The sequence below is a fragment of the Pecten maximus genome, chromosome 5 (genome assembly GCF_902652985.1).
Source record: "Pecten maximus chromosome 5, xPecMax1.1, whole genome shotgun sequence".
Lineage (NCBI taxonomy): Eukaryota > Metazoa > Mollusca > Bivalvia > Pectinida > Pectinidae > Pecten > Pecten maximus.
In genome coordinates, this window is record NC_047019.1 from 2123628 (window position 1) to 2267806 (window position 144179).

Consider the following 144179-nt stretch of genomic DNA (forward strand, 5'->3'; position numbering starts at 1 on the left):
ACATGTAGTATTATGTATGACGTCGCCGGGACATGTAGTATTATGTATGACGTCACGGGGACATGTAGTATTATGTATGACGTCATGGGGACATATAGTAATATGTATGATGTCTAGGGGACATGTAGTATTATGCATGGTGTCACGGGGACATGTTGTATTATGTATGATGTCTAGGGGACATGTAGTATTATGTATGACGTCATGGGGACATGTAGTATTATGTATGACGTCATGGGGACATGTAGTATTATGTATGAAGTCACGGGGACATGTAGTATTATGTATGACGTCACGGGGACATGTAGTATTATGTATGATGTCATGGGGACATGTAGTATTATATATGACGTCGCGGGGACATGTAGTATTATGCATGGTGTCACGGGGACATGTTGTATTATGTATGATGTCTAGGGGACATGTAGTATTATGTATGAAGTCACGGGGACATGTAGTATTATGTATGACGTCACGGGGACATGTAGTATTATATATGACGTCACGGGGACATGTAGTATTATGTATGACGTCATGGGGACATGTAGTATTATATATGACGTCGCGGGAACATGTAGTATTATGCATGGTGTCACGGGGACATGTTGTATTATGTATGATGTCTAGGGGACATGTAGTATTATGTTTGATGTCATGGGAACATGTAGTATTATGTATGATGTCTAGGGGACATGAGGTATTATGTATAGCTTCACGGGGACATGTAGTATTATGTATGATGTCTAGGGGACATGTAGTATTTTGTATGTTGTCACGTGGACATGTAGTATTATGTATGATATCACGATGACAGGTAGTATTATGTATGACGTCACAGGGACATGAAGTATTATGTATGATGTCACGGGGACATGTAGTATTATGTATGACTTCACGTGGACATGTATTATTATGTATGATGTCACGGGAACACGAAGTATTATGTTTGTTGTCAAGGGGACATATAGTATTATGTATGATGTCTAGGGGACATGTTTTATTATGTATGATGTCACGGGAACACGAAGTATTATGTTTGTTGTCAAGGGGACATATAGTATTATGTATGATGTCTAGGGGACATGTAGTATTATGTATGATGTCTAGGGGAAATGAAGTATTATGTATGATGTCAAGGGGACATGAAGTATTATGTATGTTATCAAGGGGACATGTAGTATTATGTATGACGTCACGGGGACATGTAGTATTATGTCACGGGGACATGTAGTATTATTATGTTGTCAAGGGGACATAGTATTATGTATGATGTCTCGGGGATATGGAGTATTATGTATGACGTCGTGGGAACATGTAGTATGATGTATGATGTCACCGGGACATGCAGTATTATGTATGACGTCATGGGGAAATGTAGTATTAGATATGTTGTCTAGGGGACATGTTTTATTATGTTTGATGTCATGGGAACATGTAGCATTATGTATGACGTCACGATGACATGTAGTATTATGTATGATGTCTAGGGGACATGTAGTATTTTGTATGTTGTCACGTGGACATGTAGTATTATGTATGATGTCACGGGGACAGGTAGTATTATGTATGACGTCACGGGGACATGAAGTATTATGTATGAAGTCACGGGGACATGTAGTATTATGTATGACATCATGGGGACATGTAGTATTATGTATGAAGTCACGGGGACATGTAGTATTATGTATGACATCACGGGGACATGTAGTATTATGTATGATGTCTAGGGGACATGTTTTATTATGTATGATGTCACGGGAACACGAAGTATTATGTTTGTTGTCAAGGGGACATATAGTATTATGTATGATGTCTAGGGGACATGTAGTATTATGTATGATGTCTAGGGGACATGTTTTATTATGTATGATGTCACGGGAACACGAAGTATTATGTTTGTTGTCAAGGGGACATATAGTATTATGTATGATGTCTAGGGGAAATGAAGTATTATGTATGATGTCAAGGGGACATGAAGTATTATGTATGTTATCAAGGGGACATGTAGTATTATGTATGACGTCACGGGGACATGTAGTATTATGTCACGCGGACATGTAGTATTATTATGTTGTCAATGGGACATGTAGTATTATGTATGATGTCTCGGGGATATGGAGTATTATGTATGACGTCGTGGGGACATGTAGTATGATGTATGATGTCACGGGGACATGCAGTATTATGTATGACGTCATGGGGAAATGTAGTATTAGATATGTTGTCTAGGGGACATGTTTTATTATGTTTGATGTCATGGGAACATGTAGTATTATGTATGACGTCACGATGACATGTAGTATTATGTATGATGTCTAGGGGACATGATGTATTATGTATAACTTCACGGGGACATGTAGTATTATGTATGATGTCTAGGGGACATGTAGTATTTTGTATGTTGTCAAGTGGACATGTAGTATTATTTATGATATCACGGGGACATGTAGTATTATGTATGACGTCACGGGGACATGTAGTATTATGTATGACGTCACGGGGACATGTAGTATTATGTATGATGTCACGGGGACATGTAGTATTATGTATGATGTCACGGGGACAGGTAGTATTATGTATGACGTCAAGGGGACATGAAGTATTATGTATGATGTCACGGGGACATGTAGTATTATGTATGACTTCACGTGGACATGTATTATTATGTATGATGTCACGGGAACACGAAGTATTATGTTTGTTGTCAAGGGGACATATAGTATTATGTATGATGTCTAGGGGACATGTAGTAATATCTATGATGTCTAGGGGAAATGAAGTATTATGTATGATGTCAAGGGGACATGAAGTATTATGTATGACTTCATGGGGACATGTAGTATTATGTATGATGTCACGGGGACATGTATTATTATGTATGATGTCAAGGGGACATATAGTAATATGTATGATGTCTAGGGGACATGTAGTATTATGCATGGTGTCACGGGGACATGCAGTATTATATATGACGTCGCGGGGACATGTAGTATTATGTATGATGTCAAGGGGACATGTTTTATTATGTATGATGTCACGGGAACACGAAGTATTATGTTTGTTGTCAAGGGGACATATAGTATTATGTATGATGTCTAGGGGACATGTAGTAATATCTATGATGTCTAGGGGAAATGAAGTATTATGTATGATGTCAAGGGGACATGAGTATTATGTATGATGTCTAGGGGACATGAGGTATTATGTATGACTTCATGGGGACATGAGTATTATGTATGATGTCTAGGGGACATGAGGTATTATGTATGACTTCACGGGGACATGAGTATTATATATGTTGTCTAGGGGACATATAGTAATATGTATGTTGTCACGTGGACATATAGTATTATATATGATGTCTAGAGGACATGTAGTATTATGTTTGATGTCTAGGGGACATGTAGTATTATATATGTTGTCTAGGGGACATATAGTAATATGTATGTTGTCACGTGGACATATAGTATTATATATGATGTCTAGGGGACATGTAGTATTATGTTTGATGTCTAGGGGACATGTAGTATTATGTTTGATGTCTAGGGGACATGTAGTATTATATATGTTGTCACGTGGACATTTAGTATTATATATGATGTCTAGGGGACATGTAGTATTTTGTATGATGTCTAGGGGACATGTAGTATGATGTATGATTTCTAGGGGACATGAGGTATTATGTATGATGTCTCGGGGACATGTAGTATTATGTATGATGTCTAGGGGACATGTAGTATTATGTATGATGTCTAGGGGACATGTAGTATTGTGTATGATGTCACGGGGACATGATGTATTATGTATGACGTCACGTGGACATGTAGTATTATGTATGATGTCAAGGGGACATGTAGTATTATGTATGATGTCACGATGACATGTAGTATTATGTATGATGTCTAGGGGACATGAGGTATTATGTATGATGTCTAGGGGACATGAGGTATTATGTATGACTTCACGGGGACATGTAGTATTATGTATGATGTCAAGGGGACATGAGACAGAAAGGAACATGGCGAGCTAGGTGTCTGGGGGCTGCTAGGAACTCTCCAAGAAAAGATGCAAACTCCATCGTTCCTAGACTGTGTGACTATATGTGTGACTATGAATTTCGATCGTATGTGACAAATGGAAAAAACAATAAAAATGTGATATATCATCTTCGTATTGTAGCAGTATCCTCACAGAAGTTCTCACAATTGACTTTTAATATGACAGAAGAGAGAAATGATATGTTAAATCTGTAAAAAAAAAGATTTGGAAAACGGTTCTTATAGGCATCAATTATCTTATCCCTGAAGGATGAGCCCTGGAATATACATCTATAGAGAGAGTTCTATATGTCATAAACGTAATATATTTTTTTCGGTGAAAGGTATTTAATTTAAAAATGTTGCCCTGTCTTGTCTTTTTCGACTAGCTGTGATTAACATGAAAATTCCTATTAATATGAAATAAACTTTTAAACTTTATTTTCATTAATCCACACAAAATTAGATGTAGAGAGAAACATATATTTACAACAATGTACAAATAAAGCAAATTTGATGCATATGGATCGTCAGACTCTACATAATTTTTTTTTTTTTTTTCTTCATCATTTATGAAAATTCCTGTTGATATGAAATAAAATGTGAAAAGAATACGAATATTCAATACTACATCGGTGTTGACGGTAATTCGTCACCGATTACCTGGGCGGTAGGAGTGTCCGACGGCGATAATCGCCAGAGTTAGAGACACAATATACAGACTTGGGTAGGGATTAGTAACTGTACTGGGGACGGGTGAACTGTACTTAGTCTACCTGAGGAGACAAATCAAGAGTTACCTCCTTCATACTTACCTGGGAACGAATTAAAATTTAATACATCCCAATATTTTATTTTAAAATTTTGAAATAAAATTAATATGTAAATGTTTAGAATACTCCAAGACGTTTTAAATTAAATTTGTGGAGTTTCTCTGGTTTAAAGTTGTAGGGTTTTGCATCTAAGAGTATTACTTTCTTGTCACAAACACATGTACAGGTGCTAAAAAGTACCACCATGTAACCAAAGCTCCCTTAAGCCCCAATTGGCCTTCTCTGTGAGAATGTATGGTTAATACAGTGTAACACTTTCATACTGATACAGCAAAGTTATTCCATCATGAGGTTGCTGCTTTTTTCAACCATATAATATTCTTTTGGCCTGGATACGACGCGACAGGTGGCGTTACTGGTCAAGATGAAGTATATGATTGGCCAATCTAGCGGTCAATGCAAAATGCAGATACGCAGTTAAAAACGAAGCAAAGTTAAGATTGAACGCAAGCTGAATAAGTGGATGCATCTTTTCAAATGACACATTAATACAATTATATTCCTGATTCAAATGCAGTCTTATTATCACCAAAAATTATTCAAACTGATATAATTTTGTTATCTGTGCTGAAACACATTATTTCGTTCATTTATTTCACCAGCAGATTTATATCATAACCACAGGTATTAAAACTATGCCGTTTATCTTAAAACAAAGAAAGAAAAAACTCTGTTATTTATATGAGCTTATCTATACACAAATTATGAATGCTATACATGTATACGAAGACCTGTTTCTTTGGAAGAATTTTCAGCTCGCCACGCAGGAACCATCAGCATCAGAAACAAGTCAAAATGGTACACCTGATGTAAGAATTCCTGGTGGTTGTCAGAGTTGCAAAATGCTTACACTAACATTTGAGAGCATTCAGGACATAAAAGATCAATGCCAAATTTATGCATTTTATAAAGAAAATTTTCAAGATATATGTATATATGAGAGATTGAAGCAAATTCTAAATAGTACACAAAACTTAGTTTTGATACCAACGGTTTACACAAAATATGGGGAAAATGAAAATAAATCCGAATCATTTCAAAATTAGTTGTCAAATAAAACAAATGCCAGATATATATACTAATATAGACTTGAAAACTTCATGTAGACTTAAAAGTGTTTCGATAAGTTTAAATGATCTCTGATACAAAAAAGTTAAGTCCTAAACATAGGAAACTTAAATTAAAAGAAAAAAATAGAATAATTCAATAATATTTTTTTTAGCTTTACTCTACTAAATGATTTTTAACTTGATTCCGGTTTGGCGTCCTCCACCTCTCGTCTTGATCAGTCAGTCTATTTGGTATTGTACCTTCAAAATAGAGCAAATAATTTTCTAAATTCTCCTAATTTTCCTTTGTTTAATCCTTCTACCATTCCCTTTTACAATACATATTTATTTGATACAATTCAGATTATCTTTTTTATATATTTTTTAAAATATGTCTCAAGTATACGTATTTGCTTTTTTTTTTTGCAGTTAGACGTACATGTAAAACCATTTCAGGTAAAAGTAGATTTCAATTGATTCCACGAGGAAGAGGGGTATCTGAAAGCTCTTTTACACATGTCAGACAATCTAACAGCTATATTCAGATATGTGCTGAATGTAAACTATATAGCATTGTTAGATCTCCTATCCCTTTAAATGTATTATCTTATATAAGATACATATGTATGTTATCACGATAATATGCCGAAACACAATAAAACATAAAATTATAATTAACTCATTCTATTATAACAATTATACACAACGAGAAAAACTTTTTTTTCAAATATGTGTATGTGTATTTCGGCATAGATTGCATGAAAGTTGTAGAAAAAATAATCTGATACTTTCTCAATTAAGAAAAGTAAAATAAGCGCCTATATCATCTATTGTTAAACTTACATGTAGTGAATGAGCGAATAGAAAAATTTCTGGGGTCTGATCTAGCCCACCATCCTCCCTTTGGTGCCATTACTATAAAGGACTACTTACAACCGGAAACCAGGGTGAAGTCTGATTTACATATTTGCTACTGATAATCTTAAAATGAATTATAAAACATTAACCAAAAGAACAGGTCCGGAGTTATATATGCGCAGAGTACAAAATTCATTATTGGAATTTTTCTCACTACATGACAGTTGGTAAGATGCAGAAATGAATCAATACTTTTAAGGAAATCGTTTGCTTTCAAACGTTAGGTGAACGTTACTATACGTATGCTTAGGAATGTTATTGAATATAATGAAACACAGCTTTCTGAACGCAGATAGACACAGAAATCTAATTTTCAAATGTACGGATTTTGATATCATATATGTACCCTTTGTCTGATATTCAATGAAATTAGTAAATCAATGTAGTTTTAAATCATTAGGTTTGCACACCAACGCTGTCACGAATGGTTTGTGTTATATATCAAGGCTGCTAAGTAGTGGGATTAACGTCTCCAAACGAGACGAAGTGTGGTTTTCCTGGCTATTCTTCTGGTGTGATTTGTATGGCAAGGCGTCAGGGGCTAAATTGAATAGGCTAAAATCTAAGGGAATTTGGTTGGAGAAGTGGAAATCTCGTTCTGATCATCCTTTTGGCATAAGCTGGATAGAGAAGCATAAAATTTGTGGGGTTTTGGTAGGTAATAATATTACCCCTGACGAGATTTGGCAGCCGGTTTTTATAAAATTTTCAAGGACCTTAGATTTATGGAAAATGCGAAATTTATCTTTGACACAAAAATCAGTTATTATAAAGGTCCTTGCGTGCAGTAAAATTTGGTATGTTGGTACTATTGTCACAATGCCTAGGCATTATTTGGCACTTTATCAGAGAACGCTGTTTAGATTTCTGTGGAATTCCAGGGCGGAGCCACTTGCGCGCTCCGTAGCTTATGGTTATCCTGCTAGTGGTGGACTCTCTATTGTTAATATTAATGTAAAACTACAAGCTATTCGGCTGAGGCACTGTCAAAAATTTGTTTGTGAACAGTCTGAAGCCAAGTGGAGATTTTTTACTATGTATTGGCTCTCTATTCAGTTTCGTGATTTTTATTCTTTTGATAATAATTTCCCTCATAGTGAGTGGTGTCCCCCTTTTTATACTTCTATGTATGAACTGTTCAAAAAGTATAAAACGGATTTTCCGGATAGTAATTTTGAGTCATCGTCGACTAAAGATTTTTATTTACAAATATTGTCTGGCATTGTTAAGGCACCACATGTTATAAGACTTTTTCCATTAGTTGACTTCAAGTCTGTTTTTCTGAATGTATGCAACAAGTTTTTGGATACCCGCTCTAGGGATGTAGTTTTTAAAATTGTTCATGAAATATTACCTGTTAATTTTCGCATGTACAAATTTGGTGTCGATGCGTCGAAAAATTGTACATTTTGTGATGGTTTTGAAACCATTTCGCACTTATTTTATGAATGCTCCTTTATTCAACCATGAGTTGCATTAGTTAATTCTTGGGTACACCAGATTTCAGATGGAAAGGTCCCTACTGATTCAGAGCTTTGGCGTTTTCATGCCCCTGTGTGTCTCACTCTAAAAGTAAAGTCTCTTGTTCTGTATTTAATGGCAGAATCCCTATCATCGATTTGGTTTATCCGTTGTTCCAATAAATTGTACCAAAAGTCACCTACTTCTAATTCTCTTGTCTGCCATTTTCTTAACAACATTTGTATGCGTATGCAATCTGATTTTTCCCCGTTTTCCCCAGATGATTTTCTCTGAGTACTGGTGTACTACAAATATACTTTGCTCCATCCAAGAGGGTAAACTGGTATCCGATCTGTTTCTTTTATAATTACATCGATGGTTTTGTGCTTTATTTATTTATTTAAAATGTTTTTTTTCAAATAGATTCTGATTTCTCTCCTACACCCATTATAGATTTATATTTTATGTATATATTTACATATGGTATGTTATGTTTTTGTGTATATATACATAAGTATGATCTCTCTCTCTCTCTCTCTCTCTCTCTCTCTCTCTCTCTCTCTCTCTCTCTCTAATATGTGAATATGTAAATATGCCATCTTGTTGTAATGATTATCTGTAATTATATCGGAAAGGGCTTTATATAAGTTGTATAACTTGTGCCCAATCCCTTTGTTAAGTTCAGTTACAAATAAAAATATGTTTAAATCAAAATTATGTAAACGTGTTCCAAGCGTGCAAAATAAGGTAAAGTCAATGTTCAAGAAAATAGGACAACGTAACCATTCGGACAACGTTAAATAACGGACTTATATTGTCCAAACACTTAAATGTATATCATAATACCGTACGTATTCATTCACCCCTCATTTCATTTCTCTGCATACACATATACAAAATAACTTGGCTACGCGCATGATATTATCACCAAAATGATTCAAACTGATATCATTTTGTTATCTGTGCTGAAACACATTAGTTCGTTCATTTATTTCACCAGCAGTTCTATATTATAAACACCTGCATTTAAACTAAGCCGTTTATCTTTTTTAAAGATATTTCTTGTTTATATTTATATATACACGTCAAGTTCACCTTCAAATAAAACTGGTGTGAGCATCATATTACAGTCTGCTTATATAAAAAAAAAATCAGCTCATAGATTGTTGTTCTTAGATTTTGCTTATCCTTGAAATTCATATCAACATTAACAAATAGAAGGACAACGGTTCAATTGTATATTTATTATACATGTTTTGTTACACCAAGAAAATATATATTGATAATTTTATTGGTGTACAGGTTGAGTATGTATATATAAAGGGTGACAATGTATTATTGTGTTCGATCGTTTTTCACGGTGTGTTCATTTTCTTCCCCTGGTTATGTATACTACATTGTCAGGATTGAAATAACTCTGGTTTGTCACGTTGATACATTTGTATACAACAATGCTTGATTTTTGACAATAGATTGACAATTTTACTCACAGTGGTAATCTGAACTTTCAATGCCAAAGCATACGAATATGAAATGTACCGTTTTTATTTTTTTCTGCTTACATTTCACTTTGTCTATTTTTAAATAGTTTCTTCAAAAGCAACATAGAAAACTTTGCTGAATAATATCTTACAACGCACGTGAACAATTTCAGTTAATATATTCCTGTTGCTATAGTTACATCATTTGGATGTTGAATCAAATCCGTCTCTGTGGAAGGCCAACTTTCTATTTTTAATTAAAATTTTAGTTTAGGAGCGCGAGGAAATAAAATGAAATAATTTTAAATAAACGGTTGCAGTTGAATATCATGTAATTTGTCTCAACGAAACGAATCTTGATATTACGGTCCCCATAGGCGAGGTATTGAAGGGTTTTCACTCTCCGTTTAGACTCAATAGAAATTCTGTGGGCGGGGATATTTTAGTATTATATGTCAATAAGGCTTTTACCCTCGAAGGCCCCGACACTGAAGTGTTGTGGTTTTAAGTGTACTTTGTTTTACCTGAAGACGTTAAATAATCGGGGCGGCATATTGTTCTGCTTATCACACTATCAAAACTGGAATAAACTTCAGGATTCAAAAAACGATGGTGTCGATTTTTTTTCACAATATTAAACCACAACAAATAGGTCCCATTAAGTTTACATTATCTAATTTTAGTGTCGATTTTTTTTATCTTCCACCGCCTTCCCGCCATATCTACCGAAAACTCCTTTACTCACCACAAAGGTTGTAAGATATATATTTCTGTCTCGTCATTTATCAAACCCATCTGCAAAAAAAGATTTGATTATACAGACTGTATACAGAGGTGACTATGTATTATTGTGTTATATATATGGTATATATATATTATTTATAACCATCCACATGTGTACAAATAGTACATGTCTCCCTTTGTGGAACTCTCCTGTAAATAAGTTAGTAAAAGTTCATTCGGAACACCTCGGCCGATTCTCTACGGTCATCTAACCTCGGATGTATCACGGTCGTCGCCATATTGGAACTACTTTCAAGTTCCCGGATGCGGGGCGGGAGGGGGAGGGGTAAACATGGCTGCGTCCATGGATACAACACCCGTGGAAAGTGTTTTGCCCAATACGACGTGCATGCTCTCTGACAATGAAGTTTGATAAGTTGTACATCTGTACAGTATATGTGAAGAGAATGTTTAGGGGTTTCTTTAGTCAGTTCTTGAATGGAAGGTGTGAGTTCAAGGGAAGACTGTGACTTATAAGTAAATTATGGTAGGTGTAGGGGGGGTCTACCCGCCACCCTTACAGCCATATTGCTTACTATAACCGCATACCTTCCAATATACATCATGATCAGTGTAACAGTACTAGTGCAACTATTGTTTCATTAATTACTTACCTTCACAACAATTATGAGATGTCTACATGATTGTAATCAATTGTATTAGTACCTATTACATGTATATATTTTAAATTTACTTTTACATGTTTTTATATGCCAGTTTATAGTGGATATCTATGGTGTAGGTGGGAAATACCCAACACCCAGATAGTAATCTGCAAATAATGCACATATCCACATATAACCTATAGGTGGGTACAAAAGTATGCGAGAATACTATAAAAAAAAGTTAAAAACCAGTTGTACGTGCGACACACTCGTCACCCATACAGGTTACATTCTTGATATATCAAAACACATTTACATGTGTATATATAGATGACTAGTCTTATGTATTTGTGCTTCTGTGTGCATATATATTGTTGATTTACTAAGAACTCGGTGTAGGTGAGGATCTACCCGCCAACCAGGTAATTAAGTTTCTGTATAAATCTCGGCATATGCTGAAATTCATATAGTACATAGTGTCATATTAATTATCATTTCACATACAGATGACCAAACTGTATTTTGTATCAATGTATAGCATAGGCCTGTGAAGAGAATATATTACCGGTATAAAAATATACTCTTGTAGCACCTGATTGATGTAGGTGGGAACCAAATACCCTGTAAGGTATAAATATTAATACACGACATGTATAATATACATTTGGTTGAATCCACATTACTTATGTGTGACCCTAAGAAACACTTCTATGTATTCTACCATATATCTTGTTTACATACTGGACATATATATATATATATATATGTGTGTGTGTGTGTGAATTACAGTATATATATATCTATTGACTAGCTTGATATATAGCAAGATGGATGATATGATCTGCCACACTAGGTTTCATTTTTGGTAACACTAATATTATAGTAGTACTGCTGACTTCCGGTTTCAATTATTGATGTAATGAATGTGGTGTGGCACATTGTGAAAGTGTGAACAACTTCTCAATAACAAAGTTGTCCAGATGGCCCTAATGCATGCTAGGATGTAGTGTTACAAAATTTGTTTAAATGAACGACCTTGACCTTCATTTGTAGGTCATAGGGGTTAAATATGCTAAAATCAAAGACATTTAACACCTCAGGTGACCATTAAGGCCCATGTGCATCTTGTTGTTTTTATTCAAAAAGTATATTTGGAGCTGTATATAGTTTCTGTCTTTGAAAATGTTGATCAATATATATAAATACTCACCTCATTACTTGTTCAATTAATATAAATACAATTGACTTCATCGTATGCCCCAATTTCAACAGAAATTACTTTTTGTATCAGACGCAGTCAAATCCCTGCTAGTTTAAAGTTCCTTGATATATCTTGTGCAATCTGATGCCAAGTAAGATGTATATACAGGTACCAGCAAGTGAGAATCTGAGAGTCATCGCTTTAGCTTGTTCAATGTATCTATTTCAATACATGTACTTAACTTTTCTGATAATAAATTGTTTTAATTGCAATATTTTAATTCATATAGATGTAAATGTATTTTAAGTAGATCCTTATTAAATGTCTGCTATATATAACTATATATAGTTTAGAAATATAAATTCAACACGACAACTGTATATATACACACACATATATATAGCTCCATATAGCTTGACAATGAAGAATCCTAAATATTCACAGGGATTTCATTATCATTCAATTAATTCAAAGTAATTAATTGTTCAAAATATCAACTGTTTGCATTATGTAACTGCCTGAATACTGTTGATCTAGGAAATCATTATCAAATGCCACCAATGATACTATATACACAGTAATCAAATAAATTGTCATATGTGGACTCATTAGCAATAAATAAGTGACAAAGATTTTAACTATAGTCTGATTTTTCCTTATTAAGTTATATTTATAATAACTTTTGTGTAACGATGTTGCATTGGTGCAATTGAGTCGTCTGTATCAGGTAGTAGACAAGAGTCTCCTGTCCACATATTCTTTTGTATTGTTGTTAGCCATATATATCACACTGTGAGTTTCACCAATCATTAGTGTTGGTATGATTATTGATTATAATCAATAAGTTAATCCTGCTGAACCAATGGGGGGTGTTCAGGTGGCACATTGGTAACACATGCACTTGCCTTTCACCTAGGCGGCCGGGGTTCGATTCCCCCTATCGGATGTGGAAAGGTATGAGGTCACCTGTCCGACCACATGGGTTTTCTTCAGGTACTATAATGGTTTCCTCCCACAGTAAGACCTTTCGTGCGCTTCCATCCAGGCCAACAAGCGTGTTTAATATAAGTTAATATAAATTGTTTCAAAATTGTTTTAAATCAATTACAAAGGTTAATGATTGATTATAAATTTTAATAATCAATTATTTAAAAACAAAAAAAAAACAAACACCATTTTCAGATTGCCAGTGATTCTGTATTCTTGCCCTTTTCAAAGGACATGCAATTGCAAGATGTCAAAACATAAATATGACAGAATGATTTTACATAATAATTAGTCATACATGGGTAAATACCAAGCTAAATAAAACAAGCATTCTGTGAGTATTGCTAGACCAATACATGTCCCCTATCGGTGCCCCAAGTTAAAACTTTAGCCAAATTTGAGTAAAAAAGTTTAGCCACAACTGAAACGTACATTATCATTTTATGAAAATAAGTTCATTCCAAACAATGTGTAAATTCAGCTCTATTGGGGTGAATAAACAATGTTTCCTGCCCATAAAAGATATTCAGGTATTTGTTTGGTATGTCTACTGTACAGAGTAAAAGAATCTAAAGTGAATTTAAATTGAAATGTGTAATAACTGAAGTATCTTGACCACAAACAAAATTCAGTGATTCCAGATCTCCTAACAATTGGTGATCGGGCAGTTTATATCCATCAGATCAAACAAATGAAACTGGTGTTATTGTGACAGTGTTATTGAATGGTTTCTCACAGGAAATAATCTCTGCAAAAGTGATCATGACATAGTGAGAGTGTCACTATACCTGGCATTAAATATAATCCCTGTGAACAATTGTCTTAAGAATCTACTTTATACAGCAACAGAATCCACAAGAATGATGTGTATGTCACTAGATGCAGCGAGTTGCTTAAAATTACACTTGACGGGAGAAATCATATATACAGTCAGTAACGATGAGTCATTTTCTGCCACAAATGGAGCAACAATGTTCCTTTGGTCCTGAAAAAACAACACTTTCAAATCCAAAGTAATTCACAAGAATAATTCTATAACATGTTTCACTTTCACAAAACTTTCTCATTTCTTCCGTCATACCGATTCTGTTTTTTGCAATATAATTTTTCTTGTAGTAAAGAATTGCCACTGACGGTTGTCCAACACGTCCAGCACGACCGATTTCTTGTAGGTATTTCTCCAGTGTTGTTGGGCTCCTGCAATGAATGATACGTGAAACACTTGGAGCATTAAGCCCCATTCCCAGTGCAACAGTTGCCAAAACTAATCTGACTTTAGGGGTTTCTTTAGCCAGTTCTTGAATAGTGATTTTCTTCATGGACTCTGCATAATCTTTGTGGTATTGGACATATATTCTATTCTGTGGAATTTCCTCACCATCATAGCTGGCACCCTTAAGTTTATACGAAAGAAACTGATAAAAATAGGACAATGCTTCCAAACTTTCCACATACATTATGGTTACTGGAAAATGAACTCCTTTTTCCAGCAATTCTGTTGCCACTGGTTGTATCAAGTCATCAAATTTGTCAAATTTATGAAAGTTTGGCAATCTGGTTCTAATGTCTATAAATATCTTTGGACGGTCCACATTCTCACTGATAACAAGTGGATTTTTCAAATTCAGCTGTTTAGATAGACTTGCAATTGATTTCGGTGTAGCAGTTGCTGTGAGAATTAAATGCAAAGCTTTCTCTAGAATGCACATTAACTCCCCAAGCTTCTGGAATGCAGGACGGAATTCTTCTCCCCTTAAAAAAAAAAAGGAAAAAAAAGATTAATTGCGGTTGACATTAACAAATATAGAACAAGATTAATTCGTAATTGTTTGTCGCCTCTTTCCTGCGCATGCTTTGTCGATAAATTTCCCAAAAACGGGCTATGATTAGATATTCATTAATGTGATGATATCAATAACCCTGCAAAGTTTTAATTCAATCCGACACCAATGAAATTATAACAATTTTAATTATAATACAAATTATCAAAATTTACCATTTTCTTAAAAAATATATTGTTGAAGGCAAAGACTGGTTATTGCAACTTGATTTCTTTTTCAATAAGGACTGATTATACACTAAAATATGAATTCTACCTCATTTTATTTTGCAACATTGCCCTAATGCTGATTTAATTTTTTTTTTGCAAATGTGTATTTATACATACCATTCTGAAACCATATGGACTTCATCTATGACTACTGCACAAATGATCTCTTGGTACAGTTGAGACCTAAGAAGTCGACTCTGGATGACAATAAATTATGCAAAAGTCTCCTCTCTCCAGTTGCTCAAATGGAACATCAATTTCAACATATTCATGATCCTGTTCCTCATCGTTCTCGCAATCCGCATCTGTATAAGTTGAGCCATGAGTACCTGTGAAATGTGAAACAGAGATGGGTTATTCAGGCTGATTTCACACTAGTCAGAACAATAGGTTATGTCATGCCTACTGGTGGTTTCAGTTGGTTTGGGTTATGTAAGTTTGAAAAAGGAAAAAGTACTGGTGAGCTGATAACAATTGTCAAAGCAATGAAAAATGAAAGGTACCATACATGTTACGGGAAAGAGTATTATTCAATATTCATCTTGCATTTTGGTACATGACATTTTAAATTTGGTTGTTTTTAAATACGAATGAAATTGACAATTAAAGCATTCTACTTTACAGAGATACATATCTAGCCAAACCAACAAAGCCAGACCATCAGTGGGAGGGGCTAAACTGGACACAGGGACATAACTTATCACTGTATCATGTGTATGAAAGGGCTGATATGTATTTCAAACATTTGTAGTTGCAATTGTGACAGTCACACGTGCACCTGTTTTTGTGTTTTAAATGACTATTATAAATTTTTTTTATGGTTGGCTGTCTTAATTATGTGCTTTTACTTGCATCGTAAAATGTATCTAAAGATGTATGATCGATTCCCCGGTGTTACAAATTTAAACCTACAACGTTAACGATTTCTTTCCATACTTTGACCAGATCTATAACAGACATGAGGGGATCCAAACATACAATACATAAAGCATACAATATAACTGACACATACCAGTGAAGTTCAAACTGCAAGCAGTAAATCCCTTCTTCCTCATTGTAATGACTTGGTCCTGGATTAGGGAATTCAGCGGGGACACGACTATCACGCTCATTGGTTTCCGTTTCTCCATTTTCAGCTGACAAAACCACGGTAACAGCTGAAATATCACACTTTTGCCGTAGCCTGTGGGTAATACCGATACACAGTCATGATCTTCGTATAATGCTCGCAACGTTTCAATCTGTTTCTCCTTCAAAGTGATATTGTTTTCTTTAAATAAAGGACAATTATCGAGAAAATACTTAAACACTGTTCGAATGACGCCATTTTGGAGATCTATATGCACAGCGGAGACTCATCCATAATGAGTGATACGGCGACCGCATCACAAATGCACGGCGTTTATACATATCAAATACCGTGATACATCCGAGGTTAGATGACCGTAGAGAATCGGCCGAGGTGTTCCGAATGAGTAAAAGTTGGCAAAGGAAAGAAAATGGTTGTTTGATCTCTCACTGCCAAGCTTAGACCGAGTTATTTCGATGTATTCCCCAATCGTCATGCCGTAATCTACTACATGGTGGAGAATCTAAAAACGAACTAGTATGTAACATTTTGGAGTGACTAATTTGTTTGTAAATATGTGATAACGGGCAAATTGTCTGTATCGTGTTGCCGCCCACATGTCGTCCACGTGGTGTGGAGGTGGCGGACATGAGGAGAGTAGTAGTTAGTTACTAATCAACTGTAAATATGACATTTAATTAACTGAAAACATGTGTTAACAATGATTCCGCCAAGTGTGTTACGGATTTTAGAGACATACAGTCTGGATTTTTCAGTACTGAAATTTTCATTTTCCCTGCAAGATAGTGAGGAAGCAGTGTCCCTTCACCTATCATGGAAAAAAACCTGTCAAGGTTACTAGACCTGTATTGAATTCAACATCCACCACTGGTAAGAAAAATCGTCATCCGAAGAAAACTAATTCTCCTTCGCAGAAACGACATAATAAGGACAGGGCTGAGAAATGGAGGAATTCCCATTTTAAGCAATGTCCTGGAGACGCTAGTGCGAGTTGTGACACATGTGCAGTAAAACAGGAACTACTATCTGATGTGATACCACAGAAAACACAGAGTTCAGTGAAGACACAGACAGGGCCAGTTCTGAAAGAAAAATTTTCTGCACAGACTCAGTATAATTCTGTGAACATAGTTAAGGCAACTACAGCCATATGTACTAGTGTGAATTCTATGTGTAACACGTCACCTCATCATCGACAGTCACAGCATCAGGAAACACCAACTGAAGCAACATACCAGAAAACGTATTCCGATGGCAGGACTTCGACAGCCTTAACTCTATCATCTTATCAGATTTCCACAAGTGCCCCTATTATTGAACCAGAGGAAACCTGTTCCATAAATTCCAAGGACCTCTGTGCATTACTGACAGGAAAAACTAGGGACTGTAAAATATCCGTCAATAATGGAAAAAGTAATCGGACAGTCTACCAGACCAATTTCTAGCTGATTAATGAAAATGAAGGATGTGCAATGATGACAATGTTTTAATTCCAGTGCAGATACCCTATATATACCAACGTTCAAAACTATCCTCATTGTCATATTGTATATAGTGACTTTCCTTGATAATTCAATGCTGACATTTAAAGTTTTTGAAAAGATTTGGAAAAGGATTTTTGTTTGATAGGAATATGTTTTTCTAGTTTGTCTTACTCTTATATAGATCTTCTGAATTTCAGGGACATTTGTATCTATAGAATTTGTTGACAATTTAAGATAAGTTTGAAAAAAAGGTTAACTAGAGAGACATTTAGAAGTTTCAAGTAAGTTGATAATACCTGATTTAATTGATTATATATTACTCTGTTTTATTGTTATCTCACTATACACACTTGGATAGTTATTTTTTTAAAATTGGGGACCAATTTTTGTTTTGTCGGGGGGATGTTATATATATGGTATATATATATATTATTTATAACCATCCACATGTGTACAAATAGTACATGTCTCCCTTTGTGGAACTCTCCTGTAAATAAGTTAGTAAAAGTTGGCAAAGGAAAGAAAATGGTTGTTTGATCTCTCATATATACAGGGTGACTATGTATTATTGTATCATAGATGATTTGGTTATATACAGGGTGACTATGTATATACAGAGGTGACTATGTATTATTGTATCATAGTAGATTTAGTTATATACAGGGTGACCATGTATGTATTATTGTATCATAGTAGATTTGGTTATATACAGAGGTGACTATGTATTATTGTAGCATAGTAGATTTGGTTATATACAGGGTGACTATGTATATACAGGGTGACTATGTATTATTGTATCATAGTAGATTTGGTTATATACAGAGGTGACTATGTATATACAGGGTGACTATGTATTATTGTATCATAGTAGATTTGGTTATATACAGGGTGACTATGTATATACAGGGTGACTATGTATTATTGTATCATAGTAGATTTGGTTATATACAGAGGTGACTATGTATATACAGGGTGACTATGTATATACAGGGTGACTATATATTATTGTATCATAGTAGATTTGGTTCTATACAGGGTGACTATGTATATACAGGGTGACTATGTATCATTGTATCATAGTAGATTTGGTTATATACAGGGTGACTATGTATATACAGGGTGACTATGTATTATTGTATCATAGTAGATTTAGTTATATACAGGGTGACTATGTATATACAGGGTGACTATGTACATATGTATATACAGGGTGACTATGTATTATTGTATCATAGATGATTTGGTTATATACAGGGTGACTATGTATCATATCATAGTAGATTTGGTAATATACAGAGGTGACTATGTATTATTGTATCATAGTAGATTTGGTTATATACAGGGTGACTATGTATGTACAGGGTGACTATGTATTATTGTATCATAGAAGATTAGGTTATATACAGGGTGACTATGTATTATTGTATCATAGAAGATTAGGTTATATACAGGATGACTATGTATGTACAGGTTGACTATGTATTATTGTATCATAGATGATTTGGTTATATACAGGGTGACAATGTATTATTGTATCATAGAAGATTTGGTTATATACAGGGTGACTATGTATTATTGTATCATAGAAGATTAGGTTATATACAGGGTGATTATGTATTATTGTATCATAGAAGATTAGGTTATATACAGGATGACTATGTATATACAGGGTGACTATGTATTATTGTATCATAGAAGATTAGGTTATATACAGGGTGACTATGTATTATTGTATCATAGTAGATTTGGTTATATACAGGGTGACTATGTTTTATTGTATCATAGTAGATTTAAGAAATAATTAACGATGATTCGTGTATTATTTCAGGATATACAACGAGGACGAGGATATTTTGCAATTAAATTAATAACGAAGGCCGCAGGCCTGAGTTATTAATTAAAATTGCAAAATATCCGAGTCCGAGTTGTATATCCTGCAACAATACACGAGTCAAAGTTGATTATTTCAATTCTACCATGTACTGTTTAGTTCTGAGATCGACCTCTTTCTAATAGAAAAACAGCAAAGAAATCCCGGGAAAACCTTGTAATTTATTTCTTGAGTATTGCATTATTTGTTGATGAAATATACAGGCAATATAGTACTACGATCAAGAGCATCTATCATATGGCATTGATTTTGAAAATTAAAAAAAAAAGGATTAAAAAAAAAGGAAAAAAGTGGGGGGCCTCCGTAGGATTCGAACTCGCGTCGTGATAAAAATATATTGAAAGACTAACCCATTAGCCCACTCGGCTATAGTAACCTTTTATGAAACGGTTGAATATTAGATATTTAAAATTGTAACAGCCGTGACTCACGAGCGTGTATTATTGGCACGAGCGTGGGTTATTGGAAAATAATACATGGTTTTTAACCAATCAAAACTGGCGTTACATAGCAAACATGGTAGAATTAGTAATATATCCTTTTTTCAATAATGACTTGCAGGCGATACCCACTATAGACAACTATAGGGTGTCATTATTGCTATTAGGAATTTCGGTAAAAAGTTATATAAACTATTTTTCTTGTAATTTCCTATTATGAATCGTGCACAAAATCTTTTATGATTCGGAAGATATATACGGTGATAAGCATACACTTTAAATATCTAAAAAAAAATAACAAAAATTCTAAATAATAAGATATAATAAGTATACGATGATTTATATGATACAATGGCAGAGATAAAACGGGATATACAAGGAAGGAAAACGTTGTTTAGACAGAAGAAAAACAAAAGATCACGAATTTAGTCGTCTCTGATGATTTCTCACACCCTACCAGCAAAAAGCAATAACATCTTATGATCTAGATCTTATGTATCTGAGGTCAAATGCAATCTAGTATACAAGATATATTTCAAGTATATGCAGAGATCTGATAACCACGTCTCTGGTATATGGAATAGGTTTACGTAACATTGCTCTATGAATACATGTACTTGATGCCGGCTATCCTGATGTCCATCCTTTTTTACCATGTATCATTGTTATCCATTTGTTAAACTTCGTATTCTTTGCACTTTACTGTTTATGAGCATAAATAATTGCCGTTGTCATTGTTATCATATAAACAACCAACATACTGGTGACCCTGTCACACAGACACGTCTTTATCGCCCCGCGACGAATAGTGGCCACATATGTCAACCTGGAAGACAAATGTAAGTATGGTTACCTCACATCACTGGAGGACAAATGTAAGTATGGTTACCTCACACCACTGGAAGACAAATGTAAGTATGGTTACCTCACACCACTCGCTTTCTGAGAGCTGCATCACATGCATTTCTCGCAGCCAACGACCAAAGCTAAATCAACAGACGCGCTCCGCGATGCGAACGCGACAAATTATTTTTTCTCTCCAATCTTGAAAACCATAGACTGTAAAAGAAAATGATTGAAATGTATTTATTAATTTGAATTTCTATGTATCTCTTTATGAGGAATTAAAGAATGAATGAATGAATAAAAGACAAATGTAAGTATGGCTACCTACATCACTAAAAGACAAATATAAGTATGGTTACCCCACACCAAATGGAAAAAAAAATCACTTTCGTTTATTGCACCATGGAAAAAACCCAGATAAATAGCTAAGTCGACGTATTTCCTTTGCTGATCACATATCAACGACAACCAAGTTCAAAGCAAGTCAATTTACATGTACAGATACCTCGAGGTCCGTATGATGTAATCGTATACCTCGAGATACGTATGATTAACATCAAAGGATCTAGTGTTTTTAATCTAAACACAACGTGACCGTGATAAGACACAGTCGAGGGTTCTGGTGGGAAACCTTTTGAGTATCTAGAACGACTTGATAGTGTGCACATTGGCAGTTTCATATGGCAGGCCAAGTTGCCATTATTCGTGGAGCAATGTTGATCCAGTATTTAACCAAATTATCTTACACATATATGAGATATACCATATTTAAAGTTTATAAGATATCTAATAGGATATATCATAAAAGATATCTTATATCTTTTTCTTTATGTGATATCTTAAAAAGCATATAATGTATCTCAAAAAAGATATAAGATATCTTGTATAATATATGAGATATCTTATAAAGAACGAGACTCTCGTCAAAACATAGTTTGAGAATGGCTGCTCCCTCTGTATAAGGTCACTTCCGTTTTGTTGGAAGGCGCGCGGAATATACATAATCAACCCTCTGTCGCGACGACGATCGGCTAGGCACGGAACAATACTATGTTTCAAACCATTATATGTAGTTTCAGCTTCATTTCGGCTCCTTCATCGAGTGGAGGAGAGTTCATTATCTCAAATTCAAATCTTGTTCTATATAAGATATCTTATAATCGAATTATATTATAGTATAAAGATTTATTGTATAATTTTCTTTATAAGATATCTTACATCTCATATAATATATGATATCTCATATAAGATATATCATATAATATATAAGATATCTTAATATAATATATAAGATATCTTATGAAATATAATATTAAATTTTCTTTATAAGATATCTTATATCTTTTATGATATATTATATAGATATCTTATATCTTATATTTTATAAAGTTTATAATATATAAGATAAAATATAATTATATAAGATAAAATATCTGGTAAAATCCTGGATCAACGTTGCTCCGTGAATAAATGACAACCTGGCGTGCCATAATGTCACCGCGACTTTCACAGTGATAGGAAAACGACAAAAAAATATTATAACCATGCAGCGAGTATGGTTTATAGTATGAGTCAGTTGGTCATTTTTCTCGTCTTAATCAGCAGACAGAACGAAAAATAAAGTTGCTGTCTAGCAATCTGAAGTACACGTGGTCGGACAGGTGAACAATACGGTTTAACGTCCGATCGGAGAAAAGTAGAAGGCGACTGTGTTACCACTGCGCCATCCGACCACCTGAATTGGCGGCTGTCACACGAATTACACAAAATCAATATTATGTATTTTTTATTATAGCATTTCGACAATCATGAAGATTTGGATAGCTGCGTTCCTGGGAATAGTAACAGCCATTTTAACTGATTACTTCCGATGGAGAACGCCACATCAATTTGTCCGGAACTTTAATCAGTCATACGACTACATAATTGGTAAGATTTGATGATCGGCTGTTTTAAAACTTATGACTTTTCCTGAAGTAATGTATACAGCCAGTAGCCTTTTGACCTCTGCCTTAGCCTCGGTGATATTTGGAGTCAAAGCAAATCACGAGCTCATTGCTAAAAATCATTAGAAATCTGTTCTGTGATAGGGGCATCCAATCAATACAATCAACGACCGCCATTTTTATAAGTAAATTATCATTTAATTGATCAAAATGATGAAGCATGGACACAAATCGCTGAAAAACTTCGCAAGTATCTGCCCACATATCTATTTGGTTCAGTTGGAGGTGGTGCCTCGGGTTTGGTGTTAGCGAATCGTCTGTCAGAGGATGCTGACGTCACAGTTTTGTTGTTGGAGGCGGGGAACTCTGAGTCTGAAAAAGCGGTATACGATATTCCGTACAACGCTCCTAAAGCCCAAATGACGGAAGCTGATTGGATATACCGGACGGTACCACAGAGGCATGCACACTTTGCGATGAAAGATAGAGTAGGTAGCGTATACATGTTACAGTATTCAGGAGAAACACATGTGGTATACAGATTAAAATTCACCAAATATGTCAGTTATATCAAAATACCACATTGCATTGTCTCTGTAATGTAGATAAGATAATGCTTTAAAATGTAGATCATAGGGACTTGGTACAAATTTTACAAACCACAGGTTCTTTATATATAAATACAATATGTAACATGTATGTTAAGTATTGTGTTTATTAATGTACCGTTAAGGTGAGGATTTGTGTCAAACCCTGTGATTTAGATAATTGTCTTTCTGTCCGTCCGTCTGTCAGGGATTGTTCTTGTACATCTTTGACTTGTGTAATGAACTAAATGCTTTCTACAAAGCAATTTTTCTCATTCAAACTGAACCTTAAACAGGTACCCCTATGTTCAACAAACGTAAACATCAACAGGCATTTATTTCTGTTACTTTCCCCATTGTACATATCGACCCTCGTCATGTTGAATGGGTGTACTTCCCACGTCCAATGTAAATTGTCGATGTTGATAACAGTCATTCAATACCATATATTTAAGATCCCGGGTTACAATTTTACTTCGAAAATCGAGTTTCTAGTCGTCAACACTTGTTCTCCAATTAAATCTCAAGAATACCAAGTATCTGACCCTCTTAATCAGTTCTGGTTTTCATGATCTTTTATTCTCATATGTACATGTATGATGATATATACGTAAATTCCCAACAATGAAACACACAATTCCATTAAGTAAATAGTCTGAATGGACATTGGATTTGCTACTTCAAATAGATGAAACATTGCAATGAATTTCACAGATAATTATCTCATTTATAAATAAGGCTAGTACATCTATAATCAATGATATATACGTACCTACGTGCATACCCCAACACTGGGCCCAGGGTACTGGGGAGTCGAATGAAATGCTATGAATTTCTCTTCACATTCCGAGCATACAATGTACCTGTAATCAAAATGTTCATGTAAAGTAAAATTTTGATGTGAAAACGTGCAAACACTCTAAGTGTACAGTACAAGAAATCACATACAGCTAACAAACAAAAATGTAAACACCTTAGATTAACCATGTTGCATTGAGATCAAACAATCAGTTGTACTTGATTTCCAACGAGTTCCCTCTAATACCGAGATTACAGATAGGAGAATTAGAGCGAATCATATACCACATAGAAATATACGTTCTTGACGAGGTGCAATGTGTTCATTTCTGCCGACAGATCATGTTTATGTTCATATTTATACTTTATAATGTATATATACCTATACCTGCTTACACCAAATTTATCTCAGACATCGACTGAAACATTTTACGTGGGTGTTTTCATAACAGGTAGGCATTTGGCCACAAGGGAAGGGACTTGGAGGGTCGACTCTTCTAAACGGACTTGCCTACGTCCGGGGTAGTCGCCATGACTACGACGCCTGGGCGGCCAATGGTTGTGAAGGATGGAGCTATGACGAAATTTTACCGTATTTTCTTAAATCAGAGGATATGCGTGAAACAGATGGGTTTGATAAAGGTACGATGTACGTACTCGGACGTATACGATTTATATTTATGGGTTTCAGGATAACATCGACGAGTTCTTGGTAGGCATTGAGTGAATAGATGTAAAAAATATGTTATGCCAGTCATTTATACATATAAATGGACCTATTGGAGATTGTGTTGGTTATCTCGCCAAATTAACCAGCGCTTCAATTATATTCCTAATTCTGGTGTAACGGTATGTGTCCCACCACTGAAAACATTTATAGAAAACAGCAAATTTCTTTAATTTTTCACCTCTAATAGAATACCATTCTCGGGGAGGGCCGATCGCTGTATCAGATTCCACCAAGTCTGAATTGGCGGGCGTCTACTTTGAGGCAGCAAAGGAAATTGGGTTCAAAGTTCACGACTGTAACGGAAACAATGGGATTCAAGATGGCTTTTGTCGGGCATGGGCTATCATTGGAGGAGGACAAAGATGTAATGCCGCTAAAGGGTTTCTACAGCCGATTCTGGGAAGAAAGAATCTGCATGTAGCGATTCAGTCACATGTCACCAAGGTATGTCCTGTCAGCTGTGCCATGGTCATTGTACTGGTGTATTTGTAAGCCCACACGATTTCCCATATGAAACTAGTAACGGGTTTGGGAGGTAAATATTAGATTTACACATTTGCTATGTAATTTGTTTGCTCATTGTTGTTTCTGTTTAAGTTTTGATGCGGTTGAATTGTTTCCTTTGTTACTTCGTTTATATCCTGCCAATAACCTTTGTTATGTCTATTTGATTTGTTCCTTTAGTGTTCATTTGTTTCCAAAGTTTGTCATCTCGAGCAGTTTAAGTAAGTCAAATGGCTTTCGTTGATGTTTTGTGTCTTTGGTCTCACTAGTTTGGGTCAGCCCGGCGACTGTTGTTTCAAGGGTTTGTTCCCATCATCACGATTTCTGTGATATATGTGGACTACTGACAGATTAATTAAGACAAGGTTTCTAGAGATGTAGCTGGGTAAAGACCACGGCGAGTTTTATGGTCGACTTCACAGTCGTATTTGGAAATATTCTATTTCCCTATGCGATATGAAGACGGACTATTTGATGTTTATTGATATGCATAGTGGTTGTCACCACCTACGATTATGACTTAATACAGATTTGATCTAGATTTGTGAGGTGGATGTCGTTGATGAAGCGTACCTGTAAAATGTTTACTCTCCCGAAACATTTGGATCCTATTATCCTTGCCCCTTGGGTTTTCATGTAAATCATCTATATTTTTGGTTATATTTTGCTCTTGTTATGTCTATTTAGAATTATCTTTACGTTATAATGTCGGTATTCTTTTTAAGTTGTCTGCTAAAACCTTCTGATGCAATTGCCATTCCTTTTAACATAACAGGTCAATATTGAAAATAAGAGAGCAGTAGGTGTGGAGTTCGTCCAGCAGGGTCGGAAGAAGTCTGTAGCTGCCAGACGAGAGGTTATCCTCAATGGGGGATCTATCGGGTCGGCACAGATTCTAATGCTGTCAGGGGTCGGACCAAAGGATCACCTCACAGAATTAGGGGTAATAACTGTACACAAGAACGAAGCCACAAGTGAAGCTATGCAATTTGTTTATTATTCTTTATAAAAGACAAGGTACTGGTGTTGTACTTTAAGTATTATACAAGCAAAGGAAACACTGAGACATTTAACAATGTTATACAGATCCCCGTTGTGGCTGACTTGCCTGTAGGAGCAGTACTAAGAGATCATATGATGTTCTTCGTAAAGGCCGATATTGAGAAACCAGTTAGTTACACGTCCGCCAAGGTCTTCACACCAATCAACTGGCTGAAGTACTACCTCTTCGGTACAGGTAAGTTAGTCTGGTTTCGAGAACGTATCGTGTTGAATACTATCAAATGGTTTCCCAACTTATAAATCTCAATGTCTTAGTAAGTACATATACAGACAAAGCAACTGCCAGTCCGTACGTTCACACAACTTAACTGACTGAAGCAACGTCTGGGTCGAGTAAAATATTAAAAACTAAAAGTTAAGTAAAAGCGTTAATTAGTCTTCAAATTTTACAGAGCATTGATCCCATCATTTTATAAATGCTATTCGTATTCATACGGGAGAAACGATCCCTTTCCATAAAAAAGTGTAGGTTTGCAGTTTGTTAATTGTTAACCCTTTACGCCATATTAAGATGATAAGAATAGGAAGACCAAACTAGAAATGCTGCTGGTTCTATCCATTTGTCTAGGTTTACTAACTAGTAGCGCTGCTATTGAGAGCCAGGCCTTTATCAGGACGGAACCAGACAGGAAAACTCCGGATATTCAGTTTACACTTGTGAGCTCTTTGGAGGAACATGGCGATTCGTATTGCACACTTTAACTACAGGGACGAGGTGAGAATTCCTCAACCTCGGCAGATTCTTTTTCACAAACACCGAATATAGTTACATTACTCAGTTTTCCAGACCAAACAGGTTGATCGGTGTTGATAACGTCACATCCGGAACTCCTCGGGGATTCTACTATTTCGATGACAATACTATAAGTTCAGTCATTAGTGAAATCCGTAAAGTATTGGGCTAAACACATTTTATGAAATAACATGCTGGCAACTTGACATAAAAGTTGACGAATGTGTTCATGCAGCCTGCCAAACAAGACATACAAAACAAACAAAAATAAACTCGCATGTAGAATACAGGTACACGGATATTCATTCTTCTCCCAAATAGTCCCTAACTGGATCTCTGCCGTCTGCTGTCACTTCTTAATCAACTACAACTTTCAAATGTTCATTTCGTAATAAGTCGAGTTTTTCTTTCCACCTTGCCTTCCCGTTTCAAAGCATGTTCACACCATCACTAGTACTGATAACTTCACATAATCCGTGACATTACAGTTACGATGAACGTGTATTTTGTAGATATAGAAGTTACATTTAACGTCTTTGTTTGAATCCTTAAATGTCGTTTGCAGGTGAACGAAGCATTGTTCAATCCTATTCATCGATTGGATGTGACACCGGAAGGTTTTTCTGTCGCTATCTTTCTCATTCAACCCAAAAGCAAGGGTTCTCTTCGCCTGGTAAGTCGCGATCCTTTCGACTACCCGCTGTTAGATCCAAATTACTTGGAGGACCCTGAGGACGTCAAGACCTACATCAGAGGTAAGCCTGGTTTCAGAATTTACAGCATTATCGTCAGGTGAATGCCTTACGTACGAGTAAACATCTAGGTTTCTACCGCAAATCACTTATTTAATCTTTCATTTTGAAGGGTTCTTGACACTTCAACGCAAACTATTTGTTTAATGCAATGTGAACAGAAAACTAAGAATACAAGCTATGGAGTATTATTTTAAAGACCTTTATTTTCTTTCGCAATGTTATTGTCATGCTTTGTTAAAAGGTGTGATATGGATTACTTCAACAGAACTTATACATTCGCGAATCATTTGTTGAATTTGCTTACCGATGGATATTTCTTGCGCTTGAAGAGATGGGAGGTAAGGGATAGAAGATCTTTCCTTGGAGTGTAACAAGGAATTCTCTTTCGTAGGAGTGTGACAAGAAATTCTCTTTCGTAGGAGTGTAACAAGGAATTCTCTTTTGTAGGAGTGTGACAAGAAGTGCTCTTTCGTGGGAGTGTGACAAGAAATCTAAACTCTTTTGATATAACTTCTTTCTCGTAATCTCAATTTAGGGGAAAGGATGCTATGTAAAACGAATATGTTTAAATGATGTTACTATCAATACTATGAAATTGACAATATTTTCATCAATATAGACTATATATAATATGTTCTATATGGCAGGAGTTCGGTACATTCAAAGGTTGATGAAAACGGATGCAATGAAGAAACTAGGAACATCTTTTCGTAAAACTGACATACCAGGATGTAAAGAGAAGACTCCGGATTCTGATGATTATTGGGAATGTTTGATACGTCATCTCGCAACAACAGTTTACCATCCAGCGTCTACATGTAAAATGGGTGCCCTCTCTGATCCAACTGCTGTAGTAGACCCACAATTGAGGTAAATTATTCGAACACTCCTGCCTCAAAGAGATGAAAAGACGACATACTTTTATATTGTTTTACGACATAAGTACGCAGTAAGGTCTTAAAAACGGGAGAAGAAAAGGACCCGAAGAATTATCTGTGAAGAGGCAAGATTGGTCAAAAGTTGGTCAAGAGTTTGTGATAATGTTGTCCTTTCCAGAAGTTATTTCTATAGTTTCGTTCATCTGGTGTGAGAAGCTGTTAGGTACTATTCCAATCATTTATTCGATATCTAATATGTGAGTGGTCAATTTCATATGATCAGAGCAAATGAAACAAAAGGTGAAATGCAAGAAATCGAATTTAGATTTCACACTGATCTTAACGTTTCAGGGTGAAAGGTATTTCCGGTTTGAGGGATAGCTGATTGTTCCATCATGCCCTATCTCACTTCTGGTAACACCATGGCGCCTACCTTCATGATTGCAGAGAAAGCTGCGGACCTCATACGAGAGAAGGTTACTGTGAAATCTCGTGAGTGATGATGTGATAAGCTGCATCATATCATAAAGACATTTATTTAAAATCTTAGCCTTTTGTGAATGTGAATAAAACGTGAATCGAAAGTGATTTGAATTCTGTGGGTATGATCGTGACCAAAATAAAACGAATTAAATCATGTTGACATTCTTTTTACACATAGTAGATCCAGCAGCACCATTCTTGTGTGCATGTAACAACGACATCGAATGGTTATCAAAAAGGTATGGATGCCAAAAGGCTGGCCGACCTACAGAAATACCATACATATATGATCTTAGTAAATTTTCATTTCTTACGAGATCATGATGAACTTGATAATGTCTAAGTGAAGATGAGGGAGGCGAGGAAGATGGTTTTTCGTCTAGGTGAGAAAGGCGAGGAAGATGATGATTTCTTCGTCCAGGTGAGGGAGGCGGGGAAAATGATTTCTTCCTCAATTCAATTGAGGAAAGCGAGGACCATGATAATGTTTTAATTATGGTGAGAGAGGCGAGGAAGGTGATGATGGCTTAGTCAAGATGAAGGAGGCGATGAAGATGATGATTTCTTCGTCTAGGTGAGAAAGGCCAGGAAGGTGATGTCTCCATCCAGGTGAGGGAGTTGAAGATGATTTCCTCGTGTAGGTGAGGGAGGCTAGGAACATGATAATGTCTTCGTTCAGTTGAAGGAGGCGAAGTAGGTGATGATGTTTTAGTCAAGGTGAGGGAGGCGAGGGTGATGATGATTTCTTCGTCTAGGTGAGAAAGACGAGGAAGGTGATTATTTCTTCGTGTATGTAAGGTAGACGAGGAAGATGATTATTTCTCAGTAAAGGTGAGGGAGGCGAGGAAAGTAATGATTTCTTCGTCCAATTCCTGGAGGGGAGGAAGATGTTTTCTTCCTCAATTTGAGGGAGGCGAGGACGATGACATTTTTTCCAGGTGAGGGAGGCGGGAAAGATGATTATTTCTTCGTCTAGGTGAGAGAGGCGAACATTTGATGATGTCTCAGTCAAGGTGAGGTAGGCAAGGAAGGTAATAATGTCTGAGTCAAGTCGGGAGAGGCGAAGAAGGGTGATGATTTATCCGTCCATGTGAGGGAGTCGGGTAAGAAGATGATGTCTTTATCAAGATGAGGGAGGCGAGGAAGTTGATTATATTTTCGTACAAGTAGGGGAGGCGAGTAAGGCGATGATTTCTTCATCCAGGTGAAGAAGGCGAGGAAGATAATGATTTCTTCGTCAAGGTGAAGGAAGCGAGGAAGATCCCAGACCAATACAAACAAGAAAGTGTTTATTTCCTTGATGTTTCTCTTCGGTACAGATGGCGAACTGTTCTGGTATGAAGACAGCTTAAAATAGCGCTTGAATTGTTCTACCATCAGTGGATACTATCTTCTCTTGAAATTAGCAATAATAAGGACGAAACATTTCGATCTAACTCCTTGGATATCTTCTTCATACTAACCCTTGGTATCCATACTTCATACTAACTCGTGGTATCCATACTTCATACTAACTTGTGGTATCCATACGTCATACTAACTCGTGGTATCCATACTTCATACTAACTTCGTGGTATCCATATTTCATACTAACTTTGTGGTATCCATACTTCATACTAACTCGTGGTATCCATACTTCATACTAACTCGTGGTATCCATACTTCATACTTACTCGTGGTATACATGCTTCATACTAACTCGTGGTATACATACTTCATACTAACTCGTGGTATACATACTTCATACTAACCCCTGGTATACATACTTCATACTAACTCGTGGTGTCCACACTTCATACTAACTCGTGGTATACATACTTCATACTAACCCCTGGTATCCATACTTCATACTAACTTGTGGTATCCATACTTCATACTAACTCGTGGTATCCATACTTCATACTTACTCGTGGTATCCATACTTCATACTAACTTTGTGGTATCCATACTTCATACTAACTCGTGGTATCCATACTTCATACTAACTCGTGGTATACATACTTCATACTAACTCGTGGTATCCATACTTCATACTAACTCGTGGTATCCATACTTCATACTAACTCGTGGTATCCATACTTCATACTAACTCGTGGTATACATACTTCATACTAACTCGTGGTATCCATACTTCATACTAACTCGTGGTATCCATACTTCATACTAACTCGTGGTATCCATACTTCATACTAACTCGTGGTGTCCATACTTCATACTTACTCGTGGTATCCATACTTCATACTAACTCGTGGTATCCATACTTCATACTAACTCGTGGTATCCATACTTCATACTAACTCGTGGTGTCCATACTTCATACTAACTCGTGGTATCCATACTTCATACTAACTTGTGGTATCCATACTTCATACTAACTCGTGGTATCCATACTTCATACTAACTCGTGGTATCCATACTTCATACTAACTCGTGGTATCCATACTTCATACTTACTCGTGGTATACATGCTTCATACTAACTCGTGGTATCCATACTTCATACTTACTCGTGGTATACATGCTTCATACTTACTTGTGGTATACATACTTCATACTAACCCCTGGTATCCATACTTCATACGAACTCGTGGTATCCACACTTCATACTAACTCGTGGTATCCATACTTCATACTAACTTGTGGTATCCACACTTCATACTAACTCGTGGTATCCACACGTCATACTAACTCGTGGTATACATACTTCATACTAACTCGTGGTATCCACACTTCATACTAACTCGTGGTATACATACTTCATACTAACTTCGTGGTATCCATACTTCATACTAACTCGTGGTATCCATACTTCATACTAACTTCGTGGTATCCACACTTCATACTAACTTCGTGGTATCCATACTTCATACTAACTCGTGGTATACATACTTTATACTAACTCGTGGTATCCACACTTCATACTAACTTCGTGGTATTCACACTTCATACTAACTTCGTGGTATCCATACTTCATACTAACTCGTGGTATACATACTTCATACTAACTCGTGGTATCCATACTTCATACTAACTCGTGGTATCCATACTTCATACTAACTCGTGGTATCCATACTTCATACTAACTTGTGGTATCCATACTTCATACTAACTCGTGGTATCCATACTTCATACTAACTCGTGGTATCCATACTTCATACTAACTCGTGGTATCCATACTTCATACTAACTCGTGGTATCCATACTTCATACTAACTCGTGGTATCCATACTTCATACTAACCCTGGTATACATACTTCATACTAACTCGTGGTATCCACACTTCATACTAACTCGTGGTATCCATACTTCATACTAAACTCGTGGTATCCATACTTCATACTAACTTCATGGTATCCATACTTCATACTAACTCGTGGTATCCATACTTCATACTAACTCGTGGTATCCATACTTCATACTAACTCGTGGTATCCATACTTCATACTAACTCGTGGTATCCATACTTCATACTAACTCGTGGTATCCATACTTCATACTTATTTTGTGGTATCCATACTTCATACTAACTCTTGGTATCCATACTTCATACTAACTCGTGGTATCCATACTTCATACTAACTCTTGGTATCCATACTTCATACTAACTTGTGGTATCCATACTTCATACTAACTCGTGGTATCCATACTTCATACTAACTCGTGGTATCCATACTTCATACTAACTCGTGGTATCCATACTTCATACGAACTCTTGGTGTCCATACTTCATACTAACTTCATGGTATCCATACTTCATACTTACTTTGTGGTATCCATACTTCATACTAACTCGTGGTATCCATACTTCATACGAACTCTTGGTGTCCATACTTCATACTAACTTCATGGTATCCATACTTAATACTAACTTTGTGGTATACATACTTCATACTAACTCGTGGTATACATACTCCATACTAACTTTGTGGTATACATACTTTATACTAACTTCGTGGTATCCATACTTCATACTAACTCGTGGTATCCATACTTCATACTAACTTGTGGTATCCATACTTCATACTACTCCTTGGTATCCACACTTCATACTAATTCCTTTTATTCTTATTTCATTTCCTTACAAAAGAATAAAATGCTCTGTCAAAATACAATATTTTCTTAAAGACTTCTGAGTTAACAAACAAATATGTTGCTTTTGTTCTTTCCAAGGAAATATCTGTCAAACACAACATAAAATTGATGTTAAGCTTAGCTTTTGCCATTGATAAGTAACATAAGATCAATATAAGTATTATATGTCATGTTGTGATGAGGATACCATGTTACGCAATACATGTACCCTGGGTATGTTGCGTTATCCTTTCATTATGGAAAAGTGAATATGCATATATTGTGAGAAGTAGAATTAGAGATTTTGTTTCTTGTAATTTCGTATTGTTAATCATGCTCTCAAATGCTGTGTAATGAAAAGGTTTGGTAATATAATTGACCTGAACACTATTCCATCATCCTCGATACTTCAGGGCTTACCTTGACGTTCGCGTCTTGATTTGATGAGACTCTGTATTGATATGTAAACCAAACTAGAACACATTGAATCATTGTCAGACAATTTGCTTGCAGACTACATATGAACAGAGAGGAGAGTAAAAAGTGAATTGATGTATTCACAAGCATTAAATCTAGTGAGTACTCGACATGACGTCACAAGACAAGAAACCTCAGATTTTCAAATTTTATAATCACTCGGATACTTTTGGAAAGTAATTGGCTATAATCTCTGTTATTGGATATGTGATGTTCATTGTGTTATAAGTGTACAACAGAGGTCAAGAAAAGTCACATTTTTCTGACAGGACATAAGATTAGTGGGTCAGAGATCGGGGTATTGATTCGAAATAAAAAATAAAATAAATAAACTCTATATTACATAAAGCCAAGTTTATTAAGTTATTAATTGAGTTTTGCATCAAATCATATTACTTAATAATAGCAGCTTCTCTCAATCATGCATCCATGAATTTAACATTTTTAGTTAAACAAAACAATTAATACCGTAATCTGTATCCAATCAGTATTTAAAAGCAATACACCATCAGTATAAAATTCTTGATGAGTGTCTAAACCAATTAACAGCGAGAAACTTATAATGATCAGAACACTTCTATACATTATGAACCATTATTTTAATATCCTTCCTGTGGATAACCAGGTTCAGTATCTATATACAGAACATAAATAAAGTTATTTAGAAATTTAAATTTCACTCCACAAAATTTGAATTCAAATGTTAAAATCACAAAAAAAAATTCTGAAAATATTTCTATACTGAACAACTCAAGAATTCTAAAATTTGGATTAGGAAACAAAGATTTGTTTTGAATTTCACTTCAACCGTTCTAAATATTTCTATATATTTGAAATGAAGATGAAAATGCCTTGGAGATGTTCCCCTTGTTTGACTGACTATACTGAAATAGTTTACTGTTAAGCTTGTTTGACTGACTATACTGAAATAGTTTACTGTTAAGCTTGTTTGACTGACCATACTGAAATAGTTTACTGTTAAGCTTGTTTGACTGACCATACTGAAATAGTTTACTGTTAAGCTTGTTTGACTGACCATACTGAAATTTTTTTCTGTTAAGCTTGTTTGACTGACCATACTGAAAAGTTTACTGTTAAGCTTGTTTGACTGACCATACTGAAATAGTTTACTGTTAAGCTTGTTTGACTGACCATACTGAAATAGTTTACTGTTAAGCTTGTTTGACTGACCATACTGAAATAGTTTACTGTTAAGCTTGTTTGACTGACCATACTGAAATAGTTTACTGTTAAGCTTGTTTGACTGACCATACTGAAATAGTTTACTGTTAAGCTTGTTTGACTGACCATACTGAAATAGTTTACTGTTAAGCTTAAGCTTGTTTGACTGACTATACTGAAATAGCTTACTGTTAAGCTTGTTTGACTGACTATACTGAAATAGTTTACTGTTAAGCTTGTTTGACTGACCATACTGAAATAGTTTACTGTTAAGCTTGTTTGACTGACCATACTGAAATAGTTTACTGTTAAGCTTGTTTTACTGACCATATATACTGAAATAGTTTACTGTTAAGCTTGTTTGACTGACCATACTGAAATAGTTTACTGTTAAGCTTGTTTTACTGACCATATATACTGAAATAGTTTACTGTTAAGCTTGTTTGACTGACCATACTGAAATAGTTTACTGTTAAGCTTGTTTGACTGACCATACTGAAATAGTTTACTGTTAAGCTTGTTTGACTGACCATACTGAAATAGTTTACTGTTAAGCTTGTTTGACTGACCATACTGAAATAGTTTACTGTTAAGCTTGTTTGACTGACTATACTGAAATAGTTTACTGTTAAGCTTGTTTGACTGACCATACTGAAATAGTTTACTGTTAAGCTTGTTTGACTGACTATACTGAAATAGTTTACTGTTAAGCTTGTTTGACTGACTATACTGAAACAGTTTACTGTTAAGCTTGTTTGACTGACCATACTGAAATAGTTTACTGTTAAGCTTGTTTGACTGACCATACTGAAATAGTTTACTGTTAAGCTTGTTTGACTGACCATACTGAAATAACTTACTGTTAAGCTTGTTTGACTGACTATACTGAAATAACTTACTGTTAAGATTTACTTCAAGAACATTATAGAGATGCAATCATAATTCTAAATACTAAGAACTCAACAATATTCATGCCTAATCCCATTTTTACCAATCAAAATTAGCTGAATATTGTGAATAATTATCATACAATAATTAAAAATACAATACTTAAACAATGTAAATTTTGAAAAAGATATATTGATAAAAGTAAGCTTTATGAATTATACATATAAATGTATTTATGGCCATCACCTAAATCTAACCTTCCACCACAAAGACATATGACACAAAAGCATCATCAGGTTGAAGTCATAGCATTAATAACATCAAGTTATATTTTTAAAATATTGTTAAGTTCCAGCAATACAGATTTAATAGTAATGAAAATCTTACTGAAAACCTTTACAAATCAAAGTCTTACAATTTACCGCTGATCTTTCTGGTGGGATTTCTTGAGCAAAGAAAGGGTGCACTGATAATTCATAGTCCGAAATCAGGAGTCGTTCTACCAGACAGGCAAGGACGAGTGTATATATGTGGATTTCATTTCTGTTAAAGTCTGAACACATTGTGTTGATACAATTGACCAAATACAGTGTACTGTTTTACAACACGATGGAGTTTTAATATTTATTAAAACATTACCCCACGAATCATCATAATTATCTCAGGGCAATACTGAAAATAGTCTGGGTTTTCTACCTTTTACAGTCGAGTCGCATCACTTAACACAATTTAATACTGAGAATAGTTTGGATTTTCTTCTTTTCAGTCGAATACCATCATTTAACACAATTTAATACTGAGAATAGTTTGGATTTTCTTCTTTTCAGTCGAATACCATCATTTAACACAATTTAATACTGAGAATAGTTTGGATTTTCTACTTTTCAGTTGAGTACCATCATTTAACACAATTTAATACTGAGAATAGTTTGGATTTTCTACTTTTCAGTTGAGTACCATCATTTAAAACAATTTAATACTGAGAATAGTTTGGATTTTCTACTTTTCAGTTGAGCACCATCATTTAACACAATTTAATACTGAGAATAACTTAAATTTTGTACATTATTAGTCGTGACTGATCAATTAACACAATACTGAGAATAGTTTGATTTTCTACATGTAATACTGAGAACAATATGACATTCTTACATTTTAGGTAGATAGTCCCAACAATTTCCTTCTATATACAGGTAAGAAATATATTCTAACAATACATTTACATTATTACTTTTATTTTCCTGTAAAAAAAATCATAGATTGTAGTCCTTTAATCCCAATAATGTTAAAGTCAACCTTAAGATATTACACATCCCACGGTTGTCACTCTAAAGGATGACACATCCAATGGCTGTCACTCTAAAGGATGACACATCCCATGACTGTCACTCTAAAGGATGACACATCCCACGGCTGTCACTCTAAAGGATGACACGTCCCACGGCTGTCACTCTAAAGGACGACACATCCCACGGCTGTCACTCTAAAGGACGACACATCCCATGGCTGTCACTCTAAAGGACGACACATCCCATGGCTGTCCCTCTAAAGGACGACACATCCCACGGCTGTCACTCTAAAGGACGACACATCCCACGGCTGTCACTCTAAAGGACGACACATCCCATGGCTGTCACTCTAAAGGATGACACATCCCACGGCTGTCACACTAAAGGATGACACATCCCAAGGCTGTCACTCTCAAGGACGACACATCCCACGGCTGTCACTCTCAAGGACAACACATCCCACGACTGTCACTCTAAAGGACGACACATCCCAAGGCTGTCACTCTCAAGGACGACACATCCCATGGCTGTCACTCTAAAGGATGACACATCCCACGGCTGTCACTCTAAAGGACGACACGTCCCAAGGCTGTCACTCTAAAGGATGACACGTCCCACGGCTGTCACTCTAAAGGACGACACATCCCTGAGACAGACAGGTACATCTCTGAGACAGTCAGAGACATCCCTGAGACAGACAGAGACATCCCTGAAACAGTCAGAGACATCTCTGGGACAGACAGGTACATCCCTGGGACAGACAGGGACATCTCTGAGACAGACAGGTACATCCCTGGGACAGATAGGGACATCTCTGAGACAGACAGGTACATCTCTGGGACAGACAGGGACATCCCTGGGACAGACAGGGACATCCCTGAGACAGACAGAGACATCCCTAGGACAGATAGGGACATCCCTGAGACAGACAGCGACATCCCTGGGACAGGCAGGGACATCCCTGAGACAGACAGGGACATCCCTGGGACAGACAGGGACATCTCTGAGATAGACAGGTACATCCCTGGGACAGACAGGGACATCCCTGAGACAGACATGGACATCCCTGGGACAGACAGGGACATCCCTGGGACAGGCAGGGACATCCCTGAGACAGACAGAGACATCCCTGAGACAGACAGGTACATCCCTGAGACAGACAGAGACATCCCTGAGACAGACAGGGACATCCCTGGGACAGACAGGGACATCCCTGGGACAGGCAGGGACATCCCTGAGACAGACAGAGACATCCCTGGGACAGACAGGGACATCCCTGGGACAGTTGCAGATTCTGAGATCCACACTTATCATTAATTGATGGCAATTGTAACATAATGTCAATCAATGGTCCTGCAAAAACAAAACATTTTCTTTTCAGTTCAAATACTGTAATAATCCCTGATCTAGACACCTTTGAGACATCAAACAAGTTCCAACAGCACCAGTACCTCCTGCAAAAGGATTTTTTTTAAAGAAAAATTATTAGTGTATGTTCTTCTATAAATATTTCAACCACCATCACTACTATCACGTTATGGTAGAGTTTGGAATTACAGGGAGACCAGACCCTCTATTTATATCAAATTCAATTCCTGCATCCTGGGAGGTTGCTGACCAAGTTTAGTCTAAATTTACACAGTTGTTTTTGAAAAGAAGTTTTTAAAGAAGAAAAGTTGGCAGATAGACTGTCAACAGACAAACAACATCATGGCTTTTGAACCAAGTGAGCGGCTTTTTTTAACCAAGTGAGCTAAAAAGACTTTTTTACAAACCTTAAGAAGAAGATAATCATCAAATCGAAGATTTTCGATAATGTTGAAATGGTCCAGGCCTTCAATCATCAAATATCTTGTTGATAATCCACGGCTATCTAATGCCTGAAAACAGCCATACAAGTATTGTGTTATTAAGTTACAGACAAGTATCGTGTTGTTAAGGTACAGACAAGTATCGTGTTATTAAGTTACAGACAAGCATCGTGTTATTATGGTACAGACAAGTATCGTGTTATTACGGTACAGACAAATATCGTGTTATCGAGATACTGACAAGTATCGTGTTATTATGGTACAGACAAGTATTGTGTTATTATGGTACAGACAAGTATCGTGTTATTACGGTACAGACAAATATCGTGTTATTACGGTACAGACAAATATCGTGTTATCGAGATACCAACAAATATCGTGTTATTACGGTACAGACAAGAATCGTGTTATTAAGGTACAGACATGTATCGTGTTATTAAGGTACAGACAAATATTGTGTTATTACAGTACAGACAAATATCGTGTTATCAGGGTACAGACAAGAATCGTGTTAATGTACAGACAAGTATCGTGTTATTACGGTACAGACAAGTATCGTGTTATTACGGTACAGACAAGTATCGTTTTATTACAGTACAGACAAATATCGTGTTATTACGGTACAGACAAGTATCGTGTTATTAAGGTACAGACAAGTATCGTGTTATTAAGGTACAGACAAGTATCATGTTATTATGGTACAGACAAATATCGTGTTATCAGGGTACAGACAAGTATCATGTTATTAAGGTACAGACAAGTATCTTGTTATTAAGGTACAGACAAGCATCGTGTTATTACGGTACAGACATGTATCGTGTTATTAAGGTACAGACAAATATTGTGTTATTACGGTACAGACAAGTATCGTGTTATTACGGTACAGACAAGTATCGTTTTATTACAGTACAGACAAGCATCGTGTTATTAAGGTACAGACATGTACGTGTTATTAAGGTACAGACAAATATTGTGTTATTACGGTACAGACAAATATCGTGTTATTACGGTACAGACAAATATCGTGTTATTACGGTACAGACAAGTATCGTGTTATTAAGGTACAGACAAGTATCTTGTTATTAAGGTACAGACAAGTATCTTGTTATTATGGTACAGACAAATATCGTGTTATCAGGGTACAGACAAGTATCTTGTTATTAAGGTACAGACAAGTATCATGTTATTATGGTACAGACAAGTATCATGTTATTAAGGTACAGACAAGTATCATGTTATTACGGTACAGACAAGTATCGTGTTATTACGGTACAGACAAGTATCATGTTATTACGGTACAGACAAGTATCGTGTTATTACGGTACAGACAAATATCGTGTTATTACGGTACAGACAAGTATTGTGTTATTAAGGTACAGACAAGTATCGTGTTATTACGGTACAGACAAGTATCGTGTTATTACGGTACAGACAAGCATCGTGTTATTAAGGTACAGACAAGCATCGTGTTATTAAGGTACAGACAAGTATCGTGTTATTACGGTACAGACAAGTATCGTGTTATTACGGTACAGACAAGTATCGTGTTATTACGGTACAGACAAGTATCGTGTTATTACGGTACAGACATGTATCGTGTTATTAAGGTACAGACAAGTATTGTGTTATTACGGTACAGACAAGTATCGTGTTATTACGGTACAGACAAGTATCGTGTTATTACGGTACAGACAATTATCGTGTTATTACGGTACTGACAAGTATCGTGTTATTATGGTACAGACAAATATCGTGTTATTACGGTACAGACAAGTATCGTGTTATTAAGGTACAGACAAAGTATCGTGTTATTAAGGTACAGACAAGTATCGTGTTATCAGGGTACAGACAAGTATCGTGTTAATGTACAGACAAGTATCGTGTTATTACGGTACAGACAAGTCTCGTGTTATTACGGTACAGACAAGTATCGTGTTATTACGGTACAGACAAGTCTCGTGTTATTACGGTACAGACAAGTATCGTGTTATTACGGTACAGACAAGTATCGTGTTATTACGGTACAGACAAGTATCGTGTTATTACGGTACAGACATGTATCGTGTTATTAAGGTACAGACAAGTATTGTGTTATTACGGTACAGACAAGTATCGTGTTATTACGGTACAGACAAGTATCGTGTTATTACGGTACAGACAAGTATCGTGTTATTACGGTACAGACAAGTATCGTGTTATTATGGTACAGACAAAGTATCGTGTTATTACGGTACAGACAAGTATCGTGTTATTAAGGTACAGACAAATATCGTGTTATTACAGTACAGACAAGTATCGTGTTATCAGGGTACAGACAAGTATCGTGTTAATGTACAGACAAGTATCGTGTTATTACGGTACATCATGTATAGCATTAACTGTTCAAAAATATTGTAAAGTACACAAGAAAAAGTGGAAACTATACACCTTACTAGTTCAGGGGAGGGGGAATTTCCCTTTAGCCTAGTGGTAGGAAGTTTGTCTAGAGAGTGAGAGGATGCTAGTTTGAGGCCCCGTGCAGGCAGGGTATTTTTCATTACTCCTTCCTATGATCTGTTTGGTTAATATAAATGTGCAGATATTGATTCATCACAACATCATTATGTATTATTTGGGATACAGGCAGGGTTTGGAAAATTGACAGTCTGTGGATGATTGGTGTTTGGATTGCTTGGTTTTCAATATAAACGGGCTTCTTAATAAATTATCTCTCTCAGTGATCAAAAGTTAATGAAACATTTGGGATCTCAAGGATGCAAGCCTAGGGTATCGACATCATTAGATGATGAAAACACAAATTTTCTGTGCAAAGGCTTTGAAGTGTTGCTGAAGACATGGAAGACAGCCAAACTCCTGTACCACCAAGGTACACAAAGTCACAAACCTTTTCAAATTGTTGGCTCTGCTTTATAAATGATGGTGAGTCAAACTCTCCTACTGCTATTAGTATGTTTCTATGGCGACTGAGGTGGGCGATGGCCTCTACATGTTTACAAGGACTGTTGTTCCAGGCAGATTCACTAAAACAAAAACATATAAAAATTAATTCACTATAATAACATGGGTTTTCATACACTAATCTGTTGATAAGCCATTTCTGACAATGATATGTTATTATTGTTACCTTGTCATTTTTATGGGGTCGTTGACGTAGGTGTAGACTATTGGACGGATATCAAACACACCTGACACAAGGATGGCACCTATATAGAGAAAACATACAGATGTGATTAGTGACTTAAGGATACATGCTACCATACTGAAACATATTTTATATCTCCTTTCCAAAGAGTTTCACTACGTGTATTTAGGAATAAACATATTGAAAAGCCACTGAAACGGAACTCCTGTATTGATATTGTTATGGGTTTACTTTTAGAACAATGTGATGTTAAATATAAAAAAAACACTTTTAGAACACTGTGAACACCAGGTCACTCTGACAGAAATCACATAATACACCAGGTCACTCTGACAGAAATCACATAAATAATACACCAGGTCACTCTGACAGAAATCACATAATACACCAGGTCACTCTGACAGAAATCACATAATACACCAGGTCACTCCGACAGAAATCACATAATACACCAGGTCACTCTGACAGAAATCACATAATACACCAGGTCACTCTGACAGAAATCACATAATACACCAGGTCACTCTGACAGAAATCACATAATACACCAGGTCACTCTGACAGAAATCACATAATACACCAGGTCACTCTGACAGAAATCACATAATACACCAGGTCACTCTGACAGAAATCACATAATACACCAAGTCACTCTGACAGAAATCCCATAATACACCAAGTCACTCTGACAGAAATCACATATTACACCAGGTCACTCTGACAGAAATCACATAATACACCAGGTCACTCTGACAGAAATCACATAATACACCAGGTCACTCTGACAGAAATCACATAATACACCAGGTCACTCTGACAGAAATCACATAATACACCAGGTCACTCTGACAGAAATCACATAATACACCAAGTCACTCTGACAGAAATCACATAAATAATACACCAGGTCAATATGACAGAAATCACATAATACACCAGGTCACTCTGACAGAAATCACATAATACACCAGGTCACTCTGACAGAGATCACATAATACACCAGGTCACTCTGACAGAAATCACATAATACACCAAGTCACTCTCACAGAAATCACATAATACACCAGGTCACTCTGACAGAAATCACATAATACACCAGGTCACTCTGACAGAAATCACATAATACACCAGGTCACTCTGACAGAGATCACATAAATAATACACCAGGTCACTCTGACAGAAATCACATAATACACCAGGTCACTCTGACAGAAATCACATAATACACCAGGTCACTCTGACAGAAATCACATAAATAATACACCAGGTCACTCTGACAGAAATCACATAATACACCAGGTCACTCTGACAGAAATCACATAAAAAATACACCAGGTCACTCTGATAGAAATCACATAAATAATACACCAGGTCACTCTGACAGAAATCATATAATACACCAGGTCACTCTGACAGAAATCAAATAATATACCAGGTTACTCTGACAGAAATCACATAATACACCAGGTCACTCTGACAGAAATCACATAATACACCAAGTCACTCTGACAGAAATCACATAATACACCAGGTCACTCTGACAGAAATCACATCAATAATACACCAGGTCACTCTGACAGAAATCACATAGTACACAAGGTCACTCTGACAGAAATCACATAATACACCAGGTCACTCTGACAGAAATCACATAATACACCAGGTCACTCTGACAGAAATCACATAAATAATACACCAGGTCACTCTGACAGAAATCACATAATACACCAGGTCACTCTGACAGAAATCACATAATACACCAGGTCACTCTGACAGAAATCACATAAATAATACACCAGGTCACTCTGACAGAAATCACATATTACACCAGGTCACTCTGACAGAAATCACATAAAAAATACACCAGGTCACTCTGACAGAAATCACATATTACACCAGGTCACTCTGACAGAAATCACATAAAAAATACACCAGGTCACTCTGACAGAAATTACATAATACACCAGGTCACTCTGACAGAAATCAAATAATACACCAGGTCACTCTGACAGAAATCACATAATACACCAGGTCACTCTGACAGAAATCACATAATACACCAAGTCACTCTGACAGAAATCACATAATACACCAGGTCACTCTGACAGAAATCACATAATACACCAGGTCACTCTGACAGAAATCAAATAATACACCAGGTTACTCTGACAGAAATCACATAATACACCAGGTCACTCTGACAGAAATCACATAATACACCAAGTCACTCTGACAGAAATCACATAATACACCAGGTCACTCTGACAGAAATCACATCAATAATACACCAGGTCACTCTGACAGAAATCACATAGTACACAAGGTCACTCTGACAGAAATCACATAATACACCAGGTCACTCTGACAGAAATCACATAATACACCAGGTCACTCTGACAGAAATCACATAAATAATACACCAGGTCACTCTGACAGAAATCACATAATACACCAGGTCACTCTGACAGAAATCACATAATACACCAGGTCACTCTGACAGAAATCACATAAATAATACACCAGGTCACTCTGACAGAAATCACATATTACACCAGGTCACTCTGACAGAAATCACATAAAAAATACACCAGGTCACTCTGACAGAAATCGAATATTACACCAGGTCACTCTGACAGAAATCACATAAAAAATACACCAGGTCACTCTGACAGAAATTACATAATACACCAGGTCACTCTGACAGAAATCAAATAATACACCAGGTTACTCTGACAGAAATCACATAATACACCAGGTCACTCTGACAGAAATCACATAATACACCAAGTCACTCTGACAGAAATCACATAATACACCAGGTCACTCTGACAGAAATCACATAATACACCAGGTCACTCTGACAGAAATCAAATAATACACCAGGTTACTCTGACAGAAATCACATAATACACCAGGTCACTCTGACAGAAATCACATAATACACCAAGTCACTCTGACAGAAATCACATAATACACCAGGTCACTCTGACAGAAATCACATAATACACCAGGTCACTCTGACAGAAATCACATAAATAATACACCAGGTCACTCTGACAGAAATCATATAATACACCAGGTCACTCCGACAGAAATCACATAATACACCAGGTAACTCTGACAGAAATCACATAAATAATACACCAGGTCACTCTGACAGAAATCACATAATACACCAGGTCACTCTGACAGAAATCACATAAATAATACACCAGGTCACTCTGACAGAAATCACATAATACACCAGGTCACTCTGACAGAAATCACATATTACACCAGGTCACTCTGACAGAAATCAAATAATACACCAGGTTACTCTGACAGAAATCACATAATACACCAAGTCACTCTGACAGAAATCACATAATACACCAGGTCACTCTGACAGAAATCACATAATACACCAAGTCACTCTGACAGAAATCACATAATACACCAGGTCACTCTGACAGAAATCACATAAATAATACACCAGGTCACTCTGACAGAAATCACATAATACACCAGGTCACTCTGACAGAGATCACATAATACACCAGGTCACTCTGACAGAAATCACATAAATAATACACCAGGTCACTCTGACAGAAATCACATAATACACCAAGTCACTCTGACAGAAATCACATAATACACCAGGTCACTCTGACAGAAATCACATAAATAATACACCAGGTCACTCTGACAGAAATCACATAATACACCAAGTCACTCTGACAGAAATCACATAATACACCAAGTCACTCTGACAGAAATCACATAATACACCAGGTCACTCTGACAGAAATCACATAAATAATACACCAGGTCACTCTGACAGAAATCATATATTACACCAGGTCACTCTGACAGAAATCACATAATACACCAGGTCACTCTGACAGAAATCACATAATACACCAGGTCACTCTGACAGAAATCACATAATACACCAGGTCACTCTGACAGAAATCACATATTACACCAGGTCACTCTGACAGAAATCACATAATACACCAGGTCACTCTGACAGAAATCACATAATACACCAGGTCACTCTGACAGAAATCACATATTACACCAGGTCACTCTGACAGAAATCACATAATACACCAGGTCACTCTGACAGAAATCAAATAATACACCAGGTCACTCTGACAGAGATCACATAATACACCAGGTCACTCTGACAGAAATCACATAATACACCAGGTCACTCTGACAGAAATCACATAAATAATACACCAGGTCACTCTGACAGAAATCACATAATACACCAGGTCACTCTGACAGAAATCACATAAATAATACACCAGGTCACTCTGACAGAAATCACATAAATAATACACCAGGTCACTCTGACAGAAATCACATAATACACCAGGTCACTCTGACAGAAATCATATAATACACCAGGTCACTCTGACAGAAATCACATAATACACCAGGTCACTCTGACAGAAATCATATAATACACCAGGTCACTCTGACAGAAATCACATAATACACCAGGTAACTCTGACAGAAATCACATAAATAATACACCAGGTCACTCTGACAGAAATCACATAATACACCAGGTCACTCTGACAGAAATCACATAAATAATACACCAGGTCACTCTGACAGAAATCACATAATACACCAGGTCACTCTGACAGAAATCACATATTACACCAGGTCACTCTGACAGAAATCACATAATACACCAGGTCACTCTGACAGAAATCACATAAATAATACACCAGGTCACTCTGACAGAAATCACATAATACACCAAGTCACTCTGACAGAAATCACATAATACACCAGGTCACTCTGACAGAAATCACATTAATAATACACCAGGTCACTCTGACAGAAATCACATAATACACCAAGTCACTCTGACAGAAATCAAATAATACACCAGGTTACTCTGACAGAAATCACATAATACACCAGGTCACTCTGACAGAAATCACATAATACACCAGGTCACTCTGACAGAAATCAAATAATACACCAGGTTACTCTGACAGAAATCACATAATACACCAGGTCACTCTGACAGAAATCACATAATACACCAAGTCACTCTGACAGAAATCACATAATACACCAGGTCACTCTGACAGAAATCACATCAATAATACACCAGGTCACTCTGACAGAAATCACATAGTACACAAGGTCACTCTGACAGAAATCACATAATACACCAGGTCACTCTGACAGAAATCACATAATACACCAGGTCACTCTGACAGAAATCACATAAATAATACACCAGGTCACTCTGACAGAAATCACATAATACACCAGGTCACTCTGACAGAAATCACATAATACACCAGGTCACTCTGACAGAAATCACATAAATAATACACCAGGTCACTCTGACAGAAATCACATATTACACCAGGTCACTCTGACAGAAATCACATAAAAAATACACCAGGTCACTCTGACAGAAATCACATATTACACCAGGTCACTCTGACAGAAATCACATAAAAAATACACCAGGTCACTCTGACAGAAATTACATAATACACCAGGTCACTCTGACAGAAATCAAATAATACACCAGGTTACTCTGACAGAAATCACATAATACACCAGGTCACTCTGACAGAAATCACATAATACACCAAGTCACTCTGACAGAAATCACATAATACACCAGGTCACTCTGACAGAAATCACATAATACACCAGGTCACTCTGACAGAAATCAAATAATACACCAGGTTACTCTGACAGAAATCACATAATACACCAGGTCACTCTGACAGAAATCACATAATACACCAAGTCACTCTGACAGAAATCACATAATACACCAGGTCACTCTGACAGAAATCACATAATACACCAGGTCACTCTGACAGAAATCACATAAATAATACACCAGGTCACTCTGACAGAAATCATATAATACACCAGGTCACTCCGACAGAAATCACATAATACACCAGGTAACTCTGACAGAAATCACATAAATAATACACCAGGTCACTCTGACAGAAATCACATAATACACCAGGTCACTCTGACAGAAATCACATAAATAATACACCAGGTCACTCTGACAGAAATCACATAATACACCAGGTCACTCTGACAGAAATCACATATTACACCAGGTCACTCTGACAGAAATCAAATAATACACCAGGTTACTCTGACAGAAATCACATAATACACCAAGTCACTCTGACAGAAATCACATAATACACCAGGTCACTCTGACAGAAATCACATAATACACCAAGTCACTCTGACAGAAATCACATAATACACCAGGTCACTCTGACAGAAATCACATAAATAATACACCAGGTCACTCTGACAGAAATCACATAATACACCAGGTCACTCTGACAGAGATCACATAATACACCAGGTCACTCTGACAGAAATCACATAAATAATACACCAGGTCACTCTGACAGAAATCACATAATACACCAAGTCACTCTGACAGAAATCACATAATACACCAGGTCACTCTGACAGAAATCACATAAATAATACACCAGGTCACTCTGACAGAAATCACATAATACACCAAGTCACTCTGACAGAAATCACATAATACACCAAGTCACTCTGACAGAAATCACATAATACACCAGGTCACTCTGACAGAAATCACATAAATAATACACCAGGTCACTCTGACAGAAATCATATATTACACCAGGTCACTCTGACAGAAATCACATAATACACCAGGTCACTCTGACAGAAATCACATAATACACCAGGTCACTCTGACAGAAATCACATAATACACCAGGTCACTCTGACAGAAATCACATATTACACCAGGTCACTCTGACAGAAATCACATAATACACCAGGTCACTCTGACAGAAATCACATAATACACCAGGTCACTCTGACAGAAATCACATATTACACCAGGTCACTCTGACAGAAATCACATAATACACCAGGTCACTCTGACAGAAATCAAATAATACACCAGGTCACTCTGACAGAGATCACATAATACACCAGGTCACTCTGACAGAAATCACATAATACACCAGGTCACTCTGACAGAAATCACATAAATAATACACCAGGTCACTCTGACAGAAATCACATAATACACCAGGTCACTCTGACAGAAATCACATAAATAATACACCAGGTCACTCTGACAGAAATCACATAAATAATACACCAGGTCACTCTGACAGAAATCACATAATACACCAGGTCACTCTGACAGAAATCATATAATACACCAGGTCACTCTGACAGAAATCACATAATACACCAGGTCACTCTGACAGAAATCATATAATACACCAGGTCACTCTGACAGAAATCACATAATACACCAGGTAACTCTGACAGAAATCACATAAATAATACACCAGGTCACTCTGACAGAAATCACATAATACACCAGGTCACTCTGACAGAAATCACATAAATAATACACCAGGTCACTCTGACAGAAATCACATAATACACCAGGTCACTCTGACAGAAATCACATATTACACCAGGTCACTCTGACAGAAATCACATAATACACCAGGTCACTCTGACAGAAATCACATAAATAATACACCAGGTCACTCTGACAGAAATCACATAATACACCAAGTCACTCTGACAGAAATCACATAATACACCAGGTCACTCTGACAGAAATCACATTAATAATACACCAGGTCACTCTGACAGAAATCACATAATACACCAAGTCACTCTGACAGAAATCACATAATACACCAAGTCACTCTGACAGAAATCACATAATACACCAGGTCACTCTGACAGAAATCACATAAATAATACACCAGGTCACTCTGACAGAAATCATATATTACACCAGGTCACTCTGACAGAAATCACATAATACACCAGGTCACTCTGACAGAAATCACATAATACACCAGGTCACTCTGACAGAAATCACATAATACACCAGGTCACTCTGACAGAAATCACATAATACACCAGGTCACTCTGACAGAAATCACATAATACACCAGGTCACTCTGACAGAAATCACATAAATAATACACCAGGTCACTCTGACAGAAATCACATAATACACCAGGTCACTCTGACAGAAATCACATAATACACCAGGTCACTATGACAGAAATCACATAATACACCAGGTCACTCTGACAGAAATCACATAATACACCAGGTCACTCTGACAGAAATCACATAATACACCAGGTCACTCTGACAGAAATCACATAATACACCAGGTCACTCTGACAGAAATCACATAATACACCAAGTCACTCTGACAGAAATCACATAATACACCAAGTCACTCTGACAGAAATCACATAAATAATACACCAGGTCACTCTGACAGAAATCACATAATACACCAAGTCACTCTGACAGAAATCACATAATACACCAGGTCACTCTGACAGAAATCACATAAATAATACACCAGGTCACTCTGACAGAAATCACATAATACACCAAGTCACTCTGACAGAAATCACATAATACACCAGGTCACTCTGACAGAAATCACATAAATAATACACCAGGTCACTCTGACAGAAATCACATAATACACCAAGTCACTCTGACAGAAATCACATAATACACCAAGTCACTCTGACAGAAATCACATAATACACCAGGTCACTCTGACAGAAATCACATAAATAATACACCAGGTCACTCTGACAGAAATCATATATTACACCAGGTCACTCTGACAGAAATCACATAATACACCAGGTCACTCTGACAGAAATCACATAATACACCAGGTCACTCTGACAGAAATCACATAATACACCAGGTCACTCTGACAGAAATCACATAATACACCAGGTCACTCTGACAGAAATCACATAATACACCAGGTCACTCTGACAGAAATCACATAAATAATACACCAGGTCACTCTGACAGAAATCACATAATACACCAGGTCACTCTGACAGAAATCACATAATACACCAGGTCACTCTGACAGAAATCACATAATACACCAGGTCACTCTGACAGAAATCACATAATACACCAGGTCACTCTGACAGAAATCACATAATACACCAGGTCACTCTGACAGAAATCACATAATACACCAGGTCACTCTGACAGAAATCACATAATACACCAAGTCACTCTGACAGAAATCACATAATACACCAAGTCACTCTGACAGAAATCACATAAATAATACACCAGGTCACTCTGACAGAAATCACATAATACACCAGGTCACTCTGACAGAAATCACATAAATAATACACCAGGTCACTCTGACAGAAATCACATAATACACCAGGTCACTCTGACAGAAATCACATAATACACCAGGTCACTCTGACAGAAATCACATAATACAGGTCATTCTGACAGAAATCACATAATACACCAGGTCACTCTGACAGAAATCACATAATACACCAGGTCACTCTGACAGAAATCACATAAAACACCAGGTCACTCTGACAGAAATCACATAATACACCAGGTCACTCTGACAGAAATCACATAAAACACCAGGTCACTCTGACAGAAATCACATAAAACACCAGGTCACTCTGACAGAAATCACATAATACACCAGGTCACTCTGACAGAAATCACATAATACACCAGGTCACTCTGACAGAAATCACATAATACACCAGGTCACTCTGACAGAATTAAATCACATAAAACACCAGGTCACCATCAAACTTTCTGTTAATCTGAATGCCATCAAATTTTCTGTTGATCCGAGTACAATCAAATGTTCCATTTATCTGAGTACCACCAAATTTTCTGTTTATCTGAGTACAATCAAATGTTCCATTTTTCTGAGTACCATCAAATTTTCTGAGAGAAAATTATGACAGAGACAAAAATACATTCCTGGAATAAATTTGGAGAAAGTGTACCTTTAATTATGTCTGTGGTTAGATCACACTCTGTCATCCAATCAACGCTGAGCATCATGGCCGCTAGGTGGGCCCCTGCGGAGTGACCACAAAGATACACGCCTCTGTAAGGACAAAGGCAGACCTTGGTTCCTATCCAAACTTTAACAGACTATTACGTTGAAATGTTTACTTTTCATTTTCAAATACTCCATTTTATAAAACATAGTTATACTATGAAACATTAGGCTCTGTACTGGTCATTCCCCTTATAATAAATCAATCCTCAGGTTGAGGATAAATGGATGTAATTCACAGCTTTGTTCATTTCAAAATTGTATTCAAAGTCAAAACCTGAAAAATAAAGTTGGTTAAGATGTCTTACCTTGAACCCCGCTGATTTGCCCATTTGATAATATAGGTCACTGCAACCTTGATCTGGGCCACTATTTCATCCATATTTGCTGCAGTTAAGAAAGATAAATTTATTGATTATCATGTATTTTGCTAAGCGTTCTGGTGTTCAACAAATATAACTGGATACAGGCTTACGATGTGCCGATATATGTGTCACAGTTAGGTTAGCTTTACAGGGGTCTCCATTAACAATACAGGAAACCTAGTTTGTGTGTATACTTTTTAAAAATTATCTATACTGCCGACACAAACCTTCAGGGGCGTACTCATATCCAATAGGTACTACCACAGCACCAGCCTTTACCAGGGGGGCTGCCATGAAGCTAGACTTCTCTCTCCTGTCAATAAGAAAACACAAACATTACCTAAAATGCCAATCATATTACAGAGGCTTCCAGACATGCTTCATCACAAGCTCAATTCAAATGACTTTGTTTTGAGCCTGTGTATATGTAGTCAATATCCATCATAAACTTGAGCTTAAACTTGAGCTTTTTGCACATGATATGGCATTGCATGCTAGATACCTTGGTAACTAAACTGGTAAGTGACAGAGGTATAATTCAAGGTATATGGTAAATAAAAATTAAAAAAAACTGATATAAACAACAAAGAAAACTTACTCTAAAAATTGCCAGTATCCACCGTGAATGTAAACAAAGATAGGTGCATCTGCAAAAACAAAAACAATATACGAAAATCTGGTGAGAAATATTTAGTTATCCCTAGATTTTGTTTAAGATCTGAAATATTCATTTAGTCCAGGGATTTAAAAGAGAGAGAGAGAGAGAGAGAGAGAGAGAGAGAGAGAGAGAGAGAAGTTAGCGGGGGACATACAAACAGGCTCAGTCTGTCCGTCCATCCTTCCGTCCGTCCATTCGGACTCGCTTTCCGCACAATATCATTTTAAAGGAATAATCTGGTAATGTTGAAACTTATTTGGTAGACTTATTACCTAAACCCTCGCTCAAGTTTGATTATCATCATATTCTGTGAGGCTGCTGTGATCTGATTGGCTTAATTATTACTTTCTGCACAATATCTTTTGAAAGAATGATCAGATTTTGATGAAACTTGTGTGGTAGACATGTAACTAATTATAGTGATTACTTTCACAGGAATAATGTCTGTGTTTTATAATACATTGACCAACATCTTCACATTTCATACATTTACCATGTAAACAACTGTTTCCAATAAAACATAATTGCATGAAGGGAAGACAACTTTCCTTAAAACAGCTAGGCCATATATAATCCTACCTGGTGGTAAGGATTTGGCTCCTAGTATATCTAATTTCTGTTTGGGTTTCTTTCCATACGGAATGTCTAGTTGACAATCCACATCTCGTTTGGCATGTTCACTTTCTGAAATGAAAAATAATGAAAGCAAAATATACTAAACAATAAACCGCTCACCAGGGGCCTTTAAACAGACAAACTAGGAAAATAGCCCCGGTGTTGCACCATCACAACATTATGTCAAATCACAATAGTATTATATTTTTCAATTTAACATTTCAAGTTTACATAGTTATACTCTTAAAATTTAAATCAATATATAACAAATCCTTAAAAAAGATGCATCATGTTTTGTGACTTTTTATCACTAATTCAAGCAGCCTGATTAATAAAAGTTGGGGATTAATATTGCCAAAGGTATTTATATGTATATAACCCATATATATATATTACCGATCCCTATAACCTGTGCATGTTCAGCAACTATGACATCAGCTTCCATTCGCTTCGACCATTTTGACGGAGAATACTGGTGGTCTAACTCCTGGTACAAAAAAATGCAATAAAATAACAGATCATTAAACTTTAGAAAATTAAGAAAGATTCATTAAAAAAATTACACCACTGTCAACAAGATCTACATTATTCACAAACACCTCTTGATGTATTATAATATGAAAACAAATCTTTATTAAAACATCACTAGTTTTATTTTTTCCATTTCATGTTTTTTATATAAAAATATCAGGTCTCTGGGCCTGTTGGTAATTGAGAAGAAGTTGAAAATGTAAATTGTAAAGCCGTTGGACAAAAGGCGATCGCAATAGGTCAACTTAGACTTTGTCTCTGGTGACCTAATAAAGTAAAATGGACTTGCCTGACTTGGTGTCTTCTGGTAGCTATTATCCCAGTCCATTGATGGCCGAGGGTCAACTATCCAACTGGCGAGCTGCAATAACAATGATATGAATATAATTCTCTGTGTTTTGAATTAGATTAAAAGTTTAGTACATTCCGCTGACACCTAAGACATACTTTAAAAGAAAATTTAGCTTCTGATGTTCCAAAACAATCTAAATAGTTAAAGCATTAAATGAAAAATAAAAGCACGCAATTAGATGCAATTGTACTTCAAACTTAATGGCTACCTCAAAGTTAATCTATCTAAGGATTTTGATTTTGAATAACGAGAACAGGAAAAACCTCATTTCCATCAAGTACAATGCCAACCATAATTAAACTCAGCATTGTACAGTCACATGCTTTACCAAGTATGTCAAGGAAGCTCTTACTTAACATACTTATGTAATGTACATTCAGCCAAAGAAATCTGCTCCCTTTGCAAGTGGTCATTGGTATACTGTGTGAAAGAAAGGGGGGAATACACATTTCTGCCCCAACAGGAATTGAATCTGTGACTCCAATGTGATAATACCAGGCTCTAACTCCCGAGCCCAAGAAGCAAGCTCAGTCAGCAGACTGACAGAGACCGAGTTTAACACTTTGTACAAGTCACACTGACCCGCTCAGTCAGCTGAGTGACAGAGACTATATATATATTTAACACTATGTACAAGTCACACTGACCCGCTCAGTCAGCTGAGTGACAGAGACTATATATATATTTAACACTATGTACAAGCCACATATACCCACTCAGTCAGCTGAGTGACAGAGACTGAGTTTAACACTATGTACAAGTCACACCAACCCGCTCAGTCAGCTGAGTGACAGAGACTGTATTTAACTCTATGTACAAGTCACACCAACCCGCTCAGTCAGCTGAGTGACAGAGACTGTATCTAACACTATGTACAAGTCACACTGACCCGCTCAGTCAGCTGAGTGACAGAGACTATATATATATTTAACACTATGTACAAGCCACATATACCCACTCTGTCAGTTGACCATATTCCCAGTGGGCAAATGACGTCGGAATGACATTGAAACAATGTCATACTCTGACGTTGTTTAGACGTTGAATTTTGGTTGAAAATGAAAGTTTTCTAGACATCAGAACCTGACGTTGTACCGACGTCGGAAATCTGACGTCAATACAACGTCTTTACAACGTCCTAACATCATTTCAACATTGCGCAGCAGTCTGAATCAGACGTTGAACCGACGTCAGAAATGCGACCTTTATTCAACCTGATTTATGTTTTGCATTGTTACTTATTCTAGCACAAGAAATATTTCTAAAATCTGCAAAACTACACTCAGATTTTGTATACACTTCTTAAGCGCAAGTTAAGCAGATTTTGACAGTATCTCTACTGCTGAAATACGTAACAATGTTTGTAAAGCGGTTGTATGTAGGTCGCATTTCTGAGTGTTTGTTATTTCAACACAAAAGGAGAAATGTTGCTGTAATTAACACGCTTTAGTAGGTAATAAAATAAACAAAAATCGTCAATTAAGTATCCATGTTTTTTAATTTAGACTCTTAATCCCGATCACCACAGTTCGAACGCAGGTCCGGAACATGACAGCAACTGATGACAACCAATGAGACTTCATGTGTTGTTAGATCTAACGTCTTCATATCCCGTTTTGTATAAAGTAATTAAACAAATGGATTATATCATTTTTTTTTTAATTATACACTGTCTCAGGGGTGAACCAAAGCATGCCTTCACGGAACTGTGTCCTACATTAATTTGAACTACAAAATGGTTGCATAAGGCGGTCTAACGGGTATTATTGTCTTTAGAGTTAAATTAATGTTTACATTCTGAATACTGTACTTGTGTACTCCGGATATCTGGTTTGTTTGTAGTGTTACAATGTTAAGCACCTTAAAACAAATATCCAACAATATACTCTTAACAACTCTAACACTCAACAGTTAAACCACCTATAGAAGAAATCAGTATCTATTTTATGATAATTCGAGTTTGGGATGTACTGACATTATAGGGGTTAACCGTAGGCGTGCAATACTTCAGTCTCATGTTCAAAATAGCATAAGTCACGTTGGCTTGACCAAGGCCTCCGGAAAAGCCATATGTGCTAAGATAAAGGCGCTGCTGCGCGGAAGGCGTTATTAGTATCAAGTAACGCGAAACTAGACAAACAAACTTTACAACTTGGGGATGGTACACGTACGTGTATGTGGACTTAGGGTCTCGCCTCTGCAGAACGAGGATTTTGATGATGTGCAGCTAAATTGCGCTTTTACATGCTTTGAAAAGAATCGTAAAATGTGTCAATAAAGCAAAATATATCTTCCTTGTGAATATCATATTCATTTCAAATTTCATAACTGTTAGGTAATGAGACATAAGTATGTGCACATTTTCAAATTCATATATATTATATACATCTGCTGTAAATGTTGTCCGACATTGCTTCCACATGTTCATTTCAATGTCTGATCACGGACGTAATCGGTGGTCTGATCGACGTTGAAAATATGTTGCCAATATCGTGACCACAACGTAACGTTTATTCAACATTGATACAACGTCATAGCATCCACGTTGTTTTCACGGTTTGGTTTCGACGTCTGATCGACGTTGTAAAATGGTTGTCGACGTCGCGACCATAATTCAACCTATAATCAACGTTGATACAACGTCGTATGCCCTCGGGGTTAACACTATATGTACAAGTCACACCGACCCGCTCAGTCAGCTGAGTGACAGAGACTATATTTAACACTATGTACAAGCCACATCGACTCATTTTTGTTACATCTATAATGATAAAGAATCCCAAAGTTTTCACAAAAATGTACAAGGTGGCAAAATGACTTACTTGACCCATGTTTGGAGTTCCGTTTGTAAAAAGGAGGCAGTCCAAACTAAATAATTTCACGTGCACTTATTTTATCTACTCATTAATTTATGATTTTACAAATCTAAACCGTGCACGTGCTGTGTACATGCCCTTGGTCGATATAACAATCATGAAACCAGCAGAAATGTCAATGTTGATCTGTTTATTTGGCCTCGTGCCAAATTTAAAACGAGCATTGACTTCAGTAAATAGGAAAAAAAGTCCACATTAGAAAATATTCGCTTCAAATAAAGAAAAGATGTGGGATATATAAGGTAATCTAATTTCATGATTGTTATCATCGACAGAACCTACTTACAAGCACGTGCTGATGTAACCATGGATAGTTACTTTCACTTTCACTTGACAAATAAAGCTGGGATTCACTTTCACTGTTTACTTTCGTATTGCCACTTTCCATTTCGTGTTGATGTTTCTATTAATCCCATGCCATCCCCTCAAGTAGTATCCGTCCAAAATGAATGTATTATGTATAAATGTCTTTGATAAAAGATACCACTGTCAGGTCCACCACAACAAAAAATTCTCAAATCACTAATAGATACACAAAAATTAGCCACATTTTCGAACTATCATGGCGTCAAATTTGAACACTCCGGCCGATTTCCTTACTCGGAAAGGTGCAGGTACGTAGTAGGCCTATTTCTATGGGAATTGAACAGCAATTCTGTTTTACAGTTATTTTTTTTAGTTTATTAAGCTCTTTGTGAATATTACTGACGCATTTTATAAGGTGTATAAATGTCAGTTTTCATTTTAATAAAAATATATTCATGCTAGGACATGCAGCCGCATGCTCCCTCTATTTCGAAGTATTAGTGTATGCATGTATACCTGAAGCAGAGTGTGAGAAATAAACCATCATATATAAACTGTGGAGTGGTAGATTTCGAATAACACTCCACCCTCAAAAACTTGTTCGTTAGATCTGCATTTTAAAAATTATATATAGAGTCTAAACGTAGGTTTGGAAACACCCACGGAACCACCGCTGCAAAGACAAGCTCTTTTATATGATAAGATGTTAAAATTTACAATGAAAATTACAGAGTAACCTGACTGCTGACATATGGATCAGATTAGGTCATTATGATATAAATTAATTCCTTGATTCTCATCCCTGTTGTGGCAACCCCATTTGCTGGCCCCTCCTCAATTTTTTTAAAATTTCTGTAGAACAAATCAGAGACATATATACAGAGATTGGCAGCTCTCTATTTGCCCTTGTGTTTACATAGTGGCCCCTGGCCTTCCCACAATCCTTTGCGGTCGCTCGGTTCAGTCTTCACTAGACGCCATATTGGAGAAAACTTGAAAACCAGACACATAATTATCGATAATTTCTATTTGAAATCATCACCAAGATCCAATTATGTGCTTTAATTTTATTAATATCAAAGTGCAGAAGTGTCATCAATATGAAATATATCACAATTTGCTGTCCAAGTGTTTGTATTTTGAGTATGAAAGTCAAGCACAACGCAGGAAAGATCGGCGGGAATCTCCAATTTTCGAAAAGTCCCTATGGGGTTTTCGAGAATACGGATAAATGACAACAATGTGCATGATAATCAAGACCACATTCCATAAGTATGATAGTTTTTGGTTAATGTGGTAACTTTTGTAGTGGCCTAGATAAAACAATGTGCTTTTTGTGTGCGTTTAAAATTGACGATGTTTTGGTCGGACGTAATGGCTGCTTAATTACAAAACTTGGACATGTTGAATAGGACCCAATGGATTTTCGAAAATACGGATAAATGACAACAATATGCATGATCAATAAGACTATATCCCATAAGTTTGATAGTTTTTGGTTAATGTGGTAACTTTTGTAGTGGCCAAAATAAAACGATGTGCTTTTTGTGTGCGTTTAAAATTGACGATGTTTTGGTCTGACGTAATGGCGGCTATTTACAAACTTGGACATGTCGAATAGGACCAAATGGATTTTCGAAAATACGGATAAATGGCAACAATGTGCATGATCAATAAGACTATACCCCATAAGTATGATAGTTTTTGGTTAATGTGGTAACTTTTGTAGTGGCCAAAATAAAACGATGTGCTTTTTATGTGCGTTTAAAATTGACGATGTTTTGGTCTGACGTAATGGCTGCTTAATTACAAACTTGGACATGTTGAATAGGACCCAATGGATTTTCGAAAATACGGATAAATAACAACAATGTGCATGATCAATAAGACTATATCCCATAAGTTTGATAGTTTTTGGTTAATGTGGTAACTTTTGTAGTGGCCAAAATAAAACGATGTGCTTTCTGTGTGTATTTAAAATGACGATGTTTTGGTCTGACGTAATGGCGGATTAACCAGAACATGTCGAATAAGTTCCAATACTACGATACACACATGCGCATAGCCCGATTTACCTGCGCTCACGTGTGTTTGATAGGAGACAGGACGCTCTCGATAAGGGATATGCTTGAGTGGTCACGAATAAAGGGAGCCACTATGTGTACGGGGAAATAGCGATGTTACTAATCTCTCTGTATATATGTCTCTGAACAAATTAATGGAATCCACATTATATTTTCCAGTCTCCACATTCGACTGTATATCTTAGTCTGGTGTATGCTGTATTTGCAATATACTGGCGTGTCACAAGAGAAATATCTACGATTTCCAATGAAAATTAAACTTCCAAAGTGATTAAATTAGAATAATTATGATGTCTAATTTTATTTTTGAATATACAAATGTATATATTGATGCTGTTAAACATCTTGAATTAAATAACAGTAACTTGTTGTTTGAGCCTGATTAAAGTGCGAGTAAAGCAATTATAGAACATGCATTATAGAACAGGGATACAGTTAGTTGATTATGAGTGTAAGCTAACCTTTACACCCTAGTGCACTCCTAGTGCACCATATTGTTTAAACTAGAAGTGCACTACATTTAAGCTACAGGTAAAAAGATGGCTTGGTATACCCCGTAATGAAAGAATCTGTAATTTGTGTCAATCTGATATTGGAAATGAATTTCATTATTTATTTAAATGTGAATATGAATATGTGAAATCAATGAGAGAAAAATATATACCAAAATACTACTACACCTATCCGAATTATGAAAAAATGAAAGGAATGTTTCAAATATTTAATGTTAAAACTTATTTGAAAATTTGTAGATTTGTTGAGAAGTTAAGTAAATTAATTGCAAAGTAATATTTACTCCTTTACCAAACGATGCCCCTCAATTGTACTTGTACCATTACTTATATTGTTATGTACTTATATTATACATGTATACATTTTCATGAATCTCATATATGTAAATCTCAGTACGCCATGTTGTAATATTATATAACATGTATGACCTCTTGTTACACACGTCAGTGTGTCAGAGTGAACCAATAAAACCTGAAACCTAAACTTAACTAGTAGTGCACTACGTCCAGTCAGGCCACAAATCCCCCTATACAGGTAATGGACAGTGCCACTGGACACATGTGTTAGATACATTGTACCTGTAGTTGGTACCTATATACAGATCTGTGTAGATTGGCTGCCTATAGCTGTCATCCAGACTTTATATTCATATGTTGATGAAATTTAATTTATTATAAAGTCAAAATAAAATGAAGTTGTTTTTATGGAATTGCACAAAAGAAATTAAAACTTTATCAATTGGATTTGTTGGGTATTAAAAAACTTCATTATAGCAGAGATTTATAATACTAACTAAATTAGTAATTTACGTCTTTCATTATAGTGTAAAATTAACATCTGTTCTGATTTGAAAAGTTTGTTTTTATTTTGATTATAATTCTATCTTTGGCCTTAATGACTATTTGTAGATTTTTTTCTCAAGTATATGTTACTTATAAAAATATTTATAATTTTGACTAAAGGATTTGAATACTTGAAAAAGATATCAGTCAAACCTCTATTATTTGAACTTCGATGATTCAATTAATTTTCTTGGTGTGTCAAACTTTTTGCTTGCATGGTCCTGATTTTTTGCATTATAAAACACTACTAACAGACCTTTCTATGAATCAAATTTTTATGAATCAAAGTTTTTACTGTATCAAACTTTTTTCAAGGGCCAGTAGCTATAATATTATTGGTAACTGATATGTTATGAATCTAACAAAAAATTCACCTGGATTGAACACTGGACAGGTGTTTTTCGCGAGGTGCGGACAAAAGCCCCCCTGGACATTAGCCCCCCCGGACATTAGCCCCTAGGACAAAAGCCCCTTCACACTAATCAAAAAGTTGACAAAAGCCCCTTCATAAAAAAAAAAATGATATTTATTTTTTTATTGATTTTTAATTGCTACATATACATATGTCATCAGTGGCTTCGGCAAAAGCCCCTTCATAAAAAAAATGATATTTATTTTTTTATGGTTTTTAATTGCTACATATACATATGTCATCAGTGGCTTCGGCAATGTAAACAATCGGTTCCAACAACTACTTGAACTGTTACATAAACAATAAGCTGTTACACAGGTGTTTGGTAGGTTTTTCATTGATGTTGTATTCTCCTGGAAAGAAATATATCATTGATGGCTTCATTATTTCTTTGATTTTAATCATTCCTAAAATTAAACTTATTACAACGCAGAGCAACATGTTTGGTTAGGTACTTATTACATTATAATTTGAGACACTGCAAATACGGATCAAATGTTTATTGCTTTTGTAGGCATTTCTTTGATTATCAATATTTGCAGTATATTAAGAAGTCAAAAATTATGTGTAATCAGTAACAATTTGTTCATCATGAAGAGCTTTCCTGAAATTTTTAGCTTACTTAATAATATAAAGTTTGAAAAAATGAATTATGATGTTTAACCACAGACATATAATGCTACACTGACATTGAACCAAAGACCTTCATTTTCCACACAATTATTCTCCAAATTTCATAGATAAAAACAACAATATATATATATAGTTTCTGTTTTTCAAAAGTACAGATTTATATAAAGTATACCAGCTAAATTTATAAAGAAGGGGCTTTCATCCGGGGGGGCTTTCGTCCGGAGGGGCTTTTGTCCTAGGGGATAATGTCCGGTAGGGGCTAATGTCCGGGGGGGGGCTTTTGTCCTACACTCGTTTTTCGCAAGCCCCATGGCAAGATTTCACACCTCCCCAGCAAAGATTTTCTGACCGAAGCTATTAAAGATAGAGTCATTCATGCATTCTCCAACCGGTGGTGTAGCGTAGAGTTTTGATTCGCATTATGTATACACGTAACGAGTCAATACGTAAACACATGTGGTAATCAGCAGGAAATGTAAACATAATTAAAAGTGTACATTCTATTTCTTTTACTTGATATGTTTTATTATGCAAACATTTCAGTGTCCATGTTAACTATACCAGTGGTATCTATTGTCTAATGTTAATTATTTGTGTATATTCTGGTGTTGCTCATGTATCGTATATATGATCTGAGTGTCAAATAAAAACTTCTGAAATACTAATGATATGTTAACCGTAAAATAGTTTTATCATTGTAAATTATTTATTTGTTTTAATGATTTATATTAGATGACTGATTTATGATTAACTTTGTGATCGGAGTCTGACAGTGGACAACATTGACACTGTGACAGTTTTACAGTGTAATTAACCGCTACGATGTTTGGTCATTATCAAAAAAAACATTCAAAGTCTCGCTGTTTCAAAGTTTTTCTGATAGTCCCTTGAACTTCAAAACATTGAAGTTTGACTGTAAGTATATAAAGTAAAGTTTATTGAAATCCTTGTTTTAATGTAATATTACTTTTGATCTGTTAATTTAAACATGAAATCATATTTCTTAGTACATTTCATTAAGAATTAGTAGTTTCGTATACATGTACTCTTATCTAAAATGTATTTCCTTTTATTATTAGATTGTTTTTAAAAGACTTCATTATAGTGTACAATTAACATTTATCTTTTTGATATATCAAAATTTTCATGCTTTTTATTTTATGTATTTTAACATGTATTTGATATGTACATTTTATGTTCATGATTAATTGTACTTTAGGCCTTTTTAATGGCTGTTTATTTTTTTCCCAAGTATATATGCACAAACCTCTACATATATTTTTTTATTTTTTCAGACAAAAATATTTTTAATCATGATGGTAATATATTTACTTCACATATTTGTTGATTAAACATGAAATCATTGCATAGTATATTATAAAGATTTAGTGATTTCAGATATTCTCATCTATGTTCTGCAGAGACATGTATGTAGCCATGCATTGATATTGAATGTCAAAACTCTCAGGACATTTGTAAAGTCCGTTGTCATATATGGCCACCTGGGCCCCAGGGCCCCAACCCCAACTTATAACCACCTTATGGCCATACATCACACCTTATCAGATGATGGTCAGTTTAAGGTGTACCTGTTTCCACACCTGGTTAATTTTGTCCTGTCCCCAATTAACCCCCCAGGGGTCCATTTATAGCATGCTGTGCCAGGCTCCTCTGCAGGGCAGAGAATTACCTACCTGTAATTAGCAATTAACACTACCCATATAATATTATTATATACTATCTACTAGTGTATGTTTTTCAAACATTTATAGTTTTTTTTTTTTCAAAAAAATAATTCATTCATATATATTTTTCTTCAAGGTAAATATATTCAATAAAAATAGTTTATATGTCAATTTTCAAGAAGAGGTCAAATCTCCATCAATCAGTGATACACTTTAATTAAGAACAGTTAATCATTTTCTTAAATTACAATAGGGAAACTCTTGAGGTGCTGATCAAATCATCAAAATGTATCCCAAATCTTTTTAACAATACTGCAAAACAAAAACAAAAAAAACATGTTTGTGTTAACTGTAAAAACAATAGTTTTGTTCCACATGATCCAGATGTGTAGATAATAATCATACTTGTAAGCACATAGCTTTAAAGAAGAAAATTATGAAATAACAAATATAAGTGTTATATCCATGGCAGATGTATGAACATGTATGCATGTATTGGCTCCTTTAATAAAGCTTAAAACTGTGCCTCCGGAGGCCCCCCCCCCCCCCCCCCCCCCCCACCTCCAAACAAATTTGGAGGTACAGACAAACCCCCCCCCTGACATTAGCCCCTAGGACAAAAGCCCCTCCGGACAAAAGCGCCCCTTCACACTAATCAAAAAGTGATTATCAATATTTGCAGTATATCAATTAGGAAGTCAAAAATTGTGTAATCATGCAGTAACAATATGTTCATCATGGAGAGTTTCCTGAAATTTTCAGCTTACTTAATAATATAAAGTTTGAAAAAATAAATTATGATGTTTAACCACAGACATATAATGCTACACTGACATTGAACCAAGGACCTTCATTTTCCACACAATTATTCTCCAAATTTCAGAGATAAAAACAACAATATATATATATAGTTTCTGTTTTTCAAAAGTACAGATTTATATAAAGTATGCCAGCTAAATTTATAAAGAAGGGGCTTCTGTCCGGGGGGGCTAATGTCCGGGGGGGCTTTCGTCCGGAGGGGCTTTTGTCCTAGGGGCTAATGTCCAGGGGGGCTAATGTCCGGGGGGGGCTTTTGTCCTACACTCCCAAATTTGACAGTGTACAAATTTGTTCCCCCAGGCCATTACCTCATTCTTGTACATACATGTACAGAAATTTCAACTTTTTTCAGTAACAGAAGATGGATTGTGTATGTACCTTTTATGAACTTCATGATTACCAGCAAATTAATTGGAAATCTCCTAATATCTTATCTTCACATCTCATGTTATGAATTATATTTATTATATCAATGTTTAATTTCTTTATGTATTCAAATGGCAAAGTTACTCACTTTAACCATGGATGTACAGTATACACATAGAATGTACAACATATATTATGACCTTAGATAATTAGATTTTAAAAAGCATAATATCACATCAAAAATGAATTTATAAATATCAAAGCTGAAATTAAACAACATATAAATTAAATGCATCAATTTTTTTTTTAACATTTCTATGTAACGGTAATTGTTTTTAAATACATTGTATTATAATATATATCCTTCATTTGATGAAAACAAAACAACTGTAATTATATAAACCTGTAAAATTTATGGCTGATTAATCGATACATATTGTATTAGAAGACATCAAATGAAACTTCAGTTGAATAATTTTAAATGATTTATAAATTAAATCTATCTTAACTTACATCATATTTTTTTTTATAATCAACAAAAAATAGAAAGGTTGAAAATATAACTTCAAACAAACTTCCAAAACCTTTTTAATGATTCTCGAGATCTGAATAAAACTTAATATATCTATTTATTTTAACTGCTGGATGTTTCTCATAGCCTACAGGCAAAAATCACAGGTAGCCAAGGGTACTGCTCATTACCTGTATGGGGGTTTTGGTGTCAATCATCTCTTAGGGTGACTCAGGGCCCGGGTGTAGTGCACTACTAGTTAACATGTACGTAATTTAAATGCAATATGCCTCTATATCCATATCTCAATTATTCAATTAAAATGTTGGTGTTTCTTCCGGATGTCGCGCTATAACCCGCCAAATGGTTGTATTTCAAATCAAGGTCCTTCCAGTGGATATCAAAATTTATTTCAAAATCTTTTATTGTTGCATGGAGAAACAACAACACGTTCGGGAAGACTGTTCCAGATGTCCACGATTCTAAAACTGAAACTTACACTCAACTGTACTTACCATAAAAGTAGCAATATTTGTAGCCAGTTATTTTATTTAATTTATGTAGGAATCTTTTGTAATTAAAGTAAAGAGCTGCAAGTTCATCTGTTAAAAAAGCCTGCAGTGTTATAAAAATGCTGTCAGCCATGTTTGTTTTCTAAAAATGGGAACTGACATATGGATCTAGAGACCTAGATCCATAGGCTTACTATATTAAGTTTTCTGGGTTTTTACACACACAGCTATTTGTGGATTTGTATTTGCTTATTTCCCCTCGTTCCTTTCTACACTTGATATTAGGTCAAATGATTGAAATGGGTCTATAAATGTCATTTTCACAGAGTTCTAATTGATTGCACTTAATTAAGACAAAAAGGTTATCATAATTATATTTTTTTTGGTTGTGCACTATTATAGAGATGTCTTGTTCTGTTTGTGTTACAGAAATGCTGAAGGCAAATTTTGAAGATAAAGTAGATTTACTGCCTCCCTCAGCATTTGGTTCAGCAGCTGGGAATGATGGATGGAAAGAACTTGCTGAGGCAACCAAAGAGGTCCTGCAACTCAAACTGGAGAACCAGAGACTCAAGTAAGTATAGGATACATAAAATATGTCCTACAACTCAAACTGGAGAACCAGAGACTCAAGTAAGTGTATAGGATACATAAAATATGTCCTACAACTCAAACTGGAGAACCAGAGACTCAAGTAAGTATAGGATACTTAAAACGAGGTCCTACAACTCAAACTGGAGAACCAGAGACTCAAGTAAGTATAGGATACTTAAAACGAGGTCCTACAACTCAAACTGGAGAACCAGAGACTCAAGTAAGTATAGGATACATAAAATATGTCCTACAACTCAAACTGGAGAACCAGAGACTCAAGTAAGTATAGGATACATAAAATATGTCCTACAACTCAAACTGGAGAACCAGAGACTCAAGTAAGTGTATAGGATACATAAAATATGTCCTGCAACTCAAACTGGAGAACCAGAGACTCAAGTAAGTACACGATACTTAAAACAAGGTCCTACAACTCAAACTGGAGAACCAGAGACTCAAGTAAGTATAGGATACATAAAATATGTCCTACAACTCAAACTGGAGAACCAGAGACTCAAGTAAGTGTATAGGATACATAAAATATGTCCTGCAACTCAAACTGGAGAACCAGAGACTCAAGTAAGTACACGATACTTAAAACAAGGTCCTACAACTCAAACTGGAGAACCAGAGACTCAAGTAAGTACACGATACTTAAAACAAGGTCCTACAACTCAAACTGGAGAACCAGAGACTCAAGTAAGTACACGATACTTAAAACGAGGTCCTACAACTCAAACTGGAGAACCAGAGACTCAAGTAAGTGTATAGGATACATAAAATATGTCCTACAACTCAAACTGGAGAACAATGGACTCAAGTAAGTATAGGATACATAAAACAAGGTCCTACAACTCAAACTGGAGAACCAGAGAATCAAGTAAGTATAGGATACATAAAAAGAGGTCCTACATCTCAAACTGGAGAATCATGCAGACTGTAGTTTTTTAGTACATGATACATAAAGAGAGGTCCTCAACTCAAACTGTGATGGAGAACCAGGATTTCAGTAAATATAAAATACTGTAGATATTCGCATATAGTGCACAGGTACATTTTTGAGGTTCATTAATATTGTATATATACATCTGCACCATTTCTGGATGAATGCTTCAGTCTGTCAAACTAACAAGAATTTTGTCCTGACAATATCATGTGCAGCTATTCATCCTTATAGGTCTTGTCAATAATGCTATCATCGGATCAAAGGTTTTGTCTGAAGGAGGTGACCAAGATTTCAAATAGGTCTAAAGAATGTCAAAATCTGGAGTGGTGTAAAAGACCTATACTTTTATAAATTTCGTAATTTTCACTATTGGATTTCAAAGAATGTAAAGACAGTATATATTTATTTTCTGAACTGTCAGTGTGTCACTATAAAAGTTAAAATGCGAAATCTAGCTATCTTGAGATATGACATAAGCCTGCTTTGCTTTAGATTATGTATGGACAAGCATACTTATAAATTGTTGTACATGTATATATATTTCAGTAATAAAAATACATTTTTTAAAAGCACACTGTATATACACAATTGCTTCTCCTTCACCCAACGATTCTTCAGACCAAATACAGACCATCCTTTTGTTCATACACTAGAAGGGGAAGGATTTTGAATTATTTGCTATTATTTCCCCTATTGGGCCTCACCCCCGGCCAGACCCACCCTTTATATACAAATTTGGTTCCCCTTTACTCAAGGATGCTTCAGACCAAATATGGACCAAATTCTTTCATTCCTACAGAAGAAGGATTTTAAAGTAATTGCTATATTCCCCTTAGGGGACCCTTCCCCTTAATTAGGCCACAAGGCGGCCAAACCCACTGTTTATACCAAATAGGATTTCCCTTCACCAAGGATGTTGATGTAGAGTCATCAGGTCAAAGGTCAAAGAAGGTGATAGTACAGTGATTAACTTTAACAACTGATATATGAACAGTACCTAATATGTACAACAATATATAAATACTTACCTGTAACACCTGTATATTTGTATATAAATACTTACCTGTAACACCTGTATATTTATAAGAACCTGCCTGTAACACCTGTATATTTATATGTATAAGAACTTACCTGTGACAACTGCAGAATTTAAGAACTTATCAACGTATTATAATAATCTGGTCACCTGCTGCATCCCTGACAATTAGTTAGGGTCTCCTGTCACCTGACTGCTGCAAATGTCCTACTTCTGTTAGTTGTCTGTACATGTGTAACATATATACAGTATATGTATATTATATCTATAAGTATACTTTATCTGTTTATAAGTATACTATATACAGTGTATGCAGGTTTTAGGCAGCAAGGGGTATGAATTCTGTCAGTAAGTAAAAAACATTCATATTAATACATACCACAGATGTAGGTGTATAAATCAGCTTCAGAGCCTGGTGTGTCAGACTGCATGGAGAACTTCCCCCAATTTATCAGTCTTTTTGTAGGTCTGACAGAATGATATATGATTATTACCTGAACTGTAGCTTTAATTTGAATGTTATTATTTTAAGAAAATTTCCAAGGTAAAATGATTCAGGTCTTTATAAGCATCAGTGAATGGGCATTAATAGTGGTACAATGTGGATTTGGGTGAATTTATCTGTGTTCTAGCCTAGTAAGTGTGTGTGATTTATGTAACAGAGTATGTAGATTTGTGTCTCTGTATCATGGTGTGTGTAATGTCTGGTTTGTTGTGTATGTGACATTGCATACTATTAACATCGTTAATATGAATAGATGTGCAAAATCCTCACAGGAATTCATGTATGCTAGCTAATAAATTTAGAAAGAATAATGTATTCATTTCGTGAAAATTATTGAGGTCCTTTCACCATACTGTAACAATTTCCTTGATTTCCCATTCGTCTGGGCTTTGTCTCATATATATCTACTATATACATGTACATGTACTTAATTATACCCCACCCCAAAATGAGGCTAGTTGGGGGGGGGGGGGGCATACTAGAACCAGGTTGTCCATCTGTCTTTAGACACACTGATGTACCAGCTACTCATCCAAAACTTGCTACCAATAATCCTGATACATCGTAGATTTGAGTATGTCAGGTGGAGTTACCTCCCCTATTCTGAAAGTTATGTCCCTTTGGGGCAGCAGACGGATAAACATTGGTATCCCTTCAATACTTAGTAATTTTTAACAGATTAATTCAAAATTTCATAGGAAGATTTATTGCCATGAGAGCTTGAGTGATTTTGATAAACCAATTTATTTGCATGTTATTTACAGACTTAATGGCCCATTGTAGATTTTTTTTGATAGACATAATGGAAACTTCATAAGAAGGTTTGTTGCAATTTGAGCTCAGACAGGTTGGATAACCAAATTTATTTGTACATTATCTATGGACTTATATAAATGGAATGGCATGGGATTTCAATGAACAATTAATTTCATTATTCTACAAATATCTTCATTTGCGGTAGGGAATATTGGGTGGGAGACAACAGTTCTAGTTGTATACACCTGTAGTGATGATACACCTGTAGTGATGATACACCTGTAGTGATGTAGTGATGATACACCTGTATAGTGATGATACACCTGTAGTGATGATACACCTGTAGTGATGATACACCTGTATAGTGATGATACACCTGTATAGTGATGATACACCTGTAGTGATGATACACCTGTAGTGATGATACACCTGTAGTGATGATACACCTGTATAGTGATGATACACCTGTAGTGATGATACACCTGTATAGTGATGATACACCTGTAGTGATGATACACCTGTAGTGATGATACACCTGTAGTGATATACACCTGTAGTGATGATACACCTGTATAGTGATGATACACCTGTAGTGATGATACACCTGTAGTGATGATACACCTGTAGTGATGATACACCTGTAGTGATATACACCTGTAGTGATGATACACCTGTAGTGATGATACACCTGTAGTGATATACACCTGTAGTGATGATACACCTGTAGTGATGATAGGAACATGTGTTTTAATATTGTTTGGGGATCTCCTTTCTCAGTTTATATCTTTTAAATCTTTATAATTTTTATAATTCCTATATCTCGTGATTTTTTGACAGTTTTTGAGAAGTTATTGCCCTCCGTTTATTTCTATATATTTCAATCTTGTCTGGATATTTTTTAAACCAATTTCTTACATGAAATTTATACTTAATTGGATTTGTTACATTGCAACAATGTTTACATTAACACTTTATAATTGTACATGCATGGGTACTGATATTTGACATTTAAAATCCTGTTGTTGTGCATCTGCACTGGAATATTCCATCACTCTCCCTCCACCTTATTTACATGTATTTACATATTCTCTGCATTATCACCTTAAAACACTACCAAGGCCAGTTCCATATTATATATATAACTATTCAAATACTGTTTCCTTTTCAAATGCAGCCGTCAAAAAATTGTTGTTGTCAAGACAACAGGAATGAGACATTAGCACAAAGCCAAACGAAATGTACAATATGTTTAGTTACCTACTGTACTTATTATGACAGCAAACAGTTGGGGGAAACTTGTATGTCCGTAGCAATTGGGAATTAATTGTTAGGCAAAGGAGAACTGATGTTTTATAAAGGAAGGGTGTGGTTCTCCTGGGGCCGAGCAGGATTCAATAAGCAAAATAAAGCAAAAAACTTCTAAATTCTTCTTTCTTCAAAAGACAGGATTTGGTCCATATTTGTTTTGACGTTTTTTGAAGAGGCAGCTCAAAAAGTAGGGTGTTATTGTAATGAAGCTTATGTGAGAATATTTTGCCATGATAACTGAAATATTCAATTAAGCCATAATGCAATGTATTGGAGATTAGCTTTATACATGATGTATGAAATATCAGATCATATATTTGTTTTTTCACATCTAAAACAAAAAGTGCCTTTACTCGAGCTTGTTGTCGGCGATGTAGCATCTTTAAAAATTTAATAAGTTAAGATCACATGTTGCGTACATATGTCTGGAGGTGATAAATATATACTGTATACCTGGTAATTTTCGCCCCCGTTTAATTTTCGCCATTTTCGCCCTTTGATGATAGGGCGAATTTAAGATGACGGCGAAAATTTCAAGCTCAATTGCAGGATTTACAAATTATCGTACATAGGCTACTTGTAGTCGGATCCAAAACATACCCTCGTACTTTCCAAGTGTGTTATATCCTATACAGTTACAGGCAACACATGTTATATATTTACACTAAGTTTATAAAATAGGTAATTGTTTTATTCCAATCTATGCATGTGAAATAAAATCTAGATCTAAATATTGGCCTTGTAAATTTGCGATATCACGTGGAGTTAAATCGAAAATATCGGCTAAGACAGCGTACTAGGTTTAGTATATTTGATTTTAAACAAAAGCTTTAAATACTAAGTAACTTTTAAAATCCAAACATGTTTTAAAATTATGCACACAAATAGGTCTCTGCCATTGTGAAGGCTGATTTTATGACTTCACCGTCGCTTGTGGCTTCAATCGATGACAAATGAACAAAAGAAAACACTGGTCAGTAGACTTCTAATTAGTCACGGCATGGTGAAATTACCACTCATCGCGTTTGCTTAAAATTGACCATGCATACCTAATACTATTTGAATCAATATAGGCTAAAGTAAATCTGAACACAGGTAAGCGTTGTATATTTCACACCTGATTACATTTCACACCTCAGCGGGATTTGCGAAGAAAAGAAAATGGGGGAACTGGATAAATCCCGAGTGTTCCGAGTGCAATTGTATCGAGAATTCCGAACGGAATTTTCCGATTGTGAACGAGGAAAATACATTTCTTAAAAGTAGTTTAGGGCGAAATTAAAACGGGGCAAATATCTTTTGTGTTGCTCAAGGGCGAAAATAACCTTGGGCGAAAAATACCAGGTATACAGTAATTACTGTGACTCTCTCTCCAGCCACGTACAGTGACTCTCTCTCCAGCCACGTACACTGACTCTCTCTCCAGCCACGTACAGTGACTCTCTCTCCAGCCACATACAGTGACTCTCTCTCCAGCCACATACACTGACTCTCTCTCCAGCCATGTACAGTGACTCTCTCCAGCCATATACAGTGACTCTCTCTCCAGCCATATACAGTGACTCTCTCTCCAGCCACGTACAGTGACTCTCTCTCCAGCCAGATACTGTGACTCTCTCTCCAGCCACATACAGTGACTCTCTCTCCAGCCACATACAGTGACTCTCTCTCCAGCCACGTACAGTGACTCTCTCTCCAGCCACATACACTGACTCTCTCTCCAGCCATGTACAGTGACTCTCTCTCCAGCCACGTACAGTGACTCTCTCTCCAGCCACATACAGTGACTCTCTCTCCAGCCACATACACTGACTCTCTCTCCAGCCATGTACAGTGACTCTCTCCAGCCATATACAGTGACTCTCTCTCCAGCCACGTACAGTGACTCTCTCTCCAGCCAGATACTGTGACTCTCTCTCCAGCCACGAACCATGACTCTCTCTCCAGCCACATACAGTGACTCTCTCTCCAGCCACATACAGTGACTCTCTCTCCAGCCATGTACAGTGACTCTCTCTCCAGCCATGTACAGTGACTCTCTCTCAAGCCACGTACACTGACTCTCTCTCCAGCCACGTACAGTGACTCTCTCTCCAGCCACGTACAGTGACTCTCTCTCCAGCCACGTACAGTGACTCTCTCTCCAGCCACGTACAGTGACTCTCTCTCCAGCCACGTACAGTGACTCTCTCTCCAGCCACGTACAGTGGCTCTCTCTCCAGCCATGTACAGTGACTCTCTCTCCAGCCACGTTCAGTGACTCTCTCTCCAGCCACGTACAGTGACTCTCTCTCTCCAGCCACTTACAGTGGCTCTCTCTCCAGCCACGTACAGTGACTCTCTCTCCAGCCACGTACAGTGACTCTCTCTCCAGACACGTACTGTGACTCTCTCTCCAGCCACGTACAGTGACTCTCTCTCCAGCCACGTACAGTGACTCTCTCTCTCCAGCCACTTACAGTGACTCTCTCTCCAGCCACGTACAGTGACTCTCTCTCCAGCCACATATAGTGACTCTCTCTCCAGCCACGTACAGTGACTCTCTCTCCAGCCACGTACAGTGACTCTCTCTCCAGCCACGTACTGTGACTCTCTCTCCAGCCACATACAGTGACTCTCTCTCCAGACACGTACTGTGACTCTCTCTCCAGCCACGTACTGGGACTCTCTCTCCAGCCATGTACGGTGACTGTCTCCAGCCACGTACGGTGACTCTCTCTCCAGCCACGTACAGTGACTCTCTCTCCAGCCACGTACAGTGACTCTCTCTCCAACCACGAACCATGACTCTCTCTCCAGCCACTTACAGTGACTCTCTCTCCAGCCACGTACAGTGACTCTCTCTCCAGCCACGTACAGTGACTCTCTCTCCAGCCACGTTCAGCGACTCTCTCTCCAGCCACGTACAGTGACTCTCTCTCCAGCCACGTACACTGACTCTCTCTCCAGCCACGTACACTGACTCTCTCTCCAGCCATGTACAGTGACTCTCTCTCCAGCCAGATACTGTGACTCTCTCTCCAGCCACGAACCATGACTCTCTCTCCAGCCACATACAGTGACTCTCTCTCCAGCCACATACAGTGACTCTCTCTCCAGCCATGTACAGTGACTCTCTCTCCAGCCATGTACAGTGACTCTCTCTCAAGCCACGTACACTGACTCTCTCTCCAGCCACGTACAGTGACTCTCTCTCCAGCCACGTACAGTGACTCTCTCTCCAGCCACGTACAGTGACTCTCTCTCCAGCCACGTACAGTGACTCTCTCTCCAGCCACGTACAGTGACTCTCTCTCCAGCCACGTACAGTGGCTCTCTCTCCAGCCATGAACAGTGACTCTCTCTCCAGCCACGTTCAGTGACTCTCTCTCCAGCCACTTACAGTGACTCTCTCTCCAGCCACGTACAGTGACTCTCTCTCCAGCCACGTACAGTGACTCTCTCTCCAGCCACATACAGTGACTCTCTCTCCAGCCATGTACAGTGACTCTCTCTCCAGCCATGTACAGTGACTCTCTCTCAAGCCACGTACACTGACTCTCTCTCCAGCCACGTACAGTGACTCTCTCTCCAGCCACGTACAGTGACTCTCACTCCAGCCACGTACAGTGACTCTCTCTCCAGCCACGTACAGTGACTCTCTCTCCAGCCACGTACAGTGACTCTCTCTCCAGCCACGTACAGTGGCTCTCTCTCCAGCCATGTACAGTGACTCTCTCTCCAGCCACGTTCAGTGACTCTCTCTCCAGCCACGTACTGTGACTCTCTCTCTCCAGCCACTTACAGTGGCTCTCTCTCCAGCCACGTACAGTGACTCTCTCTCCAGCCACGTACAGTGACTCTCTCTCCAGACACGTACTGTGACTCTCTCTCCAGCCACGTACAGTGACTCTCTCTCCAGCCACGTACAGTGACTCTCTCTCTCCAGCCACTTACAGTGACTCTCTCTCCAGCCACGTACAGTGACTCTCTCTCCAGCCACATATAGTGACTCTCTCTCCAGCCACGTACAGTGACTCTCTCTCCAGCCACGTACAGTGACTCTCTCTCCAGCCACGTACTGTGACTCTCTCTCCAGCCACATACAGTGACTCTCTCTCCAGCCACGTACTGTGACTCTCTCTCCAGCCACGTACTGGGACTCTCTCTCCAGCCATGTACGGTGACTGTCTCCAGCCACGTACGGTGACTCTCTCTCCAGCCACGTACAGTGACTCTCTCTCCAGCCACGTACAGTGACTCTCTCTCCAACCACGAACCATGACTCTCTCTCCAGCCACTTACAGTGACTCTCTCTCCAGCCACGTACAGTGACTCTCTCTCCAGCCACGTACAGTGACTCTCTCTCCAGCCACGTTCAGCGACTCTCTCTCCAGCCACGTACAGTGACTCTCTCTCCAGCCACGTACAGTGACTCTCTCTCCAGCCACGTACACTGACTCTCTCTCCAGCCATGTACAGTGACTCTCTCTCCAGCCAGATACTGTGACTCTCTCTCCAGCCACGAACCATGACTCTCTCTCCAGCCACATACAGTGACTCTCTCTCCAGCCACATACAGTGACTCTCTCTCCAGCCATGTACAGTGACTCTCTCTCCAGCCATGTACAGTGACTCTCTCTCCAGCCACGTACACTGACTCTCTCTCCAGCCACGTACAGTGACTCTCTCTCCAGCCACGTACAGTGACTCTCTCTCCAGCCACGTACAGTGACTCTCTCTCCAGCCACGTACAGTGACTCTCTCTCCAGCCACGTACAGTGACTCTCTCTCCAGCCACGTACAGTGGCTCTCTCTCCAGCCATGTACAGTGACTCTCTCTCCAGCCACGTTCAGTGACTCTCTCTCCAGCCACGTACAGTGACTCTCTCTCTCCAGCCACTTACAGTGGCTCTCTCTCCAGCCACGTACAGTGACTCTCTCTCCAGCCACGTACAGTGACTCTCTCTCCAGCCATGTACGGTGACTGTCTCCAGCCACGTACGGTGACTCTCTCTCCAGCCACGTACAGTGACTCTCTCTCCAGCCACGTACAGTGACTCTCTCTCCAACCACGAACCATGACTCTCTCTCCAGCCACTTACAGTGACTCTCTCTCCAGCCACGTACAGTGACTCTCTCTCCAGCCACGTACAGTGACTCTCTCTCCAGCCACGTTCAGCGACTCTCTCTCCAGCCACGTACAGTGACTCTCTCTCCAGCCACGTACAGTGACTCTCTCTCCAGCCACGTACACTGACTCTCTCTCCAGCCATGTACAGTGACTCTCTCTCCAGCCAGATACTGTGACTCTCTCTCCAGCCACGAACCATGACTCTCTCTCCAGCCACATACAGTGACTCTCTCTCCAGCCACATACAGTGACTCTCTCTCCAGCCATGTACAGTGACTCTCTCTCCAGCCACGTACAGTGACTCTCTCTCCAGCCACGTACAGTGACTCTCTCTCCAGCCACGTACAGTGACTCTCTCTCCAGCCACGTACAGTGACTCTCTCTCCAGCCACGTACAGTGACTCTCTCTCCAGCCACGTACAGTGACTCTCTCTCCAGCCACGTACAGTGACTCTCTCTCCAGCCACGTACAGTGGCTCTCTCTCCAGCCATGTACAGTGACTCTCTCTCCAGCCACGTTCAGTGACTCTCTCTCCAGCCACGTACAGTGACTCTCTCTCTCCAGCCACTTACAGTGACTCTCTCTCCAGCCACGTACAGTGACTCTCTCTCCAGCCACGTACAGTGACTCTCTCTCCAGCCACGTACAGTGACTCTCTCTCCAGCCACGTACAGTGACTCTCTCTCCAGCCACGTACAGTGACTTTCTCTCTCCAGCCACTTACAGTGACTCTCTCTCCAGCCACGTACAGTGACTCTCTCTCCAGCCACATACAGTGACTCTCTCTCCAGCCACGTACAGTGACTCTCTCTCCAGCCACGTACAGTGACTCTCTCTCCAGCCACGTACTGTGACTCTCTCTCCAGCCACATACAGTGACTCTCTCTCCAGACACGTACTGTGACTCTCTTTCCAGCCACGTACTGGGACTCTCTCTCCAGCCATGTACGGTGACTGTCTCCAGCCACGTACGGTGACTCTCTCTCCAGCCACGTACAGTGACTCTCTCTCCAGCCACGTACAGTGACTCTCTCTCCAACCACGAACCATGACTCTCTCTCCAGCCACTTACAGTGACTCTCTCTCCAGCCACGTACAGTGACTCTCTCTCCAGCCACGTACAGTGACTCTCTCTCCAGCCACGTTCAGCGACTCTCTCTCCAGCCACGTACAGTGACTCTCTCTCCAGCCACGTACAGTGACTCTCTCTCCAGCCACGTACACTAACTCTCTCTCCAGCCATGTACAGTGACTCTCTCTCCAGCCACGTACTGTGACTCTCTCTCCAGCCACGTACAGTGACTCTCTCTCCAGCCACGTACAGTGACTCTCTCTCCAGCTATTTACTGTGACTCTCTCTCGAGCCATGTACAGTGACTCACTCTCCAGCCACGTAGTGACTCTCTCTCCAGCCACGTACAGTGACTCTCTCTCCAGCTATTTACTGTGACTCTCTCTCGAGCCATGTACAGTGACTCTCTCTCCAGCCACGTTCAGTGACTCTCTCTCCAGCCACGTACAGTGACTCTCTCTCCAGCCACGTACAGTGACTCTCTCCAGCCACGTTCAGTGACTCTCTCTCCAGCCACGTACAGTGACTCTCTCTCCAGCCACGTACAGTGACTCTCTCTCCAGCCACGTACAGTGACTCTCTCTCCAGCCACGTACAGTGACTCTCTCTCCAGCCACGTACAGTGACTCTCTCTCCAGCCACGTAGTGACTCTCTCTCCAGCCACGTACAGTGACTCTCTCTCCAGCCACGTTCAGTGACTCTCTCTCCAGCCACGTACAGTGACTCTCTCTCCAGCCACGTACAGTGACTCTCTCTCCAGCCACGTACAGTGACTCTCTCTCCAGCTATTTACTGTGACTCTCTCTTGAGCCATGTACAGTGACTCTCTCTCCAGCTATTTACAGTGACTCACTCTCCAGCCACTTACAGTGACTCTCTCTCCAGCCACGTAGTGACTCTCTCTCCAGCCACTTACAGTGACTCTCTCTCCAGCCACGTAGTGACTCTCTCTCCAGCCACTTACAGTGACTCTCTCCAGCCACGTTCAGTGACTCTCTCTCCAGCCACGTACAGTGACTCTCTCTCCAGCCACGTACAGTGACTCTCTCTCCAGCCACGTACAGTGACTCTCTCTCCAGCCACGTACAGTGACTCTCTCTCCAGCCACATACAGTGACTCCCTCTCCAGCCACGTACAGTGACTCTCTCTCCAGCCACATACAGTGACTCCCTCTCCAGCCACGTACAGTGACTCTCTCTCCAGCCACGTACAGTGACTCCCTCTCCAGCCACATACAGTGACTCCCTCTCCAGCCACGTACAGTGACTCTCTCTCCAGCCACGTACGGTGACTCTCTCTCCAGCCACTTACAGTGACTCTCTCTCCAGCCACCTACAGTGACTCTCTCTCTCCAGCCACGTACAGTGACTCTCTCCAGCCATGTACAGTGACAATAATACAAGTAATATCACAAACATAATGAACCTTTTTTTTTGTTTCAGGGAAACACCAAGCATACCTATTATAATGCCGGCCCCAGTTCAGGTATGTTCTATACACATCACAGGATATAATGGAAATATAGGTACAACATATGTTAGGGATAATGTTTGGCTTTGATGCATTATGGATGATTTTGGAAAGAGGAAACACTAGATATGGTTTTATTGTTGTACATATAACAGATCAGTATCTACATTATAAAGGCCAAACAATTCAATGAATTCAAATTTTCTATTGATTTAAACTCAAAGGTAAAATTGATAAAAAATTGAATAATACAACTATAGTTGTACAGTATACAATGGCAAGGTCTAAATACAGCAATGAAAATTTAAAGTAGTGTTGCTTTAGTCTTAAAAAAGATAAAACAATGTAGCTTGGCTTGGGCAGTTATTTTTAATTGTGATTCTATCAAATTTAATCAAATGAAATAAGAGAGCTAACTGACTTTGGTACATAATGTAGTACCTGTACTGACACACAAGGCTGTTTGGTAGTTGTAAAATCCGTTGATATCAGTGAAATTATTAAAGGTATGATAATGGTGTAAAGATTATAAGTAATTGATTTGTAAAATCTGGATTTAAATTTATAATACAGGACATTCGTGTAACGGAGGAACACAAACATCTTCCTGATGTGGATCGGCGATACATTGATGAGTTACTGATGAAACAGGCTTCTGAGATTGGTGACCTTAAGAAGGAGCTGCAACAGGTCAAGGTCACACATCGTGAGGAGGTCACCAAACTGGAACGAGACTATGCCATCACAGAGAAAAAGTATATACAGGAAGTTGCCTCATTGGAAACAGAGGTCAAAAGTCAAGAGGATAGATATATATCACAGGTAACTGAGGTCGCAGGGTTATAAGATATTTAGGTGATAATTAAACATAACTGTCAACATAGATGTCATAGACATACATGCCATACTTTCAGGAGACCAATAAGGGAGATTGATGATTATTTTAAGGGAGTTTTGCCTAAAATAAGGGAGATTTGTGTGCGACATGAATATCACCATTTTTACTCAATTTTCAAGCAATAAACTACTTTTGAAAGTGATAAAGAATATTTATATTTATTTTGGATATTAATCATATTGCATATATACAAATAACAAAAAGTTGTATAAGGTAAAAAATGCAATAAGTATACATTCAGATTCTGATATGAAATTATTTTTTTTATTTTTTTTATGTAACAAAAAGTTTCACAGCGTTATGCATATTACATCACAGCATTTGAAAAGGGTATATTATAATTACATGTAGCTAAAGATTAAGACAAGCAAGTTAATCATTTATCAGTTTGGATTTTCTTCAAATTAGAAAGCTTGATCCACTCTGAGGGAACACATCAGTTGTAAAAATCACCATTAAATGTCATGTGGGATCCCTTATGTTGGACCATTTAGATATAAAAATATTCCAAGTGTGCAATTGTATACATGAAGTCGTGAGAACTGAAGATGTTCATGTTAGGAGACTGCAGTAAATCTTATGATTGACCACTACGACCAACAGATGTGCTAATTTTTATAGTTTTCTAAAAGAAAATTTCGGATTTCATCTTGCTATCACTGATCCACGATACACATGACATGTTATATGAAAAACACGTGTGATTTTGCGTCTGACCAGGCTCTGTATCAATTACCATCATCAAAGTATGGTCCTAAAAGAAAACAAACATAAATTCAAGTCTGTTAGCAAAGAGGGTTAAAGTTGTTTGTAAGCGAATTGCCTTTATTTCATGGTGATAAATATTCTAGCGCAAACATTACACTAGCCAGACGTGTGAAAGCCGTGTCCAACAGGCGCCATTTTGATTGAGTGATCACGTGAACAGATGGATCATGTGATCGCTAAATTTAGCCAAATCTCATTAAATATCGCGAGAAAAACTACTGAATTGTAAACAAAAATGGCGTCGGCAAAAATACCAGAGGGAATTACAAAATACGGGAATATGGGCTCGCCTCCCGTGTGGAAATAAATGACTTGAAAACAAGGGAGATTTTGTCTCGCGCCGGGAGGTATGGCATGTATGCATAGATATAGACAAACCAAAAATAACTTACAAAGGTCAAAGTTCAGGTGTTAAAATGAAGTTGAGGTCAGACTCATCTCACATGTCAAAGGTCAGGAGAGTACATGTCGAGAATAAGAGAATATGATGCACATCAAATGTCAAGAGGACTAGTATGTGGCAGGGATACTTCTGGGTTGTGAATATTGTGAAAGTATTTTAGATTTTTTTTAGAAAATTGATTGGCATTTTCTACATCAGATTATTAGAACATTTCAATTAAATGAGAATTTATAGTAAAACATTAGGTGTAAAAATCTGTAAATCTCCAATACAAAATATTCTTGCTGTATACCAGGTAGGATTGATATCAAATGTCACTGGAAATTTATGAAATATAAGGTCTGACAGTAATTTTACTATGACATGTGAAACTTTCCTGTGACAGGTTAGTCGTCTTAGTCAGGAGCATGACGAGGAGAAAGAAGAGTTGAATCATGAAGTGGTAAAACTGAAAGACGAACTCAACAGCCTCGTCAAAAGGTCAGCTACACGAGTTTCCAACCTTGAGTCACAGCTAAAGGCAAGTGAGGAAAACTTATCTGTCACCAAGGTCACCCTGGATAAAGAGTTACGGTAAGTGGCTGGAGAGAGAGTCACTGTATGTGGCTGGAGAGAGAGTCACTGTACGTGGCTGGAGAGAGAGTCACTGTACGTGGCTGGAGTGAGAGTCACTGTACGTGGCTGGAGTGAGAGTCACTGTACGTGGCTGGAGAGAGAGTCACTGTACATGGCTGGAGAGAGAGTCACTGTACGTGGCTGGAGTGAGAGTCACTGTACATGGCTGGAGTGAGAGTCACTGTACGTGGCTGGAGAGAAAGTCACTGTACGTGGCTGGAGAGAGAGTCACTGTACGTGGCTGGAGAGAGAGTCACTGTACGTGGCTGGAGAGAGAGTCACTGTATGTGGCTGGAGAGAGAGTCACTGTACGTGGCTGGAGAGAAAGTCACTGTACGTGGCTGGAGAGAGAGTCACTGTACGTGGCTGGAGAGAGAGTCACTGTACGTGGCTGGAGAGAGAGTCATGGTTCGTGGCTGGAGAGAGAGTCACTGTACGTGGCTGGAGAGAGAGTCACTGTACGTGGCTGGAGAGAGAGTCACCGTACGTGGCTGGAGAGAGTCACTGTACGTGGCTGGAGAGAGTCACTGTACGTGGCTGGAGAGAGAGTCACTGTATGTGGCTGGAGAGAGAGTCACTGTACGTGGCTGGAGAGAGAGTCACTGTATGTGGCTGGAGAGAGTCACTGTACATGGCTGGAGAGTGAGTCACGGTACGTGGCTGGAGAGAGAGTCACTGTACGTGGCTGGAGGGAGAGTCACTGTACGTGGCTGGAGAGAGAGTCACTGTACGTGGCTGGAGAGAGAGTCACTGTACGTGGCTGGAGAGAGAGTCACTGTACGTGGCTGGAGAGTGAGTCACTGTATGTGGCTTGAGAGAGAGTCACTGTACGTGGCTGGAGAGAGAGTCACTGTACGTGGCTGGAGAGAGAGTCACTGTACGTGGCTGGAGAGAGAGTCACTGTACGTGGCTGGAGAGAGAGAGTCACTGTACATGGCTGGAGAGAGAGTCACTGTATGTGGCTGGAGAGAGAGTCACTACGTGGCTGGAGAGAGATTCACTGTAAGTGGCTGGAGAGAGAGTCACTGTATGTGGCTGGAGAGAGAGTCATGGTTCGTGGCTGGAGAGAGAGTCACTGTACATGGCTGGAGAGAGAGTCACTGTACGTGGCTGGAGGGAGAGTCACTGTACGTGGCTGGAGAGAGAGTCACTGTACATGGCTGGAGAGAGAGACACTGTACATGGCTGGAGTAAGAGTCATGGTTCGTGGCTGGAGAGAGAGTCACTGTACATGGCTGGAGAGAGAGTCACTGTACGTGGCTGGAGAGAGAGTCACTGTAGGTGGCTGGAGAGAGAGTCACTGTACGTGGCTGGAGAGAGAGTCATGGTTCGTGGCTGGAGAGAGAGTCACTGTACGTGGCTGGAGAGAGAGTCACTGTACGTGGCTGGAGAGAGAGTCACCGTACGTGGCTGGAGAGAGTCACTGTACGTGGCTGGAGAGAGAGTCACTGTATGTGGCTGGAGAGTGAGTCACTGTATGTGGCTGGAGAGAGAGTCACTGTACGTGGCTGGAGAGAGAGTCACTGTATGTGGCTGGAGAGAGTCACTGTACATGGCTGGAGAGTGAGTCACGGTACGTGGCTGGAGAGAGAGTCACTGTACGTGGCTGGAGAGAGAGTCACTGTACGTGGCTGGAGAGAGAGTCACTGTACGTGGCTGGAGAGAGAGTCACTGTACGTGGCTGGAGAGAGAGTCACTGTACGTGGCTGGAGAGTGAGTCACTGTATGTGGCTTGAGAGAGAGTCACTGTACGTGGCTGGAGAGAGAGTCACTGTACGTGGCTGGAGAGAGAGTCACTGTACGTGGCTGGAGAGAGAGTCACTGTACGTGGCTGGAGAGAGAGTCACTGTAGGTGGCTTGAGAGAGAGTCACTGTACGTGGCTGGAGAGAGAGTCACTGTACGTGGCTGGAGAGAGAGTCACCGTACGTGGCTGGAGAGAGAGTCACCGTACGTGGCTGGAGAGAGAGTCACTGTACGTGGCTGGAGAGAGAGAGTCACTGTACGTGGCTGGAGAGTGAGTCACTGTACGTGGCTGGAGAGAGAGTCACCGTACGTGGCTGGAGAGAGAGTCACTGTACGTGGCTGGAGAGAGAGTCACTGTATGTGGCTGGAGAGAGAGTCACTGTACGTGGCTGGAGAGAGAGTCACTACGTGGCTGGAGAGAGATTCACTGTAAGTGGCTGGAGAGAGAGTCACTGTATGTGGCTGGAGAGAGAGTCATGGTTCGTGGCTGGAGAGAGAGTCACTGTACATGGCTGGAGAGAGAGTCACTGTACGTGGCTGGAGGGAGAGTCACTGTACGTGGCTGGAGAGAGAGTCACTGTACGTGGCTGGAGAGAGAGTCACTGTACGTGGCTGGAGAGAGAGTCACTGTACGTGGCTGGAGAGAGAGTCACTGTACGTGGCTGGAGAGAGAGTCACTGAAAGTGGCTGGAGAGAGTCACTGAAAGTGGCTGGAGTGAGTCACTGTACGTGGCTGGAGAGAGAGTCACTGTACGTGGCTGGAGAGAGAGTCACTGAAAGTGGCTGGAGAGAGTCACTGTACGTGGCTTGAGTGAGTCACTGTACGTGGCTGGAGAGAGAGACACTGTACATGGCTGGAGTAAGAGTCATGGTTCGTAGCTGGAGAGAGAGTCACTGTACGTGGCAGGAGAGAGAGTCACTGTACGGGCTGGAGAGAGAGTCACCGTACGTGGCTGGAGAGAGAGTCACTGTACGTGGCTGGAGGGAGAGTCACTGTACGTGGCTGGAGAGAGAGTCACTGTACGTGGCTGGAGAGAGAGTCACTGTACGTGGCTGGAGAGAGAGTCACTGTACGTTGCTGGAGAGAGAGTCACTGTACGTGGCTGGAGAGAGAGTCACTGTACGTGGCTGGAGAGAGAGTCACAGTAAATAGATGGAGAGAGAGTCACTGTACGTGGATAGAGACACAGTCACAGTAAGTGGATAGACAGAGAGTCCCAGTAAGTGGATAGTGAGACAGTCCCAGTAAGTGGATAGAGAGACAGTCACAGTTAGTGGATAGAGACAGTCACAGTAATTGGATAGAGACAGTCCCAGTAAGTGGATAGAGAGACAGTCACAGTTAGTGGATAGAGACAGCCCCAGTAAGTGGATAGAGAGACAGTCACAGTAAGTGGATAGAGAGACAGCCCCAGTAAGTGGATAGAGAGACAGTCCCAGTAAGTGGATAGAGAGACAGTCCCAGTAAGTGGATAGAGAGACAGTCACAGTAAGTGGATAGAGAGACAGTCACAGTAAGTGGATAAAGAGACCGTCACAGTAAGTGGATAGAGAAAGTCCCAGTAAGTGGATAGAGAGAAAGTCACAGTAAGTGGATAGAGACAGTCACAGTAAGTGGATAGAGAGACAGTCACAGTAAGTGGATAGAGAGACAGTCACAGTATGTGGATAGAGAGACAGCCCCAGTAAGTGGATAGAGAAAGTCCCAGTAAGTGGATAGAGAGAAAGTCCCAGTAAGTGGATAGAGAGACAGTCACAGTAAGTGGATAGAGAGACAGTCACAGTATGTGGATAGAGAGACAGTCACAGTAAGTGGATAGAGAGACAGTCACAGTAAGTGGATAGAGACAGTCCCAGTAAGTGGATAGAGAGACAGTCCCAGTAAGTGGATAGAGAGACAGTCACAGTAAGTGGATAGAGAAAGTCCCAGTAAGTGGATAGAGAAACAGTCACAGTAATTGGATAGAGAGACAGTCCCAGTAAGTGGATAGAGAGACAGTCCCAGTAATTGGATAGAGAGACAGTCCCAGTAAGTGGCTGGAGAAAGAGTCATGGTGTTTGGTGTATAAGGGGACCCACCTCTAGGCTAACTCTAGCTCTCTAATCATGTAATCTGATTTCTGATACTTTAGGTCCAGGGATTACACTGTGGATAATCTACAAAAACAAATCGCTCAGCTGAAAACCTACATAGGAGACTCGGAGCGTACTCACAAACCTGTGGAAGTCTGGAGAAAGGAAAATGACACTCTACGCAACAAAATACAGGTAAATTAATTCTTTGAAAATAAAACTACACCATGACATTATTACAGCTTGGGTATTCTAACTTCAGGATACATAATCATTCTCAGTTTGGACACAAATTAAGATTTACCTAGTAAGTGAAAATTATAAAAGTAGATAGATGACAATTGTGTTAAAATATTAACTGAATTGTAAACAAAAATGGTGTCGGCAAAAATACCGGAGGGAATTACAAAATACGGGAATTTTGGCTCTCCTGCCGGGAGGAAATAAATGACTTGAAAATAAGGGAGATTTTGTCTCACGCCGGGAGGTATGGCATGTATGATAAAGGCAATATGATCAGTAAAGTTGTAACATACATATGAAATTATATTTAATACATGCATACTATTAAACTATTTATTCATCATAAATTATGTCTGATTTAATCATATTTATGAAGCAGGTAATAATTTGGACTGGATCTGTAAAATATCATTTATTAATAGATTTGTGAAGCAGACCGTGACAACCTTCAGTCTAACCTCCAGCTCCTTAATATTCGCTTGTCATCATTAAATGAGATACTGAGTGTGCAGGAAACGGAACTCTCTCGGGTGAGTAGAAAGAAAACCGTAAAGGATATTTAAGACATTGACATCAACTTTTCTGCTTTGTACAACTTTTGTTAACCAAAAGGCCCAGGGCAATGATATTACATCAGTAGCAAGCTGGGTTGACTCAAGTTAGTGACCTTGACATTATTATTCCTTGGATTCATTGGGGACTAGTTTTTATGTGTTCGTCAATTCATCTGTCCTTCCGTCCATCTGCTATCTTTTTCCGTCTCTGTTTTCTCCAATATTTGTCAATGGAGCTTTATGAGGTATGGGTTTACCTGGGTGAGGCAGTGTGTCATGTATCAAATGTAGGTCACTCTGACCTACATTTTAATCTTTGATCTACATAAAAAAAAAATTGTCCAGGCTCTTTCTCCTACTTGTCACTTGAACTTCATACTTGGAGAATGGGTTCCACCTTATTAGGATTTTATCATCTGTGCATTCTTGGCATATGATTTCACATTTAATGAGGGACTCATTGTACTCGCCAAATTGTCTTGTTTCAAGGTCAGATGTGTTGAAATTTTGAAACAATTAACAAAAAGATTCCACACCATTTGGGCAGTAGCAAGCTAAGGTGAATGGCTACTTAGTTTTATCAAATGAATGACCTTGATCTATTTCATGGTTTCAGGTATGTGTTAATATCTGTAAACAACATCATGTGTCTATCCAAAAGGCCCTTGTTCATGCCAAATAAATGCTGATATCAATCGAAGGCCCATCAAGTTTGGTCAAATCATTGACCTTCATGTACTTTCAAGGTCACAGTGATCAAACGTGCCAAAATCTTCAAATTATTTAAATACAGTAATTCCAAGGTTTGATATTAGACGTGTAATGATTACTGAAAAAACAATAATTAAATTTTCCAACAATGACATAACTTCATGAGTTAAAAAAATGGTCAACGATACTGGCCCACAGAGACTCTTGTACTGTGAAAATCATGCTGAGAAAAATTAACTGCTTTCCACATGACGGAAGATTTCTTTTTAAAACTCATTCAGAAAGAGTGACATAAAAGTTAACAAGAAGTCCTTGTGATAGTGTAGTGTATTTCATTAGATGTAAGAACCAAGGAAGTATCAACAATCATGATTAGCTTTGCTCTTACAAGAATTCATGTTCTCCTTGGTACTTGTACAATATCTCCACAAACAAATGTATCAGATTTTGTATTATTTCAAAAATTGGCTGTACATTGTCCATAATAATGTGCAATGAACATCAATATTACTGTGTTTATAAGGAACACTTTATGTTGAAAAAATGTTTTTTTCAGACGACGAAGGAGAAGTTTGACAAAGACCAGAGGGAAAATCTACTTACCAGGTATATATCGTCCATCATTTACTCCCTGCCAACCCCTCTCACAGTAGTAGACTCTACTATTAACCATACTGGACTGGTCCACTAGTGTTTATGGGGGAACAGATTGCCCACCTGTCCCCATAAATGATTAATGAGATAGACCATAAAATGACTATATTGTATTGATCTTAACAACCCTTTGAGGTAATTAAGGTAAATAGATTGCCCGTTTGCAGTAGGCTACATTAAAATGAAACTTCTGGTATTAGATGTTAGGGAAATATTGTACATGTATCAATAAATACCTGGTAATAGATGTTAGGGACATATTGTACATGTATCAATAAATACCTGGTAATTGATGTTAGGGAAATATTATACATGTATCAATAAATACACTGTACCTGGTATTTGCTTTGATTTTGTTTTAAGATTATTTTCACTGATCTTTATGTGACATCGTTAACTATTAAAATGTTCATTCCTATGTTTCTGGTTGAAGTACAATCGCATGTGAAAGAAAATTTTGAAAATAGATCCCAGCAGTTAAAAATAGTTTTTCTTTTAATTAGAACAATCATCTGTAATAGTGAGATTTTCAATGTGAATCAATGTGTTAAGATAAAACCTGGGAACCCTTGAATTTGAGAATATGTCTTTCTATACCACTAAAAGACACTGTTGTAACTAGTTATCCTGCAACCTATGTTATGACAAATTATGAGTATTGTGATTTAAGATCAGTGATTTATAAATCTAAGATCCTGATTTAAGATCAGTGATTTATAAATCGAACATCCTGATTTAAGATCAGTGATTTATAAATCGAACATCCTGATTTAAGATCAGTGATTTATAAATCGAACATCCTGATTTAAGATCAGTGATTTATAAATCGAACATCCTGATTTAAGATCAGTGATTTATAAATCGAACATCCTGATTTAAGATCAGTGATTTATAAATCGAACATCCTGATTTAAGATCAGTGATTTATAAAACTAACAACCTGATTTAAGATCAGTGATTTATAAATCTTACATCCTGATTTAAGATCAGTGATTTATCAATCTTACATCCTGATTTAAGATCAGTGATTTATAAATCTGACATCCTGATTTAAGATAAGTGATTTATAAATCTGACATCCTGATTTAAGATCAGTGATTTATAAATCGAACATCCTGATTTAAGATCAGTGATTTATAAATTTAACATCCTGATTTAAGATCAGTGATTTATAAATCTGATATCCTGATTTAAGATCAGTGATTTATAAATCTGACATCCTGATTTAAGATCAGTGATTTATAAATCTGACATCCTGATTTAAGATCAGTGATTTATAAATTTAACATCCTGATTTAAGATCAGTGATTTATAAATCTGACATCCTGATTTAAGATCAGTGATTTATAAATCTGACATCCTGATTTAAGATCAGTGATTTATAAATCTGACATCCTGATTTAAGATCAGTGATTTATAAATCTGACATCCTGATTTAAGATCAGTGATTTATAAATCTGACATCCTGATTTAAGATCAGTGATTTATAAATCTGACATCCTGATTTAAGATCAGTGATTTATAAATCGAACATCCTGATTTAAGATCAGTGATTTATAAATCGAACATCCTGATTTAAGATCAGTGATTTATAAAGCGAACATCCTGATTTAAGATCAGTGATTTATAAATCGAACATCCTGATTTAAGATCAGTGATTTATAAATCGAACATCCTGATTTAAGATCAGTGATTTATAAATCGAACATCCTGATTTAAGATCAGTGATTTATAAAACTAACAACCTGATTTAAGATCAGTGATTTATAAATCTTACATCCTGATTTAAGATCAGTGATTTATCAATCTTACATCCTGATTTAAGATCAGTGATTTATAAATCTGACATCCTGATTTAAGATAAGTGATTTATAAATCTGACATCCTGATTTAAGATCAGTGATTTATAAATCGAACATCCTGATTTAAGATCAGTGATTTATAAATTTAACATCCTGATTTAAGATCAGTGATTTATAAATCTGATATCCTGATTTAAGATCAGTGATTTATAAATCTGACATCCTGATTTAAGATCAGTGATTTATAAATCTGACATCCTGATTTAAGATCAGTGATTTATAAATTTAACATCCTGATTTAAGATCAGTGATTTATAAATCTGACATCCTGATTTAAGATCAGTGATTTATAAATCTGACATCCTGATTTAAGATCAGTGATTTATAAATCTGACATCCTGATTTAAGATCAGTGATTTATAAATCTGACATCCTGATTTAAGATCAGTGATTTATAAATCTGACATCCTGATTTAAGATCAGTGATTTATAAATCTGACATCCTGATTTAAGATCAGTGATTTATAAATCTGACATCCTGATTTAAGATCAGTGATTTATAAAGCGAACATCCTGATTTAAGATCAGTGATTTATAAATCTGACATCCTGATTTAAGATCAGTGATTTATAAATCTAACAACCTGATTTAAGATCAGTGATTTATCAATCTTACATCCTGATTTAAGATCAGTGATTTATAAATCTGACATCCTGATTTAAGATCAGTGATTTATAAATCGAACATCCTGATTTAAGATCAGTGATTTATCAATCGAACATCCTGATTTAAGATCAGTGATTTATCAATCGAACATCCTGATTTAAGATCAGTGATTTATAAATCTGACATCCTGATTTAAGATCAGTGATTTATAAATCTGACATCCTGATTTAAGATCAGTGCTTTATCAATCGAACATCCTGATTTAAGATCAGTGCTTTATCAATCGAACATCCTGATTTAAGATCAGTGATTTATAAAGCGAACATCCTGATTTAAGATCAGCGATTTATAAATCGAACATCCTGATTTAAGATCAGTGATTTATAAAGCGAACATCCTGATTTAAGATCAGCGATTTATAAATCGAACATCCTGATTTAAGATCAGTGATTTATAAATCTGACATCCTGATTTAAGATCAGTGATTTATCAATCTGACATCCTGATTTAAGATCAGTGATTTATCAATCTGACATCCTGATTTATTTCTAGATGGCGGGAAAAAGTGTTTGCTCTTCTTGTGCAGCAGAAAACGTCGGAGATGATGCAGAAAAAGAATGATTACAATTGGAAGGAAAAGGTAAATATCTCTGAGTTATACACTAAAAATAGATGGTGTTGGATCTGGTCAGTAAAACCTCATGATTTCCAGAAACTGAGGTTTGGGATTTTAGTTTTGCATCATTTCCACTGTAATTATCCAAATTGTCTTGTTTTACTCTGGAGTGTAATGAACATAGATTTACATGTTAAATATGAATATGATTTAAAACTTCAGAGTATTGAATATATAAAACTGTAGATTTATCAAATAGCTGGTCATTTATCAAATAGCATGTCATATAGCCATGTCATACGGCCATGTCATACGGCCATGTCATAGATATTATATCTCACATGTATAACAACACTATTGTGATGTTATAATAAATATATGATGCTGCATGATTGTCTGGGTAGACAGAATCGTCCCATTCGAGCCGGATTCACCTGTTTTATATAGATACTAAAATTGAAAGTTTTTTGCTTATATTCTCATAAATAGCAGTTATGTGATAAATAGAATCTCACACTTGTGGCTATGTCATATGAAATTTATTAAACTTGTACAATAATTTGATATGCCACTAGCCTAAAGACTCAAATCAAATTATTGAACTCGTTTAATAAATTCCATATGACGTAGCCATGAGTGTAAGATCATCTATCCACATGCTTTATAAGAATTAATTTTATGCTGTGTGTTAAATGTTAACTGTTGTAATTGAAGCTGTCAGACCTTCAGGACCAGATGATGTCAGTCAGTAGTCAGAAGGATGTACTGGCTCACTCATTATCAGACGTTAAGGCTCAGCTCGACATCGAATCTAACAATAACAAGGTAAACATCAACATATTGTATGTATACAAGCCATCTTCATAGTATTACTTACCAAGTCATCAAAATAACAATACTGTTTGCTAGTGGGTTTTGTGGTTCTGTCAACAGGCAATGTTATTTTGAAGCAAGGCCTCCTTGTAGTAGCTGGTGGCTACCTCACTGAACACATAGAAAGAGTCTCGTCCCACACTCTCCAGAGCAATTGTGTTCAAGTATCTTATGAATGGACACAAAGGTCCATAATTTAAGCTTCTTTTTTAAGCTTCCAGAGAATTGCAGACATTTCTATAATTTATCATATAAAATAAAGGATGTTTGTGTTGTTGGGTGAATTTCAGGTAGCCTGGGGATGTATGGGGTCAAGGTGTCATGGTCCAAGGTTAAGTTCACATTTAGAATTCTTTTTGTGGCACACATGATTGTGTAGCAGCATTAAGAAATTCTAAGGGATGAAGATGACTTCATCTGTCTATTGGTATAGATTAACAAACATTCCATGGATGTTTAAATAAGAAAACATTTTTTTAATTGCAACACAAAGTCTATATTTGTGTAGAGCAGTCAGGAAAACTAACAGTCACCTTTTCAATGATCATCGTTATCAATGGCCATACTTTCTTCATTCCATCAAGAAAATCGGTTAACAGATATGATTTTATGTCATAGAAAAGATTGAATACATGTACTTGTATCGAGTCACTGATCAATGATTGCTGGTTCACTCATAAAGTTGCCAACAATGTGACAAATGAAACATCGCCGCATCATGGCAATGGAGATCAACATCACTCCCAATAGCCGTGAACTATGGATCCCTATAATCTTACATATGTCAAGGCAGGTAACTCATACACACTCTTGTTGATTAGTTTATTGGTCTCACACAACTAATTCAGCCAATCAGCTGATGTTTCACCTGAACCAAGTCCCTGAAGATAATGTGTTTCTTGGGTTTGTAGCTATTTCCTGAGTAAATAACACACACAATGGGTACTTTCTATATACGAGAATAAAGAGTAGGGCCTTGAGATTTTGAAAATCAAATATACACTCCTGGTATAAATAGAAAGATGTAGGAATCCAGGTGTAAAAAGGCGGGAATTCCGCAGGTGTGGGTTCCCCTGTGCACTGTAAATATCAGGGTTACTGTCTTCCAAGTACAGATGTGCTCTTATATATGCTATTAAACCTATCCAATAACATCATTTTTCTGGTAGGGAAATCTTCAACCTTTAATTTGATATGAATTTCACAACATTTGAACTTCAAATGAGCGATTGAGGGGATGGAGTCATTGGTAATAACATATAGTGAAATAATTAGTTGTGTGAGACCTTATTGCAGCATTGGAAAGTCACCTCTGAGGTTAATAAAATGACGCTCACCTGCCATTTTTCAGTTGGCAATCAATAAGTGTAATCTGCAGTTGGTTCTTGATCTTATACTTAAAATAAAACCCTGCTGGTGGAACTGGATGAAAATAAAACCCTGCTGGTGGAACTGGATGAAGTGATTATAAATTGAAACCTACTTTGTTTCCACACAGTGACACTGGAGATTCAGAAATGCATTAATAAAGAGGTTGCTTTGTTTAAAGTAGTCGGTAGTTAAATGCTTGTATATGTTGATTGGTAACAAACAATAAATTTTCAAGGAAAGTTTCTCTAACAAAAGTCATCAAAGATCAAATATCTAATCATGATGTAGATGAATTAATTTATGGAGAAAAAATGCAGTAAATTGAATGTTTACAGGAGTTGTAGTTTGTCATGAAATGTGACGGACATATTAATCCCCAAGATCTAAGAATTAATCTTACAATAGCAGGGATATATATCTCACTATATATAGGTCTCTTATCAAGGTATGCCAATTTAGTGAGCTTTAAAAACAAACAAAAATTAACTTAAGCTGTGTTTTTATTTCCTGCAATTTTATATTTATAACTGACGTTTCTCCTTTATTTTAATCCTTTGTGAACAGCACCTATAAGTAGTATGGGATCTTTGATGTTAGTAATTTTGCCTAACTGTAGTAGACAGGGGTGGGCTTATTACCGGGTATGGCCTTTATTCGGAGATAAATCAGTAATATGGGTGTGTTTGTGTGACTTGTAGAGGCTACAACAGGAGGCAGACGAGACCCAGAAGGTGGCGGTCATGCTTGACCAGCAGCTGTCTCAGGACCGGGAGTCAGTGGACAGACTGGTCAATTTCTCACGGAGGTACACAGTACAGTAGGACAGTGGATTAATCAGGATTAAAAACTCACTACTTTGTCAAAGTTACTTACAAATAAATTAGATTTGAAGTTTATATCTTTAAAGTGCAGTAACAGGTTGGTGATTGTTGATGTTTGTGACTTGGGATGATGTAAAGTAGATGGATTAGATACAATATTATGTACTCCATTTTAGATCCTCTTTCTAATTCTTACAACATTGAGTGGGTTTTTGTTATGCACTTGAAAAAGAAAATATGGAAGTTCAACGAAGGTGTGAGGATTTATTATAGTGGAGTATTGTACCTAGCTTATAAGACTTAGACCAAGATATGATTTGTGATGAACATTCTTACGCTCATCAATATTTTATTTTCCTTGTAACTGTATTGCTTACCAATAGATTTATGTACATCTGTTAAATGTTTCTGTTCTGTATCTCAGTATCACCTCCGCCATGGATACTAGAACTACGCCATGGACACTAGAACTCCGCCATGGACACTAAATGTTTCTGTTCTCTTTCTCAGTATCACCTCTGCCATGGACACTAGAACTCCGCAATGGACACTAGAACTCCGCCATGGACACTAAATGTTTCTGTTCTCTTTCTCAGTATCACTTCCGCCATGGACACTAAATGTTTCTGTTCTCTTTCTCAGTATCACCTCCGCCATGGACACTAAATGTTTCTGTTCTCTTTCTCAGTATCACCTCCGCTATGGACACCAAATGTTTCTGTTCTATATCTCAGTATCACCTCCGCCATGGATACTAGAACTCCGCCATGGACACTAGAACTCCGCCATGGACACTAAATGTTTCCGTTCTCTTTCTCAGTATCACCTCCGCCATGGACACTAAATGTTTCTGTTCTCTTTCTCAGTATCACCTCCGCCATGGACACTAAATGTTTCTGTTCTCTTTCTCAGTATCACCTCCGCCATGGACACTAAATGTTTCTGTTCTCTTTCTCAGTATCACCTCCGCCATGGACACTAAATGTTTCTGTTCTCTTTCTCAGTATCACCTCCGCCATGGACACCAAGCTCCAGCCACTGACAGCTGCCTTAGTAACACTCCAAAGATACGGTCAGCGGATCAACTTTGCCAGCGGCCGCGTGGAGATGTTACAAGGTAAAGATTCATACCAGTTTACCATATTTACAATAGTCTGTGATTAACCAGTGTCCACACAGCATATGTATGCTTCCTTCAACTTCATGGTTTTAGCCTATATTTTATATATATTTTCTTTAATTCACGGTGTTCTCTGATATGACAGGTCTGTATGCCCGCCGTGATGCTCTGCTACAGAGAAAGACTGAAGAAGTTGAGAAGCAGACAGGGGATAGAAAAGGGGAGATAACTACAACGGACAGGTATTTACTGAGTAAGATTGGGGATAGAAAGGGGAGATAACTACATCAGACAGGTATTTACTGAGTAAGGGGATAGAAAAGGGGAGATAACTACATCGGACAGGTATTTACTGAGTAAGGGGATAGAAAAGGGGAGATAACTACATCGGACAGGTATTTACTGAGTAAGGGGATAGAAAAGGGCAGATAACTACATCAGACAGGTATTTACTGAGTAAGGGGATAGAGGAGGGGAGATAACTACATCGGACAGGTATTTACTGAGTAAGGGGATAGAAAAGGGGAGATAACTACATCGGACAGGTATTTACTGAGTAAGACAGGGGATAGAGGAGGGGAGATAACTACATCAGACAGGTATTTACTGAGTAAGACTGGGGATAGAGGAGGGGAGATAACTACATCGGACAGGTATTTACTGAGTAAGGGGATAGAAAAGGGGAGATAACTACATCTGACAGGTATTTACTGAGTAAGGGGATAGAGGAGGAGAGATAACTACATCGGACAGGTATTTACTGAGTAAGGGGATAGAGGAGGGGAGATAACTACATCGGACAGGTATTTACTGAGTAAGGGGATAGAGGAGGGGAGATAACTACATCAGACAGGTATTTACTGAGTAAGACTGGGGATAGAAAAGGGGAGATAACTACATCGGACAGGTATTTACTGAGTAAGACTGGGGATAGAGGAGGGGAGATAACTACATCTGACAGGTATTTACTGAGTAAGACTGGGGATAGAAAAGGGGAGATAACTACATCAGACAGGTATTTACTGAGTAAGGGGATAGAAAAGGGGAGATAACTACATCAGACAGGTATTTACTGAGTAAGACTGGGGATAGAGGAGGGGAGATAACTACATCAGACAGGTATTTACTGAGTAAGGGGATAGAAAAGGGGAGATAACTACATCAGACAGGTATTTACTGAGTAAGGGGATAGAGGAGGGGAGATAACTACATCGGACAGTTATTTACTGAGTATGGGGATAGAGGAGGGGAGATAACTACATCAGACAGGTATTTACTGAGTAAGGGGATAGAGGAGGGGAGATAACTACATCAGACAGGTATTTACTGAGTAAGGGGATAGAAAAGGGGAGATAACTACATCAGACAGGTATTTACTGAGTAAGGGGATAGAAAAGGGGAGATAACTACATCAGACAGGTATTTACTGAGTAAGGGGATAGAGGAGGGGAGATAACTACATCAGACAGGTATTTACTGAGTAAGGGGATAGAAAAGGGGAGATAACTACATCAGACAGGTATTTACTGAGTAAGGGGATAGAGGAGGGGAGATAACTACATCAGACAGGTATTTACTGAGTAAGGGGATAGAAAAGGGGAGATAACTACATCAGACAGGTATTTACTGAGTAAGACAGGGGATAGAGGAGGGGAGATAACTACATCGGACAGGTATTTACTGAGTAAGGGGATAGAGGAGGGGAGATAACTACATCGGACAGGTATTTACTGAGTAAGGGGATAGAAAAGGGAATATAACTACATCGGACAGGTATTTACTGAGTAAGACTGGGGATAGAAAAGGGGAGATAACTACATCGGACAGGTATTTACTGAGTAAGGGGATAGAAAAGGGGAGATAACTACATCGGACAGGTATTTACTGAGTAAGGGGATAGAGGAGGGGAGATAACTACATCGGACAGGTATTTACTGAGTAAGACTGGCGATAGAGGAGGGGGGATAACTACATCGGACAGGTATTTACTGAGTAAGGGGATAGAGGAGGGGAGATAACTACATCAGACAGGTATTAACTGAGTAAGACTGGGGATAGAGGAGGGGAGATAACTACATCAGACAGGTATTTACTGAGTAAGGGGATAGAAAAGGGAATATAACTACATCGGACAGGTATTTACTGAGTAAGACTGGGGATAGAAAAGGGGAGATAACTACATCGGACAGGTATTTACTGAGTAAGGGGATAGAAAAGGGGAGATAACTACATCGGACAGGTATTTACTGAGTAAGGGGATAGAAAAGGGAATATAACTACATCAGACAGGTATTTACTGAGTAAGACTGGGGATAGAAAAGGGGAGATAACTACATCTGACAGGTATTTACTGAGTAAGGGGATAGGAAAGGGGAGATAACTACATCAGACAGGTATTTACTGAGTAAGGGGATAGAAAAGGGGAGATAACTACATCTGACAGGTATTTACTGAGTAAGACTGGGGATAGAAAAGGGGAGGTAACTACATCAGACAGGTATATACTGAGTAAGACTGGGGATAGAAAAGGGGAGATAACTACATCAGACAGGTATTTACTGAGTAAGACTGAGCCCCACTCGATTTGCACTCTTCTCAGAAGAGAAGCCTTCTTAGAAGATCGCATTCCGTTATGTGTAAATCGAGTAAACTGGGAGAATATAACCCAAAATAAACAATTTTTCAAGTTTTCGCAAGCACTATGACACAAACACGTGCATGTATGTGTCATAAATCCTTCTCTAGTGAAACTCATCACTCGCACACTTAAAACATGGTCGCCGCCATCTTGAAAGATAAATCTTTGAGACGGAAGAGGTAGTAGATCTTCCAGAAGCAGAAGAGGTACAAATCGAGTGACCGGAAGATATATTCTAGAAGGAGAAAAGTGCAAATCGAGTGGGGCTCAGGGGATAGAAAAGGGGGCGATAACTGCACTTGTCAGATATTTTTGAGGGCAAGTTAGATCATCAACTATTTTCTTTATTTACAACCAACCACTACCTGTTTCTCAATGGTGACACATTCACAGATGAAGTGTAGTATTTGTAGGTTAAACCATAGTGGACTAGACAATTGATTTCAGATTGTAATGCATTACTGTCAATATTTGTTTGTCTGTATGATTTGACATATTTCACTGTATGAGTTTGCCTTTTTTAGTGCGAATCACTTACAAGAAGAACTGGATCGTGTGATCAGGGAGCGTGACGCATTGGCGGTTCAGCTGCGACAAGACAGTGAGACCTGGGATGAGCGACTACAAACGGCCACGGCAACATGTAAGATGTCTACCTGTCAAATAAGTGTCTCCCTGATATTGATACCGACAATTTAGATAGTATATGTTGATATACTGTCCAAGACTAAAAGAATTTCATGAATTGATATTTATCTGAAATACAACAGTGTGAGTGTCATTCAAATAAACTAATGAAAGAGAAAAGTAATAAACCTGTTAGATCTTAATTACTGTGTGATACCTGCCAGTAGTCCTCTGGGGTCTGCTTGAAAGATCGGGGATTATTTCTTCTTCATTGTCTTCTGATTAGAATGATATCAATGAAGCCTAGTCCAGCCCAAAGGTTTAATTACCCTACGAAGGTGGGAGTGGGGGGAGGGGGTGGGGGGTGGGGGCGAAATGCGAACATAGGTTACCTGATATTATTTCCTTACATGAAAAATACCAAAATACAAGAATTTTCATTATTTTAATAGGAAAAAAACAGTATATATAATCGAGAATGGGGATATATTGACATGAAAAATACTGACATGTTGGTTTTGTTACAGATCAGGAGGAGATCACCAGCCTCAGAAAGACAGTAGAGGATCTAGAGTACATCACACAGGAGAAATCACAGGTATTGATGCATTGTTTGTAACATGTTTACTTACATATTCTTGGGCCTGTCACTTCAAAGTTTGATCTATATCATAAAACTTTAATGCTAATTTTTGACAAATAAATTTTGATTGTTTTGTAATCTTTATTATTTCTATCCTTTCATTTAAGTTTAGTAGTCCAGTAAATATGATACTAGAGTGTATTTGATTAAATCTTTTGAGAAATGTTTATGTAAAGTGTAATAATAAAATGTCTGACCAGAGAACGACAGACCTAAGTGAGAGATGTGAAGTCCAACAGAGAGAGTTGGAGGAGATGTCGGAGAGGATCGAGGCCCTGAACACGACCCTGGCACAGCAGGAGATTAGGTCCACACAAGGTATATTAACCATACACATCTGTTTCCTTGTTGATAGACTACAAATATTTGTTGTTGTATCAATGATTGTCAACAAAAATGTGTTTCAAATTTGTTTGTTCAAATGTCTAACCAGCAGTTTTAGCAAGATCAATGCTTACTGCTATTATTATAAGATGGCAGGAGAAACAAAGTCTGTCAAAATGTCAGTCAAGTTTTCCCTGAGTAGAACTAGTCTTTGATGCAATATTTTAAAAAGCTTGATGCACATAATGAAAAACCGTGTAGTTTACTGTTAAATGATTTCCTGTGAGTTATGTCCCTTTATGAAGTCTTCATTGTTCTAGTTTTGACTCACAGATCAGATCATCTTGCGTTAATAACCCTTAATTATGGCTGAAGTAAGCTTTTAAATGATTTATAGCATTGTCAGAGCAGAAGACATTACTGCAGACAGAAACAGCAGAGGAGCTATCTGAAGTAAATCGCAAACTTGATGATGCTCGAAGAGAACACACAAAAGCAGGTATAGGATGGAATCAGGTTTTCTTTATTTACAGCGTATTAACTATCGGAAAATTACCTAATATATTAAGGTAATCTATTGGAGAATAAGTAAAATGAAAATAGAAGTTTTACAATGAATAGATAGAATAAGTAAATATAAAAAAGTTGAGATCTGTGTGGTGTAAAATTTTCAGGAAGTAAATATTCAGATCAGTAAAATCTACATATGAAAAAACATAAATATATACATACTACATGTATAAAGGTATTAGACCAAGTGTAGCTTTATATAGAAATGTCAAAAATTCTATTTTGTAATCTTGTGTAATATAAAGAGTCCTCTGAAAGACATACTATTAAAGATTGTATAATAACCATTGTAGTTGTTGCCCTAAGACAATTAGAGCGCCAGTCTAACAGAGAGAAGGAACGGTCAGCAGAACATCTGGTCACTGTGGAGACACATTACACTAAACATATCGCCCAGTTACAGCAGCAACTACAGGCACTGGAGAAAGACAGAAATCTCATGATGGTAGGTAACTATGGCAACCACAGGTAACCAAGGTAGTACAGGACAGAAACAATATGATGGTAGGTAAGCATAGCAACCACAGGTAACCAAGGTAGTACAGGACAGAAACAATATGATGGTAGGTAACTATAGCAACCACAGGTAACCAAGGTAGTACAGGACAGAAACCATATGATGGTAGGTAACGATAGCAACCACAGGTAACCAAGGTAGTACAGAACAGAAACCATATGATGGTACTGTAGGTAACTATAGCAACCACAGGTAACCAAGGTAGTACAGGACAGAACCATATGATGGTAGGTAGCTATAGCAACTACAGGTAACCATGGTAAATCTGACCAGAAACCATATGGTAGGTAGCTATAGCAACTACAGGTAACCATGGTAAATCTGACCAGAAACCATATGATGGTTGGTAACTATAGCAATCATAGGTAACCAAGGAAGTACACAACAGAACCATATGATGGTAGGTAGCTATAGCAACTACAGGTAACCATGGTAAATCTGACCAGAAACCATATGATGGTAGGTAACCATAGCAACTACAGGTGACCATGGTAAAACTGACCAGAAACCATATGATGGTTGGTAACTATGTATAGCAACTACAGGTAACCAGGTGAACTGCAAATGTAACAGCATCTTCACTAACCAAGGCTTCTGCATGGTTGTGTTACACTTCAGGAACCCTTGGCAAATATAGTCGTCAACTCTGGCCCTCTAGCGGAGATTCAAAATTATCGCCCTTTACGCGTGAAATTTTTGACAAAGCAAAATGCGCGGTACATATGTACTTCATCTGTGATGTTTACAGACAAACATGGAGGTTCGTGTCATTTTGATGAAGTATGTGATCGAGAACTTCTATCAATTGATCGAGCACTTGGAATGTTTTCCCAAATATTGAAAGTCTTTGTTTGTCATGTCATAGTCGACAAGGTAGCTCTGTACTGGTTACTGCCATGTCATAGTCGACAAGGTAGCTCTGTACTGGTTACCACAATTGTTTTTACTGGGAAACCAAGCCTGAATGTAAAACATGATTGGATTGGATGCCCTGGGATTCCAGGTTGCGAGGGTTTGAACACGACCATATCTGACAAGGGTTTGTGGAATGTAACGCAATGAGAAGCCTTGGCTACAGCTAATGCTGAATGGAATGAATTATCTTCACCCTCAAATGAACCTCTTTGTGGTAGTTTACCTTAGGTAAAACAAATTACAGATCCCAGATAGTCAAAAGACCGCTCATTGTGATTGGTCGCCTTTGGTTTTAGTTTTCTGTGGAAGCTGTAGATCACCAAGTGTCCTGGGTTGTTGTAGTTGTGTTTTTTGGCAAGATTTTTTTTTTAAATTGCTCTGCATGCATTGGGCCACCCATATGTAGTTTAGTGAGGGAGTCACCAGTTACTACAAGAGGATCCAAGTTAAACAGGACCCTGGGCAGTCATAGTATGATTCACTCAGTAAACAAACCAAAGAGCTGGACATTCTGAAAACTATTATAATTACAAAGTTATCTATTTATTTTAGGCCACATTGAGACAGGAAGGACTGATAGGCAAGGTCAAGGCCACAAGGTCAGAACCCATCACCAACGAAGTCGAGGTCCCAATGAGAAAGGCAGTGATCTCACCACCAACATTGGAGGAGGCAACAGACAAGGAAACAACAGGTATGACTCTTATGGACATCATACATGTGAGGGTCATGTTATAGAAACAGTGATCATACATGAAAAGTTCCGGTCGTTACCATTGTAGAATATAACTTGGATCATGTATACAGTTTAATTTCTGTAAAACTTGTTGTGTCACCATAATATGGATTGTTCTGTAGGTGCGTTCACTGGTTTGGTCATTTTCCTTGTGATAACGTAGTTTTCTTAACCAATCTAACACAATCTGGGTATATTCATTCGTTACTAAAAATATTTATTTGGGATTGTTTTTTGGTCTGAAGACCAAAGGTCAAGGTCACTGTTAAAATATTGGGAGAACTTGATTCTGACGTGCCGGCGGCAAGCTCAAAACTGGCAAACAGCACAAACAGCAAGCTAGAATCAAGTTTGCCTTACAAGTAAAAATTTGGCTTTACACAATAAATTGGAGAGGATATTTTGTAAACAAATTCCGTCCTTTCCCATCTTGATGTGTCCAATCATGTCCTGTCCAGAATAAATGACAGATCTTCAGAATGTACCCCTCAACAGATTTGGTTCATATTTACACCGTAGTATTACGCCCGCGGTCACATTCTGGTGGTCCTAGCTCAAGGTTAAGGGTCGTAGGGCTTTCTCCTTGGGACGCATTGCTGCATGACAGTAAAGCATTCATGTGTCAGTCATTATAGACAAAGTTAGTGTGATATAAACAAAATGGTTAATGTTGCAATTACTTCCCCGTCAATTCATAGAATGAAACAAAATGACCTTTTGTGTTACTCTTATGACAGATGAACCTCTGGAGTCTGTGTTGGAGGATCTCAAGGCCCTGACTTCTGCTGTACTCAAGGAGAATGCTTCAGATTCTGACACAGATGATTGATCTCAATAGAACACACCTTAGCGTTAACTGTGATATATAGAAACATGGCACGTCATTTCGTGTGTATTAATGGATGGAGATACCGGTATCTCAAGCTCAGACCAGGGACGTCATTTCGTGTGTATAGATACCCGTACCTCCAGCTCGGACCAGGGACGTCATTTCGTGTGTATAGATACCGGTAACTCCAGCTCGGACCAGGGACGTCATTTCGTGTGTATAGATACCCGTATCTCCAGCTCGGACCAGGGACGTCATTTCATGTGTATAGATACCCGTATCTCCAGCTCGGACCAGGGACGTCATTTCGTGTGTATAGATACCCGTATCTCCAGCTCGGACCAGGGACGTCATTTCGTGTGTATAGATACCCGTATCTCCAGCTCGGACCAGGGACGTCATTTCGTGTGTATAGATACCGGTATCTCCAGCTCGGACCAGGGACGTCATTTCGTGTGTATAGATACCGGTATCTCCAGCTCGGACCAGGGACGTCATTTCGTGTGTATAGATACCCGTATCTCCAGCTCGGACCAGGGACGTCATTTCGTGTGTATAGATACCCGTATCTCCAGCTCGGACCAGGGACGTCATTTCGTGTGTATAGATACCCGTATCTCCAGCTCGAACCAGAAGCCAGAAAGTTCCTTGCTGTAGATGTGGATGTTTTATATCAAGCTGAGGACCTTTTTGGGGGAAGATTTATTTTGAAGTAGGTAGGATCTAATAAATCACTAGATATGGTATACATACAATATATCTATAGGGAGCTTCTCCAGTCTGTAACATTTACTACCAGTTAGGGTGTATATCATAAATTGGGCATTTACATAATATACTTTACATATATAAACACTGCCACAGAAAATGCTGTTTTGTTTGGGTAAATGTGATTATTGATAGAAAGATGCGATAGAGAATGAAATGAATGGTGTAAAGATGTGATAATGTATAGAATGAGATATATGATGTAAAGATGTGATAATGTATAGAATGAGATTGGTGTAAAGATGTGATAATGTATAGAATGAGATTGGTGTAAAGATGTGATAATGTATAGAATGAGATGTGTATAGAATGAGATATATGGTGTAAAGATGTGATAATGTATAGAATGAGATTTATGGTGTAAAGATGTGATAATGTATAGAATGAGATATATGGTGTAAAGATGTGATAATGTATAGAATGAGATTTATGGTGTAAAGATGTGATAATGTATAGAATGAGATTGATGTAAAGATGTGATAATGTATAGAATAAGATATATGGTGTAAAGAATTTATTTCAGCATCAGTTTGTGTTCAAGGTATAAATTAAAACATGTCACGTTTTAATTGTGAAAATATTATGATTGTGTTTGTAACTGTAAGGAAGTATTAATTTTCAAAATTTATTTTATCTAGTTAAACTGATCATGATATTGAAATATATCTACTTTGCATGTTTTATTAACTCTTTTGTTCTTTTTTCTTTCACGAATAGATTTACATAAATGGTGTACTGGAACTAGGCCCGGTAACCATATCATCAGATTTATTCCAATAGGATGAGAATTGTTACATTCCTGTTTTTATAATATTGATTGATAAATTATGGTCAGTACTAGAATGTGATAAACTAAGGTGATGTTTTCCCCAGAGTAAACTAAGGTGCTGTTTTCCCCAGAGTAAACTAAGGCGCTGTTTTCCCCAGACTAAACTAAGGTGATGTTTTCCCCAGACTAAACTAAGGTGCTGTTTTCCCCAGAGTAAACTAAGGTGCCGTTTCCCCCAGAGTAAACTAAGGTATTGTCAGTGTAACATTTTGTTCATTAGGAGATTCCCTGTTTCCAACAAATCTCTGAAATGTAGTTGTGTTCCCTGAGCAACATTTAATTTCAACAATTTTTGAAATAGGTATTGCCCTTTTTTATTTCAGTTATTAAATTATCAGGAGGTCTCTCTTTGGAGGATTTGTAACCATGACCATGAAGTTTGCTAGGGATTTCTACTGAACAATTCCTTCATTTACATATCTTATGTAACTTGATTCATAAATCAATGTCAAATTGGCATCAGACAGGCATGTAATGTTTCACCCTTCGGTACATATGTTTAAACCAATATTTCAGAAAGTAGCACTTGTTCTGACACAATTAAAACACTGACACTTTTATAATATTTATTTTCAATTTATTGGTAATTGTGAGATGGTGGGCGTCGCCCCACACACCTTACACATATATAGGTATCACATCCACCCAGATCTGGGTGGTCTCCCCTTGTTGCATAGCCTTGCGTTCTGGTACCTTCAGCTTGTACAGAAATAAACATTATTTGATTGCTTAACACGACAATATATTTTTTTTTCCCCCCCCTTTTTTTTTTTTAAAAGGAAAAAAAAATAGAAAAATTTTTTTTTTTAAAACTTCCCTTTTTTTTTATTAAAAATTTGATTGAAAAATTAGGGTATAATAAAGTATAAAAGATAAAAAATTTTATTTTCCCCAGAGTAAACAAAGGGTGCTTTTTTTCCCCCAACTAACTAGGTCTGTTTTCCCCAAGAAAACAAAGGTGCTGTTTTTCCCCAGTACAAGGTAAACTAAGGTGCTGTCTTCCCCAGAGTAAACTAAGGTGCTGTTTTCCCCAGAGTAAACTAAGGTGCTGTCTTCCCCAGAGTAAACTAAGGTGCTGTTTTTCCCAGAGTAAACTAAGGTGCTGTCTTCCCCAGAGTAAACTAAGGTGCTGTCTTCCCCAGAGTAAACTAAGGTGCTGTCTTCCCCGCAGTAAACTAAGGTGCTGTTTTCCCCAGACTAAACTAAGGTGCTGTCTTCCCCAGAGTAAACTAAGGTGCTGTCTTCCCCAGAGTAAACTAAGGTGCTGTCTTCCCCAGAGTAAACTAAGGTGCTGTCTTCCCCAGAGTAAACTAAGGTGCTGTCTTCCCCAGAGTAAACTAAGGTGCTGTCTTCCCCAGAGTAAACTAAGGTGCTGTCTTCCCCGCAGTAAACTAAGGTGCTGTTTTCCCCAGACTAAACTAAGGTGCTGTCTTCCCCAGAGTAAACTAAATTTCTGTTTTCCCCAGAGTAAACTAAATTTCTGTTTTCCCCAGAGTAAACTAAGGTGCTGTTTTCCCCAGAGTAAACTAAGGTGCTGTTTTCCCCAGAGTAAACTAAGGTGCTGTTTTCCCCAGAGTAAACTAAGGTGCTGTTTTCCCCAGAGTAAACTAAGGTGCTGTTTTCCCCCCAGAGTAAACTAAGGTGCTGTTTTCCCCACAGTAAACTAAGGTGCTGTCTTCCCCAGACTAAACTAAGGTGCTGTCTTCCCCAGAGTAAACTAAGGTGCTGTTTTCCCCAGAGTAAACTAAGGTGCTGTTTTCCCCAGAGTAAACTAAGGTGCTGTTTTCCCCAGACTAAACTAAGGTGCTGTTTTCCCCCCAGAGTAAACTAAGGTGCTGTTTTCCCCAGAGTAAACTAAGGTGCTGTCTTCCCCAGAGTAAACTAAGGTGCTGTTTTCCCCACAGTAACTAAGGTGCTGTTTTCCCCAGAGTAAACTAAATTTCTGTTTTCCCCAGAGTAAACTAAGGTGCTGTTTTCCCCAGAGTAAACTAAGGTGCTGTCTTCCCCAGAGTAAACTAAATTGCTGTTTTCCCCAGAGTAAACTAAATTTCTGTTTTCCCCAGAGTAAACTAAATTTCTGTTTTCCCCAGAATAAACTAAATTTCTGTTTTCCCCAGAGTAAACTAAGGTGCTGTTTTCCCCAGACTAAACTAAGGTGCTGTCTTCCCCAGAGTAAACTAAATTTCTGTTTTCCCCAGAGTAAACTAAGGTGCTGTTTTCCCCAGACTAAACTAAGGTGCTGTCTTCCCCAGAGTAAACTAAATTGCTGTTTTCCCCAGAGTAAACTAAATTTCTGTTTTCCCCAGAGTAAACTAAATTTCTGTTTTCCCCAGAGTAAACTAAATTTCTGTTTTCCCCAGAGTAAACTAAGGTGCTGTTTTCCCCAGACTAAACTAAGGTGCTGTCTTCCCCAGAGTAAACTAAATTTCTGTTTTCCCCAGAGTAAACTAAATTTCTGTTTTCCCCAGAGTAAACTAAGGTGCTGTCTTCCCCAGAGTAAACTAAGGTGCTGTTTTCCCCAGAGTAAACTAAGGTGCTGTCTTCCCCAGAGTAAACTAAGGTGCTGTTTTCCCCAGAGTAAACTAAATTGCTGTTTTCCCCAGAGTAAACTAAATTTCTGTTTTCCCCAGAGTAAACTAAATTTCTGTTTTCCCCAGAGTAAACTAAATTTCTGTTTTCCCCAGAGTAAACTAAGGTGCTGTCTTCCCCAGAGTAAACTAAGGTGCTGTCTTCCCCAGACTAAACTAAGGTGCTGTCTTCCCCAGAGTAAACTAAGGTGCTGTTTTCCCCAGAGTAAACTAAGGTGCTGTTTTCCCCAGAGTAAACTAAGGTGCTGTTTTCCCCAGACTAAACTAAGGTGCTGTTTTCCCCCCAGAGTAAACTAAGGTGCTGTCTTCCCCAGAGTAAACTAAGGTGCTGTTTTCCCCAGAGTAAACTAAGGTGCTGTTTTCCCCAGAGTAAACTAAATTTCTGTTTTCCCCAGAGTAAACTAAATTGCTGTTTTCCCCAGAGTAAACTAAGGTGCTGTTTTCCCCAGAGTAAACTAAATTGCTGTTTTCCCCAGAGTAAACTAAATTTCTGTTTTCCCCAGAGTAAACTAAATTTCTGTTTTCCCCAGAGTAAACTAAGGTGCTGTTTTCCCCAGAGTAAACTAAGGTGCTGTTTTCCCCAGAGTAAACTAAATTTTGTTTTCCCCAGAGTAAACTAAGGTGCTGTCTTCCCCAGAGTAAACTAAGGTGCTGTTTTCCCCAGAGTAAACTAAATTTCTGTTTTCCCCAGAGTAAACTAAATTGCTGTTTTCCCCAGAGTAAACTAAATTGCTGTTTTCCCCAGAGTAAACTAAATTTTGTTTTCCCCAGAGTAAACTAAGGTGCTGTCTTCCCCAGAGTAAACTAAGGTGCTGTTTTCCCCAGAGTAAACTAAATTTCTGTTTTCCCCAGAGTAAACTAAATTTCTGTTTTCCCCAGAGTGAACTAAATTTCTGTTTTCCCCAGAGTAAACTAAATTTCTGTTTTCCCCAGAGTAAACTAAATTTTGTTTTCCCCAGAGTAAACTAAGGTGCTGTCTTCCCCAGAGTAAACTAAGGTGCTGTTTTCCCCAGAGTAAACTAAGGTGCTGTTTTCCCCAGAGTAAACTAAGGTATTGTCAGTGTAACATTTTGTTCATTAGGAGATTTCCTGTTTCCAACAAATCTCTGAAATGTAGTTGTGTTCCCCGAGTAACATTTAATTTCAACAATTTTTGAAATAGGTATTGCCCTTTTTTATTTCAGTTATTAAATTATCAGGAGGTCTCTCTTTGGAGGATTTGTAACCATGACCATGAAGTTTGCTAGGGATTTCTACTGAACAATTCCTTCATTTACATATCTTATGCAATTTGATTCATAAATCAATGTCAAATTGGCATCAGACAGGCATGTAATGTTTCACTCTTCGGTACATATGTTTAAACCAATATTTCAGAAAGTAGCACTTGTTCTGACACAATGAAAACACTGACACTTTTATAATATTTATTTTCAATTTATTGGTAATTGTGAGATGGTGGGCGTCGCCCCACACACCTTACACATATATAGGTATCACATCCACCCAGATCTGGGTAGTCTCCCCTTGTTGCATAGCCTTGCGTTCTGGTACCTTCAGCTTGTACAGAAAATAGAACATTATTTGATTGCTTAAGACAGCACAAATATACACAATCGGTACAAATTAATATTCAATGATAAAATGATGACACATGAAAACATATCAATGAAATTCTTTTTTACATGAAAAGACATGCACATGAAAATATATATGGTAACAAATTAAAATTTTCAATGCAAAATTTTATAATACATTATAACATATCAATAAGAGAAAAACAAGACGTTTATGAACAGATCAACGACATATTCAATGAAGAAGTTATATATGAATTATGATATTTGATTGTGATGTATATAGTCTACCTGACATTACCTATACATGTGTATTAATCTTTTCTGTTCTTGTTACTGTTTTGGCCATTAGTTATTGTTTACTTGTTAAAACCCTACAACTGACAATAGATGTGTCATTATATAGACTATAGAAAACCTTTTATTCCATTAAAACATCTTACATCGCTAAATCACTTTATACGGTGAAAATCTTTTATACCATTAAAACATCTTACATCGCCAAATCTCTTTATACAGTGAAAACCGTTTTATGATATAAAAATTTCCTTGGCAATGTTATAACTTGAAAGTTTTACGTTGAATGCAGTTTCCATCTTAATAACTAAACAAGTTCAATTTATAGATGGATCATGTGACATGCATGAAGCAACATGGATTTCAAGATCTGCTTACATCTTGTTTCAATCATATTAAAAAAAAAACACTACTAATGAAAAAAATAAAGGATTTAAATAAAGAAAAAATGATGAAATTTGAGGAGCCCTGAAGTATCGTCCATTTGATTCATGTTTTTTTCTCAACCAGACAGAAAATTTTAGATATATAATTCTTTTCATGGTGATATGAATTCAAAAATCTTCCAGCTCATTATCACTTGAGGAATGTGTTCCTTCCCGTTTATATTTCATATTATTGTTTTGAAGTTATCAGGAATATAGGAGTTAACTAAATAATTAATTTTAATTAAAACCTACACTGTTTAATATATTTCTAAATTATCAATTAATGGCATATCTGACTAGTGTATAATTACTTATACATGGAACATTACAATGTTCAAAATTTGGTGCTCAATTGATAATTGAAAGACTGTTAAAATTGTTTAATTATGACAAAGAGAACTACAAAAACACATAACATACCTAAATCATCGTGTTGTCATTTAAAACTCAATCACATAGTTAATGCGTTCTATACTTTCTACAATTTTTGGCAATACCGGTACAATATAATTATGAAACAGATAAACATTTTGATACTATCACAGAAGAAGCATAAAATATATATATATATATCTACAGTTGTATAAACTAAATACTTATATTTCACAGAACTTTTCTTAAAGAAATTTCTCTCAGCATCAGTTTTTTTCAAATGTCAAGGATAAAATAATAGATAATAGGGTTGGCCCAATGGTCAACAGCTCCAGCAAATTAACCTCTACGCCTGGTAGACAAAACAATATTTTTAAAGGAACATATAATCATGAGCTACGGGATAACATGGGCTCCTACTTGGTCCAATGTTACAAAAAAAAACCTGGCAAAACTTGAGGTAACCACTGTGGAATCTTGTTTTCTGAGATTACTGTTGACAGCATAATTCTAATCTGTAAGTAACTAACCAGTTCAGAGATGTATGATCAGTTTGAGGCAGAGTTACCTTGTAGTAGCTGGTGGCTACCAAACATAACATCATACAGGAGATATAATGCATGCTACAATGTTTGTTAGCAGGGATTAAGGGTCTTGCCCAAGGACTTGGTCAGCTTCCTGGAAATTTATTGGTCTATAACTCCACACAACACTAATGGACAGTCTTTGGTCTGGACTATAGTTGTTTGGGTTCTGTAATTTCATACAAGACAAAATTAACAGGGACGATATTGGTCTCATAAGTGGTTATTGCACAAAAACCTATAGCTACACATGGTTGAGTGAAAATGACCACAGGTTACAATCAATGTGACTAATAAACATATGAAATACATCTGGAAGAATGATATGTTAGTATAATGGAAGGATTTACTGAGTTCAAGAATCTACTGACAAATGTACAATGGCTAAAGGGTAATGGCATGATTGATAACCATATTTATCCGCCCTGCTAATCAGCCCACCCACGTACATTGCAGTTCAATGAAAATATTATTTAACTCCTTATGATTTTCACAGGGTATTAATGGTACATGGAACAACACATATGGAAGAATGGGATCTTGATTTTGATTGGATGAAAGCATTTCCTGAGTGGACACAACATGATTACATTAACAAGTAGATTCATTTTCTATGACAATTTGTTTGTAGGATAAAAGTTGTGTCCTTTACTTAAGGACTCGCACAACTAAATCAGCCAATCAGATGCTGTTTCACATGAACCAATCCCAGAAAATAGAAACGTTTTCTGAGGTTTGTAGTTAACATACAGCATAGGTACCGCCTATATACGCGAATGAGAGTAATGTCTTGAGATTTGAAAAACAATTTTTTTTATATCTGTTGTATACAATATACACTTAAGCAGACAAGCTGTTAAAAAAAGTGAAATGTATTTGATAAATAATCATACACTACAGAGAAAACCTACAACACAAACCACAGCCAGGTGTCATGTGTTAAGCCAGGTGTCATGTGTTTAGCCAGGTGTCATGTGTTTAGCCAGGTGTCATGTGTTTAGCCAGGTGTCATGTGTTTACCCAGGTGTCATATGTTTTCCCAGGTGTCATATGTTTACCCAGGTGTCATATGTTTTCCCAGGTGTCATATGTTTACCCAGGTGTCATGTGTTTACCCAGGTGTCATATGTTTACCCAGGTGTGATGTGTTTACCCAGGTGTCATGTGTTTACCCAGGTGTCATGTGTTTACCCAGGTGTCATATGTTTACCCAGGTGTCATATGTTTACCCAGGTGTCATATGTTTACCCAGGTGTCATATGTTTACCCAGGTGTGATGTGTTTACCCATGTGTTATGTGTTTACCCAGGTGTCATGTGTTTACCCATGTGTTATGTGTTTACCCAGGTGTGATGTGTTTACCCAGGTGTCATATGTTTACCCAGGTGTGATGTGTTTACCCATGTGTTATGTGTTTACCCAGGTGTCATGTGTTTACCCATGTGTTATGTGTTTACCCAGGTGTCATATGTTTACCCAGGTGTCATGTGTTTACCAAGGTGTCATGTGTTTAGCCAGGTGTCATGTGTTTACCCAGGTGTCATGTGTTTACCCAGGTGTCATATGTTTACCTGTAAACAACATTTTGTCTCTCGTGATATACATCTGGATATATTTAAAGAATGCCTCATAAAACATCAGAACATTTTTTAACTACATGACTTAAGATACGTAATTATATTGAAGACCTGTCCCTATACTGTTGAGATATCTTGTTTTGCAATTGTTGTAAATATAAAGTTTACATTACATTACATTTACAACACACGTCTGTGTAACTGTGCAATGGTAGACCATGACAATGACATTTAATTGATCAAATCCTAAATATCATATTTATCCTGTAATAAGCCAGCCCATATCTTTTGCTATTCTATAGAATTATAAACAAGTGCTGATTCTGTTTTGTAATACTCCAGCTTGGATTATATTCCTGAGTGTGTTGTCCGCCCGGGCTTATTACAGGATTAATATGGTAACACACAAATCCTCTTACAGGATTTATAGATAACGTGTCAGAATGATTAAACACCGGTTTATGGAGACCTGGTACACACAACACTTACATTATAAGTTATTACTTATCCTCATTAAGTATAAACATTTAGCACTAATTAGTTTTTTGTATGCATATATGCCATAGTTTAGCAAGAAATAGCATCATATTAGCATTTCTTTTCATATTTAATGTTAAAACAAAATCACAAAAAACTAAATTCTATAAATCTATAAATTCAAGATCACATAATTAGCACTCTTGCTTTGACATTATAAACACTACCTTGTATATTTAGCACTAAATGACATTATAATACCTTGATGTAGTAGTTCAAACAGACATTAACATCACCCGTTCATTTCACATTATATTACATGTACAATAATTTGCTGGACATAGCACATTTAGCACTTTGTAATTTACTGTGTTTGATACATTTAGCACTTGGAATATTTTGACACTATTAAACACTATTATACATGAATGAGTTATGTCTGAAAAGACAACAATATACCAGCAGAATTTGTACTATAATGTTTACAGTAGTTTCAGGAAAATACTTATCATCTTAAACTATGGACAGCTCTTTATTCTCAAGTAGCATATTTGTCTTTTTTCCCATTCCCAGAAATATCAATGAATACTGATATCTGATACAGATACGGATGCTGAACATTTACATGAATACTGATATCTGATACGGATGCTGAACATTTACACCTGTGTCCTATAGTCAGAGTTTAATGACTAAGCTGAATCAAGGTCAGGGTATTAAAACAATCTGTTTTCAGAATTTATTATTATTGCCCGCTAGAGGCTTTCACAGGTGTATTAAAGTTATGGATGATTTAACATTCACAAGCTTATAGGTTTATATATATATATATATATACATGTATATATATACCGTGGCGGCTAATTCATGTATCCATCCCCGACACCCGAGAGAAGACTTCCAGTACAGGTGTACTGAAATTCACCTCAGATCGTGTACAATATTAATTAACAAGGATATTTGCATAATATTTTCACTCTTATATTGTACATATTGAAAATCTTTACTTATAATAGCTAGATTTAGTTTAGTAAGTCTAATAATTTATCATATCAAATTTTCTAATAGAATCTTTTCTAATTTGATTGTGAACAAAATTATTTTTATCCCTAGTAATAGTTTCCAAATCTGAGAAGATAAATTACATAGACAAACTTTTGTTTATAGTTATTATGAAGATGGGAGTTAGTAAACAACTTTTTTTTTGTATAACAGTTAATTAGCCCGGATGGAACTTATGAGCCTTGTAATAACACAAACCAAAATCAACAGATGATGACAGACAGGAGTATTTGAGAGTAAATGGCTCAAAATAGAAATTTCTTATCAAAATTTTATTACACTATTACCTAAAAATCATCAAAGAAGTATAAAAAATAATAAAAATATATTTACACAGTGATGGAGAGTTATTTCTGTCAGATTCTAAATTGATTTGGATTATATATTGTGAACCTATGGATCTTGGTGTCAAACCCTTATGGACATTTAAAGATGTTTGTGTATATTACATTGTATCCATTTCTAAACAAAACAGCAGTCAAAATATACCCGTAGGTAAGATAAAGTATCAGAGATTTACGGTACCAGGTAGTCATCCTCAAACAGAGATTTACGGTACCAGGTAGTCATCCTCAAACAGAGATTTACGGTACCAGGTAGTCATCCTCAAACAGAGAGCTGTAGGTGTAGAACTTGTTACTAAACCTAATAATATTATTACTGTATTCATTATGAAATAAGCCAATCCCCTTGTGCCAAAATTTTAGTTCTGAAGGGGAGCTTAATTGCGAACATCATGTGTGAACACAAATTGAAAACTTTATTAAATTTACAAAGGCAAACTTTTTGACAGGGACTTATTTTCAGATGAATATAGTAATAATATCTACACTTTCTACATTTAGATTCTACAAATGAGTCTGCAATGGCTGACAAATGACAACAATTATGCATGTTACCATGGAAACAAACACACATGTAACTCTGATTTCAATACATCCACAAACGTGTGTGATAACTTCCACAAATTCCAAGGTTACAACTTTTCTCGGGCAATGGCAAACTTTTATGAAGTTGTCTTTCAGCATTCCGCTTCAATGTAGCTATATGTATAACTATAGCTTCCTCCATAGTGACATAACATCTTATCCAAGGTAAAATGAAGGTTACATCTTCATTGGACCAACAACAAAATTTGTTTTCAAAATAAAGTCTCCAAAACTGGAATATTTCCCTAGGTCAGCTTCAAAAAAGTTGTTGCCGGGATGAAGTCTTTATCAGCAATGGTGTAATTCTTGTATTCTCCCTCCATTTTTTCCCATTCATCAAACTTTCGACACCTATCATTCACTTTAAATCTTTAGGTCCTCATGATAGTCCTCAACCCCTGGTCACATGACAGGTCAGGTGACCTGTTTCATTCACAAATTCATTTCTCACACTTCACACAATTCCCGGTTCCATAACCCTCATTGAGCATTGATTAGTCAAATGCAGATATCTTCTGTCCAATGAAAAGTGTTGTTTGACAATGATATTTAGGTCTGTCGTCGAGACAACGAAATGAGATTTGCTTCCATCGACGATAGGTTACGTGATTAAAATCCCTGTAGAGAAAAAGCATCTATTTAAGCAGGAAATCTTAATTACCATCAATCAGTTTCAACTTTATCAAAAGACTTAACATGGGTTCATGCAGACAATTTTTTTATCCTTAAAATGTTAAATTCAGTTTTATTACATCTCTGAAACCCATGAATGTAAATTGATAGCAGTGTACTTTACATATAGCTCTCTTATCAAGCATTTCAGATTAATTTTAGATAAATTAATCTTTTCTGTTTTAATTTTGCCAAAATCGACAATTTTAAGATCAGTCTCCCCAAACAGTATTACCCAGAATGTGTTTTGGTTGACAAAGAATTCAGTGCTGAGAGACAAAACGGAAGGCAGGGAGATAACTCCAGCGTATATCACAGATATAAGAGCACTGTATAACAGTTACATGTGAAATCTTTACATCTAAACAATAAATGTCTTGTACCTGTGGGTGATTGTTACTGAGCATATCAGGGAATATCATCGTCACTTTCCCAAGGCGGGGCTGTCGGCAGCATGTGTTGGTGATATGAAATGTCTGTCAGATACACTTGATCCGACGGTGTCTCGAAGAATGGGTACGGGAAACTGTTGTCACTGACGATGGAAGGAAGCGGGTGATAGGATGCCTTGTGGCACTGTGTATCCTCAATAGACACGGTACCTATCACAATATCCACTGGCAGGCGAACTTTCTTGGCAAATCCTGAGGGTTTGATACACAGCTGAAAAACAACAAAGATCAGTAGTAAGTTATAGCTATAAATAAAGTTCATATTTTATATTTTAGTTCAGAATTTAACTAGAACATTTACAGTATATAATACTGTATACACAACAGAATTTATAAATATTAATGGAAATAAATCAATTTATCCAGTCTGCTTATAAGCCCAGATTTTTGCTTTAAGACAGAGATGGTGTGTTGGCCAACTTGTCTTATTGGACGATAAGTACAGTATAATATTCAGTTCAATGGTATCTTTACTCTTTCCTACTTGAAACTTTAATACAATGACTCCATACAACAGACAAAGCTGAAAGCTCATATTCATGATCGACAAATCCTTTATACACAAAGAGTGAACTTTCATCTCAAGGAGATATAATGATTGACCTTTAACCTTGTCCAACATTTCTGACATGTTTTCCTTGTGCATTTTACAGCCTTTAGATGAGCAAACATTGAACTCTGAACTCAAGATCATATGATTGAACTTTGATCTTGAGGTCTTACATACTGTTTTTGGTATAAATGATTCATTTATTGAATTTTAAACTCCGGCCTTTGACCTTGAGGACCTACCTCTATACTGTATTGTACATCTATAATTTTACAGCCCCGTAGGTGAGATGCTGGTACTGTTGGAATGCTTAGTAACTCTTTCTGCCATGTCTGTTTACCACGAGGGGCAATGCCACCTTTGTGTACCGTAACCATGGTCGTTGACTCTGAGAAGCGCCCTCTATACGAATAGTAGGTTACATTCTGAAAAAAAGTAAAACAAAATATAATTTAACTGATTTTTACTTTGCAGGGTTTTCAAAAACTGTCTCACAAAAGTTTTGCCTTCTTATTTTGTTTTCAGTAAGAGGAATATAGTATCTCTTAAATGGATTTTGCTAAAGACACCTTATACCGAAGACAGAAACTCCAAAGATAATTCTTGTTTGCAAAAATTTACATTAACATGACACGCACATGATAAATAGAAAAGCCACACAATCACATTAACAAAGACCTTTATTGTACAGTTTTACACTGTAAGTGTTTAATTGGTAAATAAATTCTTAAGAACATCTAAAATGATAAAAAAAAAAAAGGCTCAGCAGTGCCATCTGTTTCTGCAAAAGATGTCAAACCACTAACTTTATCTGTTCAACTTCATGGACCTGTTAGCGTACAAACAAATTTAGTTAAAGTACACTGTCTGTGGCAACTCAGAGAAAAAAATCATGATTCCCAAACAATCTCATCCTGTTTGGAGCCTGAACAAGAAAAGTCGATTTCTATACATGCCTAAAATATCTTTCAGATTGCCCCTCAAAACAACAGACACCCGTTCAATATCTACATTTTCACAGAAAATGCTGCAACTACTGCAGATTTTGTTCCTGACAAATCCGGTTATATTGATTTATGTGGACAGTGAAGCTGGCATGTTTGAAACCTCCAGTGGACCAGAGACTCTAATGGAACATCTCAGCCAGCCTGCACCATCAATCCTTAGAACATATTAAACCCCACAGCTTCGATACTTGAAATCTCAAATCTCCTCAAATAGCTTTTTGGTGTTAACAGCATCAGCAAAATGGAAAATTTGGCCAAGGTTTCATACATCTCCCGACTTGAGGATGTGTGAATTTTTTAATTTTTTTTCCATGCCAAACTTACACTACATCCACAAATTTGTTGAAAGTTACCCTTATCAACTTTCTCTCTTTAACTTTCTTCGAGATATGCAGATTTTCTGAGTACAATCAAGATATTGATGAACTTTAAGACATGAAATACCTGATTCTGAAGGACTGGTATAGATTGTAAACAATGCCTCTTGTTAAATACTTGAATGTTGAGTGTTTTGTTTGCTTGTTTTTTAAGCATTTATTTTAAAGACTTTTATTACATTTTATTATTTTTTACCTTTATTGACTTTAAGTGAACATCATAATTCATTTGCTATTACTAATTATATGTAAGCTTTTAATTGATATAAAATTTGAGTTGGCTACACTATGTCTAACAGGATTACACATGATAGAAATAAAAACTTCATATAATAGTGGAATTGTGTTTTTATCCAGGTCTGTTTGCAGATGACCTCATACAAATTTACAAAATATGAACTCCAAACCTTGTTTATAAATTTCTCTCGCCTATCAGGAGAAGCCCTGCTAGTTTCTGTCAGATCTACACTGATGAGATATATCCTCAATTCCCTGCATGCTACATGCTTCAGCAGCTGAAAAACATGCTTCGTGTCATGTATTAGAGACTGCGGATAGGATGCTGGAAGGTAATGACATGGAACTTGATTCAATAAATCCCACATGTTTCCCTCCTTACTAATGCCAGGTATCCCCCCTCCTTCTAATGATGAACCTGGACATTGACCCCTGGTCAGGCCAGCTGTTGGTCATCTCTATCCAGTGGGTCATTAGTTGGCAGTAATTGGATAGATATGCTCCAAGAGAGGTGTATCAATCTATTAGTGTTAGAGATAATATGCAAGTCAATCAAAATTTACAAAGAAGATAATCAATGTCATAAACAAGGGAGACCAGTCACTGTCGGGAACACATTATACAGGGGAGATAATCACTGTCAGGAACATATTATACAGGGGAGATAATCATTGTCAGGAACACATTATACAGGGGGAGATAATCACTGTCAGGAACATATTATACAGGGGAGATAATCACTGTCAGGAACACATTGTACAGGGGAGATAATCACTGTCAGGAACATATTATACAGGGGAGATAACGCTGTCAGGAACACATTATACAGGGGAGATAATCACTGTCAGGAACATATTATAGAGGGGAGATAATCACTGTCAGGAACATATTATACAGGGGAGATAATCACTGTCAGGAACATATTATACAGGGGAGATAATCAATGTCAGGAACATTATAGAGGGGAGATAATCACTGTCAGGAACATATTATACAGGGGAGATAATCACTGTCAGGAACATATTATATAGGGGAGATAATCACTGTCAGGAACATACATGATGTATTATACAGGGGAGATAATCACTGTAAGGAAAATATTATACAGGGGAGATAATCACTATCAGGAACATATCATACAGGGGAGATAATCACTGTCAGGAACACATTATACAGGGGAGATAATCACTGTCAGGAACATATTATACAGGGGAGATAATCACTGTCAGGAACATATTATACAGGGGAGATAATCATTGTCAGGAACACATTATACAGGGGATATAATCACTGTCAGGAACATATTATATAGGGGAGATAATCACTGTCAGGAAAATATTATACAGGGGAGATAATCACCGTCAGGAACATATCATACAGGGGAGATAATCATTGTCAGGAACACATTATACAGGGGAGATAATCACTGTCAGGAAAATATTATATAAGGGGAGATTACTACTGTCAGGAACGCATTATAATCACTGATCCTACAATATGAGGGAGATTATCTTTGTCAGACACAAGTGGTTGAATCTAGCTTCCACTCACTGATTATAGCTTAGTTTCAAAATAATCAATTTCATTACATTTTATGAATGCAAAGGCTATCATTGCTAGACCCTTAGCTATTTCTGTCAAACTACATCTATGTACATATGGTTTGATGTGACACACCAATATTGATAAGTTATTACCCTAATAGTTGTCTCACTTTTCTGTAAAATCATAGATTATCCTCCCTTCTATCATCTAAATTGTAGATGTTTTATCCTCCCTTCTATCATCTAAATTGTAGATGTTTTATCCTCCCTTCTATCATCTAAATTGTAGATGTTTTATCCTCCTTTCTATCATCTAAATTGTAGATGTTTTATCCTCCCTTCTATCATCTAAACTGTAGATGTTTTATCCTCCCTTCTATCATCTAAACTGTAGATGTTTTAAATCCTATTTCATTTGACCTAGGATCAATCTCGCATCATTACGCAATATGCCATTTAGAAGATTTATCATCAAAGTAAATATTGTCTTTTAGTTATTGTCTTGAAAAAATAATAGTGAAGTGAATTATTTAATAAGGCCTATTTAATAAAAACTAGTACACATAAGTAGAAATGCTCCAGCTTTATACAAACATTTATTGAATGCAGCATTTTTATTTGGCCGAAATGAAGTCATCTTTCAGGGCATATAAAATTTATTCCTTTGATGCAGATGTCAAATTACTTTAATGCCTAGACATTGTTCTATACATTTCCTGCCATCCTTAATTATACTCCATGTTTATCACAGCCATTGTCTTATCAAATCCCCAATAGCCGACTAGAATACAAATGCAGACACTGCAAAATTGACATTCAACAAAAGAGGAATGTTTTGTAACTTTCTCTCTTGGTCAGACAAATCATTCCTGAGATGGTCATTCCTGGCATAACTTTATGATATTATGTGCATGATGCATGCAATGCTGCTGTCAGACTGGTCAGCCATGATCTCATCAGTTGTCCACCACAGCAGACCAGAAATGGTTACCACAGAGTATCGATGTAATGATTAGATACCAGCCCTATCTGTCCAGAAAATCAACCAGTTTTATCCCCCTTCCAATTCAACATCACTTTGGAGGCAATAATATCAGGAAGCACAGCAAACAGAAGGACTATTACTGCCCCCTGGTAGACAAACTGGAGAACAGAGGTCTCAAGTCCCATAACTGTCACCGATATAACAGTCAGAGTTTGTGCCAAATCTAATACTTTTCCAGTTAAATCTGGTCCCTAAGTATTAAGAGGATCAAATCAACTTAATAAGGCTTCTTCTGTAAAGATCTTAATTACATCATATCTGTTAGCTTACACAACAAGATATTCTAATATAATCAAGAAAGATCAGTGCAAAATACTCACATAATCACAAATATATATATATAACGTATACTGGTACATCAATTATACATTGAGCATGCCATTTGTTGGATTCTATAGAAGCCATATTATATATGTTTTACAGCTCTCTGAACATAATTTATTTTATTTGTGAATTTACACTATTAAGTTATATCATGAACATAAGAATATTGATGTCTTGCCAATTTTCTAATCAAACTAAGTGTTTTGGTGACAAGACAGGAAGTACATGATACAGTTCACAGGTAAGACATTAACACCTGTCTGTTAACGAGATAACACACCTGGTTAAACATTTATTGGTGAATCATTCAGAGTCTATTAACACCTAAACTGTGGCCAAACAAGATTACAACATACATTTTGGTTGTTATTTATAGAGAAAACTGCCAAAAGATATACATCTAGATAATCTGGTTCTCAGGTATGACTGGAATATACAGCAGATCAAATAAAGTTAGACTTCTGTGTAATTATGTCTCCCCACTCACAGACCGTTCAACCGACCTGTACCAAATTATGTACAAATTCAGAAATCATTTTACACGTCGTCCCTAAAAGGACTTGCCATGGGCCTGGAAAATAGGGCACAACTCCTAAATCTGGACAGACTTGCTGATGTTTGTCAACAAGAGTATCTACAGTGGTGAATTACAGTTAATGTCAAGGTACAGTATCTATAACGATATACCATATACCCGGAGTACAGTATCTATAACGATATACCATATACCGGAGTACAGTAACTATAACGATATACCATATACTGGAGTACAGTATCTATAACGATATACCATATACCAGGAGTACAGTATCTATAACGATATACCATATACCGGAGTACAGTATCTATAACGATATACCATATACCCGAGTACAGTATCTTATAACGATATACCGGGAGTACAGTATCTATAACGATATAACATATACCCGAGTACAGTATCTATAACGATATACGCGGAGTACAGTAACTATAGACGATATACCCAGATACCGGAGTACAGGTAACTATAACGATATACCATATACCGGAGTACAGTATCTATAACGATATACCATATAACTGGAGTACAGTATCTATAAACGATATACCATATACCGGAGTAACAGTATCTATAAACGATATACCCATACACCGGAGTACAGTATCTATAACGATATACCATAGTCCGGAAGTACCGTATCTATAACGATATACCGGAGTACAGTATTATACCATAATACCGGAGTCCAGTATCTATAACGATAGACCATATACCCGAGTACAGTTATCTATAACGAGATACCATATACCCGAGTACAGTATCTATAACGATATAACATATACCGGAGTACAGTAAGTCTATATAACGAATTACATATACCGGAGTACAGGGTATCTATTACGATATACCATATACCGGAGTACAGTATCTATAACGATATACCATATACCCGAGTACAGTATCTATAACGATATACCATATACCGGAGTACAGTATCTATAACGATATACCATATACCCGAGTACAGTATCTATAACGATATACCATATACCCGAGTACAGTATCTATAACGATATACCATATACCGGAGTACAGTATCTATAACGATATACCATATACCGGAGTACAGTATCTATAACGATATACCATATACCGGAGTACAGTATCTATAACGATATACCATATACCCGAGTACAGTATCTATAACGATATACCATATACCCGAGTACAGTATCTATAACGATATACCATATACCGGAGTACAGTATCTATAACGATATACCGGAGTACAGTAACTATAACGATATACCATATACCCGAGTACAGTATCTATAACGATATACCATATACCGGAGTACAGTATCTATAACGATATACCGGAGTACAGTATCTATAACGATATACCATATACCGGAGTACAGTATCTATAACGATATACCATATACCCGAGTACAGTATCTATAACAATATACCATATACCGGAGTACAGTATCTATAACGATATACCGGAGTACAGTATCTATAACGATATACCATATACCGGAGTACAGTATCTATAACGATATACCATATACCGGAGATAGGCAGCATGTACTGGAGTTAGGCAGCCGAAATGTACTGAGATTAGACAACTGAAATCAACTACAGTTAGGCAGCTGAAATGCATTGGAATTATAGGCATCAGAGCTGTACTAGAGTTAGGCAGCGGAACTGTACTCAGATATGCATCCTTTCATCCCCAACACAGCACTGTTGAAAGCAGATAATTTGCTTGCTGACAACAAAGTGTGAAAATATTTCTCCCAAGAGAGAAACTTGATCAGTGCATTTATCAAACTGTGAGAAAAATATGAAACATTATATACATATGTACCTATTGCCTGAACTTCAGATGTAAAAATGGACTTTTATATTTCTGTGTCTGTGACCCATTACTACAAGATCATCTTCACAAATAAACACACCCCCAAAGGTCTCCTGTACTTGTATTGGTACAACTCTCCACCAAGTTCATAATCCAAGGCATGTTTGGGTCCTTTTCTCTCTATTGAAAATCAGACCTCAGACTTATCATAAGACTCATATCAGCATCATTAATTGATTAGATTTTTCCCATTATTTTCCATCAGTTATTTTTTCTGTGAAAAATTGAACATGTTGAGAAACCCAGCATCTATTTATGTTTCAAGTATTATTTCAAGCTTCAAAATATAACTAGGTGATACAGATCTAGTAATTACAAAAAAAAACTAAAAAAAAAACTTGAAAATTGGTAACCTGTTGCATTTGTAGCGTGATGCATTGTGTTTACATTTTATTTTGATGAGGTGGACACATGATTTTATGAACCCAGACAAATGTTAATATAAAAGTCAGTTTCATGGACCATAAAAAAACTTGAAGTTCACCCAATTTTTCGGGAGTCATCAATTTGCCATCAGGTGTAGAGTGTCTGTCAATATCATGGTTTACAAGTTCATCAAAACCTCGTAACACCTCTTTTTTCTCATCAAAGGTCAATAACTCAACACAAAACAATTTGTAGGGAACAGAATGAACACAGCCAGACATCTATAGACCCAACTAGATCCCTGACTGCTGTTGATGATTCACACAAATATATTAAAAGCTATAATCTGTCAAATCTAAAATTATTAGAATTAATACATAGTTTTACTGTATAAATTAAGGCAGCGTAACAAGATATTTCTGACAAATGGTGGCGGTATAACTAAAAAATGTTGCTAAGACCTCATGCTATATAAAGTTCTCTCCCAGTTAATGGTGCAGAATTTTGGATCTTGTACCTGTACACTGTACCAGTGTGGATTGGACACCTCTATGAGGGACATCTGTGTGGATTTGACACCTGTATTAGGGAGGCCGTGTGGATTTGACATACCTGTATGAGGGACACCTGTGTGGATTTGACACCTGTATTAGGGACACCTATGTGGATTTGACATACCTGTATGAGGGACACCTGTGTGTATTTGACACCTGTATTAGGGAGGCTGTGTGGATTTGACATACCTGTATGAGGGACACCTGTGTGCATTTGACATACCTGTATGAGGGACACCTGTGTGCATTTGACATACCTGTACAAGGGACACCTGTGTGGATTTGACATACCTGTACGAGGGACACCTGTGTGCATTTGACATACCTGTACGAGGGACACCTGTGTGCATTTGACATACCTGTATGAGGGACACCTGTGTGCATTTGACACCTGTACGAGGGACACCTGTGTGCATTTGACATACCTGTACGAGGGACACCTGTGTGCATTTGACATACCTGTACAAGGGACACCTGTGTGGATTTGACATACCTGTATGAGGGACACCTGTGTGCATTTGACACCTGTATTAGGGAGGCTGTGTGGATTTGACATACCTGTATGAGGGACACCTGTGTGCATTTGACACCTGTATTAGGGAGGCTGTGTGGATTTGACATACCTGTATGAGGGACACCTGTGTGCATTTGACACCTGTTTTAGGGAGGCTGTGTGGATTTGACATACCTGTATGAGGGACACCTGTGTGGATTTGACATACCTGTATGAGGGACACCTGTGTGGATTTGACATACCTGTATGAGGGACACTTGTGTAGATTTAATTCTGCGAGTACTGAGGTTCTTTATCTCCGCCCAGACAGGAATTGCCTCCTTCATGACGAAACCTTTTCGTTCCAGTTTGATGGCTGCGGTTACAGTACCAGCAACACAGCACCAAGACCCTACTGCCTCAAATGTGTCGTTTTCTACCGGAAGCTGAAAGGACAAAATACCTAAAACTCAAATGTAATCTAAACTGTTACCATAATGTCTGTATGTTTATAATCAAATTAGTGTACATAGAATTCAAAATTATATTTATGAGATACATGTATATAGTGACCTTGACCTCCGATATTAAATATGTTGATATGCACTGGGAGATATTAACATCCTCTTCACTGTTTTGGTCAGAAAAAATGAATTATTTTCTTATATAAACAAGATAATCATAACTATCATGTATCACCACTGTATTGTATGTTCAGGGGGCTGTACATGTACTACTTCATATCACTTAGAATTTTCTATTTTTAACCAATGATACCAAAAATATTCTTTCTTCACTAACAAAGATGTTCCATCCAAAACCAAAACATTGGTAATTCCAAACAATAATATTTACAAAATTGCTTCCCTTCCATCAATATTTATCCAGGTAAAAATGTGTTTTTTAGTTGAAAAAATTGAGTTTCAAATGGACTGAAAAAAATATTCATAGTTTCTAAAAATAAACTATCACTGTAAATAAAATAACAATGCTGTTTTGATTGACTGCAGCAGAGTTTTGTTCTATTTCAATGGCAGAATCGGAAGAACAATTGAGTAGTGGATCCCTGTGATCCCTTAACGAGGCCAGGCCAGACTAGCACCTGGTTTACCCTAGTCTGTCTGACATGTGTGTCCCAAAAACATAAAGTACTGTTAACTTGATACCATAGATTCCTTTCAATGTATCAGTTTACTACTGTGTCAAAAACTGAATAGAATTTGTTTAACTAGTTAAACCTGAAAGACCAATCAAAGGAACCTGTGTATAAAGGCCACTCAAGAAACAGAAAGGTGGTCTTTATAGACAGGTTGTCTATATAGAGGTTTACATAACTCAAACCTGTACATAAGGGTCACCCAAGGGAGAAAGGTGACCTTCTAAAGACAGGTGGTCTATATAGAGGTTCACATAAACTCAAACCTGTACATAAGGGTCACACAAGGGAGAAAGGTGACCTTTATAGAAAGGTGATCTATATAGAGGTTCACATAAACTCAAACCTGTACATAAGGGTCATCCAAGGGAGAAAGGTGACCTTCTATAGACAGGTGGTCTATATAGAGGTTCACTTAAACTCAAACCTGTACATAAGGATCACCCAAGGGAGAAAGGTGACCTTCTATAGACAGGTGGTCTATATAGAGGTTCACATAAACTCAAACCTGTACATAAGGGTCACCCAAGGGAGAAAGGTGGTCTTTATAGACAGGTGATCTATATAGAGGTTCACATAAACTCAAACTTGTACATAAGGGTCACCCAAGGGAGAAAGGTGACCTTTATAGAAAGGTGATCTATATAGAGGTTCACTTAAACTCAAACCTGTACATAAGGATCACCCAAGGGAGAAAGGTGACCTTCTATAGACAGGTGGTCTATATAGAGGTTCACATAAACTCAAACCTGTACATAAGGGTCACCCAAGGGAGAAAGGTGGTCTTTATAGACAGGTGATCTATATAGAGGTTCACATAAACTCAAACCTGTACATAAGGGTCACCCAAGGGAGAAAGGTGACCTTTATAGAAAGGGAATCTATATATAGGTTCACATAAACTCAAACCTGTACATAAGGGTCACCCAAGGGAGAAAGGTGACCTTTATAGAAAGGGAATATATATATATAGGTTCACATAAACTCAAACCTGTACATAAGGATCACCCAAGGGAGAAAGGTGACCTTTATAGACAGGTGATCTATATATAGGTTCACATAAACTCAAAGGTGACCTTTATAGAAAGGGAATCTATATATAGGTTCACATAAACTCAAACCTGTACATAAGGGTCACCCAAGGGAGAAAGGTGACCTTTATAGAAAGGTGATCTATATAGAGGTTCACATAAACTCAAACCTGTACATAAGGGTCACCCAAGGGAGAAAGGTGACCTTTATAGAAAGGGAATCTATATATATAGGTTCACATAAACTCAAACCTGTACATAAGGGTCACCCAAGGGAGAAAGGTGACCTTCTATAGACAGGTGGTCTATATAGAGGTTCACATAAACTCAAACCTGTACATAAGGATCACCCAAGGGAGAAAGGTGACCTTTATAGACAGGTGATCTATATATAGGTTCACATAAACTCAAACCTGTACATAAGGATCACCCAAGGGAGATGGTCTATATATGTAGGTGTCCATTACTTTATTTAAGATATCTTAAGTATTTCATTAACTTTCTGAAGTTTTTTTTTTTCAATAGAACTTAACAATATAAAGACATTTAGGAAAGAAGAAAGAACTTATCAATCAGTTTTTTTAGAACTCATCAAGATCTTTAATAGAAAGACTGAAACGTGTTTTGTTCACTTGAAGGCAGGTAAGTCTCTATGTTTGTGTTACTCACTTATACTCCTGATATTCATACGAATAGTTGGATTTCTTGTCTAGATTTAAATACACGAGTGAAATATGATGATATTATCTATACACCAGTAAACATGTTTGACTGGCCTATCACTGATAACATTAAAAGGTAACTTAATATCTCCGTCAGTTCCAGGGATATTTATAAATACACCAACATGTTTATTACCACAGATCAATGCCCGCCTATTATAGTATCCAGTTTTATTTTTGTTTTAAATTAAAGGCTGTAATCCCATACACAACGATTTCCATTCATTTCTGACTCGGAACAAATTAACAACGTCATAAGTTGACTATCAGATCCATAAGAGACATTACCATTGACGTCATTCAGTTCAATATAATTGCTAGATATCACCATTTTGTCCTCAAATTCAAAGCAGTACAAAAAAAAAATCTTACGGAACAACTGAACTACAAAGCTTCCCAAATAATACAATATTACCATGTTTTCTTCCTTAGCAATTGTCATTATTTGAGTACTTATAATTATATAATGTAACCCAAAACGTTCTGTCTGTACTCCATATTGATTCTCTCAATGCAGTGCTTGGGTAATTATTATACTAAGAAATCGAGATCTATGGGAGGATGTGATAACTGGTCCGAATTACAAAAGACACAAAAACGGAATTGTGACGCACAAACAAGTCCATAATTCTAACTCAAAATTGATTTAAAAAAAAAAAAAAAAAAAAAACAAAAAGAAAAACAAAAGATAGCTTATGTGGAGACCCTTCAAATGTAAAAGACCAGGTGCTTCAGAAGGGTCAGCAACTCCTTCAACATGTAAGTCTGGTTATAATCCAGGAAATGTCATGAACTGGGCACGAACAAAGGTCACTTAGTACTCACCGCTGCATCAGGTTCAGCGTTAAGGTCAAGGGCACCCATGACAGCGAATTTACTGGTACGTGTAGGGTGGGGTCCTCCTGCTGTACAGATTGTCATCTTAACAAAGTAGCGAAGTCGGCCATGTTTGCCCTTGAATGACGAGGGGAGTCTTTGTGGTAATGTAAACTCAAAAGGGAAATAATGTGAGCCTGGATGAAGAAAGGCGCCATCTTTCATGTCCTTCTCACCTGCAATGAGAATCAAGGAGCTATGATAACTTTATATTTTTAAGGATGAGATCAACATCTGTCTGTTCAGGGTTTAACATTCTAATAACATTCAATCATTAATGAAGAAAGAAAGAAAGAAAGAAAGAAAGAAAGAAAGAAAGAAAGAAAGAAATGGGGTAGTAGATCTATTTTGGTCTCTTCAAACCCTGAAATGAAGACCAGGAAGAAAATCCTCTTCAGGGAGTGCACTCTTAGTGACCTCTTCTTTGATGCAGCATGAATGGGATACAGAGGTCCCTATCCTTTGGTTCTTCAATGTCCCATCACTAGAAGACATCAGAGAAACCACCCTTACCCTGTAGAGAGCTTCACAATTAAACCACCCTGACTCCTGTTTTTAACACCATGTACAAGACTCCTGTTTTTACACTATGTACAAGACTCCTGTTTTTAACACTTTGTACAAGACTCCTGTTTTTACACTTTGTACAAGACTCCTGTTTTACACTTTGTACAAGACTCCTGTTTTACACTTTGTACAAGACTCCTGTTTTTACACTATGTACAAGACTCCTGTTTTTACAATATATACAAGACTCCTGTTTTTACAATATATACAAGACTCCTGTTTTTACACTATGTACAAGACTCCTGTTTTTAACACTTTGTACAAGACTCCTGTTTTTACACTTTGTACAAGACTCCTGTTTTTACACTTTGTACAAGACTCCTGTTTTACACTTTGTACAAGACTCCTGTTTTTACACTATGTACAAGACTCCTGTTTTTACAATATATACAAGACTCCTGTTTTTACAATATATACAAGACTCCTGTTTTTACAATATATACAAGACTCCTGTTTTTACAATATATACAAGACTCCTGTTTTACAATATATACAAGACTCCTGTTTTTACAATATATACAAGACTCCTGTTTTTAAACTATGTACAAGACTCCTGTTTTAACACTATGTACAAGACTGCCGTTTTAACACTATGTACAAGACTGCCGTTTTTACACTATGTACAAGATGCCTGTTTTTACACTATGTACAAGACTCCTGTTTTTACACTATGTACAAGACTTCCGTTTTAACACTATGTACAAGACTCCAGTGTTTACACTATGTACAAGACTCCAGTGTTTACACTATGTACAAGACTCCTGTTTTTACACTATGTACAAGACTCCTGTTTTTACACTATGTACAAGACTCCTGTTTTTACACTATGTACAAGACTCCTGTTTTTACACTATGTACAAGACTCCTGTTTTTACACTATGTACAAGACTCCTGTTTTAACACTATATGTACAAGATGCCTGTTTAACACTATGTACAAGACTCCTGTTTTTACAATATCTACAAGACTCCTGTTTTTACACTATATGTACAAGACTCCTGTTTTAACACTATGTACAAGACTTCCGTTTTAACACTATGTACAAGACTCCCGTTTTACACTATATGTACAAGATGCCTGTTTAACACTATGTACAAGACTCCTGTTTTAACACTATGTACAAGACTCCCGTTTTTACACTCCTGTTTTTACAATATGTACAAGACTCCTGTTTTTACACTATGTACAAGACTCCTGTTTTTACACTATGTACAAGACTCCCTGTTTTAACACTATGTACAAGACTCCTGTTTTTACACTATGTACAAGACTCCTGTTTTTACACTATGTACAAGACTTCTGTTTTTACACTATGTACAAGACTCCTGTTTTTACACTTACCTTTGATGGGGAGGATGGTTGTGTAATTAAACACTTCTTCATCTGATGCCTGTATGTCACTGGAGGTCATCCACTCAACCTTCGCTTCTCCCACAGCTTCCATGCAAACCGCTGCAACCAGACATATCTCATTAATATTCCAAACTGAGTAATCATTAAAATAACTGAAGTCAGGACAAATCAATGTTAATACAACAAAATCTAATTAATATTAATGATACAGTAATTACTTAAACAAAATCTAATTAATATTAATGATACAATAATTACTTAAACAGAATCAATAAAAATAATTAAACTATAGCCAGACATATTCCCATTCCAACTGTATTAATTATCAAAATGTGAATTTTAAATCAGCACAAGTCGACACTAATTAAGACACTGAATATTTAGGATATGGTATATGACATTATGCAGAGTTTATTTTTGGATGAATCTGTTATATTAGTCAGAGGTCAACAATGGTCACTATAATTATTATAATGTAAAATTGATATTCAAAGATTTTTTGACAATTAGAATTATATTAAAATATAATTTAACAATGAAAATTAACTAATAAATAAAAGTCTTAATATAATATGATTTGATTCAACCAACCTCAAATAACCTGAGAGTAAAATTTATATTCCTAACATTCCCTCTTTGTAACAATTGGACCAGGGTAACCTTGAGAAGGTACGTGAAGTTCAGATCTGCTTCACACCATTCAGACACATTTATAATAGGGACGTAGGATGAGTAATGTATAAACATAACAATCCTGTTTGAATTGTTACAGATGAGAAACTTCCTCCGCAGGTAAAAAACTATAATACTGTGGCCAATGTACTTTACAAATATACTGTTCAGGAAGAAAGGCAAAATATAAAGGTCTTAGTGTCTTAGGTATGGAAAATACATATATTTTAGGAAATAATTCTGTGTACAGTGAAATCTGAGGCTCCTAAACTTAAGTCTACAGGTATAATGTGTAACATATAACTTTACCTCTTAACATAAATCACATGGGTACACTGTGTACCGTCACATACATCCTAAACATAAGTTATAGGTATCAATTTTAAGGTAGCATATAACCTTAACTGAAGCACAACTCAAAGCTTTAATGCACATGGTAGCATAAACCCTTAACTCTAGAAATCACAGACATAATGTGTAAGGTAGCATACAACCTTAACTCTATAAATCACAGGCATTGTGACAATGTATGGTAACATACAACCTGAAGGTGTAAGGTAGCATACACCCTTAACTCAAGCACAAATCACAGGTTTACCCTATAAACTTGAGAAGTACACACCACTAAATCATCAACATGACATCAATTCTAAGTGAAAGTCACAATGATCAACAAAATCCGACCAAACATTTCAGAATGATGTACAAGTTATTAGAGGTAAATAATGACACCTGTTGAGGAGATGGATATGCTTATTTATCAACATGTTGCCAAGTAGATCAAAACGACACCTTGATGGCAGATTCTGACAGTAGAGACCAATAACATTAGTCAAGGCTGAGTTTGTCCAACCATAACATCCATGTGACTTAGTGGCTGAGCAGAGGGTCATTAAGTGTGTCAGTCATTATTAAGTGTGTCAGTCATTATTAAGTGTGTCATCACTTGGTTGTTAGACAGTAATCAAAGACCAGAAGATCTCTCCTGAATTGATATGGAGTTACATGGGTTATAATTTAATTTTGTATGAAACACGCATTTTCATTGGATGAAATAATTTTGTTATACCTCCATAACAAAAATTTTGACGTTGCGAAATGTAACGTCATTTTTGATTGGCTGATGACGTTGCGTAATAATTTATCAAAGAAAAGAGTTCGCCAAAGAAAGTGAAAAATCTTGGTGTGTATAAGACGAAATTAAATTATAAGAATTAACATTAATTATTTTTTCTGTTATACAGTCATAACATAAAAAACTGGAGTGTACTCTCTTCATAAACCGCTTCGCGGTTTATTTAGAGTACACTCCAGTTTTTTCTGTTATGACTGTATAACAGAAAAAATAATTGATGTTAATCCTTAAATACACCAATTCAGTCTTAGATATACTTAATATCATACTATGTCATAATCTCCTCCTGGTGGGAATCAATATCATATTTATCCAGCAATAAGCCCATGTCTGGTATTAAGCCCATCTATGACCACTACATTTATACATGCAAAATTGAATGAGAAGATATTCTTCTATACAATATATATATAATATATCTAGGTAAATGTACTAAATGTAAAAAAAAATCCAGTTAAAAAATCACTTCAGGATATCGAAATATATCACTACATATATTCCTCACAAGTAAATTCTGATTGAAAGGAAAAGAAAATTTGTTGATGTGACATATATCACTACATATATTCCTCACAAGTAAATTCTGATTGAAAGGAAAAGAAAATTTGTTGATGTGACATATAGAGTAAATGAGACTGAAGTTTAAGACAAAGTTTCATGACATACCACAATCAAACACTGAAAGAAAACCCTTTTAACTGATATGGAAGTGTCTGTTAGTAAAAAGGAATAAGTATGGGTCTATGACATGTGTAGGTAAATCAGTATCACTGCCGAGCAGACGGCACACTGATGTGTGAAGTAATAATACACAGCCCCATAAAACAACATCTGCACCACAGTTCTCTGTAAGTAATGAAAGCCCTTCCGCCTCTCCCCAGGAAACCAGGCACTTCAGAGTTTGGCAGGAGAAACCACGTCCCCAACGTAAACACCATGCAAAGGAAAGACCATTTAGCCTTGTGCTTCTATCAAAGTACATCTTATTAATTCTAATAATTTTCTTAAAGCTACAAAATCTTTCTAAATATATAAATCATTTGATTCCATTGTAGACAGATTCTGTTGTAGTTAACTACAAAACAAGAAATTCCGTTGTAGACAGGTTCTGTTGTAGTTAACTACAAAACAAGAAATTCCATTGTAGACAGATTCTGTTGTAGTTAACTACAAAACAAGAAATTCCATTGTAGACAGGTTCTGTTGTAGTTAACTACAAAACAAGAAATTCCATTGTAGACAAGTTTTGTTGTAGTTAACTACAAAACAAGAAATTTCATTGTAGACAGATTCTGTTGTAGTTAACTACAAAACAAGAAATTCCATTGTAGACAGATTCTGTTGTAGTTAACTACAAAACAAGAAATTCCATTGTAGACAGGTTCTGTTGTAGTTATACTACAAAACAAGAAATTCCATTGTAGACAAGTTTTGTTTTAGACAGATTCTCTGTAACCCACTCTCTTTGTCTGGACGAATATAAAGGTTGGAAAGATTCCTGAAAACATAAAATGGGTAGGAAAACAGGAAATGATGTGAAAGGGTAAAAAAAACACTTCAAAAAGCCAATACACAATATATCACCATTACTTTACTATCGCTTTGTAGCAAACAAAACATTTTAAAAGTTGAAATCTTCAGTTTTAAAATGTCAGTGGAAATGCATTTCAATTGCTTTCTTTGTTGAGAGCATTGCATGCAAGATGCTTGCACTAGGAGAGGTAATTAGGATAAGTTATCACCAAGCGTTCCAGTAAGGTTCTATCTCAATAGATATGGTCTCGTCTGACAGCAAAAATCAATACCTCGAAAAAGTTTTTCAACAGAAAATGAATTCGGCACTGAAGCATACCGGAATATGGATGTCTATATGGCGTCTACAGCTACTCGTAGGAGAGATGATACTGAAATGGAGTTGTACGATAGTGTGCTCCCTTAGATACACAGATACGCTCAAATAAATTATACATCTGTCATTTTTGTGTACAGATGCTATCAGCAGCCGTCTCTTAGTTTGAATTGGAGAATGTTATACATTGTAACAATGCAAAGTCCCTCTCTTCAGTGTTACATAACATTAGAATCTTTACTCACTATCGGCTAATCTGCATTTATAAATATTTGTATAGCAAAGTTATCAAAACACATTGATACAATCTACACGTAGCTATACATTAACTTTGATAAAAGTATTTCTGCAATTACTTGATGTTATCTGGTAGATTAGACTTTAAATTCAGAAGTTTTTAATTTATTATCAATAATGGTGGACAATAACCTTTAACTCTGCAATCTATTTTAAAATGAGAACCAATGGTACTGACGGAGGGAGAGAGAAGGAGGGAGAGACGGAGGGAGAGACGGAGGGAGAGACGGAGGGAGAGACGGAGGGATAGACGGAGGGAGAGACGGAGGGAGAGACGGAGGGAGAGATGGAGGAAGAGATGGAGAGAGAGACGGAGGGAGAGATGGAGGGAGAGATGGAGGGAGAGATGGAGAGAGAGACGGAGGGAGAGATGGAGGGAGACGGAGGGAGAGATGGAGGGAGAGATGGAGGGATAGACGGAGGGAGAGAAGATGGAGATGGAGGGAGAGATGGAGGGGAGAGATGGAGGAAGAGATGGAGAGATAGACGGAGGGAGAGATGGAGGGAGAGATGGAGGGAGAGACACTTTGAAATGCTGTGTCTGGTGGGCCCTTATCTGTTGATGATGAGAACTTTGAAATGTTTTGTAACTGGCAGTTGATAAGTGAGTTTCGTTTGATTGTTCATGCAGAGAACATTGACCTCCCTTTGGGGAATATCCACACGAATGGTTCTCTGAACATTTATAAATTGAGAGGTTGAAATGACTGAAGAATTGTGAAATGAGTTTTTTTGGTGTGAAGTATGGCTGCATCCTCATCAACCATTCCAAGCAGGGAATCTGTTGCCTTTGAAGTTCTGGTAATGAATGGATGGAGAAGAAGAACAGTTTTTCAGGGTAAAATGGCAGTCTTCATAAAATCTAACAAAAACTTAAGCTCCTAACATTTATCAGTTTAGAATAACTGATCTTACTATCTAGATGTTATGTGTTTCCTCCTGTCCCTGTTTGTCTCCAACTAATATACACTCCTACAGCATATCTCCACAGCATACCTGGCAATACTTGATAACCCTTGTCAACACTTTGGTGCCAATGTCAAACCTTGTGTAAATTTTTGCAGTTGGTAACAGAAGCGACTGCGGGTTGGTCCTTTGTGTATGGTGCTTTTCTGAGCACATGACTGTCACCTTATGTAATCCTGTTTTATTTGGATGATAATCATTACTGATTTGTTCATGTTTAATCATTTATAATAGTCAGGAGTCCACCATTTTATTGTCAGTTTAAACAACCTGGCATAACAAGATACATGACAATGTATGCTTAAAATGCATGAAATGTCTTATCGTCATTCCATTTTTTTAATGCTTACTATTTTCTAAATACATATTTCATTAGTCAATCTATCTGAACTACTATACTAACTTTCTAAACCTGTAACTGTGCTAACCTGCTAACCACTTTATCAAATTAACTAGCTATAACATCTGTGCTAACCTATTAACCACTTTATCAAATTAACTAGTTATAACCTCTGTGCTAACCAGTTAACCAATTTATCAAACTAATTAGTTATAACCTCTTTGCTTATCTGTTAACCACTTTATCAAACTAACTAGTTATAACCACTGTGCTAACCTGTTAACTACTTTATCAAACTTACTTGTTATTACCACTGTGCTAATATGTTAACCACTTTATCAAATAAACTAGTTATAACCTCTGTGCTAACCTGTTAACCTCTTTATCAAACTAACTAGTTATAACATATGTGCTAACCTGTTAACCAATATATCAAATAAACTAGTTATAACCCCTGTGCTAACCTCTTAACCACTTTATCAAACTAACTAGTTGTAACCTCTGTGCTAACCTGTTAACCAATATATCAAATAAACTAGTTATATCCCCTGTGCTAACCTCTTAACCACTTTATCAAACTAACTAGTTATAACCTCTGTGCTAACCAGTTAACCACTTTATCAAACTAACTAGTTATAACCTCTGTGCTAACCAGTTAACCACTTAATCAAACTAACTAGTTATAACCTCTGTGCTAACCTGTTAACCACTTTATCAAACTAACTAGTTATAAACTCTGTGCTAACCTGTTAACCAACTTATCAAACTAACTAGTTATAAACTCTGTGCTAGCCTTGCCTCCATTACTAGCTACCTATCCCCTTACAGAATGCCTGATGATAGATAAAACACTTGCCTATATAGTGTATAGTGTTAATTAAGGGACTTTAATTTCACTGGTAAGTTATATGTAGAACACACTTTACATGTTGGCCTTGTTTTGTCAGCAATTTACATATACTTACATAGAAGCCATGGGCATTTGTATAGAATAATGTTAATTACAGAACAATGTGGTGGTAATAAATTCAGAAATTAATTCATCCTGAGGTGTGGAGCTATGGTGTCTGTCCAGAGGACAGGGGCTATGGTGTCTGTCCAGAGGACAGGGGCTATGGTGTCTGTCCAGAGGACAGGGGCTATGGTGTCTGCTCAGAGGACAGGGGCTATGGTGTCTGTCCAGAGGACAGGGGCTATGGTGTCTGTCCAGAGGACAGGGGCTATGGTGTCTGCTCAGAGGACAGGGGCTATGGTGTCTGCTCAGAGGACAGGAGCTATGGTGTCTGTTCAGAGTCTCAGAGGACAGGGGCTATGGTGTCTGTTCAGAGGACAGGGGCTATGGTGTCTGTTCAGAGGACAAGGGCTATGGTGTCTGTTCAGAGGACAGGAGCTATGGTGTCTGCCCAGAGGACAGGGGCTATGGTGTCTGTTCAGAGGACAGGAGCTATGGTGTCTGCTCAGAGGACAGGAGCTATGGTGTCTGCTCAGAGGACAGGGGCTATGGTGTCTGTTCAGAGGACAGGGGCTATGGTGTCTGCTCGGAGCCTCAGAGGACAGGGGCTATGGTGTCTGCTCAGAGCCTTAGAGGACAGGGGCTATGGTGTCTGTTCAGAGCCTTAGAGGACAGGGGCTATGGTGTCTGCTCAGAGCCCCAAAGAACAGGAGCAATGGTGTCTGCTCAGAGCCCCAGAGAACAGGAGCAATGGTGTCAGCTCAGAGCCTTGGAGAACAGGAGCAATGCATGGTGTATGCTCAGAGCCTTAAAGGGCATGGGCAATGGTGTCTGCTCAGAGCCTCAGAGAACAGGAGCAATGGTGTCAGCTCAGAGCCTTGGAGAACAGGAGCAATGCATGGTGTATGCTCAGAGCCTTAAAGGGAATGGGCAATGGTGTCTGCTCAGAGCCTCAGAGGACAGTTGCTATGGAATCTGTTCGAAGCCTCAGAGGATGGGTTTATGGTGTCAGCTCAGAGCCTCAGAGGACGGGCCGCGGTGGCCGATTGGTTAAGGTTTCCCAACACTTTATCACTTGCCCTCCACCTCCACCTAGCCTCAGAGGACAGGGGCTATGGTGTCTGCTCAGAGCCTCAGAGGACAGGGGCAATGGTGTCTGCTCAGAGCCTCAGAGGACAGGGGCTATGGTGTCTGCTCAGAGCCTCAGAGGACAGGGGCTATGGTGTCTGCTCAGAGCCTCAGAGCCTCAGAGGACAGGAGCTATGGTGTCTGCTCAGTGCCTCAGAGGACAGGAGCTATGGTGTCTGCTCAGAGCCTCAGAGGACAGGAGCTATGGTGTCTGCTCAGAGCCTCAGAGGACAGGGGCTATGGTGTCTGCTCAGAGCCTCAGAGGACAGGGGCTATGGTGTCTGCTCAGAGCCTCAGAGGACAGGAGCTATGGTGTCTGCTCAGAGCCTCAGAGGACAGGAGCTATGGTGTCTGCTCAGAGCCTCAGATGATGGAACAGATCCTCTTTAATTTTACAGGCAGTTCCAGGCTTTTTGCATCCCATATCATTTGATCCCAAAACTGCAGGCTACAACCAGTAAGACTAATATCACATATAAAATCAAGCGCCTACTCTGTTTGGTCACAATTCACAACATATGGTCAAACATATGACAATAATATCTTGGTGTCTTGAAGCAAAAAAACATCTTATTGAAGTGCCTTGATATTGTATGTTGAAGCCAAGAGGGTTTTCTTGGGCTGATTTGGACCCTCACTCCCATTTGAAATTACTGCAAACAATTTACTCCTGAATATTCATTGATTTCATTTCCAAATTGAAGTAAAAAGAGTCCCATGCCACCATCCTTGACGGTGATTGACTTGATCATGAGACAGACTAAGCCAGACAAACAGGTATCCAGTGGACTTTCATCAAGCTGCTAGAGAACTTGGTGCAGAGAATTCTCTCCCACAATTAAGCAGTGAGATGCACAAGAGAAGCTGTGCTGTGTTGCCGAGGAAAGATGCCTTCAAATCAATATCGGAAAGACAGACGTTATGACTGAACAGTATAATGACCCAGTACAACTACACCAAGAAGAAAACAAGGAAGATAAAAATTTAGTTTGCCTTGGTAGTGTAGTCAGTGGGGAACGAAGGAACATAGCAAGTGCCATATAAACAAATCCCAACACGATTTCAACATCCTACAACCAATCTACAGATCAACAGCCCACAACAAAATCTGAATCTTCAATAGGAATGTGAAGAAGTCAGTCCTCCTTTAAGGCTCAGAATCATGGCGGGTACCAAAAGACCAACACCTACAAGCTCCAGACATATATCAACAGTTGTCTCCGAAATATCCTCAACATCAGGTGGCAAGAAGTTGCTTCCAACTGTGGAACAGGACATGACATTAGCCCTTAGCCATTAGAGACAGAAATAAAGAAAAGAAAATGGGGTTGGATAGGCTAAAATTAAGAAAGACACTTCAAATCTCAGACACTTGACTGGAACTCATAAGGCCATACCAATTTGATTTGTTGTTCGTCGGATTTACCGCTCGTGTTTTGAAAAATTTAAATTAAAATAAAATTAAAAATTTACCGCTCCTATTTTCGCGTCGACAAAAAATGACGAATCCGGAAATTTATTCCACGAAGTCAAAATTTAGAGAGTCCCTTTCCGGATCAATTGAGAGTTTGAAACAAAGGTTTAAAATGTGTTAAGACACAGATCTCAAGCGTTTGTTTGACATAGACACTTCTGTCAGAGCACGAAGAAACCACGAGGTATTTACAGAGGAGCCCACTTATTTGCATATCGGTTATTTGAATATCCCGCTTATTTGCATAAAATTCTCAGGTCCCGATTTTTTTCTTCTTTATCTTTGTATTTTAATCCCGTGTATTTGCATCAACTAAAACACCGACTCCCGCTTATATGCATATAAAAATTCCAAAAAATCGAAAAAATTTAATTGATTTTAGGGTATTTTTGTGATTTTCCCGTAATAAAAGTTTTATGAAAAGTGTTTTTAACTTACATATTGATTCGACACGATGTACAACGTTATCTAATCATTGGTTCCCACTTCGTCAAAACAGGTTATGTTCGATGCATCGATATCGACATTTAGTTATTATCCAGACCATATCAGTAGCATTGTGAAGAAGAATTACTGAATAAAATATTGATATGTCTCATCTTTTGATGAGATTTGTTTATTTATTATAGCATCGATCCAAACCTGACTTGAACACTCGCTGAGGCAGGTTGCGATCGCCATGATTGTTTACTAGGCGCGTTGCATTGTGGGGGCATATGTGTAAGGAACGACAACTCTTTGTGTGTGTGCGCCATTTTCCAAAACAAACCCAAACGACAATGCACATCTCACGGTCATTTAAGACAGTCTATTGCTTAAGCAGTTCATCATCTATGATCAAACAACTAATATACTCATAGCAGGAACAAAACACATCTCAAGACGATAATGAATGTTTATTGAAACGATCACATTGTACATCGTAGTGCCAACCCACGCGTGTATGACCGATTTCAGACCCACAGACTCGGAGTGACAAGTAGCCTAGAAAACGATGAAGTACAAATGTATATGCAAATATTTGTACATTTACAAAGAATAACAACCCATTTATTTCGTATTTACTCTTATATTTTAAATAATGTTTTTTTAAATATGTTTTTAATGCAAATAACGTAAACAATCATATAGCGCCCGTTTTGAGTACCTACCTGACGATCTACATAGTGTATAAGAGGGGCCAAAACCCAACTCCGCCTATACAAATACTCCGGTTATTTGCATATTTTGTCATGGAAAAAGGGCTAGGCAAATAAGCGGGTTGCTCTGTACATCAATTTCAATGTGTCAAAATGGGTATTTTTGTCGTATATCTGTCACTACAGAGTCAGGTCGTCATAATGTTTTGGACAATACGGCAATGGAGCTTGAAGGTGATTTATCGTTCCTAGATTTGTATAATAGTGTGAACGAAACACAGTACTTGTTATCAGAAATTCGGATCTCTGGCAATCGCCCCCCTTTTAGCGGATAAAATCGTCATTTCGTCTGAGAAATGTCCATATCGGTATGTCAAGATTTAGGGATGAGATTTGTTGAATTCTTCGTGAAACCCCAACACGAGAAAGAGAAACAATCTTCCAGTGACCCGGTTAAAATGTCAGCATTTTCTGTGCTAATGGAATCCCAAAAAACGCTTTCTCTTCCACCCAAACCAAAAGACTCTGCCAAACTTGTCGGTCCTCAAAAACTGTATTGTGATTTGATAGACTGGGTTGCAACTTTTGATTCTGGTTGGCCAGGTGATAGTCAGGGACAAGGGAAAACCATTATAGGTCTTTTGAGCAATGCATTATGGAGTCTTGACACTTGTCATCAGAAATTCAAAGATAATGGATGCCCAATACCAGAATGTTTCGGTCCATTCCAGGGTTACAACAAATACATCATGTACCATCAAAAAGCACCAACTTTGTCTGCAGAAAAATTGCAACTACTGTCAGAGGATCTAGCAAAATGTTTGTCATTTCCCTTCATGATAAGGCAGCACAAAACATTAAACAAGCATATTGAGTCACTGTTGACATCAATAACAAAATACAACGAGCGTCTAAACGAAGATAATGTCCGTCACAAGACTGTGTACCATGTGAGGCAAGAGCCTGCAAGGAATGTTGAGCACGATTCGACATCAACATACATCCCACCAAAACCATCACCTGATAAAGAACATGGAATACTAGATGAGTTAGTTCAATCTATTAATGATTTTGAAATTGCTGACCTTGACCTCTACACTAGCAAAAACAAGTAGAAAATACATCAACAACCTGAATCTTTCCAAGCCAATCATGTTGTTTAGAATGGCGTATGGTGGAAATGTTGGAACCCTAAACTTTATTTGGACGGTTGACGGTGAGCGTGACAACATGAACTCAAGGAATGTAGCTGAGATAGCAAAGAATCTTCCCAAGTACTCAACCAGAGGGATGAGAAGAGATTTCATCAACCAATAGTAAATATCAAGAGTTCTTCAATGCAGTTCAAAAGTATTTTGACAAAAAACTTCTTGTTCTCTTTCCAAAATATTGCTAGATTTGATAGCCAATGTTGCCAAAATATTGTAGTTTATTGGTTTCAGATTCTAGTCATTTTGAGACCTGTTGTTTGATACTTTTACATGCCAATCAAAGATGACTTTGTTAATTTTATCTAATTTCAAATACTAACAATGTTTAAACTTAATATTTAATAAAACACTGTTGATTTTGTTTTGCAATGGTCATCCCTTGATATTTGGATTTTTATTTTTTATTGATACACTAGCCAAAATATTTCATTTTGGATATTTTTTCATTGGTATCCATCAAAGAACATGCATTGCATACAGTTTATGAATTCAAGCTTAAGCATTTCATCATTCATGGAGTGACCAATCATTGACTTTGGGTATTTTAAAACAAATTTTCTACTACAGTGCAACTTCCGAAAACCGAACCTTCTAAAAACCGAACACCTCTGAATACCGAACGAATTGTCATTGTACGGAATTGGTCCTTCTTTATTATAGTATTAAAAAACTTCCAAATACCGATCCCTCTGAATTCCGAACACCGGACTGATTTTGTGTCCGGTTCCTGTTAAAATATACCAAAAATTACTTCTGAAAACCGGCCTTACCTGGGCGATTATGACACGAGGTCAGGCCAGTCAACCGTGAAACAACAACTGTGACGGGTATTGTGTGAAGCCTTATTGTCTCGGGACCTACGTAGGTGATTTGTACAGGTATCCAATATATACCCCAAGGGGGCATTATGACGGAAGGCCTAGTGTATAATCAACACGACAATTATGAAACAATGCCACACTTCATTGAAGTGCGTCGGTTCGTTTATCTTCTCAATGCAAGTAGAGCTAGAAGCCTGAGTTTCGCATTTAATTTAAATGAGGCCCAAAAGGGGTTGTTTTCGTAAAGAAGCCCGTGATGTTTTTTTTAAAAAAAGCGATGTCGGAAATACGACCAGAATCATCTGATCAATTGTAATTGATATTGAAACAAAACATCTTCACACCCTTTAATATTATTTGATGTGTAAAATAATCTGTATCGGACTATTGGCCCCATCCACATGACGATTCACCGGATGTAACAAAATGTAGGCCGATCGTAAAGTGTAGTTGTACATGTGAAAATACTGTTTAAAACTATTGTTATAGTCATTTGCCTTTCTTATATATTCTGCAATATATACATTGATTAACTTTCATAATATGCATATTATTCAGACAATCCAAATTGTCTAAGTATGTACGTGGCGTTTTGTAATCGGGTGCATTCTAATAAAACATCGTCCAACCAATTATATCCGGAATTTGACCGGTCATTTTTCGATCAACTTCTCCAAACCGAACCCTCTATAAACCGAACAAATAGTCATGTCCCATGCATGTTCGGTTTATAGAGGTTCCACTGTACATGGCATTGTTTGTAACTTCTGTTGTTGATGTTCTTCTATTCACCTTTTGCTCCTGAGCAGATCCATGTATGTAGTAATAATTCAGCAACATCAAATAACTAGTTTGAATGATTTAAACATTTGTTGTTGCTGTATTTAAGGAGGAAAAGACATTGTTCTAATATTGCGTCTGTGAAAATTACGCGCTCGCTCCAAAATGTTAGGATTTCAATTTTTTTTTTAAATAAAAAAATTTTGCTTGCTCGCTCAAATTTTAAAATGTCAAAATCCGAAGAACAATTTATCAAATTGGTATGGACTAAGGAAAAGGTTGAGTGTGTAGACTGAAACACACATGGCACAGGAGTATTGACGGAGACGAAGATAGTCAAAACAACATTTGGGGATTTCTAACAGTCTAGTCCATGTCAGGAGTTTTGTTGTGACCCTTTGTTCTGAAATCAAAAGGTGTAAGTCAAGCAAGTCATTTTCTATGAATCCGCTGAACATAAAATATAGCCAGCTTAATTGAGCTTCTTTCAGTAGTAAATCACCTGAAACAGTGACATTATAAAGTCTCGCAGGTTTGTATACTCTACACAGGAACTAGGAACTCTCTATAGGGTATATTTTAGGGATGTGTCAATTCAATGATACACTTTGAGATACAGACCAAGTTCTAAATAAACAACCAGATTGTATTTAGGACTAGAACAGAAAGTTTCTTGGCACCAGTCTCAAACCGGAGCATCAGAATTAGCTGGTTGTATACATGGGTAAAGGTTGTTTGGTTAATTACGACATTGTTCTTCTGATCTGTATCTCTGTAACAGTAGGGGTTCAACGCTTAACGCAGCCATGATGATCCATGCTAATCCATCATCTCCGCAGCCATGATGATCCATGCTAATCCATCATCTCCGCAGCCATGATGATCCATCATTTCTGTGTTGTTTTTGTTTTCTTATCTCCCCTATGCCCTCCTGTGTTTCCCCCCCCCCCCCCCCCCCCCCCCAAATTAATAGTTTAAGACCCACCATCCTATTTAGCTTTAAATCACTGTAATTGTCAAAGAATCGTAAAACAATACAAAAAAAAACTTTCCATAATAAAAGGTAGCTGATGTTTTGTCCTTCAATCCATTTTATTCAGTGTCATCCTAGTACCCTCTCATAATCAGAAACATTTCATCCGTTTTATAGTCTATAGTACATGTACATCATAACA

The 144179-nt window shown here is 37.4% G+C and overlaps 5 protein-coding genes across 12 annotated transcripts in view; 2 read left to right on the forward strand and 3 right to left on the reverse strand.

Annotated features, from left to right (window-relative positions):
- Nucleotides 1–13543: 13543 nt before the first annotated feature.
- On the reverse strand, nucleotides 13544–16853 carry LOC117326829 (ATP-dependent DNA helicase RecQ-like). The gene is made up of 3 exons (XM_033883593.1): nucleotides 16418–16853; nucleotides 15523–15734; nucleotides 13544–15107 (listed from the first exon to the last, which is right to left on the reverse strand). Exons 2-3 carry the CDS (start codon nucleotides 15534–15536, stop codon nucleotides 14300–14302), a joined length of 822 nt encoding a protein of 273 aa, XP_033739484.1. The 5' UTR covers nucleotides 15537–15734; nucleotides 16418–16853; the 3' UTR covers nucleotides 13544–14299.
- A 5792-nt stretch (nucleotides 16854–22645) lies between these two features.
- LOC117326830 (glucose dehydrogenase [FAD, quinone]-like) lies at nucleotides 22646–29733 on the forward strand. Of its 2 annotated transcripts, XM_033883595.1 has the most exons (10): nucleotides 22648–23085; nucleotides 23382–23590; nucleotides 24940–25129; nucleotides 25405–25661; nucleotides 26497–26664; nucleotides 26808–26958; nucleotides 27352–27498; nucleotides 28082–28271; nucleotides 28919–29141; nucleotides 29501–29733. In XM_033883595.1, the coding sequence occupies exons 1-7, from the start codon at nucleotides 22965–22967 to the stop codon at nucleotides 27483–27485; spliced, it is 1230 nt and encodes a 409-aa protein (XP_033739486.1). In that variant the 5' UTR covers nucleotides 22648–22964; the 3' UTR covers nucleotides 27486–27498; nucleotides 28082–28271; nucleotides 28919–29141; nucleotides 29501–29733. The 2 variants fall into 2 exon arrangements, with proteins under 2 accessions (XP_033739485.1, XP_033739486.1); XM_033883594.1 differs by lacking the exon at nucleotides 27352–27498 and having other exon boundaries at nucleotides 22646–23085.
- Nucleotides 29734–34514: 4781 nt separating this feature from the next.
- Nucleotides 34515–58269, reverse strand: LOC117326833 (kynurenine formamidase-like). 4 transcript variants are annotated; one of them, XR_004532520.1, is made up of 13 exons: nucleotides 58088–58269; nucleotides 54863–54934; nucleotides 54439–54529; nucleotides 54007–54111; nucleotides 53368–53416; nucleotides 52997–53082; nucleotides 52713–52791; nucleotides 52349–52452; nucleotides 42474–42552; nucleotides 42234–42369; nucleotides 39314–39418; nucleotides 36257–38992; nucleotides 34515–36216 (listed from the first exon to the last, which is right to left on the reverse strand). XR_004532520.1 is itself a non-coding variant. In XM_033883597.1 (12 exons), the coding sequence occupies exons 1-12, from the start codon at nucleotides 58187–58189 to the stop codon at nucleotides 38963–38965; spliced, it is 1038 nt and encodes a 345-aa protein (XP_033739488.1). In that variant the 5' UTR covers nucleotides 58190–58269; the 3' UTR covers nucleotides 34515–38962. The 4 variants fall into 4 exon arrangements, 3 of the variants coding, with proteins under 3 accessions (XP_033739488.1, XP_033739490.1, XP_033739491.1); XM_033883597.1 differs by having other exon boundaries at nucleotides 34515–38992; XM_033883599.1 differs by lacking the exon at nucleotides 58088–58269 and adding an exon at nucleotides 57748–58034 and having other exon boundaries at nucleotides 34515–38992.
- A 64-nt stretch (nucleotides 58270–58333) lies between these two features.
- On the forward strand, nucleotides 58334–104467 carry LOC117326832 (coiled-coil alpha-helical rod protein 1-like). Its single transcript, XM_033883596.1, has 20 exons — nucleotides 58334–58415; nucleotides 66914–67058; nucleotides 79260–79302; nucleotides 79861–80109; nucleotides 81742–81929; nucleotides 85848–85983; nucleotides 86454–86561; nucleotides 87853–87902; nucleotides 90971–91058; nucleotides 91749–91859; nucleotides 93977–94083; nucleotides 95104–95216; nucleotides 95365–95461; nucleotides 98382–98500; nucleotides 99012–99082; nucleotides 99328–99445; nucleotides 99849–99950; nucleotides 100315–100466; nucleotides 102006–102147; nucleotides 102927–104467. The coding sequence occupies exons 1-20, from the start codon at nucleotides 58364–58366 to the stop codon at nucleotides 103016–103018; spliced, it is 2283 nt and encodes a 760-aa protein (XP_033739487.1). The 5' UTR covers nucleotides 58334–58363; the 3' UTR covers nucleotides 103019–104467.
- A 4157-nt stretch (nucleotides 104468–108624) lies between these two features.
- The window catches only part of LOC117326834 (arrestin domain-containing protein 4-like), a 123040-nt gene continuing 87485 nt past the window's right edge, over nucleotides 108625–144179 (reverse strand). For all 4 annotated transcript variants that reach the window (XM_033883601.1, XM_033883603.1, XM_033883604.1 and 1 more), the window contains 6 exons: nucleotides 130229–130339; nucleotides 128270–128496; nucleotides 124799–124981; nucleotides 116423–116605; nucleotides 115562–115841; nucleotides 108625–115124 (listed from right to left, as the gene is read on the reverse strand). In XM_033883601.1, coding sequence (XP_033739492.1) covers nucleotides 115587–115841; nucleotides 116423–116605; nucleotides 124799–124981; nucleotides 128270–128496; nucleotides 130229–130339 — 959 coding nt within the window. In that variant the 3' untranslated portion in view covers nucleotides 108625–115124; nucleotides 115562–115586. The remainder of the gene's footprint in view (nucleotides 115125–115561; nucleotides 115842–116422; nucleotides 116606–124798; nucleotides 124982–128269; nucleotides 128497–130228; nucleotides 130340–144179) is intronic.

Excerpts from the sequence above, each read along its gene's own strand:
- LOC117326830 (XM_033883594.1), top strand. The coding sequence starts at position 22,965 with ATGAAGATTTGGATAGCTGCGTTCCTGGGAATAGTAACAGCCATTTTA. Across the intron at positions 23,591-24,939 it reads ACTTTGCGATGAAAGATAGA|GTAGGCATTTGGCCACAAGG; the intron begins GTAGGTAGCGTA and ends TTTTCATAACAG. Across the intron at positions 26,665-26,807 it reads ATCACCTCACAGAATTAGGG|ATCCCCGTTGTGGCTGACTT; the intron begins GTAATAACTGTA and ends AATGTTATACAG.
- LOC117326833 (XM_033883597.1), bottom strand. The coding sequence starts at position 58,189 with ATGGAAAGTGGCAATACGAAAGTAAACAGTGAAAGTGAATCCCAGCTT. Across the intron at positions 42,553-52,348 it reads AACCACAGACATAATTAAAG|GTGCCATCCTTGTGTCAGGT; the intron begins GTACACTTTCTC and ends TTCTCTATATAG. Across the intron at positions 38,993-39,313 it reads ATGATTATCTTCTTCTTAAG|GAGGTACTGGTGCTGTTGGA; the intron begins GTTTGTAAAAAA and ends ATCCTTTTGCAG.
- LOC117326832 (XM_033883596.1), top strand. The coding sequence starts at position 58,364 with ATGGCGTCAAATTTGAACACTCCGGCCGATTTCCTTACTCGGAAAGGT. Across the intron at positions 67,059-79,259 it reads CTGGAGAACCAGAGACTCAA|GGAAACACCAAGCATACCTA; the intron begins GTAAGTATAGGA and ends TTTTTGTTTCAG. Across the intron at positions 98,501-99,011 it reads ACAAACGGCCACGGCAACAT|ATCAGGAGGAGATCACCAGC; the intron begins GTAAGATGTCTA and ends GTTTTGTTACAG.